A 118,451-nucleotide genomic window follows, 5' to 3' on the forward strand; every position below is an offset into this window, starting at 1 on the left:
AATGCCCACGCGTTCTGATCTACATAGTCATTGTAGCTCAAGCTACAAGGTCATCACTGCCCTGGAACCCACTCGTTCTCAGCGCCCAGTGAGCAGCCTTGCCATAGCTACTAATACTAGTGCCTTTAGACTTGAGATCTTCAGGCCGTCGAAGTGTTGACGTCATGATTTCTTGACAACGCGTAGCAACGAGGAGCAAAGTAGTGACAAACAAAAGACGTCGCGTCACCCACGCTTGTCGTGTTTCAACTGGTCACAGCATGACTTTGACTGGAGAGCGCACAACTAACTAGTTACTTTTGTTCGCAAGGAGAATTTTTTTTTTTTTAATTTCGGCCAGTCGGTTACTGCAGCCAGGCAGGCACAGTGGGTTGGTCAAAGACCATGATTGAGATACGAGAGGTACCTGGTTCAAGTCCTGCCTGGGAGCGGTTTTTCCAGCCGTGCTGCTACCCACAGTCAACTGGGTACTTGTGGCCAGGCACAAGGGGTACATGGATGCAGCTAATGGGGTCGTTCTCGGCACTTGTGCCAGTGGTTGTGTGGTTGTGAGACTTATCCACTCACCCCCACCGTTAGGCGCTGCATCTGCCGCTTGGATTTACCGGGTGTTAGCGGCCGTCGTGAGTTCCCTTCGGGAACGGACACGATAATTTACTTTACTTACTTACTTAGTCGGTTACTATCATTTCGTCTTGGGGGTTAGACAAGGGGAAGTAGTCATGTAGGGGCGTTAGCCCGCCTTTCGGCTCCGGGAGTTTGTTGTGCTCTTCGTCTTCAAGACGATTCTCTCTCGCTGTTAGTTGTTAGCCAGAGTTCAGAGTTCTGCTCCCGAGTAAGATATACTCTCCTTCGGTGTTAGTCTGTAGCCGTTTCTGTAGCCAGAACGCCATGATCAGCGCCTCTTGTTACTTCTATCGCGGCGGTCGTTGATTTCTTTGGTTCTGAGGCCAAACAAATTCGCCGTGGACAGAACTCCTACGCATCGGACCGTATAGAGAGTTTTGTGTAATATAATAAACTATGATGGGACAACTAGATACATCTCCGCTAAGGTGAAGGCTAGTATGGGGCAGAGCCCTGACTAGCCCTTGGGGGGGGGGGGGGGGGTAAGTTGGCGGATTATGCCGGCATAATATTTGGCATAATCTTGGGATTTCGTCAAAAAATTATGCTCCGGCATAAGTATACGGATTCCAACGGGTAAGGTCGGCATAATCTTTCGGTTTAGACAAAAATTATGCTTAGGGCATGGCCGTGTGTGTATGCGTGGTTTCTCAATCATCTATGTACAGCGTGAATACATAGTGGAACCGAGCATAATTCAGCATATTTGTTGGCTTAATTGTGGCATAATCAAAAGCATAATTTGACGATTGGCCGAGCATAGTCCGCCAATGGCTAACCCACATCACGTGAGCTAGTCACCAGTAGTAAGGAAAGCAAGTGGATCCGGGATATGCGGTGCTTTAACCACTCCTTGTTCACCACACTTCTTCTGGGATATCCTCCACTTGAAAGAATCCAGGGTGATGTGCATATCGACTACGTTTGGACTGTTTGGCACAACCATGTTATGGCTCTGTTCAACAAGTGCACAGTATGGCGGCTCATTACTACCGGGCATAAGAATAAAACACCCTGGTGCAATGCCCATCTACAGAAGCTGAAATCAAGGCAGAATAGACTCTATCGACAGTTTCTGAAGCATCCCCAGGATCCGATTTGCCACGCAGCATACAAACTAGCCCGTAACTCCTACCGACTTGAGCTGCGTAAAGCCAGAGAAAACCAACACCGAAGACTGGCCGATGATCTTGAAGACACTCGTCGGGGCACTTACCACTGGTGGAAGAAAGCGAAAACACTCTGCCAGATTAACAATGTACGTTCCCGAATCCCCAATCTTCATATGAATAATGTAACCGCTGAAACCACTGCGGAAAAGGTAGAAATGCTCAGTTCCCACTTCTCAGCACAGTGTACCTCATCCAGCATGCATCCACATTGCTCTCCGAATACCGAACCCTTGCCACTAGCCGAGAAGTTCAGCTTCACTCCTATCAGCGCAAGCCAGGTGTGTATTATTATTATTATACGCATTCCCGCGTTGAAGTGTAGCAGCAGTATGCTGCGTCCACAGCTTCGCTTATGCAGAATGGCTTGGGTGAGAGGAGAGGGGAGAAAAAGCAACAAGGCAACCAACATCTATGAAATTGGTCACAATAACATGAAGAGAACCAACCTATGCATGATTGCACAAGAATGGAGACGACCAAATATAATGGCTATAATCATTGTGCCACAAAACCGGTACACAGGAGATCTGACGACAATGTAACGAAACATAAAACTCAGTTACTCAATACAGGTTCCACTAAATTACAAGAAAACAACGCTACAACGTTAGAATTGCCGCTAAATTATCGCAAGTGTAGAGAACGAGTCCAATAAAAAATGAAAACCATGAACAGACTGTCCCGAAGTTATTTTGGGAACAAATTGTACTACATGACTGTACTTGCTGATACTGACGCTGACGGAACACGAATTAGAGTTGAATACTCACGAAGTCTTGTACATGTACATCATTATGCGCCGGTGTTGTGGAGTAAGCAGGTACGTCAGTCACCAATCCAGCTTCAGCTCCACGCTCGCTTCAGCAGAATGTTGCCCGCGTTTGCTTTGCCTCCACACGGATAGACGACCAGCGCAGAGTCCCGCAGCTCCGTGGCCGTAAGGTCTTGATATTCGCCGTTAGCGCCGTCAAGTCTCAGTCCACCTCTCACACCAAGCCGCCCTATAAAAATCTTTCTCTCTCCATTGGAGTGCTCCCCAGTTGCGCGAGGAGACTAGAGAAATTCCTCCGGTGAGCGAGGAAGAAGAGCGGAGTTACCCAACTCAACCTAACTGGTGTGTAGGGGGATGAAACAGCTCTCCACGAGGAAAGCTACCGCTGACCCAGAACTTGTCCCTGTTCTGCGCCATCATGCTGATCAGCTCTGTGAATCACTGCCACTGGCGTACGTCTTCAACAAGAGCCTAGATGACAGCTGTTTCCCACAGGATTGGAAACTGGCCACAGTTGCACCACTGTACAAGGGCAAGGGAGAGCAATTCCTTTCTCTTTTCTTTAAAATGTCTTACTGCCAGAAGTTGTCTTCATATAAGGAGGCAGATATGCCTGTTGGATGTACGACTTTAAAATAATAAATCCAACCAACCAATCGGACCCCAGCAACTACAGGCCAATTTCCCTGCTCAAAATCGTGCCTCGATTATTTGAACGGAACTTGGCGGATGATCTACGTGATTTCGTCCATGACATTCGTTATATCAGCAGCGCCCAATTCGGTTTTGTCAGAAACCGATCTACGGAGGAGCAATTGCTCTTGCTGACACATCAAATGGCTGAGTGCAATGACAAGAAGCTGAAGTTCGACTGTGTTTTTCTCGACTTTAAGCAAGCTTTTGATCGTGTGGATCATGAAGCATTGCTAAAATTAATGCATTTGAAGGAATTGCTGATAGGTCAGCAGTCGACTGGCTCCGAAGCTTCTTATCTGAGCGGAAGCTGTCTGTAAGGTTGGAAGGACAATAGTCCGAGGCCAAGGTCCTCACCTGTGGAGTCTCGTAGGGATCGCATCTTGCTCCAACCCACTTCTTTTGTTAATTCCCTGCCCTCATCAATCACCTACTGCACCCCATACTCATTTGCTGACGATGTCACCCTCCTCAGCGGTATGTACATGATAACAAGAATTCCCTGCAGTGGAACCAATCTCGTCTAGACAGCGACCTTTCTGCCTGCCAACTATGGGCCAGCAACGTCGGTGGAGAGTTCTCACCAGCCAAAACGACTCAGATCCGTAACTACAGTAACGACCACCCTATCCAGCTCTCTTTCTATCACCATCGTTGAAGCTGCGAAACATCTTGGAGTGCATTTAACACACGACCAGGCCAACGCCATCCACCTTCAGACCATCCTGAAAACCTTCCAACGTCGTGTTAACCTGCTATGCTTCATGGGACGGCATCTTGCCCCCACAGCCTTTCTACTTCTATATAAAAGTTTTGTCAGACCCGCCCTGGAACATGCCACCTCGGCCTGGTCCTATGCCATCACCAAAGCTGAGTTGGAGCGTTTAAATATTTTACAAGCCAGAGTAGCTAGGAAGTATTTGCTACGTAAAACAGTCAATGTAGATAGGTGCGAAACGAAATCCCAGTTAAATGCCCTTTGTGACTTATTAGTATTATTATTATTATATATATTTGAGGATTTCCCGAAGACGTAGTCTAAATTGAAGGGAGTTCCATTATAATGGGAGGCTGTAGGGTTGAGATAGCAGACAGTGGAGGGCTAATGATTCGTAATGAACAGCCAAGCAAGAGAAATACAATTATGCTGAATGTTCCAGAATGGTCCTTTACTCAATAATACCTATAGCCTCGGGGTATGTCTTGAAATACGAAATATATTATACCGAAACAGAAACACAAAAATTAATAAGAATAAGCGCAACGCTCAAAGAAGGAGGACAGAGGCATGTCAGTGAGGAGTGGCATTGTGTTTGGTGTCAGAGAAGTGCGTACAAATGTGACTGTGAAACAGGGACTGCGAGGCTGTGGCTCTCAGGTCTGCGGGCAAGGCATTCCAGACAGTAGCGGTGCGGAAGAGAAATGACCTCCCGGCGTGTTTCCCAACCCGTGGCAGAGTGAATGCGAGTTGGCGGCGGCGACTACGCGTGGGGCAGTATCCCGCTGCTTCAAAAAGTTCTGGTTGGGTGGTGACCAAATGGAAGAATTCCATAAGGCAGGCGATCTTCCTGCGCCAGGATAGACTTGGCCACCCCAGCTGTTTAAACAATGATGACTTGGGCTCGTCTGATGGGCAAGGGCATCTCTCAAGCCGCATGACTGTGCGAGCTACTCTGGCTTGCAGCCGTTCAAGGGTGAGCCGCTGTCTTAGAGTCCTTGCACTTTCGCAGACAAGTATCAGCTCTTGTTACTCTATTTAAACTTATCCAAATATCTCCAGAACACCTCCAACATTTCACCTTTCACTGTCTTCAAGGCCAAGAAGACCAAACAAACTTAACATCAATTATCACGGTGTGCGTTTTTCTTCCCTCTTTTCCAACAAAGCTGCAATGCTATGGAATTGCCTACCGCCTTCTCTTACCTCTATAACCAGCCTCCCCGAATTCAAACATTCTCTCTATCATCATTTTCGCCGATATATTCATTACACTGACGGCATCCCAACTCCTTAATTACCAGATTTTGTATGCCTCGATCTATTTCCTTAGCCTATCCTCGATTAACTGCTTCCTCTACATAAGTTGTCATTTTCTTGCAGGAGATCCCCTCGACAGGCCCAAAGCCTTTGGAAAATCCTTAAATATAATAAAATACAAAAATACAAAAGAAGTGCTGTATTTAACGCTGTTAGCGCCGTGAACTGTTTGTTAGTAGTCCTCTCCGTTGTATACTGGGACGTGACACCGACAAGGGAAAGCTGGAGTGCGGAGACGTTAGCTGGCAAGCGAAAATCGTGACGAACCAAGTGCTGAAATCTTGGTTGGGACAAATCAAAGGTTCAGCATTTACCTCAACCAAGGACCATGTCGTTTGCTCTTTCCACTTCCTAAAGATGGATGTGCTGCCTGCTGGAGACTCTCCTATCTCTCGTAATATCTTCTGAAGCCACGTGAGACGACGGTAGCGGAGATTAGCGAACGAAATAATGTCGTATGTTTTGAAATGTTTGCTGAACATTTCTCAGGAGAGATGGCATGTATGAACGTAGGCCATGTGAACTCAACCAGCAAGCTAACCCATGAACAAATGCTTTCCTTGCAGACGTGCATGTGTCTATCCAATCTACACAAAGAGATCATTCCATGCCCTCACTGAATTTTATATATTTGTCCATACACTTCATCTACATGTTGTCTCTATGGAGAAGGGTAGTGTTCATTTCAAATGAGGAAATTGTGGGCAATAGATGCTTTCCTCTGGTACAATTCTGTCGGCCTGATGTTCTCTCTGTAGCTTCATGGGTAGACTACTAACAAACAGTTCACGGCGCTAACAGCGTTGAATACAGCACTTCTTTCACTTCGTGAATACATTCAATAAGATAACTGAAAATGATACTTAAGGCTAAAATCAAAATTTCACCAGTTGTAGTCTTCGGGGTGCTGAGTCGAATGGTCTTGGTCCGAGAAAGCTGAGACGCTCCCTTCCTACTTGAATCCCAATCGAACTCGCGCACTTCCACCGAAACTGGGTGACTGCGCCCTACTAGATGGGGATTTGTATGCAAAATGTCACTAAAAGCGCCATTTCGTTCTTATAAAAGCACGGATGACCGCGATTGGCCCATATGCTGTAATCTTTCGGACGCTGAGTCAACTGATTTTGGTCCGAAAAGGCTGCGATGCAGCGTTCCTCCTTTATTCCCAATCCGTGCTTTTATAAGAACGGAATGGCGCTTTTAGTGACATTTTGCATATAAATCCCCATCTAGTAGGGCGCAGTCACCCAGTTTCGGTGGAAGTGCGCGAGTTCGATTGGGATTCAAGTAGGAAGGGAGCGTCTCAGCTTTCTCGGACCAAGACCACTCGACTCAGCACCCCGAAAACTACAACTGGCCGGACTTGTGTTTTTGTGTGAAGAATCAACACAATTAGTTGAATTACATAGAACGAATCATCAGATACAGTAATGATTATACAGAGTCTGTCACTCAGTAGGATCACTGCAGCAGTGCAGGTTCACTGGATGCGTGCCTCCGCTGCCACGACCACAGCAGGGGACTCAGGCACGGCAGGAGCAAACATGCTCCTTGAGCCACTCAGGCACATACATGATAGCACCACAACGCACCAGGGCAAACCCAAGGCGGCAGCGCAGCAAGGAGATAATCTGCGCGTATGGCTCCTTGCTTCTCTCAACCATGAGAGAGGCGATTCGCGTGAAAAGAGCGTTGGCATGTTTGCCATAGCCACCAGAGGCAGAAAGCACAACGGGCACGAAGGAGGCATGCTCAACTTCGCTTACTCGCTCTTCGTACTTCCGGCGCTTTTCGTGGTCATGGCTTCTGTAGCTAGCAGCGAGGGAGGTAGCACGATTCGAAGACGCAAAAGGGTTGAACACCCTCAATAAAGGTGCCCTCGAATCGACCACCCCACACACCACTAGCCGCAACGTCCAGCCGAGCTTGCTCCTCCGTGACAGCTGGGGCCTGCGATGGCGGACTTGTAGATCTACGAGTCGTCTTGTACACGTCCGTAGTTGACCTTGTGCACCGCGTACCGGGACTTGTACTTTGTAGCTTCAAGTACAACAAGTAAGTTAGTTGTGCACGGGTCGCGTCGGTGCACCGCGCCGGTGCAGCAGGGGCGTAGGGGGGACGCGATGATAACGAGGTGGAACGGCAAGACATTAGGGACCTTTCGCACCCCGCGTACGGATACGAAACGAATGCTGATTCGTCACCTGGGTTCGAGGATTCGTCAGAGTCCCTGCGGAGAACTCGTTTTCACGAATGGAAGCCTCTTCATTCGTGGCACGCTCCGAATCCGTCAGGTACACATTTATTTGGGTAGGTACACATGTTTTGCAAGGTACACATTTTTCCCTTGATTCCATGATCCATGCACGTGTGCGTGTAAAAACCCGTACGCCAAGCTACCGGCGCCCGCGGCCGTATTCGTAGTTGCCATGCACATTTGCATGACGACTTGCGAAACCTGAAATCTGTTTTCAACGAAACGATTACGAGCCGAATCAAACTTTCGTTTCGCATTCGTTTCGTAGCAAATGCGAAAGGTCCCTAGTAACGAGTCACATGGCTGCTGTTGTCATTCTATCACTTTTGGCGGGGAAGTTTTGCTGCTCTCGACTCTATTTCCGTAAATGGCTCATTCTGGATGTATTCGTCATCGGTTGGTGCTTATATGACGCACACGTTTCAGTAGGCTCTATCTACTCAGCTACAGACGCATTGCACAGCAATTTTTCTTCCAGCTACATGTAGCTGCCTGCTGATCCTGGCCTGCTGTTGAGTTCGGCTTGCGCCATTGCGGACTTGACCAATCGAGTGCCGGAATCATGCATGCTGGGAAGAACCATTTTCCCTGGCCCTCCTGCATCGTGCGGGCAGCCATTTTTTGGCACCCTGTACGAGACTGGTCTACCTGGTCTTGTTGTGTCGTTTGTCAGGGCCTACGATAGTACAACATAGTACTCAGTGATAGTAGTACCATTCCCTATGCGCTATGCCAGCTACTACTAGTACTACAGTTCGTAGACCTACGGTACGACAACCGAGTGATCTTCGGCCATTACCAAAACTTGAAAAAGTTACTTCCGCAAAGTTCGCTGCCACGAGAATAGGAAAAGGACAGAGTCTGCTGTTGTTCTCCGATAGAAAGGCCCGTTCCTACTCCAGGACTGAGCGCGGGAGTCCCAACTAACTGTTACTTGTGACACAGGTAAGGATTGTGATCTGTTTTTGAAAGCAGCAGTACTGGTTGAGAAGTATGGTCATCGCCAGAATGTTAGAGCATGACCCGAACTGAACCTGTCCAGATAAGGAATGGGTTCACTCACAACGCGCAAAGAATACCCCGGTCTGGATAAAACAATGTGTTCCTGAAGCACTGTTGTCGTATTGTAGTCTTTGCCAAAACGAGATTTCGTACTGTACGACGGACTAAACTGAACTGCTGCAGTCACTTCAAGTTACGTTATCGTAAAGTTAGTTGTATGATCATGAGGACTACTATAGAACGGCTAATTTTGGCGGGTAAAAGTCTTTGCGTTTTCTGAATCTGGACCAATTCACGATGAAATATTTTAGCGATCCGAGTTTCAGACTTGAAGAAGAAGGATGGCTAATACCAAGAGTAGATAAACAAGAGTGTGCAACTCCGGATCTCTCCTGCACAATCTGCAGATACCCCGCCCGCGCCCACGGCGGAATTTTTTGTTTACGTCACCTTTTTTCAGAGAAATGCGGATTCTGCCGCAGAGCAGTGTGAGAGCACGTGCTGGGCACCGACCTTGTAGTGTAAAGCCCAGCCAAGTGCACGAGTGAAAACTCTCCAAAAGGCTCGCAGCGCGTGCGTCGTCGAAAAGATTACGTCAACAAAAAATTCCGCCGTGGCCAACCCATCCGCGAGTTGCACACTCTTGTTTATCTACTCTTGCTAATACCAAGAGTACATAACCCCCCAGAGTGTGCAACGCCTGATCCAGCTCTGCATAGGGTCTTGGTCGAGCGGAATCAGATCTTTGCGTCATAATTAGGGCTCAAACGGTCACGGTTTTACCCCTGACGGTTAACTGCTATAAGCCACGGCAATCCTGCGGACTCTTTTTTAACCGAATATTTGACTATACTCATTCGAAAAATGTACCCTATTCAGTACAACGCACACTTGTACATTCTCTTGCATGCTCATTCATACATACTCTCACACCAAGAGACCAGATATGACCGAGTTGACAGCCCAGAAATTGCGTACGCGTGTGACAGCCCGCGAAAGTGCACAATTTGCAACGACCTGATACTTGAAAAATCGACTGAAAAGTTACTGCGTAACCGTTATCTTTATCGGTTAACCGTTAATTCTTCGTAACCGGTCTGCAACCGGTTAATCGGACTAATCGTTTGAGCCCTAGTCATAATACCGTACACATCTGAGGGGAACCCGGGGAGTCGCGGGTACTCTTGGATCAAAAACAATGGTGCCCTGCCTCGAGACCGGCCTTGTGCTGGTGTGGAGTGTACGCATGACATCAGAAGATCCGATTCCGCTCGACCAAGACCCTATGCAGAGCTGGATCGGCGTTGCACACTCTGGGGGTTATGCACTCTTGCTAATACTGTACTGTACTTGCAAAATTTCGATTAGCGCTGCAAAACGTTACCGAAAATACTCCTTTCTCTAAAGTCGCTAAAATATCACCGTCACTAAAATTATCCCGTTTTACAGTATCGTTTTTCTTGAGTAGGTTGACCCAAGGCTGCCAGCCCATCGGCCATCAAAGCCGCAAAGGGGTGCAATGCTCCTTGCACACAATAATAAAATTATACTTATAATCAGTTCAGGCGCTGGCGCGAAGGTGGTCAAGGCAGCCCATGTGTCTGCACATCCACGTTTGTGCTGCAACAGACTGTTGATATGCGACATGCACAGGCCAATGGGAAATACATCTCAAAATCGCATTATTTATTACCGTAAAATCCCGCCAGAGCGCCCCTACCTCCTCGACGCTTCAGGTGGGGAGGGGCGGATGGGTGAGTCCTACTTGCCGCATTCAGTACTACATGAAAAGTACTCACCCTACGAAAACTGTTCGTGCATCTCGTACGCCGACCAAAGGTCAAGAGCCAGGAGTCGTACAGACCCATCAAAACTCAGGGTTTGTGCGATCCCTGGCCAAGAGGTTGGGCACTGTTGCGTACATTTCCAACGGGGTTGAGCAATGAGCACGCGTCTGCAGTACAGTACGGCATTACAGACTGTGACAGAGTCATACGAGGATACAATCAATCACGTCCCTGACAAGAAGTCAGGGAGGGCCTCGAGGGGCGGATAGGAGAGACGGGGCGCTCTGGAGGGATTTTACAGTATTAGTAAGATACAACGTGAGGAAAAAATTGGAGGCGTATCCAATTTCGAAAGAAAATGTGTCAGCACCGACGCAATCCACACAGTCAAGTAAAACCAATCTAGTAACGGAATGTTTTCGTTCCCTTCTCATCATGGGTAAGTTCGGTTACTAAATTGGCTTTACTTGACAGCGTGGATTGCGTCGGTGCCGACACCTTTTCTTTCGAAATAAGATAAATGTGCTGTCATGCTGTATTCATGCATCTACACACAACAACAAGGAACAGCGTTTTGGATCTGAGAACGGTTTTCTTGTGGCAATAGAGAGGTTCCGCACTACGTAAATTTGAGCAACTTTACGTTAGTGGGCGGAAAAAACCCGTGAATTCGCGAGTGTGCACTCCACTTACGGAAAGTTGTCTACGTAGAGTACGTAGATAGGGCTCTGATAACGTAGCTGGTCCGTAAGTGGATTGGGGTACACATTTTATGACTCTCTCCCCATGCCGATCTGGTCGTACACTGCCGCTTTCGGAGTTGCCAAGGGCAGCTACGTGATTTGAAACCTCCGTATGGCGGAACACAAATGCGCATGCAGTTTACGTAAAACTTTCCGTATATCGACTACGTTTATAGGAACCTCTCTAATCATCAGTTAGAATACGTCACTGAATGATGAACAAAGAATTCCCGTCGACTCTAAGCGTTACATCTCAAAATCGTAGTACTGTAATTTCACAGATTTTCGGTGTACTTTTATTTTCCGTGCTTTCGGTGCATCTGTTTCATACCTAAAATTTAAATACACCGAACAAACACCAACGCACGTAATCCAACAGGGAACTGCTTCACCTAACCTGGCCTTTTGCCCTCATACCGAAAATTTCTGAAATTAGAGTAATTATTATTTGTAGGAAAATTGGTTGCTCCTCACACCAGAGCTCGTGCTTCTCCGCCGGATTTTCTTGACACTTGACTGACTCAAGACTGCCCGACCCAGAGGAGCAAGCGAGACGTCCATCGAACCATTGACTCTGCAAACCTGCAAGACCGCACCACTCCCTGCTCAATACACAGTGTATCGTGGGAATTCACCCCTCATCGGTTGAGCTTTGCTGACTATCACGGTTAAAAAAAAGATCTGTAATTACTTATCGGAAAAAAAACCTGGAAATGATTGCATAATATCAAGACTGGTGACAAACCATGGAAGAACATGTTGATCTCAATGGTAGACCAGCCGAAGCTCCACACAATCATGCATTTTGAATGTGGAATGGCCGGTTTCGGGACGTGTTTGCTCAGAGAGCTGAATATTGCAGGCTCCGCGGACCAACGCAATTTTTTCTTTAATTTCAGCCAGTCCGCGGGGCTCGAACCCGCGACTTCTCGAGTTACAGGCACGTGTAGTATACAATGTACTACCGGGGGAGCTCCCAAGGCAATTTGATTCAGTGCACTAAGACTACATGTGTAGCGGGCCGCAGTCTCTCGGAGGCAAAAATACAAGGGTTTCAGTGAACACACTGTTGTTTATTAATCGACCGAGATTAGAAGACACTGGTGGCATGCATGGTCGCGTCGGAATAACCTCGACGAAAGGAGATAGGCAGAATGGATGACTTCCATTCTTGAACAGCCTCGTGAACAGCCTCGGTTGATATCCGGATGCAAAGAAGGCAACTGACATTGAAGTACTGGCTGGCGCGCAGGAGCAGATCACAGGACTAAGAGGCGGTGGGAACATTGAACATTATAGTAGATCGCGAATTAGAGCGTCAACGGGAATATGGCAAATAATATCGGAAATGATAACGTTTGGAAGAGACAGAAGAATGAACTGATAAACAAATCATAAAGTAGCAGCACACCAGGTTCACACGATCTCACGGGGTCTAATGGGTAAAGAACCGTCCTCCAAATAGGACCTGAAAACCACAGCACACTTGCTGCACAACCCTGGCACAACCCGCCAGGAACATCGCAGTTCAAAAGCGAACTGAATACACTATAAGGGGCATTGTCACACACATTGTCCCAGGTTAGCTGGGTAGACCGTGGCTCACCATGATCGGCCGCCTACCGAACTAAACTGGATTCACTCACTCGCGTAAAGGAAGACTGAAGAGAACAGGAAGACTGAAGGAAGGCAGGAAAGAAAATGTCATATCGGGAATTAACTTACGTTGGGCATGGAGCTTGATCGGGAGGGACGCTGTCTGTCATCATTTCTGGCTATTAATGGACGTGGCGGGCAGCCGTAGGAGCGGCGGCTGGTGCAGCAGGCTGGGCCATGCTGGTCGTACGTAACTAGAAAATAATTTACCGCTCACTTGGCGTCGAGTTGCGGGCCGTGCTAGCGCTTGTATCATTACTACCAGGAAACAGACTGTCGCCTGATGTTGCCATGGACACAGCACACGTTGTCTTTCGCGTAAGTCCACCAAACTCATCCTCGAAAACTTTCCTCTCGTCAACAACAAGCGAGTCCAGGTCAATCCACAAAGCATTCAAGTCTCGCTTCTCCACATCAACAATAAAAAGTCCGAAGGAGAATGCTACGCCAGAAGTAGTCCGCAGAGGCCGATCACTGCCGGTCTCCGAACCACCAGGTGTGCATACCCCACGAACACCCGGTCGGCGAAATCGCGCAGCTGTTGGCGCGGGTAACGCATCTTGAAGGACGGTCGGTGGGTAGAGTCTTCTTACTGCCGCAATGCTATGCTATGTGCGCCACCAATTTTTGTAGCGCCATTGCTACCAATGTAAAAACAGGTGGGGTCGAATCTGACAAAGTTAACTTTATCACCGCTGCCACCAATTTTGTAGCGGGCGGCAGTCTCTCGGAGGCAAAATACAAGGGTCTCAGTGAACACACTGTTGTTTATTAAAAACTGAACTGAACTGAAATGAACGTAAATTAACTGGCATGAAAAGAATTGTGAGCAGCAGCTTTTATACACAGGCAGACTCCGTACGCTAATGTCTGGGGATACGCTAACGTACGGGGATACACTAACGTACGGGGATACGCGGAATGTACGCTATATGCTATACGCTAAACACTAATGTCGCTATACGCTGTGAAAGCGTGCCAACGGTACACATGCTTGAGGTTGGTGTGGAGGAGGAAGTGGCATTCAGCCGCTAAGATGTTATTGAGTGTTATTGAGTGTGCTGCATGCTTTGTGATTCCATAGCAGTGATTGCTGTGGTAAATCAGTCTGGTTTCTCATTGGCCTGTGTGTGTGTGTGTGTGTGTGTGTGTGTATTTGTGTGTGTGTGTGTGTGTGTATTTGTGTATTTGTGTGTATTTGTGTATTTGTGTGTGTGTGTGTGTGAGTGTGTGTGTGTATTTGTGTGTGTGTGTGTGTGTATTTGTGTATTTGTGTGTGTGTGTGAGTGTGTGTGTGTGTATATTTGTGTGTGTGTGTGTGTGTGTGTGTGTGTGTGTATTTGTGTGTGTGTGTATTTGTGTGTGTGTGTGTGTATGTGTGTGTTTATTTGTGTGTGAGTGTGTATTTGTGTGTGTATTTTGTGTGTGTGTGTGTGTGTGTGTGTGTGTATTTGTGTGTGTGTGTGTGTGTACTCCAGATTCAGCATCAGGCAGTGCTATTTGCCGTGTGGTAATCTCGAGTACAAGATGGAAGTCCCACACACGAAAATATTGCCTCTCTGTAAGCCTTTCTGTTCTTACTTGTACAGTAGGTATCGGTTATAGCGTGGGTGTTTGAAAAACGACTTTCTATTCTTATTTCCGATATTTCTTACACACGATAAATCAAGTGTGGCATATCATATGCATGTGCGCAGGGGCAGGAAGATCATCGTACATGCAACGCAGTACTTCTGTGCATGTGGCTGTTCATAGTCCCATAAGCTTACATGTGGCTACGCAAAATGAGTTACATGGCCACAACAGTTGAATCTGCAGCACTACGACGCAACGATCGTACGAGAGTCACATCAGAACGGATGTTATTAGTACAGGCGATGCACTTTGTACTAATCTGGCATGTTTCGCTACACAAAGTCCATTCTTAGGACCGATATATTCTACTATGGGATAAAATTGCTTGCAAGAATAAATGTGCACTTGAAATCCATGTTATGATTATGAAAACATGAGGGTTCATTCTTGTAGGCAGTATATTCTTTTACACGACCATGCTATAACCGATACGCACTGTACAGGTACAATCAATGACAATTTGGTGCAGATGTGTTGAGGGCAGCATTCGCATACAGTACTGCCGGGCGCGAGAAGAACTGGGGGTCAGGGTTCTAGCCTAGCCCGTTCTAATTTTTAGCGAACACAGCAGCTTCGTTCTTGTTCGATGGGACAGTCTTTATAATTATGTACATTTATACAGAGTTACACGTCCGAGTGAACATTATAGTGTACATTACTGTTTTTGTTCTTATCTGTAAAAATCCAGCCTAGACTGGTCTTAAAAATTGGTGAAATTCTAGCCTGGCCGTTCTCTTGGCGGCCCGTTCTTCGGCGCCCAACTGTACGGTACTCGACTAACAAACTGCACGTTGAATAGTGCATTCAATTCAGTGGACTTGTCTGCAGCTTTCAAGTGAAGCCAGGCTCCTCTGTTATCTGTTTTCATTGTATTAGTGCATCTAGCTCACTATGAAGCCGAGACCTTGGGTCGGCCGTGTGCTCTACGGTCCATTCAAAAAGATTAACAATCAGGTTTTGGTCTATAAAAAGTATGAAGATAAGGGAAAATCAGACAACAAAGTGCATAGAAGGGCTTGTGAGGGCACGGTAAATTGTTCTGCGAATGTTCCAGAACAATTGGACCAGCGAGAGTTAGAATTTTGGCCAGGTTTCTGGCCTTTTCCCATGGTTTGCAAATTTGCCCTGGAAGCCAGTGGCGCTTTTATCAAAACCCGCGATTTATTTTTGCCTTTTGGGCTTTGTGGTAATGAACTGTCTGCTGACCATAAAGTTGTGGGTTCAAATCCCAACCTATCTTCAACTCAAACTTTTTTCATTGTTTTGGTGAACAAGTCAAAGAAGGTGGCTGCCCCAAACGACTTGATGTTGGAGCTCGCCCTTCCTGCCGACTGACTGGCACTTGACTGGCTCATGTCATATGAACATACATGTACACACAGCACTGAAACGGTGTGAGTGAGTAGAAGTCATTGCAGTGTGGCTACTTGTTGAGTAAACAAGTCGATTGACTTCTTGTTGAGAATTATTTTAGTATTTCACGATCGTAAATTTATTTGAATTTAGGAGTCGGCGCAGTCTTCTATCAGCTTCCACAGGCGTTGCCTTTTCTCGAAATGTCGTTGAAGTCACCCGGATTGATGGCTTTGCCAAGTCATGGCCTGGAGAATGAGTCCGTGTTCATGTCGCTCTCGTCACATGGTGAGAGTAAAATAATTGCATCTCAGGGACGCAGCTCAAAGAACCTATTTGGGCACAAGACAAATTGGGACTCGTGCCGCGCTTCAACACTCACCACAGTTTCTCTGTGACACTCCACATCTATGCAAGCAAGAAGTTGCCTGTTCTAAACCAGACGTACATGTACCTATGTGCGTGAGTTGTCATTTTTTCATGCTTTCACGCGGAATATTTCTTCGAGTTTGCGGCGAGTTTTTCCAGGCATCACATGCTGTGAAATGGCCAACTCCCCGGGTGATCGCCAGGATTGTTGCTTTTAAAATATTTTGAAATGCACTGTAGGTCTCACCACCCTTTGACTCCTCAATTCTAACCAGATTGGAGTCCATGGGCACTTGTAACTTATAACTTTAAAAAGAAATAATGGAAAAAGGCACATGCTTGTTCATAGCCCTTTCCCCTCGGTTGAAAATAAGCTAGAAGTTTCAGTGTACAGTAGTACCGTGGAATTCCGCCAGAGCGTCCTACCTCCCTTTGAGTAGGTCCAGGTGGGGAGGGGCGGAGGGGTGAATCCTACTTACCGCATTCAGTACGACGTGAAAAGTGCTCGCCCTGTGAAAAATTGTTCGTGCATCTCGTACACCGACCAAAGGTCAAGAGCCAGGAGTCGTACAGGCCCATGAAAACTCTTTTGGTTTAGTGCGATCCCTGGTCAGGAGGGTGGGCACTGTTGCGTACATTTCCAACTGGGTCAAGCACGTGTCTGCAGTACGGTACACCATCACAGAGTCACACGAGGATACAATCAATCACTTCCCTGACAAGAAGTCAGGGAGGGGCGCATGGGAGAGACGGGACGCTCTGGCGGGATTTTACGGTACCATCGCATGTTGCTTATTCATGCAGCCGTCAATCATCCAGCGGTCGGCCATCCAGCACTTACGCAAGAGTGCATAACCTCCAAGAGTGTGCACCCAGAGAGTAGTACAATATGGCATTGTACTACTCCCTGGGTGCAACTCCAGCTATGAGGTCTGCGACGTGACAACAGAACTTCACATCACGTAACGAACCCGTACACATTGTTTGCACTCTGTGCATGATAGATGCAGGGTCGAACGCAACCCTGCTTCGGGTTCCACTCTCTTGTGGTCACTTTGCACCGTTTGCCAGCATAACCTATTCCACCATGTCACGTGATGTGAAGTTCTGCCTTCGCAGCACAGCATAGAGGTTGTGCAGGCAGTTGCACACTCTTTAGGGGCGCGTTTGGTTGGTACGACCTAGAACAGGATTCATCAGAACAGCGCGTTTTGTTGGGACTGCACCTGTTCTGGGTCGATCAGAATATGTTCTGCTTGCTCCGGCCTCGAGGCCGGAGCAGACCGAGCAGTTTCACTTTTTCACAGTGAAACCTCGCGGGAACATCAATTTTGGTCCCAAATGATCACGGGCATACGCTTTTGGGTTGGAATCGTCGTACCATACACAGTGACCATGGTGACCCATACACATTTTGAAGAATGCAACAAGTTTGGCATATTTTTCACCAAAAAATCTGCTCTGTTTCTGGAGTACCGTTTGGTTGGCATGAGTCTGCTCCATGTGTGCCAACTGTTCGATCCCTGTTCTAGATCGTACCAACCAAACGCACCCGAGGGTTTCGTACTCGTGACGTTAGCCATCCAACAGTGCATTGCACACACTGTATGCTTTCAGCTCTACTTCAAGTACCGTAAAATCCCGCCGAAGCGTCCCTACCTCCGCGCTGGCCGCGGTTGTGTTGCAAGCGAGGGATGCGTGTTGAGTGGAGGAGAGCAGAGCCAAAAATGAACGGAGTGCTTTCACGTCTTTTTTTTTGTCACGGGACTAAAATAGTGCAGAAAGTGATCATGTCATGTGGACAGTGGAACCAACATGGCCGACATGTGATCCATAGATATAGGGGCTGAGTGGAGCTGGAACCAACATGGCTGTCCTGTATGGTCATGTGATAGATGTGATGATCACTCACTACATGGGGATTTCATACCTGGAATGGAATTCATGGGTGTTTGCGAGTGGCTTTCACCACGCGAGGCATGCAGTGTGTTGAACATTACGCCTGGTCACTGCCTTCAGCTGTTGTTGTTTTTCCTGTTCTGCATGTAGGCGCAGTCGCTCTGGTGCTGGTGCTTGGTGCTATCCCCAACAGTAAGCAAGCGTTTTACAGACTTGACACAGTCTTGCGATAACAAGTGCAGCGTTCAGTAAAACTGATCTTTGATCGTTGTTGAGAGCACTGCAGTGGTATTTTTTTGTATTGTATTTTATTATTTTACTTGGGCATTCCCAACACACCCTAAGGTCTTCTTACAGGGTGCCCACGATGAATGAATGTGTGACGTTCCTGGCGAAATGAATTGGGGATATGATCTGTGGTGTAGGAATCATCCCAGTAGACCAGTCACATCAGGTGCCAAAACCAAGCTCCGCATACACTTGAAGCTGTCGGTACATCAGGTCAGCTACTGTAAAGGCCCATACTTGCCAGCCATACCGGTTTTCCCCGTACAGGCACTTAGTAGACACCCTCGAGTACGGCGTAATTCGAACATTCCATGTAATTCGAACTTTTTTTCATTGTGCCGATCTTCTGCAAGTCGCTTCAAGTCAAAGTCGAATACGTAATCCCGAAGTACGAAAAGTGCGTCCGATGGATAATTTGAACTCAGTCTTCAGAACGCAGAAGAGCAGTTTACAGTACAGTGTCTGTGTTCTTTGAACGCTTATTTCGGAGTGAGATGGAGTTGCTATACTTGTACTTCGAAGTTCATTCTGTTCTCCCAATTTAGCCAAGAGTAGCTCAAAAATCGATCCCTGATCTGCTCCAGGGTCGACAATAGCGTTCAAGAAACTCATTTCTGTTGCGTCTGAACTGTTTTTTTTGCCTTGTCCACAGGTGTTGATGGAGTCCAGCTGGTCACATTCCCTGGTCGCACGTTGCCTGCATACTATCTAAATGGTCAAGACATAGCCTCAATCGGACATTGGTACATGCCGATTTGCTTCCCCGACGCGCAGTCTGGCGAGACCGGCAACTTCATTCGCCTCACCAATCTCAACACCTCAATGGTCGCGGGAAGTCACGGTGCGTTCTCTGCGCAGCAAGACGACGTGGAGGCAGAGTGGGACACGGTCAATTTCCGGTACCTCTCGCCGTCCTACACCGGCCTCTACCAGTGCATCACGGACACGGCGTCGTCGGCGGTGACCTACCAGCTGAACGTTGTCGGTGAGTCCTTGATTCAGTTGCTGGTGCTGCTGTCAACGCAGTCCTGCTGCTGCCTAGTAATCCTTGTCTTGTTTGGCCTGGCTTACATAATGCCTTGACTAGCTCTCTTGGAATACTCAAGAGCCTTTGTCAAGTCAAGTCGGCGGAATAGCGCGAGCTCCAGTGTGGGGAGCAAACCCTTTCCTAAAAACTCATCGCTGAAGTCGCAACCACTAATTCATACACGTACATTATGCTAAATACTGTAAATAGTATGCATATGGATTGCAGATGTGCATGTACATGTGTCACATGTATAGTTCAAGCCAAAAGTCATGCACGGCTGCCATGGCAACAACACCGACCGCTGTACTGCGGCATGTACGGTAGTGGCATATGAAATCCCGATCCCTGATTGCTGTGCTGGAGTGCAGCACCGTTTCTAGCGGGCTATCTTTGCCAGCACCGATTCTAGCGGGCTATCTTTGGCAGCACCGTTTCTAGCGGGCTATCTTTGGCAGCACCGTTTCTAGCGGGCTATCTTTGGCAGCAACTGTTACAGTCACACCTCGCTTATCCGGTCCTCTTTTATCCGGATCTCTCGCCATCCGGAAGAAAACCGTTGGTTACCGATTTACAGCATACGGCATCAAGAGTACATGAAAACCAGAGTGTGCAGCTCGGATGGGTTGCTGTCACGGCGGAATTCAGTGATTACATAATTTTTGTGATTATAGTGCGTACAAGCAGGATTCAAGCAGGTCTCTTTCTGCACAACTGCAGCTCAGTTGTACGCACTACGCCATTTCTCGCCTCAGACCTGCGCCAAATATGATGTAATCACGGAATTCCGCCGTGACAGACACCCATAGCAGAAAAGGCCCCAAGCTGCACACTCTGGTTTTCATATACTCTTGATGGCACGCATGCATACAGTATGTGTGTTCAATTATCCGGATATTTTTTTTACGGAAAACGGATGTGTGCGGTTAAGCGAGGTCTGGCAGTGTATACAAGCGCGGGTGTTTGTTTGGCAATGTGAGCAGTGCACCGAGCTGGGGTAGGATTTCAGTTACCACCACTCTACATCACACTTCTGCTCTGCAGTGCACAGTGTACGGCAGGCGTGGCGCGACCCGGAGGTCCTCGCACGCGCCACCGCCATGCTCCATGCAGCATGCCGGTTCGCCTGATACAAGCCGAAATGCATGGGAAAGTCGTTATACTCGATGCAGTTTCACGCCTTTGGGCACCAACATATGTGTCAGGAATTTCAATTTGTCCTTATTTTCACGGCCCTTATAACCGATCTAAAATGTATGGGAAGGACGTGCTAAACGACTTGGGTTCAGTAGCTGAATTTTGTCGCTGAACTCAATTTGCCCTTTGTTATCTACAATCTCCTCTGTATAGTATCCATGGTTTGTCCAACACTATAACAGTTATAACAAAGGTAGTGTACAGTCAGAAGGTGTAACAGTTAGCGTCATGCTGACTGATTTAGTACGGACATTCAATGAGCTGATGTCCAGCTCTCGCAGTTATCATATATTATGTTAACTTTGAGGCCTTTTTTCTTTCTTTTTTTGGTCTTTCTTTCTGTGACTGCAGGGACCTATTAACTTTATTTTTTCCGTGCTCATCTTGGACGAGCACAGTGGCTTGCTATTCTGGTGGGTGACCAAATGCTGTGCTCTGCCATTTGTCTGTTTTCTGCACTGCAGTTCCACCCAACATCACCCGGTTCACTGCTGCTACCACCGCGGGCAACACGGTCGTTCGGTGCACGGTGACAGGGTTTCCCGAGCCGAATGTAGCGCTGACGATTGGCGGCACTGGAAGCCAGATGGCCAGCATCACCAAGAGCAACTTGACCGCTGGCGTCTACACGAAGACCTACGAGGCGCTGCTGAGCGGCGTGGGCCCGTCGGACAGCGTCACGTGTTCGGTCACCACCAGCCAGCCAGCGTTCGCCTGCTCGCCCGCTCAGCAGCCGGAGTTGCAGGACCGGTGTTCCAACGCTCCAACGTCGGCGAGCCAGACACTGAACATCACTGACAGTAAGTGGGCGAGGCAATACTCTAAGACCAGAATAATCTGATATTTTAACGTCAATTAAAGTTAGCGATCTCCGGATTTTTGTGGTTTAGTGAGGTGAAATTCTGACGAATTCTTGCTCACAACCGGCAAATGACTGTACATCTCCATGTACATATCGTTTGGCACATAACGACTTCAAATGTTCACGATTTTTTAATTCGTTTAACCGTTAGAATGAAACGTTTGTTAATACTTTACATGTGATTGAGCCGTAGACATAGACGTGCCGGTTGAGTCAGGCTGTCCATCAATCGTTCTAACTTACAGTCCATTCGTCCCAAAACTGGTACCGTATTTTCCCGAAATTAAGTCGACCTTCTGTGCGCCAGAAATTTCGCCAAAAGCTGGGGGTCGACTTACAAACGGAACTCGACTTACATACGGAACTCGACTTACAAACGGAACTCGACTTACATACGGAACTCGACTTACATACGGGAATCTGACACAACAAATTAATGAAGTGACAGGAGTGTCCGTACAAAAATGCACTACCGTACGAACCATGTGAACTTTCGTCCCGCGAGTGTCAAGTCACTTCCGCGCGCGCGCGCGCAGTGCGATGTGTTGCTGTACTGTAGTAATAGCCACGGAGACATCTTACTGGCATGATATGAGTATCTCTCCTCGCAGAGAATTCATCATTTTTCATGTGTGGGTGTCATGGAGCTATAAAACTTTTTTTCACGAAATAGACTCTTGGATTTGGGGTGGTCGACTTATATTCGAAGTCGATTTATATTCGGGAAAATCCGGTACCTAACATTTTAGTGTTTCCCACGAATAGCTGTAGGGGCAGGTCTACTCTCGTTGGTGGACAACCCCGGGGAGTTCAACTATTTTTGTCTGATAATTTGACGAGTATTCTCCACTATCATGTACGACCATTAACCCTTTCAGTGCTAATGACGAGATATCTCGCTTTTTAAAGTGTGCCTGAACGGCGGATGACGAGATATCTCGCTCCACGGCCCACGCAGTAGTACGAAGTGCATATATCACTGTGCAAACTAGGCCAGCAGTGAAAGGGTTTTAAATTGGTATTACGGTAGGGGTGAAAGTAGGCACTGTTGTAGTAGTACAGTAGTCTGCACTCTGCACGTATCCCGTACGCACGTGCCCTCACTATGCACGCACACACACACACACCTTTTATGTGCTTCTTTATACACGGATGTTGATGAGAAAAAAAAGGGGTTCTTCTGGATAACACAACATGGTGGCAGCGGTGGGATTCGAATCCACGCCTCCGGAGAGACTGGAGCCTAAATCCAGCCGAGAGCCCGAGTTCAAGTACTCTGATTTTCTCCGATCGAATATTCGAGTATTCGAGTATTCTTCATCTCCTAAGAATTGCGCGCCAAGGGCCTTAAAATCACATTAGGCCATCATTTTTTTATATCTATGTTTCGCGTCAGTTCAACTTCCATAATCATATTATGCGAGAGATGGAAAAAAATAAAAAGTTGCAAAATAAAAAAATAAAAAAGCTCATCAGAGGTGTATAGAATTAGCTAGAGCTGTACATAGCACAATAGCTCGTTCATGTTGTACATTCGGAAAAAACGCCGTGCATCGAAGGACAAAGTTTGGGTTTTTGAGCATGAGTAAATATTCACTTTGGACAGAGGAGGCAACCGTTGGTGCCCATACTTCGCTGGATTATTGTACTCAGACTTCAGCAGCGGTGCAAAGAGCTCCGGAACGACGCATCCTCTCAGCTTGAGGCAATCGATGCGGTCTGATGTAAGCTCATAGAATACTGCTCGAGATGCCGAACAGAAGATTTACAGCCATTTCTGAATCCCAGCTTCGCCGTATGCAACCAGTCCACACTGGTGACTCTCGCGATCGTACACTCGCCGTGCATGTTCGATTTTTTATTTTTTCCGAAAAAAATCAAAACGTATGCGTGCGGACGACGCGAAACATAGATATACAAAAATGATGGCTTTATAGAACCGAGTGGCAGTCATTTTTTCTCGGTTATATTGGTTTATTGGTCATTTGTGCTGTCTCCACTCATGAACAAATGTTCACCACGCAGTCTGCACATCAATATCTGCCGACTACTGCTCTGAAACAGCAGATTTCTGTGGTAAATGCATGTACCATGTATGAACGAGTACTCTGATTTATTCCGAGTACGATTATTTTTGAAAAACCGAGCGAGTACTCGAGTATTTGGTATAATTGTTTCACCCCAATAAGTTATTACGGAATGTTTGGAAACTCCCTCGATAGGCGAAAGCCTTTGGGGAATCCTTGAACAATAAAATTACAAATTATGAACGCTTTGTCAGGAGATTTTGGATGGCTGTCTACTAATGAGGTTTGTTCTGTTGCTGTACATCTCTGGCAATGTTGTTACCAATGCAGCTCCAGCAACATCTGCCGCGACAACCCAAACTCCAACCACAACTGCAGCACCTACAACAACCCAAACTCCCACCACAACCGCACCTGTTGCGACAACCCAAACTCCACCCACAACCGCAGGTCCGTCTACCCAGGCTCCAACTACGCCTGTAGCCCATGCTAGCCTGCCTCACACAGCAGCTGCTGCCACGACGACGCAACATGTCCCCACCAGCTCGCCTGCAGTTACAAGTTCTTCAACTGTTGCAGTCACCAAACAAGCAACCGAATCTCGCACAAATTCATCCAGCGAGCCCACACCAGGCGCCAGTGGAAGCAAGCATGCACTTCGACGTCCTGAGATCATTGGCATCATCGCTGGCATTGGCGGCTTTGTGCTGGTGGTCGGTGCCGGCCTCCTCATTGCACGCCGTTACCGCATCAAGTCTCAGAAATTCTACAATCTGGGGCCCCAGGTCCCCAGCACTAGCTCTGCCTTATTCTAATCGGTGACAAGATGCCGCGCGCTTATGCTTGCTGACATAAATCTCTCTACCAGAGCGCCGTCTTGCGTTCGAGCTGATATCGCATGGCCGTGTGTGATGCTGTCCTTTTTCTACTCTGATAAGTGTGTGACGTTTCACATCATCATCCAATGCCTGCTTCGCTGTTTCTTCCAAATTCTTTACTTGTGTTCTAGCTGATATTGTCTGGCCACATGCGGTGTTGTCTTTCCTCTGTCTTCAACTGATCTCTCTCCTCGGTTACGTGTATGGCGAATTGAGAGATTGTTGTGTCCACTCTGCTGCATACATGCACACATTGCACTCGCGCGAAGGAAATAGTTACCTTCGGGGCAGCTTTCTTTCTTTCCAACTTTTCTCCACCATTGCGAACAATGCACATTGTCGCTCGCTGGTTTCAGCCATCAGTGGCTTATGCCACTCAGTGGAGCATTGAAGTTAGGGGTGAAACGGTTCGGGTAAGGAGCCGGTTTTGGAACCGCCAGTTGAAAAGAATCGGGTACCCGTTCCGTCAAATTTCGAACTCGAAAAATCTCGTTCTCGTACAAATACATGTACCGGTACACGCCAAGTCTACTCAAGATTTTTAAATGTCTTACCTTATGATCACCGCCCTTCCAAAGGGTTCTCCTATCGATCCTGGTCACTACGAGCGTACCTCCTTGTCAAGAGGGATGCTCCGTTGTCTCGTTCTTGCTCGTAAAAATGGTTTCTAACTTGAAAATAATTGGCACGGATGCATTTGGTCGGTCTGGAGAAAAGAGTGCATGGAACCGATACCCGAATCTTGGGAAACTATGCTGGCATTCGGGTACCCGAACATGAAAAACATGGAACCGTTTCACCCCTAATTGAAATGCAGGGCGAGGAAGAAGCTCTAGTGGCCTGGGTGGAAACAGGGAACAGTACCGGTACACGGGTGTGTGTGTGGGGGGGGGGGGGGGGGATATCACCCATCACCCGGATTTCAGGTGGTCCAGCCGATTGGGTTACTGTACTTGATTAAAAAAAGACACCGGGTCCGGCCATGGCCTGCCCGGCCGGGCTGGATGCCACAGCCCTGGTGGTGCAATGTACTACTCCCTGCGTGCAAACACGAGGCCAAAATGTGCCTCATTCATTGTACCCATTGGGTGCGTGGTTAACTTGGTGAAATGGTTAGTCGAACCATTATTTTCATTTGGAGCATTGCCACTGCCACTCCAAACCTGAGATTGTTGGTTTATTTACCAGCTTGCATGAAGATTATCACCCCCAGACCCCAGATAGCTTGAGGGATAATGTCGGCATACTGAAAAATGGCAGAATTCGGTACTTTTTCTGGGACATGTACATGTACGTTGCAGAATTCAAGGAAGTGCATGCCATACGGTTTGTACATGTGGGGTTCTGCCAATTCCACTGCTTCTTGGACAGAGTCTGCCAATTTTTGGCATTATGATTTATCCGCCAGCGTCACCCCGACAGCCAAGGGCTACATGTAGAATCTACCCCAAGCCCAAGCAGGGGACCCGTCTGCATAGGATTGGGTCCATGTACTTCATACTTGGCACCTGATTTTGTTGCGGGGGGGGGGGGGGGGGGGGCGACGAAGGAGAGGAGATTCTAAAAAAACCCGGCTTCACTTGCAATATGGAGCTCATTGAAACAAGAGCCAGAGGTCTTTAGAGCACCTCTACACAATAGCGAATATGACCGTGGGACACAATCAGCCTACGCAGGTAGATCTCTACCCAATGACAATCCTGGGTGATGTCTGCCAGATTTGGGTCGACTCTTCCCACTGGCATAGGTCGCGAAAGACTAAATAGAGGTCAGGGACAGCAATCCTCACTGAGGCTGCCATCCACCCTTCCACTCATGGGCCTGTCTACCCATCCGTTGTCGAGAAACTGTTTTGTCCCACTGTAGCTCAACAAGGTATTTTACTACTCCCTGGTTATAACCGGACGTGAACGGGGTGCGGAAAGCCGGCATTTTATCCACGACGCTGTGCATGTGACCCTTCCATGAAGCGCACCCTCGACCCCGCCGCCGAAAAGGGATCATCAAGCTGGCTGACATGCCGCCCGATCAAGCGTCATGGCCTGGCTGCACAAGCAGGCCTTTCGCAATGGCGTCTTTCAAGTTTGTCCGCTATGGTTGGACGCCGCCATCTGCCTCAGCAGTGTACCTGTGGCATGGCATTCTCGCTACAACACGCCTTAATCCTTATCCTGCCCGACAGGAGGTTATCCTGCAATTCGGCACAACGAGCTGCGAGACGCACTGCTTAAAGGCTCCTGGATGAGGTAGCCTACAACGTTGTAGTGGAGCCGGGTCTCCAGCCGTTATCTGGAGAGCAGTTTCGCCACCGCACCGCAATCCGGGAGGACGACACTCGCCTTGATTTTACGGCCAGCGGAGTGTGGGGTGGCCGGTTTGAGCGAACCTATTTTGATGTTCGGGTGTTCAACCCTTTGGCTAGCTCAAATCAGGCTCACTCCCTCTCCGCTACATATGCCAAGCATGAGGGTGAGAAGCGCCGACACTACGAGGAGCGTGTGCGGGAGGTCGAACATGCAGTGTGTGTACCACTCGTATTCAGCGCCACTGGAGGGCAGGGAAAGGCCGCTATTGCACTTACAACGTTAATGGGCGCCTCGCCACAATGCTTTGCGCGTGTGAGAAGCGGAAGGAGCCGTATTCGGTCATGATGACATAATCCGGTACGCGGTGTCGGCTTGGCTTTGCGCTGATTCGCTCGGCATTTGCGTGCCTCAGAGGTCACGGCGGTCGCCCTCACACTGTGACTCTCTGTGGCATCGACGGACTCCGCATCGCTGATGGTCTCCGAGTGCTGCTTTATTTATTTTTTATTTTTTTTAACTATTGACACAGCCCTACTGGAAAACAGGTGGAGAACAAAAAGAAACGAGGAAAAGGACAAAACATAGGGGATGTAGGGATGACGTGCTGATGTGCTGGGAGCAACTCAACCGACCAGAGGTCTCGGCGTCAGCGTTGCAACTAGGCATCGAAAAATGCTTGCCTTGCTAACCTTGGACATCCTGCATGGCACATGTATGTAACCATCGGGATCATAGTTCTCCACATTCTTGTGACGTGATCTTCAGTTGAGTTTGTCTTACACATTTTAGCTATTGGTAGTACATTTTTCCCTTCACCACAATAATTCTTGGTACAGTATTATTTTTGCCCGCGTAGAAGAGGCTTCTGAGTTTTCCAGGGAAAACTATTTTTTTTATCCACGAAACATTTTGTAGTGCACTAGTGAGTAGTGGTTCTACAACCACTACACATTTCACCTTGCAGGTGTCCTTGTGAGCTTGAGCCATACCGGTACTTCAAAAAGTAGACCGTTGACATCAACTAGCTGTTCAAGGACCTAGGTGAAAGATACAAATACATTTATCCATTTGTAAAGTTAGTTTTGCGACAAAAACAACATACAGTGCAAAGTAAGTTCAGTTTTACTCAGCTAGGGTGTCGTCAAATATTTGACGACACCCTGGTTTTACTGTTTCTAAGGCTGATTGCATGGGCCGACCCCGGCGCGGGAGGTTGTGTGCTGTGTTTCGTGCAAGGGCGCGAGCGATAAAACCAGTTCGAACCTTTGTGGTCCACTTTCAAGATTATGCACAGTAAAAAATTTAGCCTCTTAGGCCTCCATTCTCGGGTTTCGCAGCATGCCAATGGCGATGTCCGTTCTTCCCCGATTGCATCCAGTTCTTGTAGTGGGCAGATAGATCTCTTTTGCACTGAGCTGAGGGGAGAGCGGCGGAAGAGCGAGGAGTTTGAAATCCATGGCATTGGATGGCCACGTGGATGCTAGCGTACGAACGCTACCGTACAATTCAAGATCCGGGGATTTGCTTTTGCCCGCACTGTGCTCTCAAAAAATCGAGTTCGTGTCGCTGCTGTTGCCGCCGTCCAGGTGCATTTTTGCTGTTTCAAGTAGAAAGTCTTGATGTTCTCAAAGAGCTTCTGCGAAATTTCTCGTCACAGTGAGGATGTTTCGGACATTAACGTTAGCATAGCTTCTTCTGGACTCAGGCTGGAAGAAAGCGGCTGGCTGGTGGACAGGACGTGGATTTCGAAACCTTGCATCGCGCTTCAACCGTTGCAGGTTTTACCGCACATTTAGAAGTAAGTAGAAAATGTTAGCATACTGCTTCTAATGATCCTTTCCTTCACCGATCAAAATATTGTACAGTCACGTACTTGAGTTACATCTCTGTGTGGTCTAATGCCGCAGTGTAGGCTGAAGGCTCTCGTTAGGTTCTAAGTTCTAGTCATGCACTACAGTAACAAAGGACGTCTTGGTACTGGGTTTCTGTACACAAATACTCTAGTCCCAACCCAGGCAGGACAGCTACGTTGAACACTGGATGTCTGGCCAGCGGGGGGGGGGTAATATGTGGACAGAGCAGGGTCTGCTCCAGATCTGGGTCAATTGGGGGGGGGGGGGGGGGGTACTTGGGCCAGTTTGGAAAAGAACACCGGGTCACTTTTGACCCGGTTGGGAATACGCATGCTACATATACAGCAGGGAGTCGTAAACGATAATATTAATATTTACGGCTCCCTGATGTACATGTACATGCATTAGCCGCACTTGGACGTACCCGGCTCTGACCCGGTTGCAAGATTTGTGCAAGGTACAAGTGTACTCGGCTGGTTTGAAATCCCAGAGCAGACACGCTGGTTTGAAATCCCAGAGCTGCAGACGCTGAAGAGTACTGTACACTACACTATATGACACTGATTGATGACTGCTTCTTCACTAGACTCGGCCTATCACCATGACGACCGAGAACAAAACAGCAGGTTGCACTTCAAGCCCACCCGTCTTCAGAAAAGGGAGAAAATAGATCCCCCCCCCCCCCCCCCCCCCCCCCCCAGTGTCCTCTTGGAAGGCCAGCGGTCCTTGAGACACACCACGGTAAAGGTAGGAGCGGGGCGACAACAGGTTGTAGCTACTGATGGTGCATTCGAGGACGTGCAGTTAATGGGTGACACCTTGTGTGCTTAGTGAATCTTCATGAAACCTGGAGTAACACAACTTGAGGAAACCTTTCCCCTCTGTTGTTTTATCCTTGCGCTATGCAAGTTGGCCGAATAGGATTTTCGGTCTTTGACCACTTTGATTGTGGGTCTGATCAACTCATCTCCCACGGCTTTAGGAGCTACAGGCGCACATTGGTCATTGCGCATGGTCACCGGTGGCTTTCCTGCTGATGTTTAAAACTCACGCTGACCGAGCCTCATGTGAGCCAAGAGCTTCATTATAATTTTCTTATCCACAAGCACAGTCATGCTGCTGCAAAGTACTACCATGTTGTTGGTTTGACAGCGTGAAACAAGGCGGAGGACACCGCGCTCGGAAAATGCTGTCAAACTAACAACATGTGTGAACTAAAATAAGGTTTATCTAATACTAATACTAGTACTCGGGAGAATGAAGTTGAAGACACCACTGCAGCTGTACTTATGAGAAGGAGAGCTCTGTGCCAGAACTTTGCAGCTTAGAGAGTGTGTGTGGGCAGGCGTGTGTTTACCGCCATATTGCCAGGTGTGTCTTTACCACCATATTTATCAACCATAATACTAGTACTAGTACTAGTATTGTACTAGTATTGGTTTACACAATTGGGTGAACTCACCCATTCCACAATTCTCTGCAAATCTGAACCATTCCATTATACGTGACAACGTGACAACGTTTCGGCACTTGGCCATCGTCAGGTAATAACAATGAAACGTTGTATTATAATGGAATGGTTCAGATTTGCAGAGAATTGTGGAATGGGTGAGTTCACCCAATTGTGTAAATACTATGAAACTGCAGGCAGCCTCAAAACTTCTTCTCAGTACTACTAGTATTGGTTTACCTAATACCATAAGGTACTACCAGTAAAAAGGACCAAGGAACTACAAGTTACGCTATAATGTCCACTAGCACCACCCGTTACTAAACAATCAACGGGTGGTGTTAGTGGACATTATAGCGTAACTTGTAGTTCCTTGGTCCTTTCTACTTTTTAAAAATAATCCTTGGCTCTCCATCCGAGTTCATACTACCAGTATATAGTCCACTTAATGCCACTGTTGATGTTTCTGCAGGGACCACGGACGCTATGTGTTCAGTTTAATGGAGGCTAACATTATGCATACTGTGCCATACACTCTCTGGCCTAGGCTATCGAGCACGGTGCGTACAGCGGAACCTGTCTAAGGCGACCGCTCATGGGACCTTCAAAACGTGGTCTCTGTTACCAGGTGGTCTCCTTATCCAGGGTCATTTGACTGAGAATGGCATGCCCTGGTCCTGGTTTCAGTGGTCTTCTAGGACAGGTGGTCGCCTTATCCGAGTGGTCGCCTTGGCAGGTCTTACTGTAGTTAAAACCACACACCCATTGTCCAGCCATACACTGTTGATGGGCATATCCCCACCGCTCACCACGGACATGCCGAACCAACACTCTGCTGCAGCAGAGCACAAGAAGTGCATGAACTCGTTGAGAAAATAGTGTTGTACTTTCCGCGTGAACATGTTCTACAGGTCGTGGACACGTGTGACCGCAAGCACTGCCCGGCTGTTTTGCACCGGCGGCGAGGAGAGGGGCACCATGATCCAGGCCGGTAAGTGTCCTGAATAGACCTAGTCTCTAGCACAGCACATTGCAGTCCTGGTCTCATCCACAGTGCATTGCAGTCCTGGTCTCTACCACAGCGCTTTGCAGTCCTAGTCTCTAGCACAGCACATTGCAGTCCTGTGCTGTGATAGAGACCAGGACATTTGTCCTGTCAAGGCAGGATTCCGCTTGGCACCGGGTCCGGCAAACACATATTTCACTGTACACACATGCCATAGCATATGCCTGAGAGTTACTTTAAAAGTTAAACTGAAATGTCCCTATAGAGGACTTTCCATTACATCACCTTTTTGGCGCCTTCCCGGTGTCCACCCAAAGATCACCCATAAGACAAGTCCGTGTCCTACGGTAAAATGTGCTTGGGTGGCAAAAAGAGAATCAAATGTGTTGTTCGGTGTACGGTTGAAAATGATGTTGCAGGCCGTCGCAGTGGTGAAGCACTTTTGCTTTTCTTTGATGTGGTGAATAGTTTCGGTAAGTCGCGAGGATTACTAGCCGCAGTTACTCTACTGTTTATTCCAGCCTTGAAGAGGCGTTGCCGCGAGAAGATTGACAGAATCCGTGGGCCCAGTACATTGATCCATATTTACCTATGGACGAAGACCTTTCAGCCAATCCCCCTGCGTTGGGTATCCAGGCCTCTCTAAATATTTAGTGAATGTCCCCAGCACATATGCAAAGGACTTTCTAAAGTCTTACAATAGCCCTGATGGATACAAATGTATGTGTCTCATTGCTGACTGGGTTGGCACATTATCGTGTCTTGCCCAATCGAAGGAAGAAACAACAACTGTCAACAAAATTCGTTTGCAAACGTCAGGCACTCGCAGAGTGTTTTTGCCGAACCTGTCCATCCTTGGGTAGCTGCTGAATGACCTGGAATTGTTTTTTGGCGCACACTGCACTTGCATGGTGGGCCTGGGAGAAGCATGCTCCCATGTTGCTGCAGTGCAGTGTTGTTTTGACTGAATTTACGTTGGAGACTGAAATGTGATGTGTGCTGAATGTCAACACCTACACCATTGGGTCACTCACCAGTGGCTGGCACCGTCAATGAACACTACACGAAAATAGTGTACATGGATTTTACTTCAGCTGGGCAGAAATTGGAGCACCGTGCCCATAACCTACAAGTAGTCTCACTTCTCTTTCGCTGCCTGACTCTCTCTCTCTGTCTCTCTTGCTTTGCATGCCTGTCAGTGTATCCATGTGTGTGTGTGTGAGCGTGTGTGTGCGTGCGTGTGTGGGTTTTTCTTCCTTATCAGTACGAGTATGACAATGTTGACATGCGGTGGCTGGTAGCACGAAAGCTGACAAAGTCAAACACGGCCATCATCATCATTGGTCCTATGTAGCCAAAAAGTTGGTGTAGTGGCGAACTTAGTTGTCCTGATCCTAAAACACGCTGATGAATGCACATCCAATACAGCAATTGTTTTTTCCTGGTCGTCCCTCGACCTGGCATTCTCCATAAGCAGTTGCTGATTACCGGTAGAGTGTCTTGCATTACTGCCTTTGCAAGAGTTACACAAGAAGTAAGATCAAGATGATCCTCACCACAAGAAGATCAAGAAGCTGAATACATGTACCTAATTGTCCAGAAAGACAGAAGATGAGGTATACCAGTATGTGCCGCAGCAGATGAAGAACTGCACAGCGCAGCAACCAAGTGGGAAGCAGAAGAAGATTGCGCAAGTAGGTCGATCAGAGTACCGGTATTATTTTATCCATGACAAAGGAAATACACATTGTGCAGAACATGAAGCATACACACTCGCATGGAAGAGATAATGCCGGAGTTGCACCCAGGGCCAGTACTAGACTATAGCTAGCACCACCAGTCATGTAGAGGCACGTGCATAATAGAGCTGGGTACATTAGTCATTACCATCAGCATCAGCACTATCAATCATCAAACTCCAGCTATACCTTGCACCCCAACAAACTAAGTAAGTTGATAGTGTTCGGAATCATCTTCGTGTTTCCGCCTTTACTGGTGCTGCCACAAATGAGCTGAACAAGTTAGTTAGTTAATTCGATACGTACTGGGGTGACAGGGATGATCATGACTTTTCTCTTCGCCAACGAAGTGATGGAACAATATTCGTGTACTTCGAAGTATTTGCATAAGGAGCGAAGTTCTCGAGTCGTGTGTCCGTCATCCACTGGTTCCGTCGTTCTCCATCGTAGGGAAAACGATAACAACTCAAAGACGATCCAGGTGTGGGAACATCCGATCGCGAGCAGCCCTTTGGTATTCTCAAACTACAGTATGCAAAATGGAACTTCTTTCGAAAAACACTGTTTCTTTCCAGTGCAGTCTTCTTTTTTTGCCACCCAAGCTCCGTTTCAAGTCCGGTGATCGGTGGTGAACTCGATGATCTTTGGCCCGAATCCTCATAGGCCGCACGGTATGACTCATTGGAAAGTCCTCTATAGGCTATACAGTCAACCTCCTGAATAACGACCTCTGGTACATGTATAACAACGTCAAAAGCACTATATTACCACCGCTACTATTTCAGCAAGCAACGGAACTTTGATGTCTCTTTATCCGATCCCTGTGCCTGTAATTCTTTTTCTCTTATTGCCCACAGGCGATCGTGAGAATAAAATATTTCAAACAACAACTCGTGAGGAACGACACATTATTTGGCCCTACAGAGCGTTCCAAAAAAAAATACAGATGCGTGATTTCAAAAAGCCGTTAGGCCAACATCTATACCACATAAAGTCTATGATTACTTTGTGCTGTGCATAAAAATCCGAAATTGGGTGTTTGCTACCCGATCGCTTAAAAATCTATATGAGAGTATTTGCGGGAAGGACCTGAGCAATATTCCGAAAAACATTCTCAAAAAGCTTCAGCCAAATTCGAAATATTTCAAAAATACCTTGCGTCTATAATTTTGAAATGGACTGTGGCAGCCATTTGCCTGCATTTTTTGCACATCAGGAATAACGACAACTTGCGAATACCGACACCTTTCTCATGCACAATCGAAGGCCGTTACTCGCAAGGTCAACTGTACTTTGCGTGTGCTGTGTTGTGTAATGCGCGTGATCAGTGTCATGTTTTATCTTATCTCTTTTTTTTATTCCAAACAATACACGGCTGAGGTAGCCAATGACCACTTCGTCTTTGCGTGGCGATTGCAGGGGTTTTATAGCCAACCACGGTCATGCATCTTATCTCATCTCATCTTATCCCTTCTGTAGGTGTTGTGTGCCTCCTCGGTGTGCTGCTACTCTCAGCTGCTGCTGGTCTCGGTGCGGGTAAGTTGCTACATGGCACAGGGCACAGTCGTGTGTACTGCTCTGCACACATGTAGGCACTGCATTTACAGGTCTTTGTGTGCTGCATGGCACAGGGCACAGTCGTGTGTACTGCTCTGCACACATCTAGGCACTGCATTTACAGGTCTTTGTGTGCTGCATGGCACAGGGCACAGTCGTATGTACTGCTCTGCACACATGTAGGCAATGCATTTACAGGTCTTTGTGTGCTGCATGGCACAGGGCACAGTCGTGTGTACTGCTCTGCACACATGTAGGCAATGCATTTACAGGTCTTTGTGTGCTACATGGCACAGGGCACAGTCGTGTGTAATGCTCTGGACACATGTAGGCAATGCATTTACAGGTCTTTGTGTGCTGCATGGCACAGGGCACAGTCGTGTGTACTGCTCTGCACACATGTAGGCAATGCATTTACAGGTCTTTGTGTGCTGCACGTGTTTAGAAGTGGTAGAATGCAAGCAAAGAGATGTTTTGACTAGTTTGAGGGAAAGACACAAACGGGAAAAGTCTGAAGAAAAAATTGACCCTCACCACCAGGACTCGAACCAGGGACCCTCGCTTGTAGCTAGCGATGCTCTAACCACTGAGCTATGGTGTAGTCGTCATCCCAGCAGAGACCGTTCAACATTTTCTTCAGACTTCGAGAGATATTTAGATAGATAGATTAGATACAAGTAGATAGATAGGTTGATGAATGGATGGATGGATAGATAGGCAATGATAGCGATGCTACAGCAGAAGCCATAGTAACACACACACACACACACACACACGCACATACACACACACACACACACATACACCTGTCCTGTTGAGCCACTGCCATGAAGGTTACGTGGGCCCCGGAGGGGCAGCTGAGAGAGAGGAGGAGCACACAGCCCTGTGACGATCCAGGTGATGCGGTAAGCGAAATCGGCGGGAGCAGGCGCAAACACACGTGAAACCCTGACGGTCCTGAACGGTCGGACACACATACACACACACACGCGCACACACACTCGGCCTGTAATTGCCATTCCCCGAACGTTCATTTCATACAAACTAATGCACCCTATTATGGAGCATGACATTTTGCCCCAATGGGGCAGGGGGGGGGGGGAGGGGTGCAGTTCATACCCCAGCTAGGTCCCGGCCCCAGAATTATGGTATTCACTGGCACAATGTCAGAATCATGATACTGCTTTGCTGCGAGCAAATTTTAGTAAGAAAGATAGCAAAGAGCGAAAAAGTCCTTCCTTGATGTATTGCATTTTCTTCCTTGTTGTGGGATGGAATACTCATTTAAAATAGTTTTGTATATGTTTGCACTCAGCCCGACCGGACCAGTGCAAATCTGGACAAGTGAAGTGTCCGGACAAGTCCAATTGTGTGGTTCTGGTCGATGGCTTCACGGGCCGCTGTTATTGTCCGGGGAATGTGAACGTTACCGCAGCTAACAACTGTGATGGTAAGCCATCTAGTGTACGTGTGTGTGTGTGTGTGTGTGTGTGTGTACGTGTGTGTGTGTGTGTGTGTGTGTGTGTGTGTGTGTACGTGTGTGTGTGCGAGTGTGTGTGTGTGTGTGTGTGTGTGTGTGCGTGTGTACGTGTGTGTGTGTGTGTGTGTGTGTGTGTGTGTGTGTATACATACATGTTAACCATGGACTGCTTCTGGCTAGATTAACTCTTGTGTAATCATTGGTGCTAGTGAAGCTTATGTCAGATCCACTCTGATTGAGCGACGCACACTAGTAGCAAGTATTACCTTGACTGGGTGCAGGGGTAACTGCAGTTGGATCCCGGGACGGATACCCTGATGCCGTCAATCCTTTTTCTGCACCTTGTCCTTACCCACTTACTGAGGTGTGGTGAGCCCATAAGTGGGATCATTTTCAAGTCCACTCAGAGTTTTGGGGATTTCAGGGGGTGTCGGCCGTTGGGCGGTTCAATAATCCAAGTGAGTCATCTTTCCAAGATTCCTTTTGAGTCTCTCCCCCCTCCGAGTCGCAGGGAGACCCACGTGACCAGTTTTGGCAGTGAGCAACAAGTACAACAAGCGTGCGTGTGTGTTTGCGTGAGTACGTGTGTGTGCGTGTGTGCGTGTGTGCGTGTGTGTGTGTGTGTGTGTGTGTGTGTGTGTGTGTGTGTTACCCACTTCTCTCTTCTGTGATCAGAGATCCCTGTTGTGAAGGGTTCTCCGTTTTTTGAAGCGCTACCTGTCACCGCTGGTGAGACTCTTCGACTGAGTTGTTCATTTGACACAACACTTCGATATCCAGTGCAGTGGATTAATGTTGCCAGCAACAACACGATCAAGGGAGGAGGAACTTCACAGCGCACAGTGGTAAGATGCTGTCTCCCTGTCTCTGTCTGTATCTCTCTCAGCCTGTTTGTATCTCCTCTCCTTCTCTCTGTCTCGCTCTGTCTCTGTTGTGTATGCAAGTTAGTCATTATATATCTACTACACCGTTTGTTACTGTATTGCGCATGCTCGCATATGGTTGTTGTTGTTACTTTACCTGACCAAGAGGAATGTCTTACAAATGCTAGTGTTTGTGTGTGTCAGTAAGAATGCATGAGTGTAATGGAATGTTAGTCCGCAAGGGGACATAACAATTTGGCGACGAAGATAAAAGACGAAGATGTCGCGATCGAAGCTTGAAATATTTGAAAAAGGTGATTTTCGTGAGTATGTAGAGAGACTCACGTTTTATTTTATCGCCAACAGTATTGGACAAGTCGCAGCTGGGGCAACCGCGGACCAGGAGAGAGCGGCGGACACGCAAAAGGCAGCTGTCCTGATCAGTCAACTCTCTGCTGAGAACTACTCGATTCTGAAGAGTCTTTGCCTGCCGGACAAACCAGCGCAGAAAACGTTTGAGGAACTCGGAGAATTGCTTTCAGAGCACTTCAAGCCTAATGTCAGTGTGTTGGCGGCGACTCATAGATTCCAGAGGATTTGTCAAAAGGATGGAGAGTCAGCAACACAGTATGCAGCTAGACTAAAGCAAGCAGCCATGGACTGTAAGTTTCAGGCGTATTTGGACAGGGCACTCCGAGACCAGTTCGTCAGTGGGTTGAAGTCGATGAGTGTTACGAAGGAGATATTGTCAAAAGCAAAGGAGACCTCAAGTTTGGCGGACATTGTGACGATGGCATCAGCCTATGAAACTGCATCGAGAGAGTCGGAACAATTGACGGCGCAGTCCGTCCACGCCGTTCGTTCGCGCCAGTCGACGAGCAAGCCAACTCCAACTTTCAAGTCGCACGACAAGAAATGTTTTCGGTGTGACAAGGCTGGTCACAAACCGGAAGAGTGCCGCTTCAAGAGTGTGAAGTGTCACGCGTGTGGTACGGTGGGTCACATCGAGAGAGCTTGCCGCAAGAAGAAGTCTGGACAAACCGTCCATCACATCGCGGAAGAAATTGGTGAGTTCGTTCCATGTACTAGTAAACCCGATGTCACCATGTATAGTGTAAATGCAATGGGGCGACTACCGTACACTGTATCATTAGATGTAATGGGTACCACTATCCAAATGGAGATTGATACAGGAAGTGCTGTCACGATTCTCAGCAGCGCAGATTTCTTGCAATGCAATGGTGTGCTGAGTAACCTGATGGAATCCAGTATCAACCTTGTGTCCTACTCTGGAGATGTGATTAATTGTCTCGGGGAAGCGGAAATGGAGTTCCGAATGGGCACACAATTGCACACACTATTGGTGAGGGTTACAAATGGAAACCGTCCATCTATTCTGGGCAGAGATGCAATGGCTTTGTTCAAACTCCCCTGGAAATCAATTTTCGAAGTGCACCAGGTCGAAAAGTTTGGCGCTAAATTCATTGAGAAATACCCAGGGTTGTTCGACACCTCAGAAGTGGGAAAGGTGAAAGGCGTGCAGGTGAAATTGCATGTGTCTGATGAGAGCCCTGTTTACCGAAAGGCAAGGCCGGTACCACTGTCAATTCGGGAGAGCTATGTTGAGGCTCTGAATAAATTGGAAGCAGATGGTATAATCGAGAAAGTCACGCATTCAGAATGGGCCTCCCCCACTGTCACGGTAGAGAAATCAGGAGGTGGGTTGAGAATCTGTGGTGACTACAGTGGCACTATCAATCTGCATTCTAAATGCGAGCAATACCCGCTACCCACTCTTGAGGAGCTATTGCACAAATTGGGCCCGGGGTCTAAATTCACGAAGCTGGATTTGTCGCAAGCCTACCACCAGCTAGAGATAGCACCTGAATGTCGGAAGTACACCACGATCAATACCATGCAGGGGTTGTATCAGTACAAACGACTCCCTTTTGGTTTTCACAGCGCCGTATCTATTTTCCAACGGGTAATGGAAGAAACCCTTAGCGATTTGCCAGGATGCGGGGGCTACATCGACGATGTGTTGTGTACTGGTCGTGATGAGGAGATCCATGAGAAAAATGTGGATCAAGTGCTATCTTGCCTAAATGAGAAAGGATTCAAGCTCAATCCTAAGAAGTTCAGCTACATGGCGGATAAGCTAACGTACCTCGGTCATCAGGTAACCGCGCAGGGAATCGCACCCTCGCCTGATCGAGTGAATGCCTTGAAAGTCGCAAAGCCGCCTAACAACGTGAATGAATTGTACTCTTTTCTGGGTGCGGCCAATTTTCAACGGAAATTTGTACCTCGGTTCGCAGAGATTGCTGCACCACTGTACAACCTGCTCAGGAAAGAAATGAAATGGCAATGGAGCAAGGCAGAGGAAGATGCATTCCAGGCCTTGAAAGATGCAATGTGTGAGCATACGCTATTAGCACACTACGATGTCAAGAAGCCAGTCACACTCCAGGTGGACGCTTCTCCAATGGGTCTAGGTGCCGTACTATTGCAAAGGCAAACGAATGGTGATGTTTTGCCGGTTGCTTACGTGTCAAGGAAATTGACACCGGCTGAATCGCGTTATGCACAAATCGAACGGGAAGCCGTAGCTGTGGTTTTCGGTGTTACGAAGTTCCAGAAATACTTGCTAGGGCGCCACTTCACGCTTCAAACCGACCATCAACCACTATTGAAGTTACTGGGAAACAACGAACCAGTTCCTACACTTGCATCAGCTCGCATCAAGAAATGGGCACTAATGCTAGCTGGCTATGATTATGAGATCAAGTATTTGCCAGGCAAGGAAAATGTCTACGCGGATTTCCTGTCTAGGCAACCATGTGAGAATATCAGTCCGTCTGCAGAGGAAATGGTTACGGTTCGTGTCTTGCTAGTGGAGGAAGATACGATAATCAAAGCAGACGTAGTGAAATCGGAAACAGCTCGTGACCCTGAGCTATCTAAGGTGCTCTACTATGTGGTGAATGGTTGGCCTAGCTCAGTACCCCAATCGTTTCGGTCTTACCACAATAAGAGGGATGAGCTGTCTGCGGAAGATGGTATCCTATTGTGGGGACAACGAGTTGTCATACCCAAATCACTAAGAATGGTATTGCTACGTGATTTGCACACGGAGCACTTTGGCATGGTCAAAACCAAGCAAATGGCACGACGGTACTTATGGTGGCCACATGTGGATCAAGAGATTGAAATGTTAGTCAAGGCATGTGCTCAATGCCAAGAAAGTGCGAAATGTCCACCTGCCAAGTCGGGAACCTGGTCATGGCCAAACGGTCCATGGAAACGGGTGCATATCGACTTTGCAGGACCATTCATGGGCAAGATGTTCCTGGTTGTGGTGGATGCATACACAAAGTATCTGGATGTAATTGCAATGTCTAATGCCACGTCTGCAACCACTATTGCGGCTCTGCGGCACGTGTTCTCTGTGTTTGGTCTGCCGGAGCATCTTGTTTCAGATAATGGAACCCAATTCACGAGCGAGGAATTCAAGGCTTTCCTCCGTGCCAACGACATTGTGCACACCCTGACGGCTCCAGGCCATCCGGCTACGAATGGACTTGCTGAGCGCTATGTGGGTGTGTTTAAGCAGAAGTTGAAGGAAATGGGTGCAACGAGCGAACCACTGCAAGCTCGGCTCGACAGGTTTCTGCTAACGTACCGCACGACACCCAACCATGCCGGCAGAACACCTGCGGAGATGATGTTTGGACGCCAGCCACGCACGCGGCTCAGTGCTCTGCGTCCCTCGCAGGTACGTCAACAAGCAAAGGCTTATGAGGACGGCAATCGCGTCAAGCCAGCGTTCACAGAGAGTGACTCTGTGTTTGCGCTCAATTTCGGCAAAGGTAATCGTTGGGTCCCGGGACGAATTGTGCGTGTCCTCAGTGACTACAACTATGAAGTACAAGTGGGTGATGTGTTGTGGAAGCGTCACCGAGATCAGTTGCGTCTACGGTCAGTTCCGGCAAGCTTGAGTGCATCGCTGCCAGAACCACTGTTGGATACAATCGATCAGATGTCACCGTCACCAGTGCTGTCAGACGTAGGAGAGTCGTCACGGGCCAGTGATTTTCCGGCTAGCGTCTCGCCACAGTCTGCTACTGTACAAGTTGAGGCGGATCCTCCTTGTGAGCAGTCTGCTCCTGAAGTTGGTTTACCACAGGTTGAGAATACTCCCTGTGAAACCACTGTTAGACGTTCGTCTCGGCGTAGTGTTCGTCCGGATAGACTGATTGAACAGCTTTGAGCCGTTCCCTGATATGTCATTGCTGGACTGTTTAGCGAACTAGTAATTATTACCATGTACAATAGTGTGCAAGATCCTTGGTATTGCTAATATTGACTGACGGATTCCTGCGTCAGATTATGTTATTGTAGTGCTGTGTCAAAGTTTAAGAATTCACGTACGGTGGATTGATGAACTTATTTTATGTGTTGCTTCAACGATTTTGAGGTATTTAATTGTGGTAGAATATTCCCTGGAACATTCTTGAAAGGGGGCAGTTGTTGTGTATGCAAGTTAGTCATTATATATCTACTACACCGTTTGTTACTGTATTGCGCATGCTCGCATATGGTTGTTGTTGTTACTTTACCTGACCAAGAGGAATGTCTTACAAATGCTAGTGTTTGTGTGTGTCAGTAAGAATGCATGAGTGTAATGGAATGTTAGTCCGCAAGGGGACATAACAGTCTCCTTCTTTGTCTCGCTCTGTCTCGCTCTGTCTCCTTCTTTGTCTCTCTGTCTCTCTATCTCTCTATCTCTCTCTCTCTCTCTCTCTCTCTCTCTCTCTCTCTCTCTCTCTCTATCTCTCTCTCTCTCTCTCTCTCTCTCTCTCTCTCTCTCTCTCTCTCTCTCTCTCTCTGGTTGCAAGTTTTCACCGCCAATCCTGCCATATCAGGTATGAACCTAACACCGGCTTTCAGTTCACCGGATCGTGATGAGCGTTGATCAAGGCTAACCTCGCGTAATAGCTGGGTGCAACATTTCCTTTCAGCACTCAACATGTTGTCCCCCCCCCCCCCCCCACACCTCTCTCTCTCTCTTTCACTCTCCCGTCACTCTTTAAGTTTCTCTTTAACTCACTCACTCTGATCAACTGTCTCTATATCTCTCTCACTCTGATCAACTCTCTCTCTCTCTCTCTCTCTCTCTCTCTCTCTCTCTCTCTCTCTCTCTCTCTCTCTCTCTCTCTCTCCTTATATATATCTCTCTCACTCTGATCAACTCTCTCTCTCTCTCTCTCTCTCTCTCTCTCTCTCTCTCTCTCTCTCTCTCTCTCTCTCTCTCTCTCTCTGCGTTCCTCTCTGCGTCTGTCTGTCTGTCTCTCACTTTGTCTCTCTCTATCTTTCTCTATCTCTATCTCTCTCAATACAGGCAGCAAATGGTCTAGTGCGCAGTGAAATTAGTTTCATTCCCAAAAAGAGCATGCTTGTGGCATGCAAATGCCGTAACTCTCGTGGATCCGCTAAGGCCTTCCGAGGTATTGTTGTGAAGCCAAAACCTTTGCACGGTGAGTGATCGTGCTGTATGCTGAGGTTCTTCTTGTTTCTAGTCTTATTATTGTTCTTTCATCTCAGCCTCTCCTTGCTTCTTCCCTCTACCACATAGTACCCTCTTTCTCTCTCTCTCTCTCTCTCTCTCTCTCTCTCTCTCTCTCTCTCTCTCTCTCTCTCTCTCTCTCTCTCTCTCTCTATCTTTCTCTCTCTCTCTCTTTCTCTCTCTCTCTCCCTCTCCCTCTCCCTCTCTCTCCCTCTCAGCATCTATTGCGGGTGACCGGCGTCCTTTGTTTCCTCTCAGTCCCTGACATGAACTGTAGCTCAACATATATGTAACCGATACAGTCGCGATACTCACGAATAACATTCCTCAACCGAGCGTGAGAGATGCTTTGTTACTTGCGAGCTCTTGTTATTCATAAGAACAAGATTACAAAACAACAAGAATGTGCAATTGCCTGCACAGCCTCTATCCAGTGCTGCGACGGTAGAACTTCACATCACGTGACACGGTCCTAAAGTTATTGTGGCGACCAGTGCAAAGTGACCACAAGAGAGTTGAACCCAGAGCAGGGTCTGTCATGCACAGGGTGCAAATAATGTGTACGAGTTCGTCACCTGATGTGAGGTTCTGCCGTCGCAGACCCCATAGCTGGAGTTGCACACTCTGGGGGGGGGGGGGGGGTCTGTACGAGGTGATTCGTCATTATTTAACACGAAAGTAAAAGAAGCCTTCCGTAGGGTTCGAGGTGCGAATCTTTCCATTTCTTCCTCTAAAAATGTAATACTGATGTCGTTAGATTGCAATGGTGGGTTGTGCATTCAGATAATCCTTGGTGTTGGGAAGCAGGGGGCAGTTGAAAATGGCAATTTTTCTGCATATTATTTGTTGTGGTCATTTCTTAACATCACGGTAAAATAGGCCTTAGCAGCACAATTTCAAGTCAGTTTTCAATAGAAAGAGACCCTACGTGTCCAGGATCGTCCAGAAAGACTGGATCAAGAATATGTTCATCCAAATACGAGCCATTCAAGCTTGCATAGCAATAGATGTATCACCCTGATTTCATGTGCAATTGTGATCAACATCTGTGAGTAAATTCAGTAATTGCCAATGTTTGGCCAATACCAGGGCCAACACACCGACATTTCTCCTTCCCAGGCGTCCCATCTAGTGTGTAGTTATCATATGCTTCCTCTTCAGCTAAATGTGTTGTCACTGGAGGTTGAAACCAGCGGCTATGACTCGCTTATACTCTATTTTACCGTAAACATCGCGCACATGCAGACTGAAAGCTCTTGCAATGTCACTTCCTGAAGGAATATCAGTCTCAATTTTGGAGGCGAACTTGACAGAACATTTGCAATGGCAAAAAGAAATTTGACATGACTTTTGCAGGCGCTGGCAATGAGATATTTTACCGATTTGTTAAGAAATGACCCAATGTTAAAAAATTACGAATCACCTCGTACTCTTGATAACAATGATAGGCTGCAGCTAATGGTTTTTGATCTTCAGATGATGTGATTGTACGAGATAAGCGGGATTCACAGAAGCTTTTTTTGCGATGCGACACGCGATGCGACACGCGATCTGCGATGGACGCGTGCGATGCAAACTCGCGAAATACCATTCACAGAAGAAGTCAGCGATGCGACAAAGTCTTGCTGATTTGGGTACGTCACCATGGTATTCGCGCGGTTTGGTACAACTTGTACAAATTTATAGACAACTCTTGAACCTTTGTACAACTTTGCTGTAGAAAAGGCCAACATTGTACGCCAAATCGCATGTCGCATCGCAAAAGTTGAGTCAAGCTCAACTTCCGCGATGGCCCTGTTGCGGCAGTTGCGTGGGGTCCGCGATGGTTGCGTTTTGGGGATTTCCCGGTTTCGCGGCTGTCGCATCGCAAAAAAACCTGTGAATCCCGCTATACTCTTTATTTTGGAAATGTTAGGTGCTCAACATGTTTAGTAGGTGGCCAAAAAAACATGTTAGGTGAACAGGAATTTATGTACGGAGATGCAGTTCCCTGTTGAGTGACATCAAGAGTACATAACCCCCCAGAGTGTGCAACGCCTGATCCAGCTCTGCATAGGGTCTTGGTCGAGCGGAATCGGATCTTTGCGTCATAATACCGTACACATCTGAGGGGAACCCGGGGAGTCGCGGGTACTCTCGGATCAAAAACAAAGGTGCCCTGCCTCGAGACCGGCCTCGCGCTGGCGTGGAGTGTACGCATGGCATCAGAAGGTCCGATTACGCTCGACCAAGACCCTATGCAGAGATGGATACAGGAGTTGCACACTCTGGGGGGGTTATGTACTCTTGGTGACATGTGTCAATACTTACGTACGAAAGAGATACACTGAAAGTACCGTGTATATAAGTACAGTCGTCCCTCTTTAACCCTTTGTCCTTTATAAACCATCACCCTCTATAAACCAGCACAATTTTCATTAGCCAAAATGTCCTGGTCGTGCACATTGCAACGGTAGATCAGATTTGTTAGTTGAGCAGAATTTCTCTGGCACAAAACTAATGTTTCCGGATTTTATAGGGACCACTACACTGGTGCATTGAAAAATTTATGAAATTACAGTTTGCCACACACTCATCTCAATGTGTGCACTGCGTTCACTGATGTTGTTCCCAGCAGGGCCGGCCGTGGCCACGTCTTCTTACCTCGTCACACACGTGCCACACGGCAAGAGCGCGAACCTCTCTTGCGCCTTCACTGGGCTTCAGACGAGCGGCGACGTTCAATGGCTGCGCAACGGGAGTGACGCGAACGTCCTGGCGGACAGTACGATGACTAGCACACGTCACGTAAGTACTTCACTACACTGCAGGGATATCAAACTACAGTACATTTCAAACTACAGTGCATTTCAAAAATATTGACGTGTGGTTTCAAAAAAACCGTTAGGCCAGCATCTATACCACATAAAATCTGTGATCATTTTGTGCACAAAAATTTCGAAATTGGGCGTTTGTTATCTGATGGCCTATCTGACTCACTTGTGAGGTCTGCATTCGCCACTAAGGTGTAAAGACATAGTGGTGGCCTGCGGAAGCGAAGGCTATAGCTTGTGTGTTTCTGAACATTCAAGTGATGCTAACGCGGATCCCGCGAATATTATTATTTTATTAATAATCTATTATGAGAGAAGTTGTGAGAATTACGGAGGATTAGCAAGACGAAATTCGCGTTCGCGTTCGCTCTCCAAGGAAAGTCGAACTCAGTGACGGAATTCGCGTTATGAGAAGGATTAGCAAACAGAATTCGCATATGCATGACGTTGACACGACGTACATCGTGTACAGAGAACAGCGTTGTAAATTTATGACTGCCCTGACACGAATCCGCGATTCGTATTCCGACTACTTTTCCGAACGAAAAATGTGAAAGTTCGCAATCCAGTTCGCGAACTGAAAAATGTCTGCGAACGCGAACGCGAATTTCGTCTTGGTAATCCTCCGTATTACCTGAGCAATATTCTGAAAAAATTCTCAAAAAGCTCTAGCGAAATTTGAAATATTTCAAAAATACCGTGCGTCTATATTTTTGAAATGGACTGTAGTGACATTGTTTGCTCTGTCCCCTTGGCCATTTAACCACTTAGAATAGGCACAGTAGATTTCACATTGCAGATACAGCATTTGTTTGCATGAACATTGCTTCACAGGGTGTGCACAGCAAGGACGAAGCTTTTTTTGAAAATCTTTTAATTTGATTGCGGTAATATGTTGTCCTCGGCGGTACTTGATTGCTGACGTATCGCTGAACAATGAGAGTCACCTGGTTCATGCTCGGATAAGATGTATGACTACTTATTGCGTATTGGATTATCGATCTATGACCCCTTTGGTGGGTCTGAGCTACTCACCTCCCGCTGCTTCAAGAGCAGCATCTGCGCCTTGATCCTGGAAGTTGGTGGCATTCCTACTATGGATGCGCAAAACCTGGCCTCCAGCCGAGTCTGTTGTTGCGAACCATGATTTTGTCGTTGCATATTACGAGCAGTGTCCGGCGCACAGCTGCACTGCCCAATTTTGATGTGTGTGTGTGTGTGTGTGTGTGTGTGTGTATGTGTGTGTGTGTGTGTGGTGGTGGTGGCGGTCAATTCATCAGCCTTGCAAGCTGTTGAATGGTGCAATCCCAGCACAAGTTGCTATGTCTAACATAGCTGTTCGCTATCATCGCTTCCGCGATGGGCAGGTCTGAGGTGTGGTGGTGGTGGTGGTGGTGGTGGTGTGTGTGTGTGTGTGTGTGTGTGTGTGTGTGTGTGTGTGTGTGTGTTTGGATGAGACGTACCTCGGGTTCTCAGTACAGTGGAACTTGTTTAGTACATACTCTGATCAGACATGTTCTTGCTTAGTACGATCCTTGAGGGTGGTGGCACGCCTAAGGTTGGAAAAAGGTGACCACCAGCTGAGTCTCACGCGAACCGGGATTTTTGCCTTGGGGCCGTCCGTCAATATTGATATATTTTTCAAGAGAGCTTCCCCCCCCCAACGAACCAATCTCTTCTCTTCTCTTAAAAATATTGATACTTGTGGACGACCCCATTAATTAATAGTCCGTGTATAGTCCAGGGTACGGGTGTGTTCATCCATACTGAAGTATGCTAGGAGTGTGAAAGCAGACATTTTCGGTGGTGCAATATTTTCGGTATTCTCCAAAATCGGCGGTTTGGTGGAGGGAAATTTTCGGTAAACCCGTTTTCCAGTTAAGTGTGTAGTAGCAATACATGCAGTACCGATATTTTCAGTGCCTTTCATTTCTGCACCGACGTTACCGAAAATAAAACACCGAAAATTTCTGCTTTCACAGTATAGGAAGTACTGTCATTTCACAAATTTTCGGTGTACTTTTATTTTCGGTACTTTCGGTGCGTCTGTTTCATACCTAAAATTTCAATACACCAAACAAACACTAACACGCATAATCCAATAGGGAACTGCTTCTCTGTACCAAAAATTTCTGTTCACCTAACCTAGCCTGTTGCCCTCATACCGAAAATATTGAGCGCCGAAAATTTCTGAAATTAGAGTACCTGGGGTGCTAAGTACAGTAAAACCTGGTTTAAGCAACCACCCCACGGTGCAAGGACAAGCGGTCGTTAAAGCCAGGTGGTCTTTAGATCCAGGTCCCACAGTGTCTGTGTAGAATTGTCGGTGCATGGAAAAACGGTCGCGAAGAGCAGGTGGTCGCTAAAACGAGAGGTGGCTTACAACAGGTTTTCCGGTACTAAACTTTCCTGTTTGCTGAACGGGGGTACATCTTATCAGTGCTCTACTGTGCATGTGACTCTGCAGGTGTCGGGCAACATTACGTACGCCTACATGTCGTTCTTGCCTGAAAACGACACCTGGGTGACTTGCGTTGCGAGAAACTCTTTCGGCGTAGCCAGGGGACACCGTGCGGTCATCGTTGGAAACGACCTTCTTGGTTCCGGAGGAGCCCGTAATGGTAAGCGGAGCTGCAGTGACGTCACACAGTGACCTCATTCAGTGATGTCATGCAGTGGTATAATGCAGCCGCATCATGCGATGACATCATGAAACCAAATATTTCCACGACAAGGATGAGGAGGAGTTCCCTTGTCGTGTGAGTCCAGCTGCTGCTGAGGAGCACACTACGCAAGGAGGTGCGATACTATAATTATATACAAACAATAATAAGAGGATGAAAAAGTTGTTTTACTCCGAGTTTTTCATACTCTTATGATTGTTTGAACTAGCTCTGCCTTTCTGTATTGAGCACTCTGTTGAACAGCTTGGAACCTATCTCTTTTACTATAATATAACAGGGTTCTAGCCAGGTCAATATAGTAGGGGGCGGGCATGGGAAAAAGTTACCCCATGACCCATTTTTTCCATTGTCCAAAATTGTCTTGCCATGCAAAATGTAACATACAGGGTGAAAGCCCGACTTCACCCCTCACAAATGTGCCTTTATGAACCCTCTAGTAGTGACTATCGACTGTATTTTCGTTGAATGGTGTGAAAAACACAAAAATCGGAAAATGAGTAGGGGGCGGCACTTTTTCACAGGGGGGCGCGCAAACGGAGTAGGGGGGTGCTGCGCCCCCTACCCCCCCCCCCCTTTGGCTAGAACCCTGATATAATTAGGAAACATAAAAGTGTAGTACTACAGATTTAGTGCCATGCTGCCCATGGCAGCCAGCATGCATGATTGAGGAAATTAGCACAGACACAGGACAGTGTTGGAGCGTGGGTGCACGTTTCTCGACTTGTCCGCACTCTGGGAAGTACATTGGTTGTGTATATTTGAATTCTCAAACCGAACGGACTGAACATGTCCAATGACAAGGAAGCGAATGAGGTCCAAGTAACCCAGGAATGGGAAAACTTGGAAAGGAGACACAGATGAAAAGAAAATGTGGGAAAAGAAAGTTCTTTGGCGCCTGGTTTGCATCCTGCCTGTGAGATATACCGTATATTCTCTATTATAAGCGCCGTGCTTATATTTTTTCAACACCCCTCTACCCCGCGCTTATATTGGAGACCGTGCTTATATTTTTTTCAACCAATACATCCGTACAGAGCAAGAAGAAATACATGCTAGATATCATGCATCCCGCATTGATTTCCACCAAGACCGTGCTAATAATAGAGACCGTGCTTATAATGTTTCGAAAGGTGCTCACAGTGTGCTAGTATTAGAGACTGTGCTAGTAATGGAGACCTGTGCTTATAATAGAGAATATACGGTATTATATTTTTGTTGCTAACAGATTCGGCTTCTTTCCCCCTGCGCAATGCTGATGACTCCACGCAGGGTGACATGGTCGGCTATCCGCATCCGCAGATCTGGCAATTCTTTTTTTTTACAAAGACCTCTTGAACATGTGCTGCAGCTAGGCAAGCATCCACAACACTAATCGCAGCAGTGGCGGTGAGGTATAGGGAGCTCCGCCGACCTGGCAAGGGGTCTCGACTTCATTTCTTCCTCTCTTTAACCGTGTTTGCGTGTTCTGCAGGGGCTGGTGGCAACAACGACGGTGGTGGCAACACCGGTGGTGCATCGTCTGCAACGGTCGGCGGGCTAGCAGCGGCCGTGGCTCTGGTTGTAGTCGCAGCCGTCCTAGCCTTCGTCTTCCAGAAGATGGGAGACAACGGACGGAGAATCTACGCCAACAAAGTCACGCAGCAAGCCAAGGAACTGCGCCGTAAGCTAGCTTGTTTTGATATTATACCTGCCAACCTTTGCCAACCTGAGATCAGTGGGACAAGGACATACCTAGGTATGAGAATGTCTACAAATGCAGCCGTGAGGCATGCGATGAATTCATTTTTGCTGCCTATTACCACCCTCGGTGTCGGGACTGTCCCGGCCAAATCGCGATGGGTGGTTGGTATGTGAGATGATCATCCCCGTCTTCGCCTGCTTCACGGTGTGCAGTATCAGGGGCGTCGCACACAGTACGGTCACTACGGTATTGACCGTACCACTTTTTGCCCCAAGTACCCTGTAAATCAATAATACACACTGATCTGGGATCTATATTTCCAAAATTTTCGCCTCAGCCACCACTCCCCCACGAGTAAATTGTACAGTTCAGATGGCTGACCGTACCACACTAGAATACCTTCCGACGCCCCTGAGCATTATAGCTGTTTTGAAGGAAATGCGAGTTGCAAAGTCTGGAGGACATGTCGGAACTGAAAATGAAAATATTTAATGTTGAACGGTCCCTGGTAGCATCGGCAGTACTCAGTACATGAAGGCCGGTGCATCAGAGCTTGCCAGGCATGTGACCATAACATCTAATGGCTTGGTCATGCTGGTTGTAGGCCTGTTTTTCCTCCTCTCTTCTCTCGTCAGCTTACCACATCTTCAAACTATTGAATGTTACCTTTCTCAGGGCTAGATCATTTTTGAGCAAATGCAGAAGTGAAAATATTCAAAAAAAATTAATATGGATCTTTGAGATTTTCGAAGGGTCGAATATGGTGTTTTCTCTACATACGCTGTGGACTCTGAATGAAGAATGGATCATTGTAAGGCACTGCAACTGAGCCAACCCAGGTATGATGCCTTAGTCACAGGCAGGGCGCACCATGTTTGCCGAAGCAGTGACTGTGAATCCAACTTTGACCTCCCTGGATTCCATTTGTAAAACCCCTGGGATCCACTTACCGGTATCAATTTCTTTGGAGTCAATTTGCCACACTCTAAGGCTGTGTTTACATGAGAAATTTCAACCCGGGTCGAGTTCAGCATGGGTTGAAAGTCTGTACGATAGACAAAAGAGGTGAGCGTTTACATGAAGACAGTTGACCCGGGTCAAATACTGATATGCCGCCAAAAGTCCACTTCTACAGTTCCGTATGGTCACGTGAATCTGTTCGCGCGAAATGTGCATCTGCAGTGCCGTTCAAACCTGGCGCGAGATACGCACAGAAGTACGTTTGTACGATTTTCTTGACCCGGGTTGATTTCAGCCCTCCCCTTGGGGGGAGGGTTGAAATCAACCCGGGGCGAAATTTCAACCCGGGTCAAGCGCAATGCGTCATGTAAACGCGCCATTCACTTTGTGCACATGGCGGGTTGAAATCTGACCCGGGTCGAACTCAACCCGGGTTGAAACGCTTCATGTAAACACAGCCTCAGGAATTGCCCCGATGGAATAGTACCAAGAATGCTGTTAGCACAAAATTCGACCCATCTGAACATGGCTATTCTTAGTACGCATGCAAGCACATGAGTACGTGCGAACACATGCACATACACATACATACACATACACACACACCATGTATTCTTGTATACGCCCGTCGCAAGAGAAGCACGCAAATCTGCAAATGCACTGGATGTGCACCCACAGATTTTCTCTTTATAGCAATGATAGCGGATCTGATTCTGATTGAAACAGATCAAGACAAGCGCCAGGTAACTGTCTAATCCACACAACTGGCGAAGCCATGTGAATCGACCCCCCAATGCACACCTGGTCTTCACCACACGGAGTACACCGGAATAGGACGGCCAAGACAGTTACCTATGCATACCCTACACTTGCTGGGGTAACCAGTATAGACAGCACGCTGCTTTGATAAAAGCAGACACTAGATGCACGGGCACCTGGAAGTGAAATGAGAGTTATTTTACCAACCAGCCTCGGCAACTGGGTACTGGGAACCCAGGGCCAACAGACGTACCAACAACCTCAGCCATGAAAGCTATATAGTAACGACACACTGGATTGAGGAGCCGAAACTAGTCCAACTTCGAAAATGCTTTGCAAGAGGGTAGCCTTCCGACAGGTTGGACACACACGCGCTCGCGCACGCGCACACACACACACACACACACATATTTGCCAACCCAGCCAAAGCAAATCCCTTAGTCACACACCCGGTTTCCCTTACTTTTCTCTCATTTTCCTGGTTTTCGCCAAATTTGGCCATTTTTTCGTTTTTTGGGGGAAATATTTGATTATTTTGCGTATTTTCCGCAACTTTTTGGACATTTTTTCTTTCCTCAGTTTGTTCATTTCTAACCCATTGCTCGTATATTGCTAATATCGGGGGACCAAAACCTGAGTTTCTTTATTGTCAGATCACCCCTATATTTATATGTTGTGTGATTCTGCGAAATGCAGGGCCGCATGTGCCCTTGTCACACCACAAAACAACCTTTTTATGAACACTCATGGTTCAGTATGCAGTGCCAATACCGGTAGTTTTTCGATCAAAGTCAAAAAGCCCCGGGATGCCGGTAGTGACCGCAGTTTCCCGGTATAATACCGGGAAAACCGGTATGGTTGGCAAGTATGCACACGCACACACGCGCACGCACACACACACACACACACCTGGCCTGGTATACAGCTGCCAAATGCTTGGCCACGCCGCCCCCGAGACAGGGGGAGAGTAGAAGAGAGAGTTTGAGAGAAGTCAGCACTGCCACTAGGAAGCCGCTCCGCCACGACGCCGTCCACGATTGCAATTCACACCTGTCCTGTCCTGTCCTGAACATTGCCGTAACACGGTCACATGTCCCCTCATACGAGGGGCCGACAGACATGGGGTAGGTCGTTGAATACGGTACGAAGCACGCTCCGCAGGCTAGCGGCCAACAAGAGTTCGGGTATACTTTGCGCAGCTGTGGAGTTGGAAACCCCTCTTTGATCGGCAGCATCTGCCACATGCGCTTTAATGAGCCTGGCAGCAGGGTAGTGTTAGCTGAGTCCTCGCCGGCACTGGTACTGCCGCAACCGAGTTGGGCGCAGACAAAGGAGGGCCCGCCACTGTGCCTGTAGAACGATCGTCGTCGGGTCGACACTTATGGACAGCGAGGCCTCCGGCGCTCCTGAACCATCTCTTACACGCCGGGCATTTCCTGCTCCCAATCTGATCTGCGATCGGCTTTCTGCGCTCCTCTTTGCACTTGTGTCGGGCCATACCACTCTTCAACAGTGACCGGCCACATACCGCACATGGTGTTCGTGGTTGCGGGCGTGGTCCAGATGACGCAACGCTGGAGTGCGCCCTAATTCACACACACACACACACACACACACACACACACACACACACACACACACACGTGCGCACGCGCGCGCACACACACACACGGTGACACACATACGTACATACATATATACATACATTCATACATACATACATACATACATACATACATACATACATACATACATACATACATCCTTCCTTCCTTCCTTCTTCCACTGCCATGACTGGCTATGTGGCCCCATACGGGGCAGACCAGGAGACGTGTTGTCCACCGGGCGGGGAACGCCATACTCAGCGCGCGCGGGCCGCGCGAACAGCGTTACACTTATGCCTCGCAATGTCCTGCGGCCGACGAAAACTGCGCGCACAAGTGCCACATACATACATACATACATACATACATACATACATACATACATACATATATACATACATACTGGTGTGGCGAGAATGCCGCGGAGTTCAGTCTATACGTTCATGTCATGTTGAACAGTTCAGTTGCGATCTGCTTTCTCTTCCTGATTGCCATTGCGGTCATGCTGTCTGTTCTCTGTGATTTGACCTTTATCTCCTGGCATCTTACTATCTCCATGTGCTCCCCTTGGGGGCACCTTGATGCCTGATGTAATATCGAATTTGTACAGCGGGCTACCATTTAGGTTCCGCTGCGGTCGGTTTTGCTGAGCCAGCCTTGGCACAGTGTAGCCTTTTTGGTTGTTGTGTTCTTGTGCGTGCGGCATGAGGTTTTTTAGCTGTACCTTTTGTTTGGCTGCGCTGCCTTTGTTTCGAGAGAGTTTTTCTTAGTACATGTAGTTTCTTGGAACGAAATAGTCGGTTCGTGACATGGCGTTCTACTTCTAATCAACTATAAAGTCTTTCGTGTTGTGAGTGACTCCGTCGAGTGTGAGCTTGGTATACGGCCCATTACGGGACTGAGTACGGCAGACGCCTTGCGAAACACCACATACATACATACATACATAAAATAAATAAAAAATAAATTCGACGGGGTTCGCGTACCGGGCAGGTCAAGAACAAGGAGTCGTACAACTCCCTGGTCAAGAACCACCTTTCCGCTTCCGTGCATACATACATACATACATACATACATACATACACAAGTACTGAGACTTCTGGTGCATTTGCTGGTTTCCCTTGTTGATACTGCAGAAACGGTGAAGAGATCAGTGAGCCATACATTGCCCAAAAAGATGACTCCACCTCGCACATTCGACATTGAACCCGGTGTCCTTGCAACCTCAATGGTGCCCAGCGGAAGCATCATACCAGAGAGTAAGTAGAATAGCCAGAATGCCGGAATGTGATTGTGCGGACTATCCTATGCTTCTCTAGCTCTCTGATCTCGTGCGCCTTCTTCTTACAACTTTTGTGAATATTTTTGTGAATATTTACCCGGTATATAAAAAAAGAATAGCCAGAATCCTGGGTGGTTGCCGTAATCAGAGGCGTAGCTGGTCCCCTTTCTATGGGGGGGGGGGGGGGGGTGCACGGCCGCACATGTGCAGGATGGCTGGTGCATGTCATTCATGGTTATAATGTGCATGCTGAAGCTAGATCGAAATATTTAGGGGAGGGTGTGGGGGTCCACGTGCCCTCCCGTGCCCGATGCGGGCCACGTGCCTGGTAATGCCGTAAAAGTTCGTAAACGAGAGAGCTTGGAAGCTCAGGGCCCTGCGCTATGCTTTGTTGCCTAGCTCATCGTGCATGTTGTTAGAACTGATGGAAACGTTTTTTTCCTTTGATTAGCTACTTCATTGTATTGCAAAAACGTTTCAATGAGTTACTGAAGTAACGTCTTCTGCATAGCTATGGGACCGGCGCTGACTCTGCCGATCACGGGCGTTCTGGAGTCGACGGGATGTCTGTCCTGCCGTTTCCTGGGACCGGCGCTGACTCTGCCGACCACGGGCGTTCGTCTTCTTCTTCTTATTATACTGACGGCAACTAACATCCATTCTAATTGCATTTACTCGTCTCCCTACTTCGTATTTCTTTCCAGAAAATCTCCCCATACAGCAGGGAGTCGTTTACATAATATGACTCCCTGCTATACATCTACATGACTGTATACACGTTATGATTATTATGCTATCGGCCTACATGCGATTCCCGGGCTGTTCGACAGGCGGCCCAGCCAGCCTGCTAGTGGGATCTCGGCCTCGCACACAAATCCACACAAAATGGTACTGCACTGAATGCATTCCCCGATACACTTCGCATATATACTCATTCTCTTGATGGTACCGTACACTTGATGGTACGGGACAGGTACGGGATAGCGCCAGGCATGCCGATGGCACAAACAAACAAAAATATTGTGGCCAGCTGTCTTTGTTGGTACGGTACGGTACGGGACAGATACAGGATAGCGCCAGGCGTGACACAAACAAACAAACAAACAAACAAATAAACAAACACCAAATTAAAGCTGTGTGGACCCTGGCTAGCGCCAGACGTTACTGAAGTAACGTCTTCTGCATAGCTACGGGAATAAGTACCTGCTGAGTAGTGCCTGCTTATTCCCTAGATAAATACTCCCTTCATCGTGTTGACTCCGTCTGCTGATGTCAAGTTCAGTCCGATAAACATACCGCCCGAAAAAAAGGTACGGATGCGGTCCGCCCATGCAGAGCATGTAGCATGTACATCGTCATGGAAAAAGACTTCTCGACTACACACAAGTCAGGTCCGAGAGTCAGCTCGTGCCCGAAAATCATTACGCATGTGACCACTTTTAAAAGTCGAAAGTAAGTACCGTAAAGTCCGGAGCAAACGCCCACCCCATTTTTGCAAGATCTGCTGGCCTGTACACACTGACCCCATGCACTGTCACCCCTACTGTACGAAAGTGCATCTCACACCGTAGCGGGAAGAGCACTTTGCTACGGTAAACTATGTCCACTTTCCTGGTTTCAAAACCTCTTTGGGCACTAGCCACGAGCTAGCTCGTAGTGATTTTATAATGATGGTTGTTTTATTTCGCAAATCCGAACGGGTTTTCTTCCGAATAACAAGGTAGCGAAGAACAGAGTATTGAAGGAACCAAATACACTTCTGACGGTGTTTCAAGCCATCATTTAGAGATCACACAACGCCCAAAGGCAAGTGTTTTTCTTGGGCACTTCGGAGTTTTCAACAAGTTAGCAGCGACTTTGTAGGTGTAGCTTCTGTGACATACCCTGTTCGACTTGCAACTGCCATATTGGGACCAGTCAAGTCGTTGACTGACGCTTCATCAGAACAATTACTGTTCCTGACAGCGCGACATCGTGGCACTGCACAAATTTCTACGGCATTACTCGTACCACATGGAGAACGAACTACCACAAAGAGGACACCTTTATCGAATGAAAGGAAATCTCGACAGAAGTTATTTCTTTGCAAGAAGATGATGACAATCGCTTTTGCACAGAGTCCTGGTAGGACATAGGCAGTTTGTAGGCATAACAGTCGTTCTCGTACGCATTCGACCTTCATGCCAGTTGTTTACAACTATATTGACCTGAAAAAGACGAAAATAGTATGGACCCGCTGGGGTGGGCGTTTGCTGCGAAGTGGGCGTTTGCTCCGGACTTTACGGTACGTACCTAATAACTGACTTTTACGTTAATGGAGAGTTCTTAGGAAAGCAGTTACCGGATAATGTGGCGTATAACAGCCGGGCTTATTCTCGAGGAACCCAGTGTCAGTTATACCTAGGTTTGTATTCAAACTCAGAGCGAGGGGTAGGTGGGGGTGCTATACTTTCGCGGTCAGAGCAGCACTGAGATGTGTCACAACCTAGTCAAATTTCATATTCCAGTTTATCCGGCTTTCATTCGTACGACGGTACAAGTATATGTGTCCGGTGTACACGCTGCAGAGGTAATGTTGGCATGCTCTTTTCTTCATAATATACAAAGACCGAAATGGGCTTTTCGGTCTTTGACCACTTTGTGGTGGGTCTGATCTACTCACCTCCCACCGCTTTAGGAACTGCATCTGCGCCTTGATCCATGGAGGGTGGTGGCATTCCTACGGATGCGGAAAACTCGGGCCTCCAGCCGACTCTCACGCAAACCGGAAATGTTTTTCTTCATATTAAAGTGGAGTTCTGATCCTGAGACACGTAGTAGGCACTCTTGGTGTACCAGGCTGAGCAGGTATTCACCAAGAACCGAACTAGAACTTTGCGAGTGTTTGGAGCAAACAATCAAAGAGTCTTGATCCAAACTGGCTAGGATACACAATTCCCCAGAGCAACATGCTCCCAAACAGGCCGCTTTGCACGCGCAGAAATGACTGAACCACAGACTCCTCGTACCACAGCCGTTCATTTCAACCTCCTGGACATATCCTCTACATTTTTCATAGGAGTTCCTTACTGCTTGTAAATTTATCAAGAGATTCAAACAAAATTGTTAGCAACTTAGCATAATACATGTGTATGCTATATTGTAAAACCGGAAAGTTTAACGTTTTTTTGTCATTTTGGCATGATTACGTGCAGAAAGTTTGACGATGGCTACCTGGCCACCCATCTGTATGCGCATTTTTACACAAAAAAAACTAGCGATACGTTTTTTTTCAAGTAACGAAAAATATTTGGTCGTTAGCGTGACTTTCCGGTTTTACAGTAAAGTTTGCTGGACCGCATGTGTGGATCCTGATTCTGACATGCACCTATGTGTGGTATCATTCAACAAAAAACATGACATCATTCTGCACCCTGAGTGACATGATTCTTTGAAAGTCTGATCGGGTTGCTGGTGTGTAGGATGGCATTGCATGCACATCATTGCACGCATTATTCCAGTACTGACTGTTGTTTTCTGTCTCCTCTGTGTGTGTGTGTGTGTGTGTGTGTGTATATTATATGTTTGTGTGTGTGTGTGTGTGCGTGTGTGTGTGTGTGTGTGTGTGTGTGTGTGTGTGTGTGTGTGTGTGCGCGCGTGTGTGTGTGTGCATGCATGTGTGTGCCTTTGTGTGTGTGCGTGTGTGTGTGTGTGTGCGTGTGTGTGTGTGTGTGTGTGTGTGTATGCGTGTGTGTTTGTCTGCAGTCCAAGACGGCCAGGGTGATGACCAATACTGTATGTATGGGACTACGGAGGGATCGACAGATCATAGCAACCCTGGCCATGAACACATATACCTGCGCCGGCTGTCAGCCAGCGTAGATCTCGTTGCTGGCACCAGCACAGAGGGCGATGCGTCCGACTACCAATACATTGGTGCCGGTGCGCTGCGGCTGAACGACTCGACCACCGACATCCACGCGGCGATTTCCGCCGACGTCGCCGAGATTGGTCATGGCTACGACACCGCTCATGAAGGTCACGGTGACCAGCACATTTACGACTACACGCTAGCAACAACTGTGGCTGCAGCTACTGGCAATGACGAATTGAACTACAGTCTTGCAGCGGCGGGTGACGCCGGCAAGGATGGTTCCGTTGGCTACGAAAGGGCTGACTCGGCCACGCGGTCAGCGAATCACTATAGCTTGACCGCAGGCCCGTCGTCCTATGATCCCGATCGACCAGCGGACGACGTCCTGAACTCGCCCCGCGGCAGTATCTGCAGCGTTTTGCCTCTGGATGGACCGTATGATGAGCAGCCCGAAGGATGCGACGGCCCTGCTCTGCTCTTCGTCACCAGTGCTTCAGCAGCATGCGCAGACTCTGCTGTTGACGGAGCTCACAGCGATGGACTCGACGGAGCTTACAACGAGGGACTCGGCGAGGCTTACAATGATGGACTAGAAGGGGCTTACAACAAGGGACTCGGAGCGGCATACGATGATGGACTCCATGAGGCTTACAATGATGGATTCGACGAAATCCAGAACGACGGACGGATAGAGATCTCTCGTCGTGACACAGCTGGTGACGTTGCACCAGTGGATGATGTTTCTAATTATGGCGACGGCGACCTGAGCATCGGTGGCGGCATAGCTCACGTGGATAGCATCGCCGACTGTGAAGACATGGTGCTGCATGTGCGTAAGCAACGGGGCAGCATTGTGAGCTCACCGACCATAGACGACGCTCTGGAGTCTCTCTTCGGAGAGCTGCAACAAGAGGATATGCGACAAGAGGAGGATATGTACGCGGTGCCAAAGCGTTGATGACGCGTCGGTAGCGTCAGCTATGCGTAACCCTCGGCTGCACGCCATCAACACACTTATCCAGTCGGTAACACCATGCCGGTAGCACATTGATACGCCGGGCTCAGCTACTACCAAGGTAACAACATGCATCCTCACGCATGCCGCTCGCGGGGCTTCACAATTCCAGGGTGAGATCGGAAGCCAGCTAGCCGCGCCTGTACCTATAGCGTTTCTGCCTGCGTCACACGTCCATTGCCCTAATGCTTACTGGTGAGCGTTGAGCGGTGTCTTGTGATGTGTGTCCCGAGTTAGTTTCCTGCACGGACTGCGACGCAGCTGTATGCTGCCGGCGTGCCGCTTTCGTCGTCATTGCCGATTCCTTTCCTGCTGCCTGCCGCGCTTCCTCTTCCTTGCCGTCTCGTGTCTTTGCTTCGTTGCAGTGAGAAAAGACCGGAGCGTCCAAGATGAGTCCTTCCATCAGAAGCCCCAATGCATCTCGATGGCCCCGGTGTCTGATAAGAGTCATCAATTATTTATCATTGCCTTTCAGATCCGTACAACTCTTTGACAAGCTCTCCAGCTAAGCTAAGCTGGCATTATTTAAATTTTACACAACTTGCAGCCTACAACATGAACAGCTACTCTCGCCTCTCCCAGTTTTTTGGTTTTTGTTTTGCTTGCATCCAGGATCAAATCTTTCCTCGTGCTCGAGCCTTGCCTTGTTATGTACATGGTTTGAATCGTCATGGCATGCTTTTACCCTGGACGAATATGAATAGTAATTACAATAATGGACTCGGATTACAATGATTACAATAATGGCCGAGTTTTGCGATCCATGTTGCTATGAGGGGTGTGCAGATAAATAAAAAATAATAATAATAAATAAAATTTCGCTGTTCGCGTGAGACTCGGCTGAAAGCCGAGTTTTCCGCATCCGCCGTGGGAACACCACCACCCTCTAGGATCAAGGCGCAGATGCAGCGCCTAAACGGTGGGAGGTGTGTAGATCAGACCCACCACCAAGTGGTCAAAGACCGAAATCCTATTAGCTGCATCCATGTGTGCAGATAAATGTCTAACAATTATTATTGGACTTGGATGGAGAGCCAAGGAAAAATTTACAGAAAAGGAAAAGGACCAAGGAACTACAAGTTACGCCAAGAGTCCATAACCACCGGACTCTTGGTTACGCTATAATGTCCACTAACACCATCAGTTACTAACGTCAGAACGTCAGTACCGTCGGTCAGTGCCGTGCAATGTTATCGCATGAGCTGATTATTAAGTAGCTGGTGGTGTTAGTGGACATTATAGCGTAAGTTGTAGTTCCTTGGTCCTTCAAGTTTCTTTTCTATAAACATTATAATTATACCTAAACAGTTCTGTCAGCAGATTGAGTAATGTTATAATTATTATCTCTGCACACCCCTCATAGCAACATGGATCACAAAACTCTGCCATTATTGTAATGTGGACTGTCTACGTACCCTCTTTCTGTGTTGCTCCTACTGTGGAAATGAAGTGAGACTTTTTTTATTGGAGTTTTTTTGTAGCTTTCAGATTTGTTGCCCCCCCCCCCCCCCCCGTGCGGGCATGCGACTAGTTGATTGGAAGCAGGGAGTCGGGTCTATACGACTCCCTGATTGGAAGTGAAAGCGGTGCGAATGGTGAATGGCCTACCCGGTCCTCGAAGCGACTCAGTGTATGACTCTGAGCCTGACCAAGAGTACATGTACTCTTGGCCTGACTGACGCTAAGGCTGCCTGGTGTTGACGTTTATAACGAACCAAGTCTCGTAATCTCGTAGGGCCACATGTAAACCAAGTGCATTCATAATGATCATGCTGTCATGGACCAAGGAGCCCTACAGATATGTGCAGGGCTCCCTGGTCATGGACCACTTCCCAGTCATATTATCATGACTTGCTGCTTGTACGGTGTGAGTGCATTCTGTTAAAACGAACTTCGGCTATAAAGAACTAATTCAGGCTCCTCCACAGTGGTGTTTGTTACATCAGGAGTCTACTGTCGAAGGAACCGGAAGAGAAGGAGAGGTGCCAGTCATCACATTCCAGCACATTTAATTCTCTTTATCATGCTCTCTGTTTTGCGCTGGAAGGCGCATTGACTAACTAACTTTGACTGTCACCTCTATAGGGCTTGAAAGTGATGACGTCAAAAACGGCCAGGGAGTACTAAGTTGACATCAGATTTCTATTTTGGATCCACTAAGGTGTGACCAAGAGTACATGTACTCTTGGTGTGACTTTGCTATTGCCTCAGTATGTGGGTGCATAGCAACCCACTCATGTCGTATGCAGGGGTGACTTTTACTTCGCCACCAGTTGTAACCCCGCCCCCAGTAGCCAAATCAGTCAGTTTCACTGGTAACATCACCTTTCTGAGAGCAAGACGGCTTGAAATGTGCTTGGATCCATACAAAAACTGGATCCAAGTGGATCCAATTTTTGAATTTTTGAAATTGTTGCTATGCTGTGACGTAGCACTTTCAAGCCCTATAGCTCTCCTGCTCTTCCTTCTTGTCACCTCCCATGTAAAATTCACACCATCTGCGCTATGTCTCACTAATGGGGATAACGATAATGATTACTTTTCTATCGACAATACTACTCCCTGCTATGACTGGTAAATGTACCAGTACAGTACTTCTAAAACACGTACATACTGTCACTATGGACCTGCCAACTTCAAGGCTGTTAATGTCGGCATTGGTAAAGTTGGTTGCCAGATTTTTGACGCATCCGGGTCAGAATTGTGCAAAGAATACCCCCCCCCCCCCTAGCTAGCCCTTGTGATCTGATTGTCAAGTGTCTGCTTGTTAATTTCAGTTCTGAAAATATTGGTCGATGTCATTGGAACTGGCTGAACCTTTTTTTTTTTTAGGATTCTCTCTGCCGCTGGTCGAGTGGTATATGGTATACCGGTACCGCGTAGACGTCTACCGAGTCGAGTTGTAAAATTGTAGTCTAAAATAATATCTACAGAAGAGTTCACGGGGTTATGGACTCTTGACCTGAGCTCCTTGCGAACTGGGTCGTATGCATCACGTGTTCTCGTACTGGTAGTCTCGTACCGGTAAATGCAGGTCGGGTGCAGCTCAGGAGGCTGCCTGGCGTGTGTAGGCTGCATGGAAGATCGTTTTGCTCAGGCCCGGCACATAGGATCCTGGAAATCGTATGAGCCCATGCACATGACCCACGCGACTCCCTCAAGCAAGCGCGCGGCCTTCGAAAATTTGAAGAGATAGCCCGCTCATCGACAGGCGTGCGCCCAGCACTTTGTGCACTTTTTTGCGTGTGTTCCTTGAGAGCATGAAGTCGGCCGCCAGTTTGGTGAGGCGAGTAGATCTACGGCCAGTGTAGTTTGGATTGGTGCATACCTTCAGCGGTCCAGTCAGTTTCTCCTCCGAAAAGACCCGGTCCCCGACGACCAGCAGGAGTTGTCGAAGTTTTCACTGGTAAGAATACTGAGCTGTTTCCGTTCTTTCGCGTTCCGGTTTGCCAGAGCCGGGCACTCGGTGCTTGGAGCTAGCTGGCATGTACTTGTTGGCGGAAATGCCCTGCTACTGTACGAGCTCGTAGTCGTGTCTGCTGGTACTGGCAAGCCGCAGTTTAGATTGGCTTACAGTTAAGCTTTACTAATTAGCGCAGTATTACATACCTCGAGGGGACTGTATATCCGAGGTTCGATATATAAACTGTTATAGCATAGTGCATGGTCCTCCAAGCAAAACAGTACTTATCTCTTTGTATCATCCCATATTGTATAACACGTCATTATTTTCGGTGTAATTTTAATTTCGGTAATTACGTTAGAAAAACCAGGCACCTAAATTTAGATTACACCTAAATGGCACTGGAGTATGCACTGTATGTGATGGGAATGCTGGTCACCTAATTCTACATTACACCTGAAACCTGGCAGGTCCCTACTATCGAAATTTCACAACTAAAATTACATGTTATGCAGTACCGTAAAAGCCTGTGTATAGGCCCCGGGCGTATAGAATAGCAGCCTCTATTTCCTGGGCGTATACAAGGGCAAGGACGTTATTTTGGAACCGGGTGTATACTTGGAATACAAATGTTGAAATTCTCCCCTGGCTCAATACGGACTCGAAACTGTATTATTATTATTTATTATTCTCGTATCCGTCCCGAAAGGGACTCACGACGGCAGAATTAACCGTGAGCATGTGTGTGTGAGAGTGGGAGAACGAAATGAAAGAGAAAAGAAGAGTCTTGTAATAAAGGTCAAATTTAAGAAGAGCAATACTAGACTAAATGGCTGAGCAGATGTTACTCCATTGTTTTCTGTCGCGGGCATAGGTGCCGAGATCACGAAGGCAGCTGGGCTTAAAAATGCAGATAGGTGTGAGGCGGACGTCTCGCTGGAGACTTGTGGTGAGGCAAGAGCGGGGTGCACCTATTCGAAAGGGCTGACTGGTAGCATATGTACAGAAAGCAGTGAGAGCAACATTTGCAGGGATGTCACTTGGCTGGCGTAATATATGTCCTAATAGCTTCCACCTGTCCCGCTTGGCCATTTCACATACAGAGCATTGGCCAGTAACAGCATATAAATCTGCATTCGAGATGACATCTGGGTAGGTTATTCCAAGGGTACACCGCAGCTGTTTCCTATGAAACACATCTAGGCGCTTTTCTTGTGCTCGAAACTGTATCCAATTCATTAATTTTTTTAGCTGAACATCCACACTATAATTACAGTATCCCCACTTCAATGAAGCAGTAACAGTGTTCTGGTTGGGAAAAGCAATCCTGAAACACATCCATCAACATAGCAGTAAGTACTGGGTGCCGGTACCTGTGTATATACTGGTATTGCCAGCACGCCTGGGCGTATACCGTAAAGTACCATTCATCCCCCTCCCACGCCATGTCGCTTCCCAGCTGGGTTTTCGGCAGGGGGCGGGAATTAGATCAAGGCTGTCAAGTGCAGTACGACGTACAACAACGTGGACATTCTGACGGTGCTGGATTGTGCATAGTTTTCATCCTGCGCTGGCACGTATTGTGTACAGCAGTGAATGCGTCGGTTCAACATCGTATTTCGTTGCATCTGCCGAAGGCGCTTCACAGGCAGAAAAATGACAGGGGCGGCAATTAGGGAGGGGGGGGGGGATCAACGGTACTTTACGGAACATAGGCATGGGCGCTATTTTGTAATAAAAGTGTTGACTTTCCCTGACTGGGCTTGTACATGTGTAGGGTGGGCGTAATTTTGAGTGGGCGGATATAGGGGCTTTTACGGTAGTATGTTATATGGAGGGTAGTATGTTATATGGAGGGTAGTATGTTATATGGAGGGTAGTATGTTATATGGAGGGTAGTATGTTATATGGTGGGTAGTATGTTATATGGAGGGTAGTATGTTATATGGAGGGTAGCCCGTACTAGTACATGCACTCCAATTTCAGAAATTTTCGGTGCTCAATATTTTCGGTATGAGGGCAACAGGCTAGGTTAGGTGAACAGAAATTTTCGGTACAGAGAAGCAGTTCCCCTATTGGATTATGTGTGTTAGTGTTTGTTCGGTGTATTGAAATTTTAGGTGTGAAATAGACCCACCGAAAGTACCGAAAATAAAAGTACACCGAAAATTTGTGAAATTACAGTACCGTAAAGTCTCACTGTATGTGTTCTGTGAAAGAAGTCGACAAAACGACCGCAAAAGTCAGTAAATAAGTACCTGCCCTAAACGAGAGAGCTTGGAAGCTCAGGGCCCGACGCTATGCTTTTTTTGCCTAGCTAGCAGCTCATCATGCATGCATGTTATTAGAACTGATGGAAATGTTTTTTCCATTGATTGGCTACATCAAACTTTCTCTTTGCATTCGAGGGTAATACGACACCGTCTACCACCTTGATGACCTAGGCAAAAAAAGAATAAGGTTGTTATATATTTTTCATTTCTCCTATTTTATTTTCAAGACAACCTGGGATTCGAACCCGCACTATCGCCCTGCATGCATTCCCCCGATACACTTCGCATGCATACTCATTCTTCCAAGATGCTTTACGTTATGATCTTGCATTTGAAAGCCCTATTTGAATATTGTGGCCAGCTGTCTTTGATTGCACGGTATGGTACGGGACAGGGACGGGATAGCGCCAGGCATGCCGATGGCACAAACAAACAAACACGGAACGAGAGAGCTTGGAAGCTCAGGGCCCTGCGCTATGCTTTGTTGCCTAGCTTATCGTAACTGATGGAAATGCTTTTTCCTTTGATTAGCTACATCATTGTATTGCAAAAACGTTTCAATGAGATACTGAAGTAACGTCTTCTGCATAGTTACGGGACCGGCGCTGACTCTGCCGATCACGGGCGTTCTAGAGTCGACGGGATGTCTGTCCTGACGTTTCCTGGGACTGGCGCTGACTCTGCCGATCACGGACGTTCTTCTTCTTCTTATTATTATTATACTGACGGCAACTAACATCCATTCTGATTGCATTTACTCGTCTCCCTACTTCGTATTTCTTTCCAGAAAATCTCCCCATACAGCAGGGAGTCGTTTACATAATATGACTCCCTGCTATACATCTACACGACTGTATATACGTTATAATAATTATGCTATTGGCCTACATGCGGGCTGGTCGACAGGCGGCTCAGCCAGCCTGCTAGTGGGATCTCGGCCTCGCACACATATCCACACAAAATGTTACTGCACTGAATGTATTCCCCTCGGTACACTTCGCATATATACTCATTCTCCTGTTGGTACCGTACCCTTGATGGTACGGGACAGGTACGGAATAGCGCCAGGCATTTCGATGGCACACACAAACAAAAATATTGGGGCCAGCTGTCTTTGCTAGTACGGTACAGTACGGGACAGATACGGGATAGCGCCAGGCGTGACACAAACAAACAAACAAACAAACAAACAAATAAACAAACAAACAAACAAACAAACACCAAATTAAAGCTGTGTGGACCCTGGCTAGCGCCAGACGTTACTGAAGTAACGTCTTCTGCATAGCTACGGGAATTAAAGCTGTGTGGACCCTGGCTAGCGCCAGGTGTTACTGAAGTAACGTCTTTTGCATAGCTACGGGAAAAATACCCCCTTCATCTCTTTGGATATGTCTGTTCAGTGAAGTCAAGTTCAGCCTGATTAACACACTGCCAGAAATAAGTACGGTATGGTTCGCACCTACAGCTCGTAGTATGTGCATCTACATGGAAAGTGACGTCCCCACTAAACACAAGTCAGGTCCAAAAGTTAGTTCGGGCCCCACAGTCAGTGCCCGCAAGAAAGTTAGTCCGGGTGTGGCCACTAAATTCCAAAGTATTGTAAAGTTCGTACTTCGAAGAACTTACTCATTTATGGACTTTTTTTGATAGTATGCTTCTTGATAATTTTGGCTGCTACGCTGTTGAAATCTGAAGAAAATGTTGAACGGTCTCTGCTTGGATGACAGCTACACCATAGCTCAGCAGTCAGAGCATTGCTGGCCTCAAGTGAAGGTCCCTATAATTGTTTTTGTAGTTTGAGTCCTGGCGGCGACAGTAAATTTTTTCTTCAGATCCCGTTTGCATCTTTCCCTCACACCAGCGGCTATAAAGTTTCAGTGTATGTTCTCAGAAACTGTCGAAAGTGCTGTCATTTGTTTGTATAATACCATTCCTATAACGAGAATGTAGACTCCTCGCATGAGCAAGAGTACATTACACACACAATCGTATGTTAAGTACTCTAAGTCTCTTGGCATGAGCTGCGTGGGTCGATAATGACAGACATGTTGGTGTGTGTGTCTGTGTGTGCATGCGCGCACGTGTTTGTGTGTATGTGTGTGTGTGTGTGTGTGTGTGTCTGTGTGTGTTTACTGTGCACTGTGCGTCTGCGCACATGTGTGGCTGTGTACACGTGCATGTGAACGTGTGAACCTATTTTTTGCACCAGGATGGCACTGGCGGCGAAGTTCCAGTAATCAGTGCAGCCACAATGGCCTCTCTCCGTAAGTAGCTCACGCTAGTGCTACTGTGTGGTGAAATCCGGTTGCGTGGGTTCATGCCCTGCACCAGTGCGTGGCCTGGTGTCAGCAGCTGCACAGCACACGGCGTGACTTTGACCCGGTTGTATTTCATTGAGCATAGCGAGATAATGCGTTGGTCATCTTTCACCAGAGAGGAGAGCTATCTCAGGTCATTAGCGCAATCTCTACAGTATACAGTGACACACGCTACCGCTTTTCCCCGAATATAAGTACCACCTTTTTTTCTGCACTAAACTTCAAGGGCAAAGTAGCGAGTGGCGACTTGCGGTCGAGCGTGACATTTGACCTATGGGAACATATTGAAACAACATGTCTTAAACCTGATAATGGGGCCGGCGTGCGACCTATGATCGACCTGTGATCGAGCACGCCTTATAACCAGTTGAATACAGTATGTGGCCATTGCTGTCTGGTGATTTGCCTAGTGCACATAAAACTCCAGAGTACTGCGAGTCAACAACCATTCGGCGCATACCGGTATTATTTTTCAGCTATTTTCGGCCTGGGCATTTTGGCCGAAAATGTGTTGTAGCTGAAAATTTGTTTTACAAAGTTCAGTGTGGCAGTGGCAGTGCAGACAGACAGCAGCAGTACGGATTTACTATATCCAAGGAACTCCAATAATGATGACGGTTTTCCCAATAAGACCAATGTTATGATGCTCCATGTTACTGAAGTATTAACTGTGATCATTGGTTTCGTAGAGCCCCATTCTAGGAGGTATCTACATCTGCTTTGTTTCAATGTCCAGCCTAAGCGAACGTGTTGATCAAGCATAATTGCTTGGTTGACGCTGCCGCGTGAATGCGTATAATGAGGAAGTCCTTATCCAACCATGCATTTCTGGACACGAGAGGCACATAGTAGCAGTGAGTGAGTGACGGAGGGCACTGAACCTCTGTGAGGAGACCCAGTCATACCTACTGCGGAATGGGAACACAAACTTTGATCGTAAAAAAGAGAGTGATTCATGTCTCTGTCCCAAACCAAGGGAGCCCCCGACGGGCGCTTACACCCTTTACTTTCGTTTGTAATGCAAAGATAGTCATTATTCATTTTTCTTCCATTTCCTTCCATTTTCTTCCCATTCTATTGTGCTTCAGATATTTTCTGCGTCCAATTGATGGCCCTGCTTGCAGTGTCTGCTATGGCCAATGCCTCCGGTAAGTGTACTGTGGTTTGGTTAGGTGCGTCCGGCATTTGTTGTCGGGGGAAATCTGGCACCCGGACAAATGGAAACTACACGGGAAACCTTAGGACTCAAACATGGAAACCGCTTTTTTAATAGCCGCATCTAACAAATAGGCCAATACACTATTATAGGTTACGTATGCTTTGGTGGGGTGAAGCAGTGAGTTTGCACAGGCAAACACGTACAGGATGAACCATGATGATTTCAATACAGCAAACATGTACGTTGAATATGCTGTCCAATTTCAACCGTTTTCCAGGACCGATTTGAATCAGTATGAATCACCCATACAGCAGCTGTCTGAATTCTTGACCCTCATACTGTGCGTTTGTGTTTAAAAAGGATGTGCACACACCCTCTACCCTCAGGGTTCGCAGCGAAGTTTGGAAGTCTGGAAAAAGTTTGGATTTTATAATTCAATTTTCCAGGTCTGGAAAAAGTTTTGAAAAGGCGCTCCTTTTGGAATAGTTTGGAAAAAGTTTTGAATTTCGAGTTTTTGGCCGTGGATGTGCTGCACTCCTGCAGTGCAAGTGGCCGTTTTGACTACCGGCTGGGGGTAGTACCGCGATAGAAGACGCGCTGGCGATGTGTGGTGTTCACTGATGTACGAGTCTCGTACAGTCATTTCAGTGCAGCTCAAGCGCGGCCGGTGATGACTTTTATTTGGCCGTTTTTCGTTACTGGCGCTCGCGCTCGACTTTGATTCTTTGAAGTCGGGACAGCAAGATGGCGAGGTCCTTTCGCACTCAGATGAGTTTGCTGGCGAGGATGAAGCCGTCTTTTGCGCCGTCTTTTGCGCTGAGACGAACACCAGCTATGTAAATGTTTCATGACTTTTATTTTTTTGAGTTTGCTTTTATTTTTTTGAGTTTGCTGGCTAGGATGAAGCCGTCTTTTGCGCTGAGACGAACACCAGCTATGTAAATGTTTCATTGGAACCCCTTCTGGAGGCGGATTTGAACTTACGGAGGGGAACTGAGTTACTCTCGTCGTATGAATTCCCTTGCTATTTTCGGGGGCTCTAGCTGCTGAAGGCGATGCCATTGCAATGTACCTTGGTGAATTTGTTGATGGTAGTGGTACCAGGGAGGATTTTACTACTCCCTGGTTGTACTCATAGTGGAGAATACAGTCATGCAGAAGAGATTCATAATTTATTTTTCCTGCACGAGTGGGTTTGGAAATTCTTGAAATTGGTTTGGAAAAAGTTTGGAATTTTGTGTGCTTGGTTGGCTGCGAACCCTGTAACCCTGTGCACATCCCCTGTACCCTGTGCGCATCCCCCTATACCCTATGCACCCCCCCCCCCCCGGTACCCTATGCACATCCCCCTGTAGAGGAGAAAGTTTCAAATAGGAAATAGGTTGCAAACCGGAAAGGGCTCAATATCCACTTTCTTCATTTTGATTAGAAAACATATGTCACAGTGCGACTACGATATGTTTTACTCCGAGCCAAAATGTCATGGCTCTGCCATGACCAGAAGCGCCATACCAAGCAGGTGAGGTTTTGACGTGTTGCTTCGCACTGCGGCTTGAGTTGTACGTCTTTCGAATTTCAACTTCTTGTCGCAGGTAAACAGCCTCTCGCCAATAAAGCACCGTCCAATGACAACTAATGGAAGCACAAACAAGGCTTATTGTTGCTCTGTACTGGCCATCGTGGAGCAATAGCATTTGCCTACTTTCAGAACTCAGGGTGAATTTGACGTGCACGCTAAAACCTTCCCGGTTTGGAGTCACCTCTGGTTTGAAACGAAAAATTGGGCAACTTGGAGGCAACGGGCCAACACAAAAGAATGGCTCAGTTTGATCGACTCTGGCCTCAGAGCAAACTTTAACATGTCAGTTGCCTTCCACAAACATATTTCGAGTGAACAATCCACGCTGACGATCGGTATGGGTCTGTCTACACAATTTTGCTGTCAAACTGTTCCTATTTGAAACTGTCTCCTCTACCCTGTGCACATCCCCTGTCTGTACCTGCAGATTCATGCGTGTTTGGCACGATCCAGAACGGTACACGGAAGTGCTCATGCGACGGGGACTTCAAAGGGGCCTCCTGTGACCAGTGTAAGTTGTCTACCGTATTATCTCTAATATAAGGACAGTCTCCAATAATAGCACGTCTCCAATAATAGAACACCTTGGGGCGGCATTCAAAAAATAAAGTGCTCAGTCTCCATTATAAGCACACTGTGTAAATTCATTATCTGTACCGGCGAAAAACCCCTGAAATGTGTGTGTCTGACATGAATTTGGCATGGCAACGTGCCTCTGAAATGAGGTTGAAATAATAATGGAACAGTCTCCAATAAAGGAATGTCTCCATTAATAGCACGGGGCGAAGGTACATTGAAAAAATAAAGGACCGTGCTTATATTAGAGATAATACGGGTATGTACAGTCCATTTCAAAACTATAGACGCGTAGGGTTTTTGAAATATTTCAAATTTGCCTGGAGCTTTTTGAGAATAGTTTTCGGGATATTGCTCAGGTCCGCTCCACAATTACTCTCATATAGTTTCTAAACGATTGGATAACAGACGCCCAATTTGGAAAAAATTATGCACAGAGTGATCACAGATTTTATGTGGTATAGATGGCATGTGGCCTCAAATTTCCTAAGAAAAAAATGTTTCATTTATGGGTGTGCGGGTCAAGGAGAGTTTCGTTTTGAAAAGAATACTGATATGTGGGACATCAAGGCATTCTCGCAGTCAAGACAATCTATTTTTCGTTCTGTGGTGGGTGGGCGGGGGAGGGTCCTACAACTAACTAAACTTTTTTTTTTCGTTTCATGAAAATTATCGATGTTATGTTATGTTAGCTTTATTTTACTTCACCATAGGTACAGGCATTGCTGCCTTCTTGCTGTGGATCATAAATGATGCCACAGCTCCTAGGCTATGATGAAAACTAAAATAGTATGATGGATTAACCCTTTGTCCTTTTGCCCAAAATGTATGTGAGGGGTACCTACTTCAACAAATCCACTCACCATACCCAAGCAGCTGATATTTTGTATGCACACTTTATGTTTTCCTGAAAGCTTATGATAATTGTGAACTAAAACTGCCGTTTGGGTTGCATTCCTCAGGTGGGCGTGGCTAATCAAGAGTATCAAAACTGATTTTTCGGCAAAATCGGCAAAATTCAAAGTTCAAGTTCTTTCCTATGTATAAATAATGTGCAATTTGTACAAGTGTGACCTGGAGTAGCACCACTGGCATGTTGGACAAACACAGAGCATTAGCCAGTGGAGCGACAGTGGCGACATGCTCGACATTTCGGCCCCGTGTGGCGACTCTCCTCGCTCTGCGCGGCTGTCGACCATGAGTTTGACGGCGCGCAGGTGACGGAGATCTGGACCTCTCTGGGATTGAACTGCGCTCCCGCTCCACGTGCTGCGGCACTCTAGCTGGCCCTGCTGCTCCACAACGAGTAAGACACGGCGGTGGTACACTCTCCTCACCACTCGAGTGCTGTTCTGCCGATCCTGCACTCAAATCGGAGTGGTCGACATGTCCGACAGTTGGGTCGACGGGCCGACGGCTACAACATCATAGTCCGCGTCGTTATCAAAATCAGAATCAACCCCTTCAACTAAGGCTTCGTCCAGTTTGTCCTCATCATCAGAGGACATAGGATTGTCGCTCGGGTCACTCCAGCTATCCTCAAACAAGCGCTTCATCTGCATCAAGCGATCTGCGTGCTGCCATGTCTGAAGTTACGGCGCAAGCAAACTTCGACTTTGATTTCCTGAAAATTTTCAAATGGCAACTAGCCCCAGCGACCCGTGCATCATTCTCTACATAGCATAGGCTGTGTGCACGTGAATTTTCATGTGGATCGGGTGATCCGCGTAGCTTCCAGGTCGCTTTGAACATGCGTGGGTTGAACCGTACACAGGTGTACGGTTCAAGTATGGGCGAAAGGACAAAGGGTTAATATGATCAAATATGAACAGTATGGGAAGTAATAAGATGTCATGACTGTCAGCAGGACAATTATAAAAATACCATGCAACAGTGTATTTATGTGTGTTGTGGTTGTACATGCAGATAATATTGATGATAATGCCGGATGGCTTAGAACTGCCTGTATTGTTATACAGATAGATATTCTAATCGAGCATTACATGTTATTGCTCCATCTTGTCTTGTTACCGTATTATTTCCATTCTCAGCCCTGGGCTTATATTTTTTTCAACCAGTCCTGAGCTGCATGTGTGTGTGCTCCTCACTGGCTTTGCTCATTCCGCTTTTCTTTTGTTCAGTTGGCTTATGCGAAGGCTAGCCAAGCTTGCTTGGTGATGTCAACGCGAACAAGCATAATAATAATAAATTAATAATGTGTGAAGTGTGTGGATTACAGTGAGGGCTGCGTCCCACCGGCCTGTGTGGATTCACAGGAAGTGTGAGTTACGAAGTCTGAAGAAAATGTTGAACGGTGGGATGACGACTACACCATAGCTCAGTGGGAGCATCGCTGGCTACAAGCAAGGGTCCCTGGTTCGAGTCCTGGTGGTGACAGTCAATTTTTTCTTCAGATTTTTCCCATTTGTGTCTTTCCCTCCAACCAGTGAAACAATAATAATAATAATAATAATAATTTTGAAAGGATTGGGAGAACTTCAAATTCAAAGGATCAATTGGGGAAGTGAACTGCCTGAAAAGAGAAAAAATCGCCAGACCCACCAGGACTCAAACCCGGGACCTTGCTTGTCATGAGCAATGCTCTAACCACTGAGCTATGGGACGGCGCGCCTTCTAGGTTCAGCCCCGTCCCATAGCTCAGTGGTTAGAGCATTGCTCATGACAAGCAAGGTCCCGGGTTCGAGTCCTGGCGGTCTGGTGATTTTTTCTCTTTTTTTCACTTCCCCAACTGATCCTTTGAATTTGAAGTTCTCCCGATCTAAACTTCACTTCTCAACTCCAAAAAACGGTCTCTTTACTGCGATTCAAACCAAAATTAAAATTAACATTCCACCATGTTAATTTTAATTTTAATTTTGGTTTGAATTGCAGTGAAGAGACCGTTTTGGAGTTGAGAAGTGAAGTCTAAATGTGTAAGTGGCTGCGTTGGAGTTTGCGGACAATTAAAAAAGTTCTCTCAATCCTTTCAAAAAAAAAAATAATAATACTAATTTAAAAATTCGACGAGGAGACAATAATTTTAATATGGCAATAAGTAGGACGAGCTGAAGCGACATTTGGATTACTTTATTAACAAAGTAAGCGATGGAGACCATGCAAAAACAATGTAAAGGGTAAGGAAAAATACATGTAAGAAGAAAAAGGCAATGGAAAAAAAGATGATTCGAACAAGTTTTCGTACAACACTCTTCAGGAATCACCGTTGTACTAAAGAACAAAATGAGAACAAAGGAAATAATATAGATGTCATCTGCCCGGGCTTTGCTTTCAGCATAATTTCCGGGCACTCCTGTTGCCTGCTGTTGCCTGCTGTTGTTAGTTTCTGACATGCGGCGCAACTACATTGTACTTCGCTGGTGATCACGAACTGAGAAGCTCATGCAGCTTGGAGCAGCTTACCAGAAGACGAAGCAGGGCCAGATGGCAGCCTGGAGCGGACCATCTGAGAGAAGGAGGTGACCTAGGCCTTGAATATGTATGTCAAGGCGCTCGGGACTCTTTTTCAAACTACGGCATGTTGTACATAAACATTGCGCGAAATCGCGCATCTATGAGCGACATCCACATAAACTGCTGAGACCACGGTTGTGTACTCGAATCTCATTCTGAGCACCCTTTTTTCTTCCTTTTTTCAGCCGTTTTTTTGCAAAAAGTCCTCGAGCTCGATTTTTTTTGATCGATCGTTCTTCAAGGAAAGACGAGTGGACAATCGATCAACAGGGCCGAGGACGAATGCGTCTGGTTGGAGTTCTTGCGTGGCACAGGATGACCAGACACACATATAGATACATTGCGACGATCTAATCTGCACAGTGTTTCCTAATACCGCACACACGACGGTAAGTACAATTCATGTGATTTCAAATTGTTTGTGATCTACAACGTCGCGAGCAGGACGGAAATACAGCAACAGCACGACAACCGTTATACCAGGCAGTAACCAACAGTCACCTCCGTCACATTCTCCAGATCAGAAGGCAAGTGAGGCAGTGAACATGAAGAAATAAACTAGTAAAGAATGAAAAGTGAATAATTCAAAAATCTCAGAAACGTTGAACGTAAAAAACACTGAGAACAAGAAAAGTGACTTACTTCGATGGCAAAAGACAAAGCGAATGTTCCTCGTATGGACCTGGCTCTTGCGGAATCAGCCACACTGTGGAACCATGTGTTTGATTCCACATGGATGGCTACCTGCTCCTCACCAACCAGCCTCCATATTTTCTGGGACCCAGAAACGTGGACAAAACGCAAGGATCCCTTGATCCCTTGCACAGGAAATGGCAGTGTGGACGCAAACGTGTACTTGATTTTGCACGTAGTGTGGTTGCGGCCTACAGTCCATTCATTGGAAACTGGCACCCTTAGGGCCGATTCCCACTACGGTACCGTGAGTGCCGTGCCGTGAGTACCCATGGTGATTTGCTCACGTGAGGGGCAGTTTTGGCGCGAGTTCATTCCGTGGCTCCTGCCGTACCGCGCCGTGGACATTCCGGTGCCGAGGGTCTCTGGGGGGGTGGAAATGGCATGCCGTGGTATTCCGTGAGGTCGAATGCAGTGAGTAGTAGGTATTTTACTACTCCCTGAAAGGAAGTTTTTTCTTTCTTTTGTATTTGTGGTACGAAGTTTTTTCTTGGCTTTTGGCTTTTCGATTGGTTGATTCTTGAGCTTTCTCCAGTCATCTCCCCCGCTATTTTCCCTCAGGACCAAAGTCAGAAATTGATAAAAATGGTGATCCGGCCTGCCGACGGAATGCACGGAATGATTGGGCGCAGGTGTAAATCACTCTCAGCTTCAAGCTCGTACCGTGGGGTACACGTGACCTACCCAAATCGTCGGCACGGCACTCACGGTACCGTAGTGGGAATCGGCCCTAACTTTTTGGTGTCTCTGTCACATAGTTGTAGATATCGTGAAAACAACAGTACATTCTGCATTGTGTGACCCGTGCAATTACTCCTTGCCACATTTGAGGCCAGAAAAGTCCAAGAACAGGGAAATAGAAATTCAGCCAGGTTTTACAAAATTAGGACAGGTATGCCATGGCAACATGTATGGAGAAGCAGATCCCAAACCCAGATTTTTGAGATTTAAAGTGGGTTTTGATCCTCAATTCGGCCCAAATCCGACTTTCAAAAGCCAGCGGGCCAGTTTCCAATGAGTGGACTGTAAGATGTTGTGTTGGGCACAATCTACGGATAACATGTAACGGTTTGGTCCTTACTTTTAAAAAAATATAACCCTTGGCTCTCCATCCGAGTCTATCTTGCACATTGGTCCATTTATAATCCGGCACCATTCGTACATGTACTTCGGAAATTCTGCTGGATTGGGAGGGTGCTGGATTATCGAATTTACTGCTGGAATGGGCATGAAGAGGACATTTTGATTACTGAAAATTACACTGGTTTATAGAGGGTGATGTTTATAAAGTGGTGGGTTGAAGAGGGACGACCTTATGCAAATATGCACTGCCTCACTTCTTCAAAACCAATACTGGCTTCAGAATCTATGATCATAAGAGCCAAATGTAGTTTTTGGCTGACCAAGTCTGTTTTATGGATAGCCGTGGCCCGAAAATAGGTTTTTCGTTGCTCATTTGCCTGAATTAGATTTTATCCCCAATCTAGAGCGGTCCGATACTTTGTGTGTCTGTTTCTATAGATACATGCTGGGGAAAGCAGCTTCGAATAGCTCCATCGCGCAAACAGGTGAACTACATACAAGCCATTGCCACCTGCAAGGCACTCGATGGCAATAGCGGGATTTGGACCCTGATGCCCAGGGAATTTCAATCGTGCGCACAGGTGTTCCTGCAAAAGCTTGGCTTCGGAGCAGAGAGTCCAGTGCTGGCCGACTTTGTCAATTCGTATGGAGGTGGTGTCCTGTACAATAATGGCAGCTTTGACCCGACCGGAATTGCTACCATCACGCTCTGCATACTCAGTAAGTACTTGATCTCCTTATGTGCACAATAGGGATAATTCCAAGATTGACCAGAGTGCTCAACACCACAAGGACGGAGCAAAACAACAAAGGCAGAAGAGAACAGACAACAACCGGCCAGGCCATTGTTGTAATGCTGCGTTTCATGCGCACAGCAAAGCAAAGACAATCCTCAGACAATTCATAATCTACACATCATTGGGTCACACACTTACCGGGGTATATCCAGGCAAGTGTTTTTTATATTTTTAATGAAAGTGCACATGCATACATAGAATTGAAGAGAACAATAACAACAGCAAGAGAACATTATATTAAGTCAAAGAGTTGGTGGACAAGCCGTTGATTATTCACTCTCATTGTAATATCAAAAAAGTATTCTTTCTAGACCAAAGAGTGGTATATTTGATAACATTTAATAACGATAGAAATATTTACGATACTTCTCCAGAGAACTAGAAAACTTTTTTGATATTATATTTAGTAGTGCAGGTGGAATACCGGACATTCTAATTATCCAAACATGAACCGACAACACAATAGGCACATGCACTAGTATTTGAAAATGCTCTCATGGTCACCATGGTCACGCAGAGTTGCGCTATGGACCTTAGACACAGATTTCACGGATACTGACCGGCACAGCCTGCTCATGAAAACTGAACTGACCAGTACAAATTTAGTGCAGAAACGATTACGTTTTTTTTCCTTAGTGGCTTAGCTGATACCATAACGATCGGCTTATTGGCTAAACGATTATTATTGTACTTGGTCTCGACTCGTGGCCTGGCACGAGGGAAACATGGATGCAGTGAATGGGATTTCGGTCTTTGACCACTTTGTGGTGGGTCTGATCTATTCACCGCCCACCGCTTAGGAGCTCCATCTGCGCCTTGATCCAAGAAGGTGGTGGCGTTCCTGCGGATGCGGAAAACTGGGCCTTTGGCCGAGTCTCACGCGAACCGTGAATTTTTTTGGTCCGACTTATTAAAATGTGCATTTCGCTTCGAACATCAACCAAACAAATTCAAATAATCCCAGGACGGAATAAACTTTCCAGCTATCTAACACTATCATTCAGTTGTCATTTTTGTGATGTTGAAGAAGAAATGGCTCCAACTCCAAAGGAGGCAGCGGCTCAGGATCCTAGTCGACTCGAGCATTTTGCGTCCAAATTTTGTCGTCAGAGGACTCCTGTTGCTTCTCGCGCAACACAGAGAAGGCCTGGTGCTGAAATCAACACCCCGCTGCGATGGGGGATTGTCACGGAGTACCAGAACCTCCTGGGCGATCGTTCTCGAGTGCCTCCTGGCGGATTGAAATCGCTGCAATCCCTGTCTCCTTGGCAAAATTTCAGCAAATGCGTCATCCAGAAACTCGTGCAGAAAGCACCAGCATCGCTCCGTCCAGTTTGCTGATCTCTCTCGCAGTCGTTCACGATGTGGCGACCGATGAATCAAGATTACAGAAGAGATCGTTGAGAAGTTGACCGAAATAATAACCGGCCTTGAGGTCGACTTTCAGGCGACAACCTGAAGCGCAGAAAGGGTGGATTATCCGGCGGATATGGTGCGGAGTCCTCGGATCCGTGAGCGGAGCCGCGATTGCGATGCGTCACAAGATCGCCAGTCTCCGGGGCCAGTAGATTCGTAAAACAGGCAGGGAAGAGCACGCATGGTCTGACTGCATGATATGTCGACACAGATCAGACTCAGTACGCGCACGGTACACGGTGGTCAGAAGTGATTTTTTATGCGTGGTGGTTTACTTGTTCGCCTCATTTGAAGGTGGTGTGGGAGCTTCAGGCGAAAACACCTACAGCCACCATTCTGGTAGTCGCATTGCACGAGGAGGAGGCGAAGTCGATCGTGGAAATCGTGCCTATGGAGTGAAAAAATCAAAGAAGCGCAGTGTAGCTTGGAGGAGGTGAACAAAATGTCGATGTTTTGCAGGTTGACGCACTTGCAGATGCGCCCTGAGACACCAGCAGCGATGAAAACTAGAAGGTCAGGCCAAGAAACGACACAGTAGTTATCTATCTACCGTCTCTTGGTTGATTTTTTAGTACAGGTGCTCGTTTGTACATATGCTTGAGTTTTGAAGTGAAGCGCACATTTTAATAAGTCGGACCAAGTAACTACATCAGTACATGTAATGTATATTCTGTGAATTTCAAAAAAATTCTCGAGTCCAACATCGGCAACGACGGAAAGCGGGCGCATAGATCCGATGATCCCGCAACAAGTCCGTCAGCTGTTTGGACTGACCAGATGAATACAGACAAGACAGAGGCGACGCACTGGTTGTAACCCAACAGCTGATGGTGCCCTTCGCCTCTGACTTCGCTGACTCCGACGGTGAAGTCAGAGAAGCTGGCCAGGGGTGCAGATCGGCGGATTTCAACGGATGACTTGAGGCGCACCAACAACTAGTTGCTTTTCCGGTCTATGCTCCAAATAGGCCCAGACGCCAGGCCTAGCTCGTCGTCGAGCAAACTGGTTCAGGAATCGTCGACAGAACGGAAAACACGAAACTGAAGACCACTCTACTGTCGTCTCGGAAGGTTGAGAACGAACTGCCTCTTCTATCCTCGCCACGCCACACCTCAAAACGAACTAGTCAGTGGTTTTTCTCTAGAGCTAGAGAGAGAGTTTTCATAGTTTACTTCAAGCGGCGACGGAAGAACTCATAATGGAGAACTAACACTGACAACGAATGTCTAACAACTGACGACGAACGTCGGACAACTGACTCTGACAACGAACGTCTGACAACTGACGACGACCGTCGGACAACTGACGACGACATGGCAAAAGGAAAACATGATATCAGAAATTGGTGCCCTCGTCAGCACAAAAGGTGGTGTACTCAGCACAAAAAGGTGCACGTGTCAGCAACAAAGCAGCGCAGCAGCATGTACGGGTCAGCAGCACAGACACAAATACAGCAGCAGCTACGACGAAGAGACAACACGTGCAGCCACATGTACACACAAAGACACAAATACAGCAGCAGCTACGACGAAGAGATAACACGTGCAGGCGCAGGTACAACACTATCCCCTACCAAAAAAAGACATCCACTCCTGTGGATGGAAGCAAAAGTGAAGTGTATAAAAAACGGAAGAAGACAGACCGGAGAAGAAGACAGAAAGACAGGGGAAATGAAATATGAAGCAACATAAACAGGCGACAATAAAACACAAAAGAGGTGGGCCACAACTGTTGAACGCATGACGAGTAGGCCAGGAGGGTTAACACCAGTCGGGAGCCCCGCAAAACTGTGCACCATCAACGGAACCTGCAAGCAACAGATTTTTGCAGAGGACCCCGGCTGGCGAGCTGTTCGACCTGTGTTTGTCCCTTTGGATCTTTTATTCTTAGAACAGCACCAACCTAGTACGCCACCCATCCACCAGTCATGACAAAACAAAAGTACAAATGCATGAGAAAACAGGTTATGCCGACGGACCCAGCGACGCTTCCAGGAGCGGCGAGACCGACAGTACGCACCGACCGAGAAGACTGGGGCAGCAGGATGCACACTGGCCGGCTGTCCGAAAACCGAAGGCGCTACAGAAACTCCGAGAATCACAGGACACACACAGAAAGAGAGAAGGACTGACGCAAACATCTCAGCCATCACCAAAAATCAGAAAAGCACACGAAGGAAGGGAAGAACAGCCAGGAAGAACACGTCGATTGAAACAGGAGCAATTAATCAGTGAGGACACCATTGAGGACACACAAACAAATCGGTTACCAATACGCAAAAGATAATGAAGAAAAACCACAGGGCGCTACCCTGAATAACCACAGGTCTCTAACCTGAAAAAACCGCAGGAATTGAACCTGAAAAAACCGCAGGGATTGAACCTGAAAAAACCGCAGGGATTGAACCTGAAAAAACACGGAACTTATAGTACATCCGCTCGCAAAACCAAAAAACTGAAGAAAAGAAACTGTCAGGGACCGATTGCGACGCACAAGGGCCAACCAGCAACACCCGGAAACCATAACACCCGCAAGGCAAACCGATACAAAAAAACGCAGGATTCCTGCAGACCACCAAGCAGACCGTGGCTCACCATGATCAGACGCCCACCCAGACGAACTAGAGAAACCCACATGCCGAAACACAATTATTACAAAACCACACGCTCACAAAAAAAATTCAACCTGGATCAAGAACGAGAATCCTACATGAAGTTCACACCTCCCACCAAACCGGAAGCCAACAGCTTTCCTACTTTGTTGACAGTGCATGACCGAGCCTGACAACGCTCTACACCATGTACACAGAACATGGAGAAACTACTACTAAAACGGTAAAAACACGAAACAAAACAATATGGATCGACTACATACGAGGCAGCACCTCGAGAACGTTCAGGTGGACATCTGAACAAATCACGCGACACAGTCACACTATCGGAGCAGTCCGACGGCAACTCCGTGACAAGCACAAGTGCACAACACAAGACGAGATCAAAGCTACCCATGCTGAATGCACGACGAACATGCAAACACAAGTTCCAGATTCGAACGAGTAGCGCACGAACAGAAGTTTGAAATTTTCATACACAACAGTACAGTACAGGGTAGTCAGAGCGACACAACTAACACAACGGGGCGAACTTCCAACGAGCATGCAAGACTACACTACGAGTACACACTCGAACACAAGAGAACAAGGTTCCACGGAATTCCTGCCGGGACCCGCGTACCCGAGTCACCCGACGCAAAACAATTATTTGAAAATTCGAAATCGAATACAAGGTACGGCAACACATTACGCAGAGCAGACAATTACAAAGGCATGCTCACCTGAGTAGGAGCTCCGAGGATCTTGGAAAGGGTTGAACAGACGCAGCAAAGCGGAGCCATGGCGAGAACGCGAAGAGGAAAACGAAAAACACCAGCCGGAGAGCGACGAGCTTCAGGGTCGTGGGTTCGATTAGTTGGGCGCCAAATGTCGTCTCGGAAGGTTGAGAACGAACTGCCTCTTCTATCCTCGCCACGCCACACCTCAAAACGAACTACAGTGCATTTCAAAACTATAGACGCGTAGGGTTTTTGAAATATTTCAAATTTGGCTGGAACTTTTTGAGAATAGTTTTCGGAATATTGCTCAGGATCGCTCCACAATTACTCTCATATAGTTTCTAAAGGATTGGATAACAGACGCCCAATTTGGAAAAATTTATGCACAAAGTGATCACAGATTTTATGTGGTATAGATGCTGGCATAACGGTTTTTGCCTAGGTACGCGTCTATAGTTTTGAAATGGACTGTAGTCAGTGGTTTTTCTCTAGAGCTAGAGAGAGAGTTTTCATAGTTTACTTCAAGCGGCGACGGAAGAACTCATAATGGAGAACTAACACTGACAACGAATGTCTAACAACTGACGACGAACGTCGGACAACTGACTCTGACAACGAACGTCTGACAACTGACGACGACCGTCGGACAACTGACGACGACATGGCAAAAGGAAAACATGATATCAGAAATTGGTGCCCTCGTCAGCACAAAAGGTGGTGTACTCAGCACAAAAAGGTGCACGTGTCAGCAACAAAGCAGCGCAGCAGCATGTACGGGTCAGCAGCACAGACACAAATACAGCAGCAGCTACGACGAAGAGACAACACGTGCAGCCACATGTACACACAAAGACACAAATACAGCAGCAGCTACGACGAAGAGATAACACGTGCAGGCGCAGGTACAACACTACTGTCTTTAGCTCAAGACTACTCGCATGTGGAGGGAACTCCAGCCCCTTGCATGCAGCTAGTGTAGACACATACTGAGCCTGGCAGTCCTACATGCCGTATGTAGGAAATGTCGTCAGCTCAAAAGAGGGCGACGGTGATCGCGTCGATTTTCTCAGATCGCGCTTGTACTTTTACACATACATCGATGTTGCAAGTGTACAGTCATGTACATATTCATGTCATGCTCGCAACACTTTCGGTGCATGCACACTTTGTGTGACCCCCAAAAGGGGGGAAATCCCGTACCGAGCGTAAGTACCATTCTACCCGTTTAGCCGATAAAATCGAAATAACCGCTCGATCAATTTCTTATCGACTAAGTAACGAGTTATCGATATATTCGTTTCAGCACTAATTGTTGACTTATTTTACTTCACCAATTGCACAGGCATGATTGCCTTCTCACCGTCCCTTAGGTCCGGTTCTCACAGAAAGATGCAGGAAATTGTATAAGAAAATGCATAGAATAAAGACATACAAGCGGTATAATTGGTGTGTTCCAACTTTCAAGCTCATTTAAAATAATAAGAACTGATTTTGTTTTCGGCTTCTGGCCACTTGTACAAGCTGTGGCTGAAACAAACCGAAAAAACGTCTGAGAGTCAGCCACGGCTGAAAGTCGTGCGCAGGACATTTTTTCAGGATTTTCCATGGTATTAGAGAGGTGAAGTTTCACGTAAAATTCTTACGTCCGTGAACGTAGAGGTGAAAAACGCATGCAGTGCATGTACGCGTGTTGCAGTGAGCAGCGCATGCTTGAAAAGTGTGCCCACCCAAAAAAGTCAAGCACGCCCCTAGATTCGTACACAAACAGTGTACAAAAAAAAACTGAGGCCGGGCGGGCCAAAAATTGGGGCAGACGCAGACGATAAAAATCAAATGTTTTACTTGGCCTCAACATGGTAAAACACATAGCAGTACTCGAGGGTCTGATTTTGCAGTAGTCTTCCAGACAGGCAATACAGTCTTCCATACAGGCAATGCTGTGTTCTCTTTTGCATTGCAACTCACGTTTTTGAGGAAGTGAATTCAACGGAAGCATGACATGTTCTGTTTCTGCTCTTATGACTGATCCTCTCGTGACAGAAAATCTCTACTGCCGCGCGCCCGGCGGTGAATTTCTTGTGATTCGCGCGTTTGACGGGATACGGTACAATTTTTACAACTCTCAATTCTTCTGCCGGAGCCAGCAGATGGAGGTGTTGACACCCGGCGTAGTGGAGTGTGCAATCTATCGCGGCGCCTATCGTGATATATGGGCGTGGGTGGACACTGTACCAAGGAAGATTACCTACACTACTCGGACCAACCTGTTAATAACAGCTCCCGACGTGTTGTGCCAGCGACGTAAGTCTGTGCGGGTGCCACCAGGCCGGATATCTTAACTACCAGTATCTAGGATTTGCAGTGACCTGCAAGTTTGCAAGAACTAGGCCATCATGCTTGTTATTCGAACTGAAGTAACCCCAGTGATGAGAGCCAACTGGTGTGTTTAGGTGTACGGTACGGTATTCAGGTGCGATGCGTGGCATGTACGGGATAGTATGCCATGCCTGGCATTACTAGTCACATGGTCTGTGCCCCCCCCCCCCCCAACCACTGAACAATAACATCAAGAGTCCATAACCCCAAGAGTGTGCAACTGGGGCCTGGCTGCTTTAGGCCCACTGTGCGGTGTAATTCCAACATTAGGTCATGCCGCCGAGCCACAGATGACAAAACTCCGCATTCCACGGTGCTTGGAACCAGGGAGTAGTACAAGCGCAATGAACGTGTACATCATGTTTGACGTAATGTTGGAATTCCGCCGCGCGGATTCCCATTTGCAGGGTTTCACACCCTTGTGGTTATGGACCTCGTCATGCATTTTTTCCATTTTTCAAAATTGTCTTGCCATGCAAAAATGCAATGTACGGGGCTGGACCCCCCACCCCACCTCACCCCGGACAAGTGAGCCTTTTATGAACCCTCTGTTAGTGACTGCATTTCTGTGTTTACACCATTCCCTGAAAAAACACAAAAATCGACAAATGGGTCGGGGCGCCACATTTTCACGCTGAAAGACTGCTGGAGTGCGCCTCCAAGATGTGTTAGAGCTGATTGCCAGTTAGGTGTAGAACGTCAGTACCGTTGGTCAGTGAAGTGCAATGTTTTGAATTCTTTATTCTCACGATGGCACCATCGCCAATAAGAGATAAATTTATGAGAAGGTGAGATTGTGGGTTAAGCAGTTGGAAAGTGATTTACATCACTTTGAATTTACAAGTATGGGAGAGGGTGAGCGCTGCAGGAGCAGATTGAGTTCATCAGCAGTGAGCAGATTTCTTGTTTGAAAGCAGGTCGGGAGGAGACGTCACGAATGCTAGCAGGGAGGGCATTGTAGTATTCTAGGGACTTGTACAGTGGGGAGTCTTTACAGCGATCGGTTCTGGAGGGTGGGAGGTTCCAAGGGCGTGCATGTCGAAGGCTGTACTGGGCCGTAACTTGAGCGGGGGTGTTGAGCATGCGTATGTGTTGTGGGGCATATTGGTATTTTATGGAGTGGGCAAGAAGGGTGAGCTTCACTTTGGGGCGAGAGAACATTGTCAGCCATTTGAGCCGATGGAGCAGTGTTGAATGATTCAGAGGAGTGTAGAGGGGGAGACGGAGGCAGATTCTGGTCGCCTTGCGCTGGATTCGCTCAAGACGGTCAAGGGCTGCGATTGAGAGCGGGGTGACAGCAATGCATGCATATTCAATTATAGGCAGGATATATGTTTTGTAAATGAGAGAGAGTGATTTAGTGTGTGGAGTTGATTTGAGCCTAAAGAGAATATTAAAAGATTTTACGGCTTTCTTCAGCACAAAGTCAAGGTGGGCTGACCATCTTAGGTCATGCTGAAAGATGATGCCGAGGTGACGATGTTGTGTTACTGTTTCTAGTAGGGTTTGCCCAAGTTTTATTTCGGGCAGTCGTGGTGGGGGTCGGTTAGCATGGTAGAACGGAAGGATGACGGTTTCGTTTTATTGACTAGCAGGTGCCAGCGCCCTAGCCGTTCGGCTGCGGCATCGACGCTTCTTTGTAGCGCAGCCTCACACACAATGTAGCTGCCTGCAATGGCAATTAGTGCGGTGTCGTCCGCGAACTGGCTACACGAGGTTGTAGCATTTTCACAGGCAGTGGGCAGGTCAATGGTGTACGCCAGGAACAGAAGTGGTCCCAGGACAGAGCCCTGGGGCACTCCTGCTGGTATTGGTATGAAGGCGGATGTTGTGCCTTCAACCTGCACACACTGTCTGCGTCCTGTCAAGTAGGCTTCGAGCCACTTGTGAGCCTTGCCGTCGACACCGTAGTGGCTCAGCTTTTTCAGCAAGCCTTGATGCCATACATGATCAAAGGCTTTACTGAGATCGAAGATGTGCTATCGCATGAGCTGACAGCTGGTGGTGTTAGTGGACATTATAGCGCAACGTGTAGTTCCTTGGTCCTCATTTCTTCTTACGAAGTTAATAGTCCTGTTTGCAGAAAGGAAAAAGAATACATGGACACGACGTAAGAGTACGATGTGTTTATCGTGCCAACAGCTCCTGTGAGGACTGCTTGGCCCTAGTTGTTGATGAATGGCTGAAGGCTCTTGATGAGAATGAGTTCTGTGGTGTAGTATTTGCCGACATGAGCAAAGCATTTGACAGAGTGAACCACCAAGGCCTAATCAATGAACTGCAGAATGTGGGGATAGCTGGCACCGCCCTTGAATGGTTTGCAAGCTACCTAACAAACCGCGTTCAGAGAGTTTGAGTAGGACAGGCACTCGGTGATGCCCTTCCATGCACAATAGGCGTCCCTCAAGGCTCTGTCCTTGGGCCACTGCTCTTTTGTATATACATCTGCGATGCACCACAATGCTTCAGGCATTCATCCAACAAACTCTTCGCAGATGATGTAACCTTCCATATCCGTAGCCATTCGTGTCAAACAGTAACTACTCGACTGAGTGAGGACCTGGCTGCTCTCGATGGCTATCTTGAAAGGAAAAGACTTTTATTGAATCCATCTAAGACCCAGGTTTTAATACTTCGCCCCCCCTGGTAAAGAGCTGCCACCTGGTACAGCAATTCTCTGTCGTGACACCCCCATTGCCCCCTCTGCTTCCGCCCGCTATTAAGGAATATTAGTTGATGAGCATCTATCCTTTTTAGACCAAGTACAGTAAAACCTGTAACTAAAGACCACCGTGACTAGCGACCAGCCTGGTACTACAGACCACTTGGCCAGGCACGGACGGTCTCACATTCAAAATGCACTGTGACTAGCGACTACCTGCTGAACGCGACCAGCGACCGCCTTTTCTTGTCCCAAAGACGATTTTTGACCCGTAACTAGCGACCGCGATGTAGGAAATGAAATGTTGCTCGAAGCTCCTTCTTGAAATTTTGCTGATTTTCCATGGTCCTGAAAGGAATCTTTCGGTACTACAGCTGAACAAATGAACGCAGGCCATTTTGACTGTGGAGTCGATGTGGACTGCACTACACCTGTCAGAATTTCAAGCGCTGTCAAGAATAGACATGATAGGAAACGTCTTGGAGAGCTCAGCAGAAGCGCTCTCTGCTCGATGTTACTACTCGGAGGACACACGAAGACTGAGCGGCTCTGTCACCCTAGTCATACAAATGAATCGACGATGGCGTCAAAGAATCCAGAAACAAAGCAGCACCGCAAGGTCCTGATGCTGAAGGATCACGTTCGAACAATCGAGAAATCACAACAAGGATAGTCAGTACGATTGATCGGATGAACAAATTTTGAACAAATTTGAAGCCCAGCCCAAAACGAAACTTCCACAGGGAACGTTCGACTCCTAGCTTCAGAAGTAGCAGCTGAATTTGATGTCTGCAACAAATTTAATCTTCTCTCTCTTTTGTCTCTCTCCATCTCTCCGTCTTTCTCTCCAAGTGTTGTTTGACCTGAAATAAGAATGGCATTGCGCAAGTCCTGGGGAATTGTATTAGCTGCATTTTGATATGCATATCATATACTTATGGTCGCAAGGTGCAAACCTCTAACTAAAGACCACCTGCTACTAAAGACCGCTTTTGCTGGCACCAAGGGGTGGTCGGTAGTCACAGGTTTTACTGTAGCAGCGGTGTGTACATCTGTTAACAAGAAAGTCGGAGCCTTTGTGCATGCAAAACAGAATATCAGTATCTTTGGCAAGCGACTGCTCTACCTCTCTATAATTCAGTCTACTCTTGAGTATGGCAGCACGCATATGTACACTGTTTGTTGCAAGCTCTTTATAACAAAATTCTTGCTGCCAGCCGCTTAGCGCTAATGATTATTTTTTCCTTGGATATAATGACCCCAACTGCCCTTCTCTACAGTAACACCAATGTATACACCGTTGAACAACGCCTCAATTTCAAGACCTATGTATTTGTGTATCGCAGCCTGAATGGCCTTGCTTGCTCTCTCCTACAAGACCGCTTTACTCTTCGTGCTCACGGTGCTCACACTGCTGCCATTACCCGTGGTCAGGTGTCTGCCGTGCTTGTTTTACCCCCTGCTAGCACACGCTATGGTTCCAGTGCAATTTCTTACGTTGGCGCTGACCGGTGGAATGCACTGCCACCTGCTTACCGCCTTTCTAATTCACCTGCTGAATTTCGATCTTAGGGTTCCCTGTAAGAAGGCGATGACGCCTGTTGGGAATTCCCTAGTAAATAAGAAGGAAAAAAAAGAAGTTAGGTATCAGGTCGTTGAATGTCTCCTTATTCTCTCAGTGTTGTGCCTAGTTGTTGCACTTTCTGGCTGTATATAGCATCTAGTCACAGTGGTGGACAGTTACTCTCAACTCGTATCCATAATATTATGTTCTTTCCTTTCTACATTTATTATTGGCTCAACATCCGAGTTTATTCTGCTTGTTTCCATGTCACTATCTGCAGGTGTGAACTATTGTCCACAACTTCAAATTGCCAATGGAAATCTGAGTATCACATCGTTTTCCCACCAGATTGAGGCAAATTGTCATGATGCGTACTTTACAGTTGGCCATGCCAGCTGTAAGGAGCGTGAAGGATGGGTGTTGCCTGATAAGCCATTGTGTCTCAGCCGTAAGTGCTGTCTGCGCGATGGATTTAGAGCTCAGTCTGACTTGGTCTCAAGCGAGCATGAAGATACTCTCTTTTTCTAAACTGGCTAGCTTAAACTTTTCTTCTGCCTTTATGTAAGTGAAGAGAAAGCAACCATGAAAATGGTTAACTCCCTCTCTGTTTTGCCAGAAAATTGAGATGCGGAGAATTAATGCAATCACAATGAGTCACCGTGGCAATCTTAACGCGATCACAGGAGTTGCCATGGTAGCAGCACCCCAGCTACACACTTTACTTACCTGCAGGAAACATTGATGATGACAGCAAGTGTGCTGTAGATATGAGATAGGACAAAATAGTAATCGTACTAAGGACAAAAACAAGCCTTTGTTGTTAAGGGCGTGGTCACACATGCACTTTTTTGGCGGTTCCGCCAAAGCGTAACTTACGTTTCCGCCGTTGCCAAAAGCAACGTAAGTTTCGCTTTGGCAGTAGTTGGTGTACTAGACCTGTTAGTATCACACTCACGACTACAAATTTCCTGGTGTGCATCGCCATCGGCATCAGTGGGGCCTCCGGCTGTCGATCCTGTTGACGGGCGGACAGGTCGGTGTGAATCCTGAACGGCAACCGAGCAACCGAGCCTGTCGCGTTGGGGGATCTCGGCGGTGAGTCTCGCCTCGCCTGCATACATGGACATTGCAACATCATAATAATAAACAGCATACATGTACTTTCCATTGGCATCAGTATTCCGCGTAAGATTTTCGTCGCCTGTGTGGTGAGCACCAATGAGCGCGTACTATGATTATTTATCGCTGTTCTCACACTTTACCATTTTTAGCAGCTTGCATATGCCATTGATATATGTGGAAAGCGCGCACTTGCGCCATTTCATTATCATCCTCTACTGATGAGCTCCGACAGGGAGCGAAACAGCTGTCTAGAGGCGTGGAGCAATATTATCTCTCAACGGAAGTGTCCTTGCTGGTGTCTGTATGGTTCGGCTGAACAGCGTGTGGTTGTGATGAGTTGAGAATGCAATGAATTGAAAATATGGCCGAAAGCTCTGTCGTAATATTTTGTTCTCAACTTGAAGGTGTTTATTGTATTTGTATAATGCTGGATCAAGCTTATTTTCCACTGTTTTTTTTTGTGTGAATATCTTCTTCTTCTTCTTCTTCTTCTTCTTCTTCTTCTTCTTCTTCTTCTTCTTCTTCTTCTTCTTCTTCTTCTTCTTCTTCTTCTTCTTCTTCTTCTTCTTCTTCTTCTTCTTCTTCTTCTTCTTCTTCTTCTTCTTCTTCTTCTTCTTCTTCTTCTTCTTCTTCTTCTTCTTCTTCTTCTTCTTCTTCATATCTCCTTCAGGAACATGTTTGGCTGGTACCCCCAATGACACGACGGGCGCGTGTGAGTGCCACAAGAATTACTCCGGAGTTATCTGTGATCACAGTGAGTTTCCTTGTCTTGTTTCTCTCCCCCTCCTCTCTCTCTCTCTCTCTCTCTCCTTCTCTCTCTCTCTCTCTCTCTCTCTCTCTCTCTCTCTCTCTCTCTCTCTTCTCTCTCTCTCTCTCTCTCTCTCTCTCTCTCTCTCTCTCTCTCTCTCTCTCTCTCTCTCTCTCTCTCTCTCTCTCTCTCTCTCTCTCTCTCTCTCTCTCTGTCTCTCTCCATCTCTGTCTCTCTCCATCTCTGTCTCTCTCCCTCTCTGTCTCTCTCTCTTTCTCTCTCTTCTCTCTCCTTGTCTCCCTCTCTCTCTCTCTCTCTCTCTCTCTCTCTCTCTCTCTCTCTCTCTCTCTCTCTCTCTCTCTCTCTCTCTCTCTCTCTCTCTCTCTCTCTCTCTCTCTCTCTCTCTCTCTCTCTCTCTCTCTCTCTCTCTCTCTCTCTCTGTCTCTCTCTCTCTCTCTCTCTCTCTCTCTCTCTCTCCCTCTCTCTCTCTCTCTCTCTCTCTCTCTCTCTCTCTCTCTCTCTCTCTCTCTCTCTCTCTTTTTTTTTCTCTCTCTCTATCTCTCTCTCTCTCAATCTCTCTCTCTCTCTGTCTCTCTCTCTCTGTCTGTCTCTCTCTCTCTCTCTCTCTCTCTCTCTCTCTCTCTCTCTCTCTCTCTCTCTCTCTCTCTCTCTCTCTCTCTCAGCTGCGCATAACATGTTAGTGTGTGTACGTGTCTATACGCGTGTGTACATGACCAGTCATGGCAGTGAGGAAGTGGGTGGGTATATATGTGTACTTGTGTGTGTGTGTGTGTGTGTGTGTGTGTTTGTGTGTTTGTGTGTGCTGAGCAAAGAAAACCCAGAGAGAATCGGTCACTTTGCCGAAGGAATAACATTTTCAAAAATCCAAAATACTACATACTGTAATTCTCGCAAATCCTTTGCTTCTTGTAAGAGTTGCACACTGTAGTTTTAAGTGAGCAATTTTCCACCAAATTCTCACGATCATTCATACTCAGTGTCCACACAAAGCCTATCTTTAGCAGCTGTGCCAGCACCAAGAGCATATCAGCAATAGCGTGCGACTCAATGCTCCTCCAGCAAACGACAAAACGTTTCCATCACATCCGAAGGTAGGACGATTTGAACCACTGATGCCGCCATCGTTTGCCGGAAATCAGAGCACAGACAATTAGTGAATCCTAGCTACATTAGGAAAAGCAGAACAATGCACAGTCGATCCATCATGCCCTGAACACGATGAGCTGACACCATTATCTACGAGCAAACGCGGGAAAGCACACGCACTTGATCCTTCTGCCGAAGAAGGACATAATAAAAAATTCCGCCGTTGGTGAATTAGCGGAGCTCGAGAGTTGCACACTCTTGTCCATTTTTGATCTACAGGTTTGCATAAAAACTACTTATTTCGGTAGATGCCTTCTTTTTTTTCTACCCAAAAAAGTAGATTCCATCTTTCTCTACCGGCTCTACCAGGTTTGAAGCTGGTAGAGGTCGGTAGAAGTTAGGGTTGGTTCACATATCGCCGGTACGCGCCGGGAGTCATCGAGATTGGGCCTCTTGCAACCTCTCCCGGCGCATTGCGATTCTGTGAACCAGTGCAGTCGTAACAAAATCATATGGTAAAATATGGCAAAGGACCGCCGGCAAAGTTGGACAGTGCTCAACTCTTGCGATCTGCCCTGGCGCCGATCCCGTAGAGTTTTGACCAAAAGCGGTTTGTGAACCGTGTGATCGCCGGCTGCCGGGAGCCAGACTTTGTCAATTTTCAAACCAATACTTGTCCTAAATTTTCCTGAATTGAAGCTAGAGAGCCTGGCACGAGGAGAACATGATGCAGTGAATGGGATTTTCGGTCTTTGACCACTTGCTGGTGAGCTGATCTACTCACCTCCCACCGATTTAGGAGCTGCATCTTTGAAGGGTGGTGGCGTTCCTACGGATGCGGAAAACTCGGTTTCCAGCCGAGTCTCACGCGAACCGTGAAAAAAAAACTAAAGAGGAGGTCCGTTCGCCATTCTTGTAGTCTCTTCAAGGTGGCAAATAAGTCAGCATACCAACCCGTCCTTCTCCGATGATCTGCTTGACTGCTGTGCAACTTATGAGACAAATACAATTGGAACGAATAAAAAATATGATGGATACATTCGCAAGTTCTTGTGACTTCATCAACGTTTGCAAGCATAATTTCGACGCAATCGCTTACAAGACTGCAATAAAATGTGTAGAAGTAGTTTCATGATCTCCAGTAAAAGGTAGCATCAAGTGGCCATCACCGAAAGACCTTGAACTACTGAAGAAACAAAGAATGCAAGCTTCAATTGGCAAACCTGTCGTAGCATTTGGGCACATTCTGTACTACTTTGTAGTAGATCAGCAACTCGAACTGTATGCGCAATGGATCGGGAGCTGGCTCACCGCCGATGTCTTGCGATGTCTTGCGGTGCCGATTTTGCTTATGTGAACCAACCCTTTGTAGAGGTACGGGAGTTTCAGCATGATCAAGGAGTTGTACACAGCTTCATAGAGAAGAAAACATGTTCACGCTCACATTGTGGAAACTACTAAATCCAGTAGGACAGCGTCCGTGCACTTACCTCTACCTTCTACCTCTATCGGTAGACTGACTCTACTCTACTCATCGCACTACAGCCAGACACCGCTTATCCGGTCCTCGTTTATCCGGATCCCTCGCCATCCGGGAGAAAATCGCTGGTTACCGATGTGCAGCACACCGGTATGTTATGCATACAAAATACCCGGACCTCGTGATCCGCATACCGTTGCATGATTTTGTGTACAAACTGGTTAAAATGTGTACAAAAAGCTTCGTCGTGTCCGGTTGCATGTGGCTTGCAGAGGCTAGAATCAGGGAGTTGTACAAGCAAATGAGATCCTTGACCTGCTGGGTACATGCGGGCAACACTCATTTGCATGCACTTGTCATTTTTCTGGCTTGTTTTACATACTGTGCACGCTAGTTGTACTGCATAGGACCCGTCTACATGTATGTACGATGTTACTGCTTTTGACATGCCATATGCATATACAGTTTGTGTGTTCAGTTATCCGGTTCCCTCTCCTATCCGGATATATTTGTGGAAAACAGATGTGTGCGGTTAAGCGAGGTCTGACTGTACAGTCCTTTCATCGGAAACAATCCCGCTGGCTTTTGAAAGTCCGGTTTGGGCCGAATTGAGGATCAAAAAACCCACTTTAAACCTCAAAAATCTGGTTTTGGGATGTGCTTCTCCATAAATTTTGCCATGGCATACCTGTCCTAATTTTGAAAAACCTGGCTGAATTTCTTTTTCCCTGTTCTCGGACTTTTCTGGCCTCAAATGTGGCAAGGAATAATTACACGGGTCACACAATGCAGGATGTACTGTTGTTTTCACAATATCTACAACTACCGGTATATGCGGGAGACACCAAAAGTTAGGGTGCCAGTTTCCAATGAATGGACACCATTATTTTGACCTTGAATACACATGTATGGTACCTCGGCTATTAAAAGTACAGACTTCACGGCCCCTTTGGGGGTCCGCTACACTGAAGTTTATGCACTGTACTCAAATTTTGACCTGTGAAAGAATCAGTCATGATGGCATGCGTAGATTATACAGTTTGCTAGCATTGATGGTCTGTCTGAACCCTTCTGTTGCAGTTGAATGCCGTGGAAAAAAACTGCGATTCCTGTCCACGAGCGAGCTCAATCGGGAGCAAGCAATTGCTGGCTGCGAAGCACTCGATGGAAATAGCGGAAAATGGACGCTGGTGTCCAGGGAGTTTCGCCCGTGCACCAAGCTGTTCATGCAGATGATTGGCTCTAATGCTAGCCAACCGCTGCTGGAAAGATTCTCTCCTGAAGGCGGTGTGCACATGAGAAACGCCAGCTCCACTTGGTTTGAAAACCCTTCCAATGCTCGCATTACATTCTGTATGCTCAGTAAGTAAATGTAATGGCTTTTCCTATTCTTCTTCTTATTATTATTAAAAGCATGTCCGCGAAGGTGGCGGGGTGCCACTTTCGCTTATGTCATTCAGGATTGATGTCTGAAGAGTAATACGATACAATGAAATGACAGAAGTGACGTCAACAAGAGCCGTTAGCTCCTATTCTGCAATAGAAAATGCCTCACACATCATAGAGAACAGTTAGCTCTTTCCAAAGATTAGTGTACAGTTGTGGCGAGGGCCGAGCCAAGTGAACTCCATGATATGCACAGATATATGTTGGATTTGTGTTTTCAATATGATGCAATCAGTGCATACCGTATGCATGAATATTATGCCTTCATCTTTTCTATTGTTTTGAATCTCATTATGTGCCTGTGCTGGCTAATTTTGTCCCAACAGAAAGTCATATCTGCACAATAAAGCAACGTGATTTTGTTGTGACGGGTTTCTATGGGCAAGGAGGATATACGTATGCAAGTGCCAAGCAGGTGTGCGAGTCTAACGGACTGCAGTTACTATCGGCAGATGTCGCTAAATGCGCAGCCAGCGCCACTGGTGTCTACAGCGGTGTAAAGGCATGGACGTCTGGCCAAACACCGGAGATAACGAACAGCGACAGCAAGAGTCTCTCGACCGGAAATGCTCCCGATGTGCTTTGCCAACGATGTAAGTTTTTGTTCCTGTTAGACGGCCTGGATTGATACGGTGTTTCCCAATCAGCCACATCGCGCAATAACATAATTTGTACAGCCTACAGCCCACACAGCAATGCGCAATGTGCTTACTTATCTCGAGCTTTCGGAGAAATACTTGCCTGAAATCATCTTCTAGCTACTGCTTGCCCTTTTGGAGAAATGTACTTTAGAAGCAGAATTGAAAGAGCATTCCATAGGGAATTGCAGAATAACTCTGGAAAAAACTCAAATCCTTGACTAGTTCTTGGCCAAACGCGACATACAGTATACTCCTGATGTACCGAACACCATTGTACAGAACAGTATTTTCTTCTAGCCGAAGTTTTTCACAAGCCAAAGGCACTCATCCCGTACAAGCAACGTGACGTGACTGGCATGTGGCCCATGACAGTGTGATTGCACTTGGTATACATGCGGCTCTACAAGTTATAGTTTGTAATAAACAAAAAGTGTTTGCTATAAAGCGTCAGTTTTGTATGGGTTCAAACAGGTATATGGCAACTGGTTTGCTATAACACGAAACTCGCTATGTACAAGTTCGTTACAGTGGAGTCGACTGTAGTATCTTTTTAAATGTTTTTTAAATGAACTACAGTTTGTGTGGGTGTGTGTGTGGGTGTGTGTGTGTGTGTGGGTGTGTGTGTGGGTGTGGGTGTGTGTGGGTGTGGGTGTGTGGGTGTGGGTGGGTGTGTGTGTGGGTGTGTGTGTGGGTGGGTGTGTGGGTGTGGGTGTGTGGGTGTGGGTGTGTGGGTGTGGGTGGATGGGAGGTGACATTTTGGTTGCAGAAAACAATGCTGGTGTGGCACAGATACCGACGTCTACAGTGCTCGACAGCTGTATTCTCTTTCAGGGGTGCAGTCGACTCCACTGCAATTACCCAATCTTGATGGTGGCCTGAGGCCGAAATATCGATTTCATTTTTAAAATTTATCTCGCAGTCTAGAGAACGATGCATGTGGCCTCTAATTTCCTAATACTTTGAAATTCTCAGTGAAATCCAAATTTGAAAGTCCAAAGAACGACTTGTCTTTTAAACTCATTACTTTAAACTGCTCTAATCACTACAGGAGCATTGTCAGCTACATGTAATTGAAGAAAGCCCAGGCCTCACTACGCCCTTGGGTAGTTTTGTCTTGCACGTGAGGTTCTGTGTGTGTGTGTGTGTGTGTGTGTGTGTGTGTGTGTGTGTGTCCCTGTGCACAGCAATTCCAAACTGTCCGACTGTGAGAATTCCTAACGGGTTTCTGAACGCGTCCTTTGCTGCCGAGAAGATTTCGGCAACATGTGACAGCGGACATTTTCTGACCGGATATGCCAATTGTACGCAAAATGGCGAATGGGTATATAGGGGGCTATTGTGCCACAGCCGTAAGTTGTTGTTGTATACTTTATTTATAGTGGAGATGATGCCTAATAACAATGGACCCATCGGTTGACAGCATGCTACAAGGCTGAGGACCACTGAGCAGAAGTGCTCTCTGCATGTAGCTACTACTGAACCAGCCGGCATTTCTGGTACGACTACAATTACGAGCTGCACGTTTGCACAACCTTCCATTGAGGTCTGCGTAGGCCCAGCTGCATGCCCAGTGATTGTGAAGAGCGCGAAACAAAAAATCCGCAACAGAACTCCCGCTGCCCCCACTGTGGGAGAAGCTCTTTCCCAGTACATTGTATATTATATTATAACACGTTATTTTCGATGTAAGGGCTGTCCATATTAATTTTATCGATATTTTACATGAAGAGAAAAAGTTCCGTTTATAGGTTGGTGGGTGGGTGAAGTGGGTGGGTGAAGGAGAGTTTCGTTTAGCAAAATATTGATATGTGAGACATCAATGCATTCTGGTTGTCAAGTCAATCTATTTTTTGTTCTGGTGGGGGGGGGGGGGAGTCCCATCCCAACCCAACCAACCTTTTTCGTTTCGTGAATATTATCAAGAGTCCATAACCGCCAGAGTGTGCAACGTCACATAAATGTCTGTCACGAATCGTTTTCAACATTACGTCATTTTCATCAAGCTTTCATCAAGCTGCGCTTGCAGGCCGCGACATTCGCAACATGAAAATGTACATGAAAATGACTTAATGTTGAAAACGAGTCGTAACAAGACTTTATCGCGCGTTGCACACTCTGGGGGTTATGGACTCTCGATATTATCGATAATGCCGGATGGCCCCTAAGTTATTAATTTCGGTGATTACAGTAGAGAAACGGCATATTACCATGCTCCGGCAGGTTGTTTAGCGCAAATGTAAATTATGTGATAAGGCCATGGTAAAAATTGTCTTTGATTCTCAAATACGCGCGCACCGATTTCGATTTTTTAAAAATTTCTATGCGTGCATATGCGCGCATGAAACGGTCAATGCGAAAGGCATGAATCAGGGAGTAATAAAATACCGGTATTTTTCCACTCCCTGGCCTGAATATATGAACATGGGAACTGGGCCACTGACACTCTGTAATATGTATGCACATCTGCCTACACACTGCTGCATATTGCCATACGCCTCGTGCCCTGCTTGCCCGTTTTTCTGGATCTGAATGTGCACCCCTTACGCATTATATAATTATACTATATTTAGTTCTCTCCCCCTCTCTTGCTCCCCAACCCTCCCCGCTCACTCTCTCTCTCTCTTTCTCTCTCTCTCTCTTTCTCTCTCTCTCTTTCTCTCTCTCTCTCTCTCTCTCTCTCTCTCTCTCTCTCTCTTTCTCTCTCTCTCTTCTATTGGCGTGCCTGGTTGTGATGAAGCCGAGACCCAAGGTCGGCAGAGCATCCCAGACCAGGCCACCACTCCCCTTATTCATGGCTCACACATGACGGGTTTACGTGGCTCTAGTAAAAAAAAAATGTGACCATGTGTGACTCTATCTTTGGAAATAAAAAAGTGTGGGAAATAAAATAAATAATCGCTCGCTCGCACCGATTTTTACAGGCTGATGACCTGAGAATCAACTTTATTTTTACCATGGCCTTTAATAGAGAGGTTCCGCACTACGTAAAGTTGAGCAACTTTACGTTAGTGGGCGGGAAAACCCGTGAATTCGCGAGTTTGCACTCCACTTACGGAAAGTTGTCTACGGAGAGTACGTAGATAGGGCTCTGATAACGTAGCTGGTCCGTAAGTGGATTGGGGTACAAATTTATGACTTTCTTCCCAGGTCGATCTGGTGGTACACTGCCGCGTTCGGAGTTGCCAAGGGCAGCTACGTGATTTGAAAACTTCGTATGGCGGAACACAGATGCGCATGCAGTTTACGTAAGACTTTCCGTAGATCGACTACGTTTTTTACTAACGTAATTACGTTATGCGGAACCTCCCTAATACCCACTGTAAATACACAAAATTTCGACGCTGCAAAATTTCGGCACTTCACGATTTTTGACATTTCGGCGGCGATTTATTTTCGGCGTGGGGTAGAGGGCATGGTATAGTGCGACAGATATAGCTAGATGCTGTGAAAAATGTCATCGGCGTTTTAATTTAGGCGTTTTGGGTCGGTGCCGAATATAGCCGAAATTAAATAGCTGCTGATCCAAATCTCACTTTTTGAGACAGAAAAGTAGGGCTTTTTTATTATTATTATTATCAAATTTTTGATAGGGCAATCCCCACAGGCCTAAGGCCTTTTTTACAGGGTACCCTAAATTTTGAAAGGAAGAATATCACTGATTTCAATGAAAGTATAAAAAAAGCATCTTGTGGATATCTGTTGGCCAATTGGGTCCAGGAACAATTTTTACATTTGCGAACATGGCGATAAAATAAAAATCCAACGTCAAGTCAGCTTCCTTGGCTGCCTAACTAGCAAGAATGAAGATATACAAAGAACATTACAAACTGTGTACATAAATTTGCTTTACATCGCTCAATTGACATGCCATTATTAAATAGGTGGTTAGGCACATTTTACCATCGCAGATCAACTTGAAATTTTGTTTGAGCACATTACCATACCATACCAACATTTTGAAAGAAAAAAATTTCGCCAAAAAGTGCAATATGGTGGTTTCTGGAGTCCCTGGCTCATATGTCACAGTGTGAATACGATATGTTTTACTCCAAGCCAAAATGTTATGGCTCTGCGATGACCAGAAGCGCCATACCAAGCAGGTGAGTTTTTGACGTGTTGCTTCGCACTGCGACTTGAGTTTTACGTCTTTCGAATTTCAACTTCTTGTCGCAGGTAAACAGCCTCTCGCCAATAAAGCACCGTCCAATGACAACTAATGGAAGCACAAACAAGGCTTATGGTTGCTCTGTACTGGCCATCGTGGAGCAATAGCATTTGCCTACTTTCAGAACTCAGAGTAAATTTGACGTGCACACTAAAAGTTTCCCGGTTTGGAGCCACCTCTGGTTTCAAACGAAAATTGGGCAACTTGGAGGCAACGGGCCAACACAAAAGAATGGCTCAGTTTGATCGACTCTGGCCTCAGAGCAAACTTCAACATGTCAGTTTCCTTCCACAAACATATTTCGAGTGAACAATCCACGCTGACGATCGGTTTGGGTCGGTCTACACAATTTTGCTGTCAAACTGTTCCTATTTGAAACCGTCTCCTCTACCCTGTGCACATCTCCTGTCTGTACCTGCAGATTCATGCGTGTTTGGCACGATCCAGACCGGTACACAGAAGTGCTCATGCAACGGGGACTTCAAAGGGGACTCCTGTGACCGGTGTAAGTTTGCTACCGTATATTCTCTATTATAAGCACAGGTCTCCATTACTAGCACAGTCTCTAATACTAGCACACTGTGAGCACCTTTCGAAACATTATAAGCACAGTCTCTATTATTAGCACGGTCTTGGTGGAATCAATGCTGCATGCATGATATCTAGCATGTATTTCTTCTTGTTCTGTATGGATGTATTGGTTGAAAAAATAAAAGCACAGTCTCCAATATAAGCGCGGTCTCCAATATAAGCACAGGGTAGAGGGGTGTTGAAAAAATATAAGCACGGCGCTTATAATAGAGAATATACGGTATGTAGTTTTCCCATTGTCAGCAGTTGAGTATTGTGCAAGGGGCTATCCATAATTATCAATTTTTACACGAAAAGAAAAAAAGGTTTCATTTATGGGTGTGCGGGTCAAGGATAGTTTCGTTTTGAAAAGAATACTGATATGTGAGACATCAAGGCATTCTCGCAGTCAAGACAATCTATTTTTCTTTCTGGGGTGGGTGGGTGGGGGAGGGTCCTAACTAAACCTTTTTTTCGTTTCGTGAAAATTATCGATAATGCCGGATGGCTTAGAACTGCCTGTATTGTTACACAGATAGATATTCTAATCGAGCATTACATGTTATTGCTCCATCTTGTCTTGTTACCGTATTATTTCCATTCTCAGCCCTGAGATTATATTTTTCGCAACCAGTCCTGAGTTGCATGCATGTGTGCTCCTCATTGGCTTTGCTCATTACTCTTTTCTTTTGTTCACTTGGCTTATGCGAAGGCTAGCCAAGCTTGCTTGGTGATGTCAACCCGAACAAGCATGATAATAATAATATTAAATTCGGATGGAGAGCCAAGGATTAAAAATGAAAAAGAGGACCAAAAGTTTACAAGTTATCCGTTTCGTCCAACACTAACGGTTATAAGCAGAATACTGTTGAGTCAAAAATGCGCAACAATTAGCACAAAACTGACTGATGGGATCATGACATTCAACGACCTGATGCTTAGCTGCATCACGTCTAGAATGCGCAAACCAGCAGCCTTCCAACTTGGAAGGCTGTGGCCGTCCTGTGCCGTGGTCCTTCGTCCTTCATCACCATCTTGTCATAGCTAACATTCTTAGTTCGCTGTGATGTTTAGCTTGTGTTCATCTGGAGTGCGCTCGCCTTCCCCTTTCTTACGTTACTTCATAACTTAGAGTCTTCGAAGTTGGAAGGCTGCTGGTGTGCGCATTCTAGACGTGATGCAGCTAACCATCAGGTCGTTGAATGTCACGATCCCATCAATCAGTTTTGTGCTAATTGTTGCGCATTTTTGACTCAACAGTATTCTGCTTATAACCGTTAGCGTTGGACGAAACGGATAACTTGTAAACTTTTGGTCCTCTTTATTAATAAGAACTGCACTTGTATATCTTCGAAGCCCTCTTGGAGTGCGCTTATAATAGAGATTGGGCTTCTACAAGAGACTGCGCTTGTAGTGGAGATAATACGGTATAAGCAAGATGTTGTAATGGGGTACTAGCTGTGCTAGCACTTGTTAGCAACAATCCGAACCAGCGCACACACTGCACTGCATTGCTTTGTACTGCATTCAAGACTGACGTCATGAGCTTTATTTTGCTGCGTGATCACAAATGGCACCAGCCCGTTTTGCTGAAAAGAAAAAGAAAATCTTGCTTGCCCTGTTGTGCTCTTCCAGACAACAGATCGTGCTTCAGCAGTGTTTCTTTTCCCACCATCCCTCCCTATCCAACTTATTCACACCATCATTATAATTATCGTACCCACTAATCGGGTCCACTCTCACAACTGATGTTATCTAGCTATTTGCTTCGGCTCTGCCTTGCGCTATATTACATCCATTTAGCATTGCAGCTCTACGTTGAGCTAACAGCAGCTCTACTTTGAGCTAACAGCCGCTCTACTTTGAGCTTACAGCAGCTCTACTTTGAGCTACCGGTAACCGCAGCTCTACTTTGAGCTAACAGCAGCTCTACTTTGAGCTAACAGCAGCTCTACTTTGAGCTAATTGCTGCTCTACTTTGAGCTAACAGTAGCTCTACTTTGAGCTAACAGCAGCTCTACTTTGAGCTAACCGCAGCTCTACTTTGAGCTAACACTTGCTCTGCTATGAGCTAACAGCAGCTCTACTTTGAGCTTCAAACCATTTGTACATGTACTTCGGAAATTCTGCTGGATTGGGAGGGTGCTGGATTATCGAATTTACTGCTGGAATGGACATGAAGACGACATTTTTGTTACTGAAAATTAGTGCACTGGTTTATAGAGGGTGATGTTTATAAAGTGGTGGGTTGAAGAGGGACGACCTTATGCAAATATGCACTGCTTCACTTCTTCAAAACCAATACTGGCTTCAGAATCTATGATCATAAGAGCCAAATGTAGTTTTTTGCCGACCAAGTCTGTTTTATGGATAGCTGTGGCTCGAAAATAGGTTTTTCGTTGCTCGTTTGCCTGAATCAGATGTTATCCCCAATCAAGAGCGGTCCGATACTTTGTGTGTCTGTTTCTATAGATACATGCTGGGGAAAGCAGCTTCGAATAGCTCCATCGCGCAAACAGGTGGACTACATACAAGCCATTGCCACCTGCAAGGCACTCGATGGCAATAGCGGGATTTGGACCCTGATGCCCAGGGAATTTCAATCGTGCGCACAGGTGTTCCTGCAAAAGCTTGGCTTCGGAGCAGAGAGTCCAGTGCTGGCCGACTTTGTCAATTCGTATGGAGGTGGTGTCCTGTACAATAATGGCAGCTTTGACCCGACCGGAATTGCTACCATCACGCTCTGCATACTCAGTAAGTACTTGATCTCCTTATGTGCACAATAGGGATAATTCCAAGATTGACCAGAGTGCTCAACACCACAAGGACGGAGCAAAACAACAAAGGCAGAAGAGAACAGACAACAACCGGCCAGGCCATTGTTGTAACGCTGTGTTTCATGCGCATGGCAAAGCAAAGGCAATCCTCAGACAATTTATAATCTGTACATCATTGGGTCACACACTTACCGGGGTATATCCAGGCAAGTGTTTTTTTTATGAAAGTGCACATGCATAGATAGAATGGAAGAAAACAATAACAACAGCAAGAGAACATATATTAAGGAGTACAGGTGTAATCCTAAATTAACCCCCCCCCCCTCTCCCCCTGTGCCTACTGCACCCCAGTTTTTGGTGCACTGAAGTGTCAATGGGGCTGATACCTCAGGTCGGCGGAGATGCTCCAGTTTCACCACCACAGTTGCGCTTGCAACCACCTCTATCATGCAGTATTCTGTTCTCGAGGTTTGTGGTTTCTCGTAAAAAAATCCTGATAACTTGAACCTCAAAATGCCAGGAAAAAATCTTCTAATTATCCAGGCATTCTAATTATCCGGACATGAACCGACAGCACAATATGTACTAGTACATCAAAATGCTCTCATGGTCACGCAGAGTTGCGCTATGGACCTTATAGTCTATTTCAAAAAGATTTACAATCAGGTTTGGGTCTTAAAAAGTATGAAGATAAGGGGAATTTGGACAATACAGTACATAGAATGGCTTGTTAGGACACGGCAAATTGTTCTGTGAAGGTTTCGGAACAATTGGACCAGCCGTTTTAAAAGGAGTTAGAATTTCGGCCAGGTTTCAGGCCTTTTCCCATGGTTAACAATTTTCCCAGGAAGCCAGTATCGATTTTTGAGATTTATTCCAGTATTTCAAGATCGCCAATTTATTTGAATTTAGCAATCAACGCCGTCTTCTATCAGCGTTCACAAGCGTCTGCTTTTCTCAAAATGTCGTCGAAGTCACACGGATAGCTTTGCCAAGTCATGGCCTTGGGAATGAGTCCGTGTCGATGTCGTTTTCGTCACACAGTGAGGAAATTGCATCGCAGCTCAGAGAAACTATTTTGGTCACAAAACCAATTGGGACCCATGCCGCTCGTGAACATTTACAACACTTTCGTTTCGACAAGTCCTCTCTGACTCCATTATCGATGCGAGGAAGAACTCGTTTGTTGTAAACCAGACGTACATGACTGTATCAACGTGAGTGAGTTGTCATTTTTCCTGCTTTCGCGCGGAATATTTCTTCAAGTTGACAGTGAGTTTTTCCAGGCAGCGCTCGAGTTCTTTTACGGTAAGACGCCAAACTCCGCGGGCGATCGCCAGGATTGCAAATCTTTTTGAAACGCACTGTAGACACAGATTTCACGGATACTGAACTGACCGGCACAGCTTGCTCATGAAAACTGAACTGACCAGTACAATGTACAGTGAACTTCGAATTACACTTTGCTAACTTCGAATTATCAGCACAAATCCCACACATTTTCTATGTAAGTGGAATCTGTGGGAATCATATTGATAGAAATCGGTCCTGGAAAAACTTCTAATTAAGCGGTATGTTCGAATTGAGCCCCATTCGAATTATCAGGATTCCACCTGTATAGTAAAAAGTTTGCTCCACACGCTGGAGCTTGTGCTATTCCACGCGTGCTATTCCGCCAACAGGACTTGGCACTTGACTGGCTTAATACAGTGTTCAGTCTCTTGGGTGTTGTGTTTGTGTTCTCGGTCCATGATTTTTCACCATTTTCTGGAGCCTCAGAAGATGCCCAAATTACGCTCTTTTTCGCGTAAATCTTCAAAATGTCTCCCGGAGTAAGTCTCCCGGACCCCCCCCCCTCCCCCCATCGAATGTCGGTGGGGCCACTCACGAACTCCTTCCTCTGGCCCTGAAGTACAGTGGCACACTTCTTGGTGCGGCTAGCATTCCTGTCGTGTGCAGGACCAACGCTTACTAGTGGCATGCCCGTTTTCACATGTTGCATGGTGGTACACTCAAACGCCTCTTATCCGGACGCCTCAGATACGGGCACGTCTCTCTACCGGCCACCCTCAGCTTGAGTTCCTATGACAAAAATGCTTGGAATTTGGGGGGTTGAACTTTTTTTCCGAATGCACAAGTGCTTATTTGTCACTGCCAACCTGTGTAATCCACACATTTTTATCCATGGATTATTTTTGTAACCTGAACATGTGCAATATGCGCCAAAAAAACTTCTTCAAAAATGATAATGATACATGGTAGATGAGTTATCCTGAGATACGGGCAAATCTGAGATACGGGCAGTGCCCGGTCCCAATGTGCCCGGATAAGAGACGTCCGAGTGTACAAGTGTGGTATGTGGCCGAGTGGAAAAAACAAATGAACTCTCTCCGGTACACACCTGGAGGCAATGATTATCTTTCTACTAGTAAGACAACGAGAAAAAGATAAGTTACGGTAGACGTGTACTCCCAAAAACGTCAGGCTGGAAATCTAAGAACTAGTGTTCAAACGATCTCAACGGGTACTCGTTAGCTCGCTCGCCAGAAACTCGGCTCGTTTGTGCGGCCAGCTTGTTTGCACTAACGAACACCGTACTTTGTACACATGGCAGTATAATGTCGACCGGGGAGTCGTAAACTATTTTACAAGTCCCTGGTCGATCGAGAGTCCAGTCCCGCGCAAAGTGAAAATCACTCGCAGTTACAGTGACTGTATGCCTGCACGACTCTTGAGTTTTTCAGTTGTCGTTGCAGCTTTGGTGGACTCTACTGATGTATTGTTTCGCATCTGCTGACCTGTCGCAGGATATGCCGCGTTCGGTCACCTCTCCATTCGGGTGAAAGTTACGCTCAGTCGTTTGGAAGTTTTCTCCCGCGGTGCAGCGAAGACCAGGGCTACTTGCAATCTTTGCAAAAGGGTCTATTCTTACAAAGGCTACTCAACAACGCCGCTGAAAATACATCTCGACACCAAATAGCAGTCCGAAGTGAAGCAGCAGCAACCCCAAATGCCGGCGGTGATGAATTGAACCAGCTGAAAAAAAATCGAACTTTCTTAGAAAAAAATATATTCAAAAAATCATATTTGCCACATGCGCATCAATGAAACTCGTTAGCTCGCTCGTTAGTGGAACTGATCGCTCCTCTTTTATAGATACGCTCGTTTCAACACTACTAAGAATGCCCCAGCCTGGATTTAAGAACGAACTCCAAGGTTTTTAAGAACGCGACATTCTTTGGTATTGTTTGTTTGTTGGTGGTTTTCTTTATTTGAATTCGCTAAACCAAACGAACGGAGCTGTCCAGTGACAAGGGAGTGAATGATGAGCGTCATCATTCGCTCCCTTAAACCAAACGGACAGAGCTGTCCAGTGACAAGGGAGCGAATAATGAGCGTCATCATTCGCTCTCTATTGCACGTTTCTGTATCAGAATGGTAATGCTATCGGCTTTCCAGACCAATTTATGCATAGAAAACTTCAATGGAATGCAAAAAAAGAACTTTCCTAGATTTCAGTATTGAGACGTATTTTCTCTGATGAATGTCTCTAGAAAACGTGTTCGGAAACTTGTATCCATCTTTTTTTTTGTTCATGACTACGTCCAATGTCCGCTTCGCTGATTCTGCTTATTGCCTTATTAATTAACCCTTTGCGGTGCATCAGTCATTAATGACTGATATCATGTGCGTACCGTAAAACCGTCGTAACTCCATCGTTTTTAGTCCTTTTGCAAATATCGAAATATGTGGATCAAAGAAGAAGCTCCAAGCTGTCCAATGGTGTAATCGCTTTTGCGATAGGAGAAACGATGATAAAGATATGGCGCTCGAAAGTTGGTTAAAGCAGTATAATGCAATTTTTTATTCAAAACCTCCCTTTTATGGAATTGTCTCCCACCCACATTGACTTCGGAATCTTCTGTCCATGTATTCAAGAAAGAGCTGCGCAAACATTCTTGTCAGTATTCAGGTCTACTCGCTGGCATGCCGTTACCCTGTTCATCGTAGATCCCCCACCCCTTTTTCCCAATCTGTACTCTCTTGTACCATCATCCTTCAATGCGACGGACCCCACGATAGGCCGTTGGGTCTTCTTAATAAAGTTATTATTATTATTATTATTTGAACTCGGATGGTGAGCCATTATAGTTATGATGAAGAAAGGAAAAAGGACAAAATGTGACGAGTTATGACAAACTGTCCACCAACGTAACCAGATCTTATACAGCCAGCAAGTGCGACAAAATGGCACAAAACTGACAAGGAGTACTGAGACATTGGGTGTCGCTGAAGTCTTTCACGATAACCTTTACCGGACCGGTCCTCTGCAGTCCCGATGATGTCGATGAGCCATCAGCCAGGGTTACCTTCAGTGTTTCATCCTTGCTCTCCGTAACAAGGCCGTTTCTTTGCACGAAAGCTTCCGATATGAAGTCGTGCGTCGATCCCGAGTCAATGAGCATAATTGCCCGGCGGCCGTTGATCCTGCCCTCAACACGGAGAAGGTCATGCTCCAAAGGAAGCTCCGTGTCCTGTACTGCGAGATCAACGTTGCTGACATGGGATTCCTGTTCGGCAACATCTTCCGAATCAGCTTGCAGCGTCGGTTCTTCCAGCTCTAGTACGCTGTAACGGTTGCGTATGTCAACCGGGTAACCGTTGGGTGCTTTCCGCTTGGTCGCCAGCGAGCGCACGCCATTCTTCACTGGCGACCAGCGTTTGGGTGTTGATTGCTGGGACAATCCCGAGCTAGGTGACCTGGCTTCCGACAAGCGAAACATCCACCCTGCCGACTCAGGGGACGCCTCTCCTCCGGTGTTAGCCTTTGGGGTCGTACGGGCTGACTTCGGTGCTGAATCGGGTTCGGCTGTTGGTCCGCCGTTTGCGCTGACCTGATCGCCTGGCTCAGATCAGTGGGGTGCTCTCGCAGCACCCGGGTCTTGACAGATGGGTGCAGTCCATTTACGAACAGCAGTCCTCGGGTCAGCTCGTCGATCTCAGGCACTTGTAGGCTTAGGCGTGAGAACTCGGTGACATAGCTCTCCAAGCTTGAGTGCTGCCTGACAGCGAAGAGATCCAGCCGCACCCGCTCTTGATGATGCAACGGACTGTACACCTTGGCGAGGGCTTCACGCAGCGCTGGCCACTTCGAGAACTCCACACCCGTATCCAACGATGCGATGAGCCATAGCTTTGCGTTGCCGCTCAGGAAGCCCGCTGCGTAATCCACCATCACCGATGAGTCGGTGATTCCCAGTGACCGAATCGCCAGCTCAATGGAGAAAGCCCACTCCTTGAACTGCGAGGGCTTGCCATCGAAGATCGGCGGCTCCTTAGCGTGCCGAGGCTTCCCGGACGAATGAGCGGGCGGCACAGGGAGCGGTTGTTGTCGGTTGCTCAGACAGGCGCTGACTTGGCGACTGGCTTCACGGACCTCGCTGGCCAACCTGAATAGCAACACCGAAAGAACAAGGATCGCCACGACAATGGCGAGCTCCAAGAACACCATGTTAACCATCCTCCGCTACCAGTGTAACCGTTTGAAGGTATTCTTGGAAGAGACAATGCTTGCTCAAGGCAACACAACTGATATAGGGCAGTTCGTGCCCTAAGGTGATAACGCGAGTGCTGACAGGATAGGGAAAGGTGCAAGATACAGAGCTAGAGGGCAGATAAGGTTAGCACTAACAGGGAACTGTTACAGCTGCACATATCCGGGACAATGCCAGTATTGGTTGCAAGTGCAAAAACAATCAATGGACTCTGCTGCTCCCTCAACTTGCTCACAGGGTGCGTAGCACCCTTGAAAACCCTTGAAAACCCTGTTTTTCTTCCCCCGGGAATTCCCTGAAATCCCCTCAAATTTTGTATTTTATAGAAAATGTTCCTTGAATCCCCTGAAATTTGTTTTCCAGATCACGCGACCTGGTAGACCTCCGTACTCAGCGACTGACTGACATGATATCAAGAGTACATAACCCCCTCTGTACTCTTGATGATATGCATAGCTCTACGAGTGCTAGACCGGTCACCTGTGCAGGTCATGTGAGTAGACGGCCTCAGCGGCCAGCGCAGCTCGCGTAGATCTTAAAGGTATTTTTTACATTTGAGCCTTGATCGCCATGACTATCGACTGCGGCACGACGGTTCCTGACTGTAGCGAAACTGGAATCCGCCACTACAACTGCCTTTCCGTTTTATTTGTTTGTTTTGGCCTTCAACAAGACAAAGTGTCTTCAGTTTTTTTTCGGAATGCCGAAGAAGTCTTACAGAGTTGTACTTGTTCTCCATGCCGAAAGGCAAGTGTGTTTTCAACGATCGCTGGTTGTCTTTGGACCCGTACAAAGACTGGCTAGTTCGCTAAGAACTTAGCGATGGAGAAGCGTGATGGTGACGGTGGCTCTACTACTTGTAGTATTGATGATCAAATCTTCGATTGTTGACATTCTGAATCAGTGAACCTCTGTGTGGCTACGGATATGTGGTGTCTAGCGACTATGCCATCTGTGAATACCCTTGAAATGCCCCTGGAAATCCCCTGAAATTTTGTGTATATGTTGTGCTACGAACCCTGTGCTCAAGTCGATAATTTGAGTACCCTTATGTGGAACATTGCTAGCACGAGCAGTATGCAGCGAAAGCAGTACTCTCTGGCGAGCGGAGAAAACCGTGTGCAGATGGGCTTTGGTGTGGGGAACATTAGTGCGACGTCAAGTATGTTGAGGAAGACTCTGTGCAGCAGTGTATACTGTATATCTGAAAGTACAGGTGGAGTGTGATGGAGAGGACATGGAGTGCCAACTTCTTCGGCCATCTACAAATGTTGACCGTGTTTTCCCTGGCGGTTCTCCAGTGGTGCTCCAAACAGGAGGTATTTCGGACACCCAGCTCAGCTGCCTATAGACAATTCGGATGTGGCTGAGTATCTGTCAGCTCATGCTATAAGACCCTGGACAGAGGAACTGACCCGGAAAGGATGAACCAAGGGGCATATCAATTGTGTGCAAAAATGGCAATCCCATTGCTGTACATAGAATTCCGCAATTGCAACAGTGCAACATATACTACCACTGTAGCAACACTTAGACGTGTCAGATCAATCCAAAACTTTCAGACATCGAACATTAGGTGTGTTAGATCATTTTTGAACAAAAAGCTGAAAATCGAATTTTTGGTCTGTGGTCATATTTTAGCGTGCTCTGGCTCATGTATTCAACATGCTCCGTCCAACGGAGGTCATGCTGAAAGATTATTCCGAGGTGTTAGTGTTTTTGTCCTACGGTAAGCGGACTGTTCCTGAGGGTGATCTGGGGTAGCTGTTTAGGGGGGGGGGGGGTATTGTGGTAGAACGGGAGGATGACTGTTTTCTTTGTGTTACCCAGCAGGTGCCATCTTTTAAGCCAGTCTCCAGCTGCTGTGACACTCTGTTGTAGGTTCCGGGTGCAGTCTTGAAGAGTTTCAAATCTTTATTCTCACGATAGCCAGTGGCCAATAAGAGATAATAGTGTAAGAAAGGAGAAAGAGTGAGGAAGAATTGGGTGGGGAGGGCCTAGGGGTTAATGACTACTTAAGTGTACGGGCAGGGGGTGGTCGCTACACGAGCATACAGAGTTGTGCAACAGCAGGGATATCTGGGATTTGAAGGGAGTACGAGAAGGGATTTCGCGAAGTTGTTGTTGTTGTTGTTGTTGTTGTTGTTGTTTCAAATCTTTTTTCTCACGATAGCCAGTGGCCAATAAGAGATAATAGTTTAAGAAAGGAGAAAGAGTGAGGAAGAATTGGGTGGGGAGGGCCTAGGGGTTAATGACTACTTAAGTGTACGGGCAGGGGGTGGTCGCTACACGAGCATACAGAGTTGTGCAACAGCAGGGATATCTGGGATTTGAAGGGAGTACGAGAAGGGATTTCGCGAAGTTGTTGTTGTTGTTGTTGTTGTTGTTGTTGTTGTTGTTGTTGTTGTTGTTGTTGTTTCAAATCTTTATTCTCACGATAGCCAGTGGCCAATAAGAGATAATAGTTTAAGAAAGGAGAAAGAGTGAGGAAGAATTGGGTGGGCAGGGCCTAGGGGTTAATGACTACTTTTAAAGTGTACGGGCAGGGGTGCCTGGGGTGGTCGCTACACGAGCATACAGAGTTGTGTACTTAAGTGTACGGTTGTTGTTGTTGTTGTTGTTGTTGTTGTTTTTGACTTTTATTTTACTTCACCAATAATTGCACAGGCATGATTGCCTTCTCACCGTCCCTTAGGTCCGGTTCTCACAGAAAGATGCAGGAAATTGTATTAGAAAATGCATAGAATAAAGACATGCAAGCGGTATAATTGGTGTGTTCCAACTTTCAAGCGCATTCAAAATAATTAGAATTAATTTTGTTTTTCGGCTTCTGGCCACTTGTACAAGCTGTGGCTGAAACAAACCGTCTAAGAGTCAGCCGCGGCTGAAAGTCGTGCGCAGGACATTTTTCAGGATTTTCCATGGTATTAGAGAGGTGAAGTTTCACGTAAAATTCTTACGCCCGTGAACGTAGAGGTGAAAAACGCATGCAGTGCATGTGCGCGTGTTGCAGTGAGCAGCGCATGCTTGAAAAGTGTGCCCACCCAAAAAAGTCAAGCACGCCCCTAGATTCGTACACAAACAGTGTACTTAAAAAAACTGAGGCCGGGCAGGCCAAAAATTGGGGCAGACGCAGACGATAAAAATCAAATGTTTTACTTGGCCTCAACATGGTAAAACACATAGCAGTCCTCGAGGGTCTGATTTTGCAGTAGTCTTCCATACAGGCAATGCTGTGTTCCCTTTTGTGTTGCAACTCACATATTGAATTTTGAGGAAGTGAAATCAACGGAAGCATGACATGTTCTGTTTCTGTTCTTATGACTGATCGTCTTGTGACAGAAAAGCTCTACTGCCGCGCGCCCGGCGGTGAATTTCTTGTGATTCGCTCGTTTGACGGGTCACGGTACAATTTTTACACCTCTCAAATGTTCTGCCGGAGCCAGCAGATGGAGGTGTTGACACCCGGCGTAGTGGAGTGTGCAATCTATCGTGGCGCCTATGGTGGTATATGGACGTGGGTGGACACTGTACCAAGGAAGATTACCTACACTACTGTGACCAACCCGTCAATAACAGCTCCCGACGTGTTGTGCCAGCGACGTAAGTCTGTGCGGGTGCCACCAGGCCGGATACCGTAACTACCAGTATCTAGGATTTGCAGTGCCCTGCAAGTTTGCAAGAACTAGGCCATCGTGCTTGTTATTCGAACTGAAGTAACGCCAGTGACGAGAGCCAACTGGTGTGTTCATGTGTACGGTACGGTATTCAGCTGCGATGCGTGGCATGTGCGGGATAGTATGCCATGCCTGGCGTTACTAGTCACTAGTCCCCCCCCCCCCCAAACACTGTACAATGGCATCAAGAGTCCATAACCCCAAGAGTGTGCAACTGGGGCCTGGCTGCTTTAGGCCCACTGCGCGGCGGAATTCCAACATTACGTCATGCCGCCGAGCCACAAAGGACAAAACTCCGCATTCCACGGTGCTTGGAACCAGGGAGTAGTACAAGCGCAATGAACGTGTACATCATGTTTGACGTAATGTTGGAATTCCGCCGCGCGGATACCCATTTACAGGGTTGCACACTCTTGGGGTTATGGACCTCGTCATGCATTTTTTCCATATTCCAAATTGTCTTGCCATGCAAAAATGCAATGTACAGGGCTGAACCCCCCCCCCCCCACCTCACCCCGGACAAGTGAGCCTTTTATGAACCTCCTGTTAGTGACTGCATTTTTGTGTTTACACCATTCCATGAAAAAACACAAAATCGACAAATGGGTAGGGGCGCCACATTTTCGCGCTGGAAGGCTGTTGGTGTGCGCCTCCAAGATGTGTTAGAGCTGATTGCCAGTTAGGTGTAGAACGTCAGTACCGTTGGTCAGTGAAGTGCAACGTTATCGCATGAGCTGATTCACGGTTAAGTAGCTGGTGGTGTTAGTGGACAGTATAGCGCAACGTGTAGTTCCTTGGTCCTCATTTCTTCTCACAAAGTTGATAGTCCTGTTTGCAGAAAGGAAAAGAATATATGGACACGACGTAAGAGTACGATGTGTTGAAGCTAGGTATCAGGTCGTTGAATGTCTCATTACTCTATCAGTGTTGTGCCTAGTTGTTGCACTTTAGCACACGAAGCACAGAAGCCATATCATTTGTTCGACTAGGCTTTTCATTCCATTACTCTTCAGGTCGAATACAATGGTGATTAACAAGGTAGTAAGCAAGTCCTTATAACCCGCACTTTTGGCGGGCAGAGCATTGACAAAAATAGCACTTGAAAAATAGCACTTGAAAAATAGCGCTAATGGCGCCAACGGCCTACTTGTAGGACCGTGGTCCCCACTGTTGTCTGATACTGGTGATATTCATTGTCTCACTGTGTACTTGTCGCCACGAGCGCTATCTTTTAAAGTGCTATTTGGTCTATGCTCTGACCGCCAAATATGCTGTTGGCGCCACTACAATGCATTTCAAAACTATAGACGCGTAGGGTTTTTGAAATATTTCAAATTTGGCTGGAACTTTTTGAGAATAGTTTTCGGAATATTGCTCAGGATCGCTCCACAATTACTCTCATATAGTTTCTAAAGGATTGGATAACAGACGCCCAATTTGGAAAAAATTATGCACAAAGTGATCACAGATTTTATGTGGTATAGATGCTGGCACAACGGTTTTTGCCTAGGTACGCGTCTATAGTTTTGAAATGGACTGTAGTGCTATTTTTCAAGTGCTATTTTTGTCAATGCTCTGCCCGCCAAAAGTGCCGGTTATAAGGACTTGCTTACTACCTTGTTAATCTCCATTGTATTCGACCTGAAGAGTAATGGAATGAAAAGCCTAGTCGAAAAAAAATTATATGGCTTCTGTGCTTCGTGTGCTGATTTGCTTTCCTCCAACCAAAAATCTATTTGTTGCACTTTCTGGCTGTATATAGCATCTAGTCACAGTGGTGGACACTTGCTCTCAACTCGTATCCATATATATTATGTTCTTTTCCTTTCTACATTTATTATTGGCTCAACATCCGAGTTTATACTGCTTGTTTCCATGTCACTATCTGCAGGTGTGAACTATTGTCCACAACTTCAAATTGCCAATGGAAATCTGAGTATCACAACGTTTTCCCACCAGATTGAGGCAAATTGTCATGATGCGTACTTTACAATTGGCCGTGCCAGCTGTAAGGAGCGTGAAGGATGGGTGTTGCCTGATAAGCCATTGTGTCTCAGCCGTAAGTGCTGTCTGCGTGATGGATTTAGAGCTCAGTCTGACTTGGTCTCAAGCGAGCATGAAGATACTCTCTTTTTCTAAACTGGCTAGCTTAAACTTTTCTTCTGCCTATATGTATGTGAAGAGAAAGCAAACATGAAAATTGTTAAAGGGGAAGTATACCCTAAAATCAAATTTTCACCAGTTGTAGTCTTCTGGGTGCTGAGTCGAATGGTCTTGGTCCGAGGAAGCTGCGACGCTCCCTTCCTACTTGAATCCCAATCGAACTCGCGCACTTCCACCGAAACTGGGTGACTGCGCCCTACTAGATGGGGATTTGTATGCAAAATGTCACTAAAAGCGCCATTTCGTTCTTATAAAAGCACGGATGACCGCGATTGGCCCATATGTTGTAGTCTTTTGGACGCTGAGTCGACTGGTTTTGGTCCGAAAAGGCTGCGATGCAGCGTTCCTCCTTTATTCCCAATCGAACATGGTTGAACAAGCGGTCACGTGCTCCTGGGTGCCCAAATCACCTGGTCACCGCGCCAGCAGGTGACAACTTTCACACCAAGGTTCAACTCGAGTTCAACTCGAGTGACAGGACTGCACCCAAAAAAGGTCAAACAGGCTAGTAAGTTGTACCCTGCAGGCACGGTGACCAGGTGACTGGTGTACGCAGGAGCACGTGACCGCTTGTTCAACCATGTTCGATTGGGAATAAAGGAGGAACGCTGCATCGCAGCCTTTTCGGACCAAAACCAGTCGACTCAGCGTCCAAAAGACTACAACATATGGGCCAATCGCGGTCATCCGTGCTTTTATAAGAACGAAATGGCGCTTTTAGTGACATTTTGCATACAAATCCCCATCTAGTAGGGCGCAGTCACCCAGTTTCGGTGGAAGTGCGCGAGTTCGATTGGGATTCAAGTAGGAAGGGAGCGTCGCAGCTTCCTCGGACCAAGACCATTCGACTCAGCACCCAGAAGACTACAACTGGTGAAAATTTGATTTTAGGGTATACTTCCCCTTTAACTCCCTCTCTATTTTGCCAGCAAATTGAGATGCGGAGAATTAATGCAATCACAACGAGTCACCGTGGTAATCTTACCGCGATCACAGGAGTTGCCATGGTAATCCTCGTTGAACGCACACTTTCTTGTAGTTCCAGCAGCACCCCAGCTACACCCTTTACTTACCTGCAGGACACATTGATGATGACAGCAAGTGTGCTGAAGACATGAGATAGGACGAGAGATAATTGTATTGGGAACAAAATCGTGCTCGGACTAAGGACAATAACAAGCCTTTGTTGTTTAGGGCGCGGTCACACATGCACTTTTTTGGCGGTTCCGCCAACGAGTACCCCCCCCCCCCGCCGTAAGTTTCGCTTTGGCGGAAAGTTTGGATTTCGCTACGCCAAAAAAATGCGAGCGGATTCTCCGCTTTCGCGGATCCGCTTTGGTGGAACCTGCGTGGTGATGGCTTTGGAGTTTGGTGTGCTACTTCTGCGCTGAGTTCTGGTGTTGTTTGGTTGCCGTTTGGTATTCAGTTTTCATATTGTTCTTCTTTGCCAATGTACTGTACGTTCTGGAGATCTCGCAAACGATACTGCATCGTTATGAGTGGATAGTTGGTGAGGGAACCCGTCTCCCAACTCATTCTTCTTCTTCTTCTTTTGGTTTTAACTCGCCACACCGGCTTCTAAAGGGCCGGGGGTGGGTGTTCGCCAACCTAGTCGAGCTTTTGTTCCCTTTTTTTTCGTTTTTCTAGTCTACTTGCTTGTGCTGCGCCGCGCTGGAGCGAGTCTATCAGTAGATGCTTTCGCCGCATAGAGCTACTATTGCACAAAGCCACAACACTGCGCGCTGCCATTTGCTGTATGCTTTCGCTGCACCTAGCTGCTGTTTAGCTGCACGGCGCCACAACACAACTTCACTACAACAGTCTCGTCCACAACTTCACTACAACAGTCTCGTCCATATTGCACTACGCTGAGTACTGGCCTGCTCCCGCTCTGAAGAGCTTTTCAGCCTTCACCGTTTTTGCTCAACCCCAGGCATTGGCCCACAGTGGCATCCACTTCCTTTTTTCTTTTTCTTTTCTCCTTTTACTTTCTCCGTCACTGCCTAAAAAACAGTCGAGACGGTTTTTTTACCCACCAGTTTTTATTGGTGCGAATTACTTTCCTTCTTCTTCTTCTTCTTCTTCTTCTTCTTCTTCTTCTTCTTCTTCTTCTTCTTCTTCTTCTTCTTCTTCTTCTTCTTCTTCTTCATATCTCCTTCAGGAACGTGTTTGGCTGGTACCCCCAATGACAAGACGGGCGCGTGTGAGTGCCACAAGAATTACTCCGGAGTTATTTGTGATCACAGTGAGTTTCCTTGTCTTGTTTCTCTCCCACTCCTCTCTCTCCCTCTTCTCTCTCTCTCTCTCTCTCTCTCTCTCTCTCTCTCTCTCTCTCTCTCTCCTTGTCTCTCTCTCTTTTTCTCTCCTTCTTTCCTCTCCTTCTTTCTCTCTCTCTCTCTCTTTCTCTCTCTCTCTCTTTCCCTCTCTCTCTCTCTCTCTCTCTCTCTCTCTCTCTCTCTCTCTCTCTCTCTCTCTCTCTCTCTCTCTCTCTCTCTCTCTCTCTCTCTCTCTCTCTCTCTCTCTCTCTCTCTCTCTCTCTCTCTCTCTCTCTCTCTCTCTCTCTCTCTCTCTCTTTCTCTCTCTCTCTCTCTCTCTCTCTTTCTCTCTCTCTCTCCCTCTCTCTCTCTCTCTCTCTCTTTCTTTCTCTCTCTCTCGCAGCTGCGCATAACATGTTAGTGTGTGTGTATATATAGGTGTGTGTACGTGTCTATACGCGTGTGTACATGACCAGTCATGGCAGTGAGGAAGTGGGTCGGTGGGTGGGTATATATGTGTACGTGTGTGTGTGTGTGTGTGTGTGTGTGTGTGTGTGTGTGTGTGTGTGTGTGTGTGTGTGTGTGTGTGTGTGTGTGTGTGTGTGTGTGTGTGTGTGATTGTGTTTGTGCGTGCTGAGCAAAGAAAACCCAGAGAGAATCGGTCACTTTGCCGAAGGAATACCATTTTCAAAAATCCAAAATACTATATACTGTAATTTTCGCAAATCCTTTGCTTCTTGTAAGAGTTGCACACTGTAGTTTTAAGTGAGCAATTTTCCACCAAATTCTCACGATCATTCATACTCAGTGTCCACACAAAGCCTATCTTTAGCAGCTGTGCCAGCACCAAGAGCATATCAGCAATAGTGTGCGACTCAATGCTCCTCCAGCAAACGACAAAACGTTTCCATCACATCCGAAGGTAGGACGATTTGAACCACTGATGCCGCCATGGTTTGCCGGAAATCAGAGCACAAAGAATTATTGAATCCTAGCTTCGTTAGGAAAAGCAGAACAATGCACAGTCGATCCATCATGCTCTGAACGCGATGAGCTGACACCATTATCTATGAGACAAACGCGGGAAAGCACACGCACTTGATCGTTCTTCTGCCGAAGAATGACACAATAAAAAATTCTGCCGTGGGTGAATCTATCGGAGCTCGAGATAGGAGTTGCACACTCTTGCCCATTTTTGATCTACACGTTTGCATAGAAAATACTTATTAAGGTGGATGCATTCTGTTTTTTTCTACTCAAAAAGTAGATTCCATCCTTCTCTACAGGCTCTACCAGGTTTGAAGCTGGTAGAGGTCGGTAGAAGTTAGGGTTGGTTCACATATCGCCGGTACGCGCCGGGAGTCATCGGGATCGGGCCACTTGCAACCTCTCCCGGCGCATTGCGATTCTGTGAACCAGCGGAGTCGTAACAAAATCATACGGTAAAATATCGCAAAGGACTGCCGGCAAAGTTGGACAGTGCTCAACTCTTGCGATCTGCCCCGGCGCCGAGCCCGTAGAATTTTGACCAAAAGCGGTTTGTGAACCGTTCGCGCCGGTGATCGCCGGCTGCCGGGAGCCAGACTTTGTCAATTTTCAAATCAACACTTGTCCTACATTTTCCTGAATTGAAGTTAGAGAGCCTGGCACGAGGAGAACATGGATGCAGTGAATGGGATTTTCGGTCTTTGACCACTTGCTGTTGAGCTGATCTACTCACCTCCCACCGATTTAGGAGCTGCATCTGCGCCTTTATCCTTGAAGGGTGGTGGCGTTCCTACGGATGCGGAAAAACTCGGTTTCCAGCAGAGTCTCACGCGAACCGTGAATAAAAGCTGGAGAGGAGGTCCGCTCTCCATTCTTGTAGTCTCTTCAAGGTGGCTAATAAGTCAGCATACCAACCCGTCCTTCTCCGATGATCTGCTTGACTGTTGTCCAACTCATGAGACAAATACAATTGAAACGAATGAAAAATATGATAGATACATTCGCAAGTTCTTGTGACTTCATCAACGTTTGCAAGCATAATTTCGACACAACGCTTACTAGACTGCAACAAAATGTGTAGAAGTAGTTTCATGATCTCCAGTAAAAGGTAGCACCAAGTGGCCTTCACCGAAAGACCTTGAACTACTGAAGAAACAAAGAATGCAAGCTTCAATTGGCAAACCTGTCGTAGCATTTGGGCACATTCTGCACTATTTTGTAGTAGATTTGGTACTCGAACCGTATGTGCAACGGATCGGGAGCTGGCTCACCGCCGATGTCTTGCGGTGCCGATTTTGCTTAAGTGAACCAACCCTTAGTAGAGGTACGGGAGTTTCAGCATGATCAAGGAGTTGTACACAGCTTCATAGAGAAGAAAACGTTCACGTACATATCGTGAAAACTACTAAATCCAGTAGGACAGCGTTCGTGCACTTACCTCTTCCTTCTACCTCTATCAGTAGAGTGACTCTACTCTACTCATGATACTACAGTCGGACCTCGTTTATCCTGGTCCCTCGCCATCCGGAAGAAAATCGCTGGTTACCGATGTGCAGCATACCGGTATGTTATGCATACAACATATCCGGACCTCGCGATCCGCATACCGTTGCATGATTTTGTGTACAAACTGGTTAAAATGTGTAGAAAAAGCTTCGTCGTGTCCGGTTGCATGTGGCTTGCAGAAGCTAGAATCAGGGAGTTGTACAAGCAAATGAGATCCTTGACCTGCTGGGTGCATGCGGACAACACTCATTTGCATGCACTTGTCATTTTTCTGGCTTGTTTTACATACCGTGCACGCTAGTTGTACTGCATAGGACCCGTCTACATGTATGTACGATGTCACTGCTTTTGACATGCCACATGCATATACAGTATGTGTGTTCAGTTATCCAGTTCCCTCGCCTATCCGGATATTTTTGTGGAAAACAGATGTGTGCGGTTAAGCGAGGTCTGATTGTACAGTCCTTTCATCGGAAACAATCCCGCTGGCTTTTGAAAGTCCGGTTTGGGCCGAATTGAGGATCAAAAATCCACTTTAAACCTCAAAATTCTGGTTTTGGGATGTGCTTCTCCGTAAATTTGGCCATGGCATACCTGTCCTAATTTTGTAAAACCTGTCTGAATTTCTTTTTCCCTGTTCTCGGACTTTTCTGGCCTCAAATGTGGCAAGGAATAATTACACGGGTCACACAATGCGGGATGTACTGTTGCTTTCACAATATCTACAACTACCGGTATATGCGGGAGACACCAAAAGTTAGGGTGCCAGTTTCCAAAGAATGGACACCATTATTTT

The 118,451-nt window shown here is 46.9% G+C and overlaps 3 protein-coding genes and 2 long non-coding RNA genes across 5 annotated transcripts; 4 read left to right on the top strand and 1 right to left on the bottom strand.

Annotated features, from left to right (window-relative positions):
• The first annotated feature begins 8,152 nt into the window (after positions 1 to 8,152).
• On the top strand, positions 8,153 to 24,617 carry LOC135812600 (integumentary mucin C.1-like). The gene is made up of 6 exons (XM_065325915.1): positions 8,153 to 8,507; positions 14,229 to 14,311; positions 18,157 to 18,198; positions 18,947 to 19,279; positions 20,983 to 21,318; positions 23,738 to 24,617. The coding sequence occupies exons 2-6, from the start codon at positions 14,278 to 14,280 to the stop codon at positions 24,220 to 24,222; spliced, it is 1,230 nt and encodes a 409-aa protein (XP_065181987.1). The 5' UTR covers positions 8,153 to 8,507; positions 14,229 to 14,277; the 3' UTR covers positions 24,223 to 24,617.
• A 3,407-nt stretch (positions 24,618 to 28,024) lies between these two features.
• Positions 28,025 to 59,526, top strand: LOC135812601 (uncharacterized). Its single transcript, XM_065325916.1, has 11 exons — positions 28,025 to 28,389; positions 30,806 to 30,885; positions 34,119 to 34,175; positions 35,512 to 35,646; positions 36,352 to 36,521; positions 41,941 to 42,076; positions 44,723 to 44,892; positions 47,386 to 47,539; positions 49,074 to 49,262; positions 53,743 to 53,865; positions 57,633 to 59,526. Exons 2-11 carry the CDS (start codon positions 30,873 to 30,875, stop codon positions 58,697 to 58,699), a joined length of 2,214 nt encoding a protein of 737 aa, XP_065181988.1. The 5' UTR covers positions 28,025 to 28,389; positions 30,806 to 30,872; the 3' UTR covers positions 58,700 to 59,526.
• A 2,490-nt stretch (positions 59,527 to 62,016) lies between these two features.
• On the top strand, positions 62,017 to 93,987 carry LOC135812952 (uncharacterized). Its single transcript, XM_065326170.1, has 10 exons — positions 62,017 to 62,162; positions 66,642 to 66,696; positions 67,839 to 67,898; positions 69,916 to 69,999; positions 75,750 to 76,031; positions 82,895 to 83,155; positions 87,737 to 87,904; positions 89,249 to 89,332; positions 92,994 to 93,275; positions 93,686 to 93,987. Exons 2-10 carry the CDS (start codon positions 66,684 to 66,686, stop codon positions 93,985 to 93,987), a joined length of 1,536 nt encoding a protein of 511 aa, XP_065182242.1. The 5' UTR covers positions 62,017 to 62,162; positions 66,642 to 66,683.
• On the bottom strand, positions 78,655 to 81,070 carry LOC135811889 (uncharacterized). Its single transcript, XR_010552715.1, has 2 exons — positions 79,907 to 81,070; positions 78,655 to 79,858 (listed from the first exon to the last, which is right to left on the bottom strand). It is a non-coding gene; the product is annotated as an uncharacterized LOC135811889 (long non-coding RNA).
• Positions 93,988 to 95,190: 1,203 nt separating the features above from the next.
• Positions 95,191 to 101,470, top strand: LOC135811890 (uncharacterized). The gene is made up of 3 exons (XR_010552716.1): positions 95,191 to 95,349; positions 98,587 to 98,670; positions 101,208 to 101,470. It is a non-coding gene; the product is annotated as an uncharacterized LOC135811890 (long non-coding RNA).
• Positions 101,471 to 118,451: the final 16,981 nt, after the last annotated feature.

Source organism: Sycon ciliatum, chromosome 3 (assembly GCF_964019385.1).
Source record: "Sycon ciliatum chromosome 3, ocSycCili1.1, whole genome shotgun sequence".
NCBI lineage: Eukaryota > Metazoa > Porifera > Calcarea > Leucosolenida > Sycettidae > Sycon > Sycon ciliatum.

Bases quoted from the DNA above. Each gene is read 5' to 3' on its own strand.
- LOC135812952 (XM_065326170.1), top strand. The intron at 70,000-75,749 runs GTAAGTTGTCTA...CTGTTTCTATAG, and splicing joins AGGGGCCTCCTGTGACCAGT to ATACATGCTGGGGAAAGCAG. The intron at 76,032-82,894 runs GTAAGTACTTGA...CTCTCGTGACAG, and splicing joins CATCACGCTCTGCATACTCA to AAAATCTCTACTGCCGCGCG.
- LOC135812601 (XM_065325916.1), top strand. The intron at 34,176-35,511 runs GTAAGTTGCTAC...GTTTGCACTCAG, and splicing joins TGCTGCTGGTCTCGGTGCGG to CCCGACCGGACCAGTGCAAA. The intron at 44,893-47,385 runs GTAAGTACTTCA...GTGACTCTGCAG, and splicing joins CGATGACTAGCACACGTCAC to GTGTCGGGCAACATTACGTA.
- LOC135812600 (XM_065325915.1), top strand. From the start codon at position 14,278: ATGGAAGTCCCACACACGAAAATATTGCCTCTCT. The intron at 18,199-18,946 runs GTAAGCAAGCGT...CCTTGTCCACAG, and splicing joins GCTTGGTGCTATCCCCAACA to GTGTTGATGGAGTCCAGCTG. The intron at 21,319-23,737 runs GTAAGTGGGCGA...TTACCAATGCAG, and splicing joins GACACTGAACATCACTGACA to CTCCAGCAACATCTGCCGCG.